The sequence below is a fragment of the Sceloporus occidentalis genome, unplaced genomic scaffold (assembly GCF_023333645.1).
Source record: "Sceloporus occidentalis isolate IW3139 unplaced genomic scaffold, rSceOcc1.0.p SCAF_3, whole genome shotgun sequence".
Taxonomy (NCBI): Eukaryota; Metazoa; Chordata; class Lepidosauria; order Squamata; family Phrynosomatidae; genus Sceloporus; species Sceloporus occidentalis.
In genome coordinates, this window is record NW_028316983.1 from 13,028,372 (window position 1) to 13,172,550 (window position 144,179).

At 40.5% G+C, this 144,179-nt stretch overlaps 4 protein-coding genes across 16 annotated transcripts; 1 reads left to right on the forward strand and 3 right to left on the reverse strand.

Moving 5' to 3' along the window:
- Positions 1–32,858: 32,858 nt before the first annotated feature.
- MTG2 (mitochondrial ribosome associated GTPase 2) lies at positions 32,859–56,085 on the reverse strand. Of its 3 annotated transcripts, none has more exons than XM_089513667.1 (7): positions 56,022–56,085; positions 47,951–48,139; positions 42,220–42,367; positions 38,645–38,760; positions 38,165–38,383; positions 37,000–37,138; positions 32,859–33,995 (listed from the first exon to the last, which is right to left on the reverse strand). In XM_089513667.1, the coding sequence occupies exons 2-7, from the start codon at positions 48,131–48,133 to the stop codon at positions 33,601–33,603; spliced, it is 1,200 nt and encodes a 399-aa protein (XP_089369793.1). In that variant the 5' UTR covers positions 48,134–48,139; positions 56,022–56,085; the 3' UTR covers positions 32,859–33,600. The 3 variants fall into 3 exon arrangements, with proteins under 3 accessions (XP_089369793.1, XP_089369792.1, XP_089369794.1); XM_089513666.1 differs by having other exon boundaries at positions 55,920–56,073; XM_089513668.1 differs by lacking the exon at positions 56,022–56,085 and adding an exon at positions 55,890–55,910.
- A 5,232-nt stretch (positions 56,086–61,317) lies between these two features.
- SS18L1 (SS18L1 subunit of BAF chromatin remodeling complex) lies at positions 61,318–102,285 on the reverse strand. Of its 3 annotated transcripts, none has more exons than XM_089513670.1 (11): positions 101,942–102,285; positions 88,188–88,264; positions 86,069–86,153; positions 84,729–84,873; positions 81,440–81,637; positions 79,771–79,935; positions 75,533–75,634; positions 74,222–74,314; positions 71,422–71,541; positions 69,916–70,043; positions 61,318–61,333 (listed from the first exon to the last, which is right to left on the reverse strand). In XM_089513670.1, exons 1-11 carry the CDS (start codon positions 102,008–102,010, stop codon positions 61,325–61,327), a joined length of 1,191 nt encoding a protein of 396 aa, XP_089369796.1. In that variant the 5' UTR covers positions 102,011–102,285; the 3' UTR covers positions 61,318–61,324. The 3 variants fall into 3 exon arrangements, with proteins under 3 accessions (XP_089369796.1, XP_089369795.1, XP_089369797.1); XM_089513669.1 differs by lacking the exon at positions 61,318–61,333 and adding an exon at positions 61,514–68,150; XM_089513671.1 differs by lacking the exons at positions 61,318–61,333; positions 75,533–75,634 and adding an exon at positions 61,514–68,150.
- Positions 102,286–102,685: 400 nt separating this feature from the next.
- Positions 102,686–114,733, forward strand: PSMA7 (proteasome 20S subunit alpha 7). The gene is made up of 7 exons (XM_089513672.1): positions 102,686–102,862; positions 108,025–108,151; positions 108,727–108,851; positions 109,458–109,580; positions 110,778–110,897; positions 111,609–111,671; positions 114,160–114,733. The coding sequence occupies exons 1-7, from the start codon at positions 102,767–102,769 to the stop codon at positions 114,253–114,255; spliced, it is 750 nt and encodes a 249-aa protein (XP_089369798.1). The 5' UTR covers positions 102,686–102,766; the 3' UTR covers positions 114,256–114,733.
- A 6,845-nt stretch (positions 114,734–121,578) lies between these two features.
- Positions 121,579–142,481, reverse strand: LSM14B (LSM family member 14B). 9 transcript variants are annotated; one of them, XM_089513679.1, is made up of 11 exons: positions 141,899–142,481; positions 133,027–133,190; positions 130,656–130,682; positions 130,064–130,199; positions 129,022–129,138; positions 126,337–126,507; positions 126,096–126,173; positions 125,343–125,420; positions 124,963–125,116; positions 123,365–123,545; positions 121,579–122,967 (listed from the first exon to the last, which is right to left on the reverse strand). In XM_089513679.1, exons 1-10 carry the CDS (start codon positions 142,017–142,019, stop codon positions 123,374–123,376), a joined length of 1,218 nt encoding a protein of 405 aa, XP_089369805.1. In that variant the 5' UTR covers positions 142,020–142,481; the 3' UTR covers positions 121,579–122,967; positions 123,365–123,373. The 9 variants fall into 9 exon arrangements, with proteins under 9 accessions (XP_089369805.1, XP_089369802.1, XP_089369801.1 ...); XM_089513676.1 differs by having other exon boundaries at positions 121,579–122,741; positions 125,259–125,420; positions 141,899–142,479; XM_089513675.1 differs by having other exon boundaries at positions 121,579–122,744; positions 125,259–125,420; positions 141,899–142,479.
- Positions 142,482–144,179: the final 1,698 nt, after the last annotated feature.

Below are 144,179 nucleotides of genomic sequence, written 5' to 3' on the forward strand. Positions count from 1 at the left end.
CACTTTGAAAAACCTCAGCACAATGTCCAAGACTCCCAGTTTGTCTACCAACTGAATACAGTACAGCAGCAATTTGAATCACATGGATCACAATTCCCAACATTCCTCTCCATTGGCAATACTAGCTAGTGCTTCTGGGACTTGTACTCCAAGAAAAACTCAACAGCTGTGTGATTCCCATCCCTGTACTACTGGCCTCATCAGTAGTAACTCATAAAAGATGGCACAGCTCCTATGGGGTATAACAACTAGGAGGAGCCAGCGAGCATTGACCACACCATTTTGTATAGGAATCAGAATTGGGAAAGGAAATTGTTTAAGACTGCAACTCCCAGAATTTAACACCCAATAGGGCCAGTAGCTCTGCTACAAATGGAAGTTGGTTACAGAGGTACAACCAGTGCTTCACTGGGGGCTGGAATTCTCTTTAAGAAACAGGTCTATCTGAGCAAACAAGTCAGTTGTTGCAAACAAATATCAGCTGGAGGTGGGGGGGGGGGGGGCTGGAACCATTAACTAGGCACCAGAAGAGGAGAGAGAGGATGCTAGGAAGACTCACAAGGGATAATGTTGGAGCCAAATTAACTCCAGGCGGTTCTTAGAGTGGTGTGACAGTCTGACCACAGTGATGAAAGAGAGCTGAAAGAACACACACAGGGTGACTGAGCTTCAAGGGCAACCATAAGCTTCAAAGCAAAGGACAGAAAAGGGTTAACTGAGGGCTCTGATCTGGACTCAAAAAGAGATGTAACAAATGGATCAGTAGCTTAGTTCAGTAATGAAAAGGAACTTCAAGCAGGATCCCTCCCATTTGACTCACATAAAGCTAGCTGGCTGAACACGACAAATGCTATACATCTAGGGCCCAGTCTGCATGGGCCAAATAAAACCTCTTCCCACTCTCCTCTCAGTGAGGAGTCTGGACCATGCACAGTGCAATCCCCCCAGTTCTAGTGCTAATAGTCCAGACAATGTCCAACCAGTTTAGCACAGACCCCAGGGTATTCCTTTTTAGAATGGATTTAAATAACTCACTCTTTGCTCTGGATCTTCCCAAAAGGCATGCCATTGTAATGCTAAGTGGCTGTTTGTATGCATGTCCTGATGTACTGCCTGGCATGGCCGCCACAACAGCAAGTTGCTCACTCTGAAGCCCAAAGGAGGCATCCAGCCATGTGATCAATGCTAGGCACCTTCCTCTGACCTCAGAGTGACTGAGGTGGTAACGCTGAGCAACATAGTCGGACACACATGCAACAAGCTACCCAGCATCACAATGGAGGAGCCCAGGTCATGGAGGAGGGGGTCCAGGCAGCTCTGGGACCAAGATAGTTCAGGCTATTCCCAGAGTATTCTGCCCCATGCAGACACCTTGTAGGAGTGTCTACAGAGAGATCTGTAGAACAAAGGAGGGGTTAATCCAGGTGACCTTATAACTTGATGGTATACTTTGGGGTGAAGACATTTGTATTGGCCCATGTTTCTTGAAAGGGCTCTGGATTCCAAGGTGCTGCCATAAGTTGTCTGGCAGGGATGGTGACTTTGGTAATCAGAAAGCCCTTTCCTATTTTTGAGAATTCCCCAAGGAAGGCAGCTCCTTTCGATTTAATTGGTAGAGGTCACATGTAGATGACCATAATAAGGAGAAAAGGAGAAGGGGGGAGGAAAGAAATGTGGCAGCACCTTTAAGACTAACTGGTTTTTTATTTTAGCATGAACTTCTGAGGATGTAAACCCACTTCTTCAGGTGCAATGCCAAGTGGTATTTGAAAATGCAAATAATCAGGATATATCCTTTCCTGCAATCAACCAGGGCTCACTCTCCATCTCATTACTTGCAGCCTTGACATATCAATATGGATATGTTGGCTAATGTGCCAGGATAATGACAGACAAAACACAAGTTTGGAAAAGTTACGTTTTCGAGCTGTAGCTCCCAGATTCTCCCCAATGGCACATCCAATTGGCATGTACCATTGGGCAGATTCTTCCCAATGGGATGCACTTTTTCTCTCTAACAAGCCTCCTTCTCACCTATTTTAGGATAAAATCCATGAGGATATCTGGTCAACATCTATCACATTCACCCCAGATGCCCAGGGCAGTTTAAACATTGGACTTGGGGTTGCAAGCATGGGCTGCATCTTGTTAGTGGCATAAACAAGTGCTGTCAACATTGTCTACGTCTCTTTTTGGCTAATGAGTCTCTGGTAAGCCTTCTCTCTTTCTGCATTGATCAAAGCCTTAACTATAGAGTTATTTTAGCCCCCATGGCTATTCTGTGCCCCATGAGAGGGGTGGAGAATCAAAGAAGCATTAGCTATGTCCCTGCAGCTAATCACAAATGACTACACTCTTCACCGACCGTTCAGTTGTGGTTGTAATAATTTTGCAGCTAGGACATAGCCAGACACTTCTTTTATTCTCCAGCCCTCTCACCAGGAACAGAATGATTGGCAGGGGATGGCAGCGACACTGCAGTAAGTCCAGGAGTAAGTGAATGGCTACATGTAATATAATTCCACATGTGGAACTGCTGTGCTGTGCTGAGCCATACAGGATTGTAGGCATGGTGCAACAACAATTTCTCGACATTTTATTTTATTATTAAACATGTTAATTAATCTTGGGCCATGAACTCAAGTAGCCCATTTACAATGAAGAAATGTGCCTAGGTATTCACCTATCATTCAGTAGTCAGATCAAAGGCTCTACTCTAGTAGGGACTAGCAATTAGGTTTAATCCGTTCTGTCCAAAGATATTATAATGTTATTTTTATTCTAAAACAATGTATGTCTCATTTTGTCCTTAAAAGCAAGATCACAGAAAAGAAAATGGTAACAGCCACAAGCCATTTCCTAATGAAGTTGAATGGACAAGGTCCATGGAGAGAGTAATAAATACAATTGTACCCACCAGAGAATAGCTGACTTTGTTTAGACCCAAATAGCATTTGGCTTTAGAACACAAGTTTGGGCTAATAATTTTGGGGTGGTGTGCCTGAATATAATATGGCAACCTGAAATGAGCCTTAAATACGATAATAGCCGTATTTGAAGGACTCTGAGGGCTTTTTGCACAGAGAATTATTAAGAGCTAAGCTTGCATTCAGAATGAGATACAGTATTAATGCCTATTTACTGAAATGCAAACAATAGCAAGAGCTGCATGCTGGATTTTCCAGGCTTTAAGTTGAAAATGAGCCCCAGGGCATTTGAGAATTAATGGTAGATTAACTAATCATCACTGTCTACTGATTCACAATTTGCATGAACTCAATTGAATGTTGAAGTTCTATCCCACTGCTCATAGATCCAGTGTTACACCACAGAGTAAATAAATGGGAGAAAAAGAGTGCCATGGAAGATTGTGCCATTTAATTTAAATCAACAATCTAGAAAAAATTATTTTGGCCTTCATTGGTTTTGTGCGGCGCTAGTGCTAGATAACACCTTATAATTAACTCAACACTTCATACTTATGCAGCATCTTCTACTGAAGGAGATCTTAGAGTATTATGCAATGTTGGCCAAAATGAATATATTTCTACCCCAGAAAGGGGATGAAAGATAACAAACAGCAAAGGAACACAGTTATAGCAATAACTCAACATCATGAAAGCCTAGGAAAAGCCAACACTGGCAGAAGACGATGCAAATTATAAATGATACCAGTTCTGTATTTTCAATGAACTAGTTAAATGAGTTCATGGCCAGTCCTAAGACTGAAGAAAAGCCACATTTGAGGACAATGCTGCCACTCAAGAAGTGCCATAAAAACAGGGAAGACAATATAGCTACATTTATACTACCAGGCCATTGTTTATGTTAGCCATGGTTTGTTTTGACCATGAACAATCCTGCCAACAACCAAAGAAACCACAGATTGTTTCCTCCATTTTGACTGTATTTCTCTCCTGCCCCTTGTTGTCAGCTCCTATAAGGCTGGGCAGTTGGAGAAACAAATTGGGAACAAACCAGGGGACTCAGAAACAACAAAAAGCCATGGATTAACACAGAAATCATAACCCAAAAACAAATGATGGCTTCCAGTTGTAGTCCATAGCTAGCTATCCCATCATGATTTGCTTGTATGTTTGTTTGTAGATTCAAATAACAGGGCAGAAATCATAACTCAAAAATAAATTATGACTTCTAATTATAGTCCATAGCTAGCTATCACATCATGATTTGCTTGTATGTTTGTTTATAGGTTCAGACAACAATCCAGAATTCAACCTGTCTTACTTTACATTAAAATCCATCCATACATACTTTGATGTGGAAGTTCCAGGTCCTATCCTCTCCATTTTCCACTGAAGTCAGGTGGCAGATGAACTGTGGACCTAGAATGCCTTTTCCAGTCATAATAAACAACACTGGGCAAGAGGAAGGGACGTAGCCGGGGGGGGTTGGGGTCCGGGGGCCCCCTTCCATTAGAAAAATGAATGGTGTGTGCTGCTGCGTCACCGCACCCAAGCCCCATTATAATGGTGGCACCTAGTCTGGACACCCCCCCTTCCTAAAATCCTAGCTACATCCCTGCAAGAGGGACTAATGATTAGTCTTAGTCTAAAACATCTTCCCATGTTCCAGCTGGAAGAAACCATCACCCCTATAATTTGCTATGATCTCACTTAATTTCACTTCCCAGCAAGTGATTTGGTGACTGTCACAGCTGTGTAGAGAACCAAAGGGAAAAAGGGGGGGAAAGAAGTATTGTTTCATTATTGAAAAAATGTATATGTCTCTCTTTAACTGTGACAGTTAACAAGGCAGTTTGCAGCAAAATTTAAAACCATCAAGCAGAAGTTAAAACCACCTACTGATGACAAAACAACAGAACAAAATTGCAATAAAATGACATGAAAATCACAGCAAAAACATTCCTTGTTGACACACTAGTAAAAGAAGGGGAACATCACAAATGCAGTGGCAAAGCAATCACAACTCATAATGAAAAGCTTTGGAGAATAATCTAGTCTTTACCCAGTACCCAAAGGAGAAAAGATTTGGTGTTTTCAGCCAAGGGTCTCTGGGAAACCCACTCCACAGTTAAAACAACTGGGAGGACCATATCTCCTCATAATCTGCCAGGCAGCAGGAGAAGGCACTCTGAAAAAGGCTCCAACCAAGAAGTCTTGTGGTATAACTTCCATAACACGTCAGCTATGCCGGTTGGAGTTTGGAAGCGCTGAAGTCCAAAAGATTTGGAAAATATAGTATTCCCTACCCTGCTTTAATAATTGCATCCTTGTTCTTAGCCCTGATTCAAATATAGATGTTTTGTGTACAGTCCCTTCTCTCATAGCCTAAGAGACAGAAGTTACCAAATTACAACATGAATAGAAATGCAGACTTCCATCCATATATGACAGTGTAACTAAGGGGTACACTGAATTATTATTACTTATATGGGTGCTTACCTTCAAATGTTTATGGCAATGCAAACATGCACCCAAATGACCATCCACTCATGCCTAGTTGTCACAGATCACTCCCATTCTAATAGTAAGTGCAAGTATGTGAGTATGCATGTTTTCTCCTGTTCTAAATCTGGGAGTCTGACTCATACACTTTGATATGAAAGATGAATATAGAGTAGAATGTATTATGGCAGGCTCCAGCATATGGAATCCTTGGATTTGTACTTTATGCTACAAATTCTACACTGTGGTTTAGAAGAGGGGTCTTGAACTCTCGTAACAGAAAATTCTAAGGCCTTCACTGCAAATCCCAGGATTGAGCCATGACAGTTAATTGGTATCTAAGTGGTGTAACTGTGCCATGTCAATACACTTTAATGGCTCTTTCATTTGTATCTAGATTTGTCTGTTCTGGTGAAGAGATGTGATCTCAGCAATACACATTTTTAAAAAGAAAAGAAAATGGTGAGGTGGTAAAACTACTGACATTTGAACATGCATTATATGGCCCACATGATACCATCACACATTCATTAAAAATGTCTCCTTTAAACACTCCAAGCTCAGTTTTAAGGAGAATCCCAAACAGGTAATCTTAACAAAATCCCATTGGTTCATGTTGTAGCTAAATCCCTTTCCATTGCTTCTCAATGAAAACAGCACACTCACATGTCTGGGTTTCCTTCCTTCTGTATGCATCACAACGTTTGCTGTTTAATCAACTGCAGACAAAAATAATTATCTGTTTGGTGATGGGGGGTTACAACGAGAGTATCATAAATTCAAGAGGATGAAGCTTCCTCCCCAAAAGACATTTGAAGCAGCACGAAAGTTAAAGCAGAATGATTAATTTATGCACTGTGAATCATTTGCTGTTCTACAAAAGTACTTCTTCAGAGTGTTCCAAACCTCAGTTAATGGAAAGACGTCTGGGATGTTTGCTTGCTGTTGGAGAACATACCCAAAGGCAATTTGTTTAAATATGCCACCTTGGTTCTACATACCATTCTAGGATCCGAAAGTAATCTCATGCATCAGAAATTGTTGCTATTTCTTATGGTAAATGCTAGAGCCCTTCAGCTACAAAGGAATGAGAACCCCTGGGTTCGCTTAATGTGTATATTTTTTTGTATATGACTTTTCAGCTGATCAGAATTTGAAGCAGTCCAGAAAATGGAATACAGTTAGCTCCCCCCATTTGTGGCATTGACTTTTGCAGATTTGATTATTCATGGATTTAATATGTTCTCTAGGAATCTCTAGGTCCTCCAGGGCAACTCTGCCAGAAGGTGGCCATAGAGTCACAATGGAGGACATAGACATTCCTAGAGAAAGCGCTTCTCTAGGCATTGGTAGGTCCTCCCACATGATTCTATAGTCAATGTCCAGTGGATGTTGACTAAAAAGTTGCACTGGAGAACCTAGAAATTCCTAGAGAGGCGTTCTCTCTGATTAAAAAAATAGTGTTTTTTATTTGTGGTGTTACCCAAATTGCTAGGTTACCAGATTGACACCCAGAAATTAATATATAATAACAGAATTTTAATAGCTCAAATTAATAGTAGCGAGAGGACTCCAGGTAACTTCAGACAGCTGGGATCTCACCTATATTTAACAGGTCCAAGAGCTAGAAATCTCAAAGTGCAAAGTACAGCTTAATTTTATTGATTAACAATAAAAAGGAAAAATCACCATTCACACAATAGCTTTTACACACACAAAATATTTGCACCCCAAAATAATGCAGAATGTGGTAAAGGCAGCTTTCCCACTTCCATGAGTGCCCTGTGTCCATACCATCAGGAAATGTGGAAGGCTCACTGTATAGCTATCCTCTGATGCTCCTATTACTCTAAGAACTGAAAATTACACATGTACTCTCAAAACCAGTCCAGTCAAATTCCCCAACATCCCTTCCCTCCAGTCTGAAGAGTGTTGCATAAAACAAGACGTTGAGAGTGAACAATAACAATGGGGTCAGGTCTATTAAGGCAAATAGGATGATGTTCTTCTCAAGTCCAGGCCACTACTGTCTAAACCAGATGAAGATGAAAGCGGCTCCAGCATCAAGGGGGGCATTCCCACTTGGCAGATAAAACGGATTATATTGGCGCGATTCTGATTCGGATTATGTTCCGAGAATAAATCAAATTTTTTCCATCGTTTTCATTACGAAAAGGGGCAAATTACCTCGATTCATTTAGACTCTGTTTTTGTTCCCATTTATTTTAAATCGCTGTATTTTAAAATGGATTAATTTGCTCCCCGTTCCCATTTGTGTCTGCAAGCTGTCAATCAAGCGCGTAGGCTTCAGACGTCACAAGTCTTGGGTTTTGTTTTTTGGGGGGGCAGCCAATGAAAATCGGCTGCATCCAAGACTCTTCTGTTGTGTCTCCCCATCTGAGGCTCTTCTGTGTCTCCCCATATTAACTGCCATAACTCAGTGCTAGGAAATCATGGGAATGGTAGTTTATTATGGCACCAGCACTCTCTGGCAGAGGAGGATAAATGTCTCACAAACACAATAGTTCCCATAATTCCTTAGTACTGAGCCAGGGCAGGTTAAGGGGTCTCAAACTGTATTATTTCTTCAGTGGGTTTAGAACTACAGATGAGTTTTTTTTCATAAATTAAAAAAGTTGTTATTTTATAATTTACTTTAGATATATATATATGTGAAAGGGATCTGGGAGTCCAAGTAGACCACAAATTGAACATGAGTCAACAGTGTGATGCGGCAGCTAACATGGCCAATGCGATTTTAGGCTGCATCAATAGAAGTATGGTGTCTAGATCAAGAGAAGTAATAGTGCCACACTATTCTGCTCTGGTTAGGCCCCACCTAGAATATTGTGTCCAGTTCTGGGCACCACAATTTAAAAAGGATGTGGAGAAACTGCAGCGTATCCAAAGGAGGGCGACCAAAATGGTGAAGGGTCTGGAAGCCATGTCCTATGAGGAACGACTTAGGGAGCTAGGGATGTTTAGCCTGGAGAAGAGAAGGTTAAGGGGTAATATGATACTTGAAGGGATGTCATATTGCGGAGGGAGCTAACTTGTTTTCTGCTGCTCCAGAGACTAGGACCCAGAACAATGGATGCAAGATACAGGAACATACCTCAACATTAGGAGAAACTTCCTGACAGTAAGGGCTGTTCGACAGTGGAACAAACTCCCTCGGAGTGTAGTGGAGTCTCCTTCCTTGGAGGTCTTTAAACAGAGTCTGGATGGCCATCTGTCGGGGATGCTTTGATTTAGATTTCCTGCATGGCAAGGGTTGGCCTGGATGGCCCTTGCGGTCTCTTCCAACTCTATGATTCTATGATTCTATGACTCCCTCCACTGAGTTAATTGATTGCAAACTACTTTTGTATTTTGAACTTAGTTTGCAGCAACTGAAGTAAGCTGAGGACAAAGGGAGAAAGTGGAAGGTGAGAGAAAGTGTAACATTTTATAAGCAGCTGAAAAAAAATGAGATAACAGAAGATAAAGAGGGAATGTCCCTGCTCAAGTGGGACAGTTGGAGGGTATAGGATTGTGAACAAAAATGAAGCAATTAGATAGCTGTGGGGAGAACAGCTGTGCTCATACATCATTCAAGGACAGCCATGGTTTGTTGTATCCCCTAGGGGAGACGTCTTTATACAAGTGGGTAAAATATACAACTGGTCAATTACACAATCATAAAGTCCCATAGGATACAATCAGCAGGGTACCTAGAAAGATAGCTGTGATCATTGCTTCCCATAATATCCAGCCCAAATCCAGCTGTGTCCTGGGGAACAGAAGCGGACATTGGCAGCTTCTTGATCAGCAGGATCCAATACTGGTCCTTATTTGACTCCAATAAATCTCACAAGATTTTGGCACCCAACAAACACAGGGAAATAAGTCTGTAAAAATATCCTTCCTCAAGCAATGTGTTGTTTTGCTTTTCATCTCATCATAAAAAGCTGATAGGAAGCTCTGTGTACTCAGTTTCTGTATGCAATCCAACCCTCCAGCTTGGATCCTGAAAAGACTGGATTCTCCACAGGCTGCTTTGGCTTTGGGCCTTCCTTTCTTTAAGCATAGCTGAAAGGAAGATTAATTAGCATAGCAGCCTGGCAATGCCAGCCATTTTATCATCCATTTTATTTTTCCTTTATGGTCTGGTGTTGGAGAAGTTATCAGCCTAAATTTGAGATGGCTTAGCGGGCTGGCAACATGCAGAGTTCAGTTAAGTGTTAAATAGGATAGAGTTGTACTGTAGTATTGCTAGGGAGAAGGAACTGGGCAAAATCAGAATTATTTCCACCTAATGTTGACTTTAGTTTCACTTCCCATGCTCCTTCCCAGTTCTGATGGGCACCAGCTGACACTTCTAACATATGAGAGATAATTCCCTGTGGTTTTCTCAGGACAGAATGGCAACTATGAATCTTCAAACCCATCAGTGTTGTTCACTGCTTAAGCATATAGAGTTTAGTCTCAGGATCAAACTAGATATGTTCACTGTAATAAAGCACAATAAGTGCAAGATACAGAGATGAAAGTACATAGCATGAATATAGACATTTCCCACACCTTAAGGACACACATCTTCTACATATGTGTGGATCATCTGTTTGACTCTTACAGGCCCACTGGATGTGTGCATTCACAACCTATGTCCAAATATAAGACAACCTATGTTCCAGAAGAAGACTAAAGATTCACCTAGTCTGTCATTCTGTTTCCAGAAGCCTCCTTTCCGCAGCTTACAAAGCAGAAATTTAGGGATAGTCAATTCTGGAGTGTCCCCAGTATCAGATAATGAGATGTGGATTGTCCCTAACAATAAGGTTACATTGAGTACTGTATTCAGGATTTCTGGTCAAGTATTAAATGTATATGTAGCCCTAGAGAGTGCTACTTGGAGCCTTTGGACAAACACCACAGCACAGAAGACACAGAGTTTGTAAACCTACAATTCTCTCATACTGTTTTGGACTACTAGAGGCCTCTCAGTGAAGTGAGAATGGCTGCATCAATCCACAACTGAGGAGGCCCTTTCCCATGACTTCACACAATGTATTGCTCTCACTGCTGAGTCCCAGAAGAAGCTTTCTTCATTAGATCACAGTCCTTGGGCAGGTATATAAGGAAAGAGATGCCCATTCAAGTATCAGGATACAACTCCCTTCATTCTTGCTACGCTATAACAACTGGACATGCTGGCTAGGGATAATGGATGTTACAACCCAAAATATTTCAAGGGTCCTATGTTGTGGAAGCTGCCATGTCTTCTTCCATCAAGAAAAACAAGAGAAAAAATGTCACCTATCCTCTGGGGTGGAGAGTGGGAATGCTATCAGGAACTGCAAACTAAACAGACTTGGTGAATGTAAATTGCTGTTTTGATCTCTATAAGATGATGAAATTTTTTGAGTGTTAAAGACAAAGAAACATATTTTTCCTTCTGAACAAAGCACAAAGCTACAGTAATTCTTTTCATATTGATTTTTTTAAGAACAGAATCCGTGACCTACTCTTTGGGATGGAAAAAAATATCAGCATAACATTAATTTTTAAGAAATAAAAGATGTAACCTGTAAAAGGTCATTTGGTTTAATAAAACGACATTTCACTGGTTCATTTTAAAATATGTGATAAATGATCAGTCTGCTCAGGCAAAGGAACACAGCAGCCAGGCTCAAGTTTCTGATTTATATTATACAGGAAACAAGAGGAAATGAATGGTCGCAAAACAGTATGATTTTATGAATAAGATAATCAAAACATGGCTATTTTGTCTGTAATATCACAGATGTCTCCTTCCCAACCACTGCTTTAGCAATTATATTATCTCATGCAAATAACCATTTCTTCTTACTTGTGCAAGATTTGTCCACATTTAGGGAAAAGATTGACTCATCTGGATTTAAACAGTAAATAGCTAACACTTCTGTCAATGGCTAATTAACCATACAAAAGAGACTGTAGGGATGGATTTGTATGTCCTTCTAAGATAAATTGACTTGGAAAGTGATAGGGGAGGTGTTTTTGTTTTAAAGATAATTAATGGTTTGCTTGAGAAGTCAAACCTGGCCATTCAGATCTTGGTTGCATCCAGATTAAATGACTATAATGGACTCTGCATGGGGCTGCCTTTGGAATCATAGAATCTTAGAGCTTGAGGGGACCTCAAGGGCCATCCAGTGCAACCCCCTGCCATGTAGGAAGACACAACTAAAGCACTCCTGAAAAATAGCCATCCCTGTTCTGTTTAAAGACCTCCAAAGATGGAGAGACCATTACCCTCCATGGCAGTCCAAACCACTGTCCTTGACATTAGAAGTTCTTTCTAATGTTTAGGTGAAATGTTTTTTTTTTCCCTTGTAATTTAAATCCATTGGCTCATGTTCTAATCTCTGGAACAGCCAGGAAAAGCTGTTGCTCCATCCTCTACATGATCTTCTTCAGATATTTAAAGATATCACCTCTCAGTCTTTTCTTCCCCATGTTAAACTTACCCAGCTTTCTCAGTGAGTCCTCATAAGATTTGGTTTCCAGACCTTTGATCATCTTGACCACTCTGGGCATGTTCCAACCTGTCAATATCCTTCTTGAAATGTGGTGTCCTAGGTTGGTTAAGAAACTACTATTGATTCAAAATAAATTTCTAGGTTGTTAACTGAAGGTCTTCAGGTTAGGTGTGTGTCTGTGTGTGGGTCTGTAATAAAGATGAAATGAATTGAACAGTTTGGAATCATAGAGTTGAAAGAGACTGCAAGGGCCGTCCAGTCCAACCCTCTGCCATGCAGGAAATCTAAATCAAACCTTCCCCAACAGATGGCCATCCAGCCTCTGTTTAAAGACCTCCAAAGAAGGAGACTCCACCATTCTTCAAGGGAGTGTGTTCCACTGTTGAACATCTCTTGGTGTCATGAAGTTCTTCCTAATGTTGAGGTGGAATCTCTTTTCCTGTAGCTTGCATCAATTGCTCTGGGTCCTAGTCTCTGGAGCAGCAGAAAACATCAGTACAGGCTGTCAGTATGTTTTAGCTCCTAGTTCCAAGCATCCTTTACAAGTCTATAAAATCTTGAGTACAAAATACCTCAAATATTTTTTCCATATATGCTTATAGCAGAGGATTGCTTGAATTCCTAGATGAATCGCAGTGGTGAGTCATATCCTTTTGAATATTGGAGATGTGTCAAGGAATGTGATGGACAGGGCCTTTTCTGCTATGGCACTGAAACAGTAATGTTGCCTTGTGTTTCCCCAAAGTCTAGCCCTCTGCACCTCTCCTCTATACTAATATCAAATCAATATCAGAAATAGATGTTTAGAGGATGTAGCCATTATTCCTAGGAATAATGACATGATAATGTATAGAGAGCTAATGCGTATACATGATGCTTTGTAATGTTGTTGATCTATATGTATTTTAATTTATTCAATAAAAATTTATTAAAAGAAAAAAAAGAGCACATAGCCATAGAATGATATAATCATAGAGTTTGAAGAGACCACTAGGGCCATCCAGTCCAACCCCCTTCAGCCATGAAGGAAATCACAATCAAACCATCCCCAACAGATGGCCATCCAGCCTCTGTTTAAAGACCTCCAAAGAAGGAGACTCCACCATTCTTCAAGGGAGTGTGTTCCACTGTTGAACATCTCTTACTGTCAAGAAGTTCCTCCAAATGTTGAGGTGGAATCTCTTTTCCTGTAGCTTGCATCCATTGTTCCCGGTCCTGTTCTCTAGAGCAGCAGAAAACAAGCTTGCTCCGTCCTTGACGTGACATCCCTTCAAATACTTAAACAGGGCTATCATATCATTCCTTAACCATTTCTTCTCCAGATTAAACATACCCAGCTCTCTAGGTTTTTCCTCATAAGGCATGGTTTCCAGACCCTTCACCATTCTGGTCACCCTGCTCTGGATATGCTCCAACTTGTCAACATCCTTTTTGAATCCAGAACGGATCCCCTGTGGATACCGAGGGCTGACATTTGCACTGATAATCCAGTCATTCTCAACTTCCTTATTCATTCTCCCCTCCTGGAAATCCTTTCATGTACCGAAGCCTGCCCTGGAATATGTTTTGTCATATAAGTATGCCTGCTGAGGCACCCCCAATTTGGTCTCGTTTGAGGTCAGGCAGGCACTCTGTATGGATTTTACCTGACTCTTCGCATAGGCTGGCCATACCACAATCCTAAGGCAGCTGCTGAGCCATTTTCCATCTCACAGTGCCTCCCCGATTGGAGCTACATGTCTGGAATGGGTGCAGTATTGACCTCTGCAAACCCCTTTAAGTCACTATCTGCTATCATCTTTATTAGTTCTTGAATGTATGTGTGAGTGGCTGTCTCATGTGAATGGTGATTTCCTTTCATTATAAATAAAATTACATTTTGTAATTTTAATGGTTGGAATTGTTTAATCCTTTTTTAAATGGGGGAATTGTATATATTGTATTTTTTAAAAGGTTGTAAGCTCCTTTGATTGTGGAAACAAAAAGCGGGATATAAATTAAAGTTTTAGTATTTTATTTACTTATTTATTGAACCTGCACTCTAGAGTCTTGTTTCTTGGAACTGTTATACACAGGCTTAATCTCTGCTTTAGTTGCCTGAGTCTTCTCAAGTACTGTCATTTGAGCTAATAAAATTCTCCTATTAGAATATTAAGTGTGCGTTCCCTCTCGGGACCTTTGCATTTCGAATAACACTTGTAATAACTATGACAGAGCCATTCCACGATTCAGGCCAGATGATTGTTTGGAATGCCCCAGGTTAACCACTAGATGTGCGTGAGGACTTTCCCTTGTCTGAAGAGGCGAGGAGAATTCTGTAAGGAAGAGCTGATATATATTTACATCTTTACACAAGGACGGAATAATAAAATAATCTTCATCTATTACATTTAGTCAAAACCCTAATTCTCATATCTGAGTGTTTCAGGCTTCTGAACACAAGAATACCTGACATGGAAATGATAAAAGTATCCCAGTGCAGAGGAGGAAACAAATGGTTGTGTGGAGGGAGGAAAGAAACTTGACCATTAGTCATGCAACTGGGTACTTTTAAGGATTTGTTGATGTTCTTTTAATAGATGTAATAGAATCCAGCAGCTTTCCCCAAAACTAGCCATGTTAAAAGAAAAAATCTCCATCTGTTTTACTCCTACTAGCAACAGAACCACTATTTTAAAACGAGCCATGATGTGAGTTCTCTGAATGGTGTGAAAATTAAACATTGCATTAAAAAGCAATGAAACAATAAATCATCAGATAAAGAAAACAGCAGGAAACCAGTAGCAGGCAACCTGATAAGTGGAAGAAGAAATTAATTAATTAGGTGTGGAGTGGGGAGGATAGTAATTAAATTTTAGATGCCCTGTTAAAGGCAGCTATTCCATGTTGTTTTGTGCCTTCAAGTCATTTCCAACTTATGATGACCCTAAAGTGACCCTATCATGAGGTTTTCTTGACAAGATTTGTTCACAGCGGGTTTACTTTTGCCTCTGAAGCTGAGAGAGTGTGACTTGCTCAAGGTCTGCTGGGGGGGGGGGGTCCGTGGCCAAGCAGGGAATCAAACTCTGGGCTCCCAGTGTCCTAGTCCAACAAACAGACTACTACACCATGATGGCTCTCTGAAATATGGTCTGTACTAACTATTCCGTATTATACATCTAATGTGAAAATGCCCATAGCTTCACATTTCTTGTAGTTGTTTTATTTATTTTTTTATTGATTACCATACTACTAATATTACAGTTTTACAATGCATGTACAAGTATTTGAATCTGTTGGAAAATACTTATCAGCAAAGCATTCTTTCTACACTCCTTTCTCCTATTTGCAATTAGAGCAAACAGAGCTTTAAACACTAAGGGTTTCTTGCATGCCTGTACCCTATACATATTGTCTCTCCAGAACTTTCCCCATTTGCTCAAAATCCAGTTGTAACTCATGGTGATCAATATGTCCAAGCATCATTCTAAGCCACCAGACCATGTGACCACAGAACTTTCCAGGTGCATCTATAGCCACAGAAATACTCATTTCTCTTTTTCTGAGTGCATCAACACTATAGATATAATGGTTTGACACCATTTTAAGTGCTGTAGCTCCATTGTATGGAATCCTGGGATTTATAGTTTTACAAAGACTCTGGCCTTCTCTGCCAAAGTGTCTTGGTGCCTCAAATAAATAAACAAATAAATAAATAAATAAATAAATAAATAAATAATCAATCCTACAAATCCCAAAATCCTGTAGGATGCAGTCATGGTAGTTAAAGTGGTCTCAAAGTGCATTATTTCTACAGTGTAGATGCACCACTACTCCAACAGTCAGACCAGTTCTGTCATCTAGTTGCATCCTCTATCATCCTTCTTCCTCTCTCAGGATGAGTGCCAGCAATTCCGAGCAACTCCTTTACTTGAAAATTCCCTCTAAGGCCTAGGCAATGTATGCACTACACACACACACACACACACACACACTTGTAATTTACATTTAAGTGTAAATAATAACAAAATTTAGTTAAGTCCCCATCCCTTCGATCAAACATTAATCAGAACAGAGACTGCAGTCAAGAAACTAGAAGAAGACTAGGATTGGGAAGGGCAGCTATAAAAGAACTAGACAAGATCAGAAAATCCAAAGACATAGCACTGAATACTAAAGTTAGGATCATCCAAACCATTGTATTCCTTATTACCATGTAGGGATATGAGAGCCAGACAGTGAAGAAAGCCGACAGAAAGAAAATCAACTCATTTGAGATGTGGTGCTGGTGAAGAGTGCTGAGGATACTGTGGACGGCCAAAAAGACAAACAAATGAGTCCCAGAACAGATCAAGCCTGAACTCTCCCTGGAGCCAGGATGACTAAATTGATGCTGTCATCATGAGAAGGCATGACTTCATTAGAAGGCAATAGAAAGAGAAGAAGACCACATACCAGAGGGCTGGACTCAGTCAGGGAGGACACAGGGCTGAGCCTGCAGGGCCTGAGGTTAAGAATCAATAGGGGTCTTGAAGATGTATCATTCACAGGTTCACCACACGTCAAGGTTGACTCAGGGGCAGTTAACAACAATTTCCATACTGCCTGTTCATCTTATTTTGCTGAAGAATGTCTCAGAGGGGCCTAAGAGATTCTGTCTTATACTTGCGAACTGAGCTGAAGGAGACTGATTCCTAATTGATCCAATCTTCATCTTTGTTAACAAAGAGGCTAACACCTCAGTTCAACAGAAACAGCTAACTTATGTATTAGAGAGGTATCTGCCTGCTACTTACAGAAATCTTCCATGAAATGTGTTTAATATATAGTGCTAGAAAATACAAGCCTAGTTGGTTTCCTTCTTGGGAATGTGCAGTGGGATCTGTTAGTGTCTGGGTGAAAATAAATGTATTTACACCTCTGTGCACTGAAAAGGAAAATGTACAGAATACCTATAAGCAAAAGCATAGAGAATTATACCAAATGCTTTTGGACCTCATAGTGTCTTGTGTATTGGAACCCAGGGATAATGTACTTACTGGGCAATTTTGTTGATTACAACCAAGGCATTTCCTCAAAACTAAAGCCAGAGGTGTGGCTGTGGAAGGGGCAAAATGAAGGTATTACCCTTTATATAAAAATGCAGTGCTTCCCATAATTTCACTCCCAGATTTCTAGCATTGCAGGAATCATGTTCTGAAGGATATGAACAAGGCATTTGTGTTGTTGTTAGCTTTTCTCAGTTAAAACAGGCAAAGCTGTCAAATTAAAATTAATATAATCCATGCTAACAAAGGACCGGTACAGACCTGCACAATGTGGTGGCATCCTGGCAGCGTGAGGGCATGGCGTACACATGACGCATGCCCCGATGCCACCACGAAGTCAGTGTTATGCCGCTTCATTGCCCACACAGGGGCAGCTCTTCAGCATTCTGGCAGCGTGGCATTTAGACACCACATATCGCAGGAGCACTGAAAAGCACTGCCGTTGTGCAAAAGCCACCCTTTTTCCAGCACAAAAGGAGCAGCATTTTGCTGCCTCTTTTTGCACCACACACACACACACACACAAAAGAGATAGTGTGGCAGAAGCATGCAGTTACTGCAGCACCCGCCTGGCTTTTTCAGGGGTGGCATCACGCCACCCTTTAGGCTGGTCTGTTTCAGCCCATAGTCACCATTTTCTTTGCTTTCCCTTTTCATCCTTTTTTACACATCTATGTTTTTTTAGCTCCCTTTGCCCCCAGGTATGGTCACATCCTCCAGACATCTCGCAGCCACCATTTACTGTAGTATCCTCCTCATCCATCTAACTTTTAGGCTGAGGACAAAGAGTTATGCCTGCAAGAACTTTGTAAGTTCTTTGGCATCATTTCCTTCTCTTCATCGTTTACATTGTTTGTTACATGTCCCTAGATTTAACTCTCAACTTATCCATGGACCATCTCAACATCCATAACTGCAATGATTTCACATCAGTATTTGATCAGAGTTTGGCCAAGTTATCTTTTTGGACTACAGCTCCCAAAATCCCATGTTGGCAGTAGGGTTCTGGGAATGTGGTTTAAAGAACTCATTTCTCCAAGCTTTCTTTTTTTTTTTTTAAATAAATTTTATTGAATTAAAAAAAAAACAATTTACATACCATACAAACCGTAAATTACACATAATACACACGTACAGTACAAATGATACAAATATTTATACATAAATCCCTAAATAACAAACAGTACACTTGTTCCTTAGACAACAATTTAAAATCAAACAACAATTAACATAAAAATTGACTTCCTAGAGTTTACCAATACACTCATTCTTATCAGTTTGCAGGTATTTAAAGATAATTTTTCTACTACTTTTTTTTTTTTTATTAATAAAGGAATTAGCTTTTGCTTTTACATCAGGTTAACATATAAATTTATACAAACTGAAACTCTGCCCTGAAACATATCTGCAGGTATATATAATATGATAATGCGATAAAAATTAAATCCCAATTATTATTTTTTAATTTTATATATATATATATATATATATATATATATGCATAACATTGTATAGTTCAATCCAAATTTCTTCCGTTTCCTTGTACAGTTGATAGATCTTCTAGTATAAAGTAAAGAAACATAGGCGGGATACAAACCGCCGCTTTGCGGCGCTTCCCCGCCGCCGCCGCTTGCTCCGCGCGGGAGCTGCAGCAGTCAAACCGCGTGGCTCCTGCGCGGAGCAAAAAAGAAGCTCCATTTCGGAGCTTCTTCTTGCGGCGCCTCTTTGACGTCGCGAGGCACCTGGCGCAGACTCGCGATGTCATAGGCGCCGCGACACATCTGGACGCTATGCGTCCAGTACGTAAAGATGGCGGCGCCCATGTAGAAGGGGCGCCGCCATCTTGTACGTATAGGATACGTACTAGGGTTAGGGGAGTGCGGAAGCACCGCCCCTTCCTAACCCTAGTACGTATCCTATACGTACTATATGGCGGTTTGTATCCTGCCAGTGAATTAATATCAAGAGCATAGATAATACCCTTTATGATGATAAATGATTGTTGAAATTCTGAATCGCATTAGTCTATGTCACATTTAATATTTTTCTTCTTTTCTAGGAACTCAAGGAAAGGATTCCAAATTTTCCTACAATTTTCCCATGAATCTCCATGCACCAAACAGGTAAGTTTATCCATTTCTATTAGGTCTAATACCTTTAATATCCACTGATTACAGTCAATTTTCTCTTGATTTTTCCAGTTTGCTGCAAAAATTAATCTAGCTGCTATTATTAAATGAAATAATAATCTCCCGTACTTTTTGTCTAAACGATCATATATTATCATACCCAAAAGGTAGATTTCTGGTTCTTGCTTAAATTTATGATCCAGTATTAGTTGAATCCATTGGTGTATCTGTTTCCAGAATTCTTTTGCATAAACACAATTCCACCAAAGATGGAACAAGGAGCCAGGCGCTTTTCTACATTTCCAACAATTTGAGTCAGCACCTTTGTATATTTTTGCCAATTTCGTAGGGGTCAGGTACCAACGAAATTGCATCTTATAGTAGTTTTCTCTTAGGGTGTAGCTAGTTGTATACTTAATTCTTGTTCTCCAGTTTTTCTCCCATTGGGCTAGAGGCAGTGTGTGTTGAAAATCCTGGGCCCATTTAGACATCGCAACTTTAATGTGTTCTTCTTCCATCTCTTGGGCCAGTAATAGTTTATAAAATTTAGCTATTTTTTTAGGTTTGTTCGACAAAAGAATGTCATCTAGTTCAGTTTTACCAATGTCCAAACCCGGATTAGTTTTATCTATACAAAATCTTTCTTTTATTTGTCTATAGGTGAACCAGCCTATGTTCAACCCTTCTTTAGTTAGTGTTTCCAGAGTTTTCAAGCTTATATTGTTTGTTGATTTATCTGTTGTCAAAAGGTGGTGGTAATTAGCCCAACCTTTTGGTATGAGATCATAATTTAAATGGAATGCTTCAATAATTGAAACCCAAAGAGGGATTTTAGGAAATAGTCTAGGTTTGAGTTTTTGCCAAGTTGTTATTAAGGCTTTTCTTATACAATGATTTTTAAAGTCCTGATTTGCTTTTAATTTCTCATAAAAAAGATAAGCGTGCCAGCCGAAGACATTGTTGTATCCTTCCAATTGTAATAGAGGCTTATTATCAAGTGTACACCAGTCCCTTAGCCATTCTAAACAGCACGCGTAGAAATAGAGTTTTAGATTGGGAATTGCCAGGCCTCCATTCTCACCGCTATACTGCATTTCTTTAAATCTAACTCTTGCCTTTTTCCCTCCCCAGATAAATTTAGATAGGTCCTTATGCCAGATTTTAAAAGGTTTTTCGTTGGTTAGAATAGGGATGTTTTGAAACAGATAAAGAATATGAGGTAGAATATTCATTTTTATTGTGGCCATTCTATTCATCCATGAGAGGCCTATTTTATCCCATTTATCCATATCTTTTTTAATGCTTTTCCAGGTACTTTCGTAATTGTTTTGGAAAAGATCTCTATTGTTAGATGTGATTACAATGCCTAGATATTTAATTTAATAATATTTCAGTCTGATTGATAGAAACATAACACTGGACTACATAACCCATTAGTTTGTTGCAGCACATCTCTTTTTACCCTCTTGTTTCTTAACTAATGTGTTTCTGTCCTCCTAAAATTGGCCTGATTTACAATGCATGCAATTTTTTCTAGTGTTGATTACTTTGTACTTAATAACTGGCAGCTGAGAATGGGAACTTATTTCAAATGCAAAATAATGAGCTTGAAGTGTACTTCCTTTGGAATTAAATTTTTGATGACCCATTTTCTCACACGAAAATCATTATTATTATTATTATTATTAAACTTTATTTCTAGAGCGCTGTAGTTATACACATGTGATGCTTCAGCCATCAAGGGATGAATGAGCAGGTGTCAAACTTCTCCTTTAAACCAGACTGGCAGCATTGGCCATGTGGTTCAAGTGACATCTCATTTAGACTGTGTGGCATTGCCTTTGAAAAGGATTCAAAGTATGAGCTGGTCCAGAATTGTGCAGCCAGACCATTAACTGGTAGTGGTTCTTTGGGGCTTGTGATTCTATTGTTAAAATCGCTTCACTGGTTATTGGTCTCTTTTCAGGTACAGTTCAAATTTCTGGCTGTGGTGACCTTGTCTATAACTTGGGACAAGGTTATTTGAAAGACTGCATTCTCTTTTACAGTCAGCCCTCCTTATTCACGGATTTTTTTATCCAAGGATTTAGGCATCCATGGCTTGAAAATACTTGAAAAATACACTAATTCCCATAGACAAACCTTGTAACAAAGGATGTAAAGGATGTAAAGGATGAAGACAAGGAAATGATGACAAAGAACTTGCAAAGTTTTGGCAGGCATAACTCTTTGACTGATTGGTTGGATGGGGAGGATGCTACAGTAGTATTTTTTGGACTGGATCAAGCCCCTTTGGGCTGGGATTGGTATGTGACTGCTGGTTTAGCATATGGGCTTGGCGATCCTGGCCCAGCATTAATGGACTGCATTGTCCAGACAGGAACAAGGGCCTTTTGACCCATGCGTACAGGCCCTCAGTTAACTCAGCTGGGGGGAAGAAGAGAGGAGGGCCAGAATGTTGTCCTTCCCTGTTGTCTCAGACAAAAGCAAACTATTTCAGCTTTTTCTAGCTTGCATTAATAACTTCTGCCATTTTAGATCACACTCTGATGTTGCTTGCCTACATGTGTCCAGTTTTCATCTGTGAAATGTTGGAGGCATGCACTTCTGATAGTGAGACAAAACTAGGATGGAAACTGTCAAGGTTTTAGACTGTACCTTTTGACTGTATCCTTAAGAAAATCTGAAACATCTTACTACCTTACTGAGAACTTGTGATTCCAACATAACTAGCCACAAATACATAGCATGCTACTAATAACTAGCCCTTTTCCTCCCTTCTTCGCATAAGATCACTGCATCCCCACTGCACAAGCTCTTTGCAATATTCATTCTTGGAGCAAAGTTTTGAAAATGTGAGCAGGCTAGGGAAAGCACACACACCTGAGAAAGATATACCAAAGAAGAGCAAAACAAACCAGGTGACTAAGATGAGAAAATACTGGTGGCTTATAGGATTAAATTTGACCAATCTCATTTCACACTGGAGAGCTGAATTTCCTAAGCAGAAAAGCAAAGGAAGGCAAAGATATGATTGATCTCAATGGCACCAGGAAGGTGACAAAAGTACTTGTGAATATTTTTGTAATGTTGTTGGAACTGAATTATACAGAAGAAACACCTCCAGAATCATTGCGTGATGGAATGCAAGAGGGAATGGGATGACATGAAACAGATGTGCTTACTAAGAGCAGCAATAGGCGTTACCAAAAGCACACGAACCATTGATGGGAGGGAGGGAATCTTTTGCTCTGGTGCAAACTATCACTGAAAAGTGTGTCAATCAAGTAGGCAAGCATCTGAGACCTGATGCTCCAACCTGCTTGTTTTTCTGATGTCCTTGTAGGCCAGTGCTCTTAGCTGGACATTTGGAGAAATGACAAGGAGCCAGGAGAAATTACAGGGTTTGCTAGGCAACCACACAGTATTTGGCAACTCTTCAGTCATCTTCTTGCAGACTGATTTTTTTAAAATCCCTATAGTAGTAAACAGTTTGGTTTGAGGAAGAAGTCTGGAGTGTGCTGCTGTTCTGACATTCACCACAATCACCTTAGCTGCTGCTTTTGCTCAGCCACACATGCCCTGGCTTTCATCTGTGAAATGTTGGAGACTATGCACTTGTGATCCCCTTCCCTATCACCATTCCCTTCTCCTTTTGTGTCATGTAATTTTAGATTATAAGCCAGAGGGCAGAGAACCATCTAATTAAAAATAATAATTGTAAGCTGCTCTGATAGCCTTTAGGGCTGAAGAACAGGGTAGAAATACCATAATGAATGAATGAATGAATGATACAATACAAGGGATCGGAATTATAAAGCCAGTATGCAGCCATGTGGGGGAGAGTGTTCTGTGCAACTTTTGGTTCATTCTGGATCTCTAGGAATCCTTTCCTACCAATCGTGACTTTTTTTAAATGGCCAAAAATGCCTTGGGGAACACAATGTTACATACTTTTTTTGTCTTTCTCCAGGGGAAAAAAACCTGTCCAAAAGGAAGTGGAACTTCACTTCCAGACTGCAGGACATGGTGGAGGCCTGGTGCATGCAGGTATCAGAGTTATACTTGCCTAGCCTGACTAAAGACAAACTATAGACACACTCAGTCTGGTCTTTGTTTGCGTGGAAGGTAGTTAGCAATTAGGTGTATCATTATAATCAGTGTAAAGTAGCTATTTATACATAGGAACATGATACTTAGTGATTGGTGGCAGTAGATTGCATTCAGTTGAAAAGATGAGCAGAAAAGCACCTTCAGTTTGAAGGAGAGAAATATTTATATAAACATCAATGCATCTTGTATATTTGCTGTCACTGTCTTTATTCAGTGGGTGCACTTTATGGGTTATTGAAAAGCCAAATAGAATGGTTATTTCCATTTTTGAATATGAGGATTTATAATCCACTAAGGATGCAGAGATTTTCTATTTTGAATTTTAAAGTTTCTTCATTATATCAACATGAGGGCAATTTGGAGGATGGCTAATACAAACTGATACTGGGATGTAACAGTGACATTTACTGCAGTAATAGTGCTATAGAGAGACCAGGGTAATAAATACCTTCAAATGTCATTTGCTTTGGCTTCTAGAATAAACAACTATTTCAAATGTCTATACTTTCATTTTTGCTCTGTTTATGGTTGCTTGCTACTAGTTCCCTATCTGCAGTCTTGATCACATCTAACCATAGGGATGGATGTCTATATAGTGGCCTCTTGGCATCCATTGCAGTTTGGTTCCAGCAGTCCCTGTAGATACCAAAATCCATGGATGCTCACGTCCCATTGATTATTGTACAATGGCTAAGTAAAATGGTATTTCTCATATAAAATGGCAAAATCAAGGTTTGCTTTTTGGAATATATATATGTTTAATGTTTTCAAACTCTGAATGGTTGACTCAGTCGATGAAGAATCCATAGATACGGAGGGCCAACTGTAGTCACTTTTCACATGATATTTTGAACGTGGCTATGGATCCTAAGTATGAAATATGTGAATCATGCATCCACTCTGAATGGCGAAACTGAGATAGCCAATTTTCTTAAGCAAAGCTAAGCAATGACCAGAAAACAACCAATCTTCTATTTCCATTTGTTTAAGAGCTAATAGAGGACAATGTTGAGATCACTGGGAAAAATCGAAACAGATTCTAATTCTAATCCCTGCTCAGCAACAAACCAGAGTGGGTCAATAGCTCTCTGCTGACTGAACCCTCCTTGCTGGGAGGTTGTGATGGGGGGATACCTATAAGCCATCCTGAGATCCATAGATATAAATCTGATAACAAATTAAGAAAGCATTTTGTCAGGAACAGGAGGACAATTTAATCATAGGATCGCTGCTTACAACTGATTCAAAACACATCTATTTCATGTTTGGGTTGATGCACATATAGTACATAGTACATTCTTTATTATGGTCAAAGACCAGCATCAAGATGCACATATAAAGTATCACATTTCTACTCAATGAGATGGAAACTGTTTTTAAAATTTAAATGAAATTTTAAAAATTAAAAAGTTGTTGAGAGGAGAGTTTCTGCTCTTTCATCCCTTCTACCCTCCTGGCAGTGTTTTGTACCTCCATGGTGGATTTCCCCTGCAGATTACTCAGTAACTCTCCACTGGCAACCACAATGAACAAATTATTTCAAAGCCCTGATTGAAGAACACCAGCTGATCAGGATAATAAAGCCCCAGCACTGTTGGTCTCTGCTCTCTCATGGACTCATCTGCTTAAAATGATACTAGAAATGGTCAAAGCGCAGCCAGCTTCAGAGCTTAATGAGAGAAACAAAGATGACTTTCTTTCTCTTTTCATTATTATTCCCAGTCCACACACACCCATTACTTTATTCAAGTCTTGCAAAATGAGATAACCAAGACATTTTTGAAATCCTTGCTATGCTGCTTAAATTATTTTTACATATCCCTGATTCATCACCAATAAATATGACATACCACTGTGCCATATATTGTAAAGATAACAAACAAAAACAGTCACTAAATGACAGCTTGAAACAATGGTCAATGAAGTAAAGGGTTCACAAAGCCTGATGACTCAGTGCTCCTGATATAACATTCTTTGTGACAATCCCCTGTAGTCTCTCTTTGGCTTTACTTCGCGAACAAAGAGTCAGGAAGGACTCATCCCGCGCTTTGTACAAGCGCGTTGGTGACTAAAAAGGCCAATACAGGACAAACAGGTCCAGTTGCAGAAAGCACAGTGGAAAGTCTCCTTGGGTGATGTTTCCGGGTTGTGGTTCTTTCTGCGTTGTCGTTTCTCTTCGAGACTCGTTCGGCGTGAGCTTTCAAAAAAGGCTGCAGCATCATGGCTCCTGATGCGAGGCCAGGGCGGACCATTGTTGGTGATCAATTTGGCTGAACCTGAGATGTTGTTTCAGGGAGTCCTTGTATCTCTTCTTTGGGGTGCCCCTCTTACGCTGATCTGTGGCGAGTTCACCGTAGAATACTATTTTTGGTAGGTGATGGTCCTTCATCCTAGAAACGTGTCCTGCCCAGCGCAGCTGCGTCCTCAATAGCATGGCCTCAATGCTGGTGATCCCTGCTTGCTCAAGGACAGCAACATTTGTCACATAGTCAGTCCAGTGTATATTTAGAATTGTGCATAAACAGCACTGATGAAAGCGTTCGAGGAGTCATAGGTGTTGGCGATAGGTGGCCCATGTTTCAGGCCCATAAAGGAGAATAGACAGTACAATGGCTCTATACACACTGATTTTTGTGCTTCGCCTCAAGTGTTTGTTACTCCAGACTCTTTTGTGAAGCCTTCCGAATGCACTATATGCCTTTGCCAGTCTGTGATCGATCTCTTTATCAATCTTGGCATCTGAGGAGATGATGCTTCCCAGGTAGGTGACCTGCTGGACGGACTTAAGCACAGATTTGCCTACATTGATCCCCTGTAGTGATCACATATCTAACTGTGGCTTGTAGTGAACTGTCTCTTGTTCCTGCAGTATTACTGCCACCATAATCACTACTGCATATACTTCCACTAAGTCTCTTAAAGCTGTTCTTTTTTAGTTTGAGAGGACTAATACTGCTATACCACTAGTTTCAGATCAAGGAACATAACTGTACTGCTTTATTCCACCTTGGTTATGTCAGATTGTCAAGGGTTAAAGTCAGCACACTGGGAAATACTTAGATGTGTGTGTGTGTGGCTGACAATGAGCATCAAGCCTGGGAAGGACAGGGCTGATCAAGCACAGCTGATGCTCATAACCTCAAGGACACTTTGGTGCTTGTGTGCACTTGTACCTGAATGATGAAACATCTGACTGGATTGCACAGGAACTCACTGAGTTTGGGAGACCAAACTCAGGGGCTTCCAGTAATTGCTTGTGGGTTGTAGTAGGAGTTTGGTATTCGTTTGTGATCTGTATTATAGCACTGTAAATAAAGCACTTTGGGAGACTTGGCTTGTCTGGTCGTTTATCAGCTGAAGCCTGGCATTGGTTGCTGTGTGTCCCCGGAGGTTCCTGCATTTCTTCAGTTCCTGGAAGACACCCAGTTGCTTTTATCTCTACTGGGAATTGGAACCACGTTTCTGAATTTGCCAGCTTACTCTGCCATACAGCCAACATTGGCTACAGGGCTCAAATGAGTTGCTGACAGGTTAGACTGCCCCTGGAATAGTCTGTCCAGTTCGCCACACCATAGGTAGCCTTTAAGAAGACAAGTTGGAACATTTTCAGAGAAGGGCTACCAAAATGTCTTGTGCTGAATAAAACTGAAGATGTTATATGGACATAATTTCACACTACTCCCCATAAATACTTACAATATGTCTTGCATCCCTATATAAGCATGTCTGATTTTAGGATCTTTGGAAGAAGGGTTTCTTTTGGTCCTACAACCATCACAGGTGGCACTTGATAAGACCCAAGAGAGTGCCTTCATGGTGGAACATCTTGTCATTGGCGGCTTGCTTGGTTACCTCCCTGTCTTTTTTCCCTAGAAGGCCTAAAAGTATATATACTTTTACTGCTCTTTGTTTTTTATTTGGGTATGCAGAAGGGATATTTAACAGGATGTGTTGGTCTTTTATCCTTATGTTGTTAACACATTTTATTTTAATTAATTTAAAATAATATTATTTAATTGTATTTTGCTTTTCAATGTAAGCTGTAAGCTGCCTTGGGTCCCCTATAAGGAAAAATATAGGATATACATGAAATAAATAAATATATAAATAAAAATTTTTCTGCCTTCTACCAGTTAAACTGGAACAGAAACCAAACAAATGGAATTATATTCAGCTAGGTTTTCCGCACGTCATATTTCATTTTAAAAATAGTGCAGCACTGATTATTAGGCAAAGAGGCTTGTTCTCATGAACAGTTTCTTTCTTTGTTTGCTGGATGTATATCCCAATTTTCTCCCCAAATGGGAAGTTAACATTCTTGCTGCAAAAGATTAACAGCTTGCTATTTGAGCTCCTCAAGAACACAGTGACTTGTTCAGCTCAAATTTGTCAATTTAGCCTCAAACATCTCCTCTTGTGACCTCTAGCTAGAGTGGTTCAGGCATGGCCATCTGACCAACAGCATCCTCAGCAATGACTAATACAAAAAATAATTTTGTTGTCCAGATATCACAATCACAGTGGTAACAAAATGGAGGATTGAAATGGCAGAATGACTTGTCCAATCTGACAGAAACACGCTGTACATTATGAAATACAAAGACTAGCAGTTGAAAGGTTCTTATTGAATGCACTAAAAACACAGATGGTTATCATTATCTGAAAGTTGAGTTACAGTGGTCAAGCATTAAGAATAGCCATCAAACTGAATATGTGTAGTGCCTGATAGATAGTTCACTTTCCTCCAAGTCATTGAAGTTAGTAGTTCACAGGGTGCATGTAAAGTCAAACAAGGGTTGTTAATAACATCACTGCAGCAACTCAATGATATGTATGCTTGATGAACTCTATTTGAAAGCAACAATTACAGAGATTAGTGTACTTACTGTCAATGATTTCCTATGAGTTGTAGAGACAGCTCTTGGCATGGTGACTTCTGAGTGTTTAAATTATTTGCTTCAATCTGTGCTTAGCTTACAGCCTAGAAAACTGGGTGTTGGTTTTTTTTTAATATCACAAAGTCCATTCTGATAAAAGCAACATTTGCTTCCTACTCAAGCTACTGTGTAGGCACTAATCTGTTTTTTGTTTGTTTGTTTCAGCTATCCAGATAACAAATTAAGATGACCTTTAAATTAAAATCACCCCATGGTGCAAAAGCATTGCATAGAACTGTTTGTGACTACACACCAAAGGAAAGCACAGCATTTATTGCTGCCTTCCTATATAGTAAATGAAGGGTAAGGTTTTGTATCAGCCAAATGTTTATAAGCATATGTTGTGGACGACAGGTTGTGGATGTGTTGCAGGATTTTTGCAAATTTGCTCAAGAACTTTGAAAAGCAACAAAAATATATGAACCCATTTAATGGTTTTTCCTTACACTCCAAGGCCTGACTACTCTTTGCCACTAAGGGGTTATCTGCACAGGTCAAACAGCCTTGTTTCCCTCCAGCTTCGGGTTGTCTAGTTTAGACAACACAGGACAGAATACCCATGGCAGAATTGGGCCCAATCCTGTCTGTGCAGACACAGATCTAGAGGATGTGATCTGACCTCAGGGTGAAGAGACTTTAGCCCAGGGTAAAATAGCCAAGGTTTTCTGCATAGTTTTTAAGAAACTCCATGGCAAAACTGGGCTGTTCAGACAGCTCCTTACCTTTCTGGCATGTCATACATCTGAGAAGCCCCCCAACCAGTTGCATGTGGGTGCAGCCAGGCACCCTGTTTGTGCATTAAGTGGGATGACTGGGGCCTTCTCAGATGGATAGTATGCCAGAAAGATAAGGAGCACTTCTGGGTCGGTGTGGGTATACGTATATGAACAGGACTAACTCACGCTATCCTGTTCCATCTGCTCAGGCCCTAATACAAATGGATCCGGGTCAGATGGGTGGAATTTGAATGGTGATTTGTATATAAATGAGCCTGTTTGGGAAAGCGCTATTGGTTCATTTGGTCCTGCTCAGACCCTCTCTCTTATTTTAGGATTCTCTTGACTAATGTCTGTGTCTCTGTGTGTGTGCCTTCAAGTCGTGTGTTGGCTTATGGCAACCCCATGAACTTCATAGGGTTTTTTTAGGCAAGGGATGCTCAGAGGTGATTTTCCCAGTTCCTTCTTCTGAAATATAGTCTACAGCACCTGGTATTTGTTGGCTGTCTCCCATCCAAGTACTACCCAGGGCTGATCCTGCTTAGCATCCAAGAACTTTTATCACACGGGAATTTTAAGCCCCCATAAAAATTGGAAAACGCCATTGGCAATACCTGTCGCACAACACCATTGCCATCTCATCGCTGCCTTGTCCTTGAAGCATTGTTAGAGTGTACCTTGGCACTGACAAGCAAAACCCAAATAAGCTCTCAATCATGCTGGTATAGTGTTAGTCCTCAGCTGAGATAAGTTACTCCTGTGGCAGTTTGTGGATTGGGCAGTCACATATTGTCAGTGTTTCCACCTCTCCCCATTCCTCGCTATTCCCGAATAGTCTGTTTTTAAAAACCTTTCATTTTTTTACAATTATTTTTAGTATATGACATTACTATAACTCTGGAATTGTTTAAAAAAATTAAAATCACGCACACAGCCACCCCCACCCCTAAAAGGCATGCTGAGTAGGGCATAAAGTAGGAAGGTGGGGTTAAGAACAAAGACAAACAGCCCAGTCATGCTACTGAAGAAAGGTCCACTGACTGTGGGCCTTTTGACATAACACTAAGGGCATCATGAATTATGAAAGTGGCAGTCTAGAGACAATTAGAGGCTCACAGTCACCCACTACTAGTATACAGGGATACTTTGGTAAATGAAGTAGATGTGTTCCTAGCATTACTTTTTAATAGAAAATTTAGTACCAGAGGCAACAAGAAGACGAATTCAACATGTACTAATCACTCATAAATCATAATTCCTACATATCACTGAATGTAAAGTAATACAGTAGTTGTGACATAAACAATGCCTCTTTTGTATATTGCTCTCATTGCAGAGATATTCAGAGAAGACTCTTTTATGTCTCCATCCTTTCAAGTATGCTAACAGGCTATAGATATGGAATAGGGAACGGCAGAGTGTGAACCCTCGTTAGATTATAATTCCTAATGTTCCTCAATACCATAGCCATGCCGGCTAGAAATGATGGGAATTTTAGGTTGGAGGAGTATACTTTGTCCCCCTAATATAGCGCCTACTTAGTTCTACAATCAGTTTCGGAAAGCCCTCCCCAGGAAAACTGCCTTGTTCTTTTTCCAAACTAGCTTTTAAATGGTAGGTGAAAGCTGAAATAAACTGAATTATCTTTGAATTGTTCTTTTTAGTCAAGGTCTTTTGTCTCTTATTCTTTGCCCTTTTAAAACACCTTTGTATGACTTTCCTTTGCATTTTATTAAATACAGCTCAGAGAGCTTTGCTATGAAATGATATATACAAACAAGTAAAACCCGGTGAATGATGAATCATTCAGCAATAAAGGGAACGCCACACAACTCCAGCATACAGTGGGATCCAGAGTTGTTTCTGTGCTACTATCTTAAGTAGCTACCTTAAGAAGCTTTCATAACATATAGTAATTCACCCTTCATTGTTTCCTCTTTTCATTTGAATCATTTTTCATGTTTCAATAAGAAAACAAAACTGATGAGTACTTAGCACTCTCTAGCAGATGAATGGATCTGTTACCTTCAAAACTTTTTCAAGGTTAATTTGATTAAAGAGCATCCTCTTGGCATTTGAAGATTATACATTTTGAAGAAACCAGTTACATGGTCAGTAGCATCTCTTGTTACGCTGTTCAGTAGCTTCTCAGACGAATACAAGGTTGAGAACAAAGAATAAGCTGGCCCATCAAAGGTATGAGGTTGAAGCAGCCTGCAAGTCACACAAACCAAAATACTCCCACCTGTTTCTAAAAAAAACAATTGTTTTCTCTTCTGGTTGTTAGCTCCACTGGGGCATTCTGCTGCTCTGTGCAGCCTTTGAAAGAATTAGCACTGTTGCCACATAAAAGGCATCTCAGCTGATTGAGTACTGATGCTGATTATAGGCCAAACAAAGTCAGCCACTTTGGACAACACGATAAGTCACAGATCCACAGGAAGCCTGGCTTATCAGTTACGAACAAAGTGCTGGTAACATACTGCCTGACTGCTCATGTTTGTAATGGAGTGGCTGAATACAGAGCTTTGTCATTTATGTCATTTGAACTGGACCAGAACATTAACATGGCTGCTGTTTAAAACAGCACATCCAGGTAAGAACTGGGTGCATGAGCACATGGCAGTTTTTGACCCTTTCCTGTGGTCCTGATGAATGTCACCCATACCCCCAAACTACTATTTGCATTGGGTTGTCCATGTGGCAACCATGGGAGATGTTATTGTCTCAAGAACACAGTGGCTACAGAATTACATCTTCCACTTACTATTACCTGGGACCATCAGGATAAAGAGTAGAACAAATAAGCCTCTCTTACAATGGCATGTTACAGACCGCCCGTTTGGGGCGGCCTGTCAGCGGCCCTTTCCCCGCTGTATCGGGGCCTCAGCTGCCACAACAGCAGCCTCCGAGGCCCCAATCCGCCACTTTCCAGGCCGCAGGGAAGCGGCAAAAGGCTGCTTCCCCGCGGCCTGGAAAGGGGTGTCCTTGGGGCTTCATGCCCCAAGGACACCCGCTCGGCCCCTTTCTCCCTTGCGTCCCTGGTGCAACCGTCTAAAGGCTGCACCAGGGACACAAACCTCAGAAGATGCTCCGTTTTGGAGCTCCTTCTCGTGCCGCGGAAAGGGTGCTCTAGGCACCCTCACGCGGCACGACGTCACGTCTGCGCCGCCTCGTTTGGAGGCGGCGCATTTGTGACGTCGTAATGGCAGCCCCCGTGTGGAATGGGTGCTGCCATTTTGTACGGACTGGGTCCGTACTAGGGTTAGGGGCATCAGGAAGTGACGCCCCTTTCTAACCGTAGTACGCCCCCAGGACGTACTTTTATGCCCGTTTGTAACAGGCCAATGGTAACTTTATCACTTCAAAGTAAAAAGGTAGAGGGGCTCGTGGTGGAGATTTTTCCATACAACTCATTATTCTGATTTGTTCTCTAAACACCTATCATTCCCTGGAGGTCTTTAAACAGAGGCTTGATGCCCATCTGTCAGGGATGCTTTGATTGAGATTTCCTGCATGGCAGGGGGTTGGACTGGATGGCCCTTGCGGTCTCTTTCAACTCTACGATTCTATATAGAAAGAGAGGGAACATACCTAGTTTAATCTGAGTTCATCTTTAGATGGCTCACCCGTTTTCTCTAGCCAGTTTTCAACATAGAAACCAGCTGGCAATGAGCCCACAGGAGAAGAGTTTAAGGGTCATGTAACCAGCCCCTGAGACAAAACAGCTGGCATTTTGCCAGTATAAAGGGGAGTTATACTATTTTTTTCTATTATGCATGGTGATGGGTTGTTGTTGTTTTTACAACAATGCTGACTACTACTAATTTTGAGAATTAACAGTAATTCATCAGTCAACCCAACTTATCATTTCTCTCCATTAAGAAACTGACGACTGGAAACAAAAGGAGAATTTTCTTGCAAAATAAAAGACGAAACGACTGAAAGGGGATACCAATGAATAATGAAATTCACATTCTTATCCCTTAATAGCTATGCAGCATTTTGCATTCTTCTAATGAGTAACCAAGGACCATGTACAAAGCAATTTGACCAAAAGGATTGAAGCTTTTTTGAAAGCTACGCTAAAACAAGCCAGCCATTATGTTTCTTCACACACCCTCCCTCCAACATATCCACCTTTTTTAAAAAAAAACATCAGAAAGAAAACCTGGAAATCTGTTCTTTTTGTGCTTCAGACTGGATTGTGGCTGTAATCCAACACTGAATTAAGCATGATTAAGTCCAGTAAATTCACTTAATTCTCTATAGCTCTGTTTCAATTAATTTATCACTTGTCTTACAGCCTCCTCTGCCACAGATGGCCATTCATTCTTGCCTACTGATAGTGGGCACGTATTCTCTATACTTTTTCAATATTAAATAATAAGTAAAAATAAAGCAAACTTCTCACATAGTTTCAAAGAAAGGTCTGGGCATATTCATAGGAATGTGTTTGTCTGTGGTATACTTGCCTGCCCTTGTCTCAGTCTTTACATTTGTGTGTATACAGTCTACAAGTATACATAACCAGAACAATTTACAAACCAAAATAATATTCTCTTATGTCCTTAAGAACCCAATTAAGGAAGGGGGAAAAGAATCACTGGTGTGTACTTCTTTAAATTCTGTGGGAAAGCATCTTTAATTTTGAATGTGTTTGGGACATATGTTTTGCAAATAACATGCATTTCCTTCTTCACCCCATTCTACCTAAATGTGGCTAAAGAAGAACTATGTTGGCAGCTACCACTTCATAGGCTTACACCTCTGTAGTTCTTCTGTCTTTACATAATTATCATACAGTTCTTTAAGATGCAACAAAAATTCCTCCAAATTTTCTCCTGTCAGAGCAGACAACGGAATGACTCTCTGTTCTACTTGCTCCTTAATGAGAGGTAAATTGCTCTTTGACTGTGGAAGATCAAACTTATTTCCAATGATGGCATGAGGTCTCTTTGACAAGCCTTCTTCATACTGTTCCAGTTCATATTTTAAGTCTTGCAGCTGAGTCCATGGCTCAGACACAGAGAGATCCAACACATATAGAAGAAACCGGCAACGTTCTATATGTCTTAGAAAGGCTAAGCCAAGCCCCCTGTTTTGATGAGCTCCTTTTATTATTCCAGGAACATCCGCAACTGCAAAAAGAAGGCAAAAACACAACACAATCAATAGTGTTCTGGTTGGTTGAGTAGTGTCAGAAAAAAGTGTCTGCTTGGTAAGAGCCAACATCTCCCTGAAGGCAGCATGCATTGAACAGACAAACAGTTTCATCACCAAGTTGTTCAAGGGCAGGAACAGCCAGTAGGCAGAAAAGGGAAGGGATGATACCTATTTTGTTCCTAAATATCATACCAGAGGCACACACAACCTTGGCTTGTAGTCAGATCTTATTTGTGTTAGTACCAAACTCTACTTAAACCTTTCCTCATGTCCTTTAGTATGTGCATAAGGTTTTGGGGATATTGCTCCTGTTGGGATACACCAAAGATAGAATACAACCCATTTCATAGAATCATAGAATTGGAAGAGACCAAAAGGGCCATCCAGTCCAACACTCTGCCATGCAGGAATATACAATCAAAGCACTCCTGACAGATAGGCCATACTGCCTCTGTTTAAAAACTTCTGAAGAAGGAATCTCCACTTCACCCTATGGAAGCATGTTCCACTGCAGAATAGCTTTTCCTGTCAGGAAATTCTTCCTAACATTTAGGTGGAACTTCTTTTCCTGTAGTTTGAAACTATTGCTCTGGAGCAGCAGAAAACAAGCTGGCTCCATCCTCAATGTGACACCCCTTCAAATATTTAAACATGGCTCTCATGTCACTCCTTAACCATCTCTTCTCCAGGCAAATCATATCCAGCTCCCTAAGCCGCTCCTCAAGGACATAATATGATATGTTATGATATAACAATAATCTACAAGCTCTCCTGACTGTTTCTTGCTCTTTTCAAACTATTTTACAAGTGCCAGAACACTGTGTCCATCCCAAGTTCTCTGGCAAATACAAAGGGCTTGATGAAGAAGCATTGTTTTCTTTGCCAAGAAGTTTGGGTAAGAAAAAATGTTGGTACTTCCATTTCCAACCTGCAGCACAAGGTAAAGCCTGTTGGAGGCTGCCAGGAGGACTTCTTGCCATGGAGTCAGGGCAAATGTTAAGGTTTAAAACATTCATTTTATCTGCAATACCATTCACTAGTTTCTATGGAAATCAAATATCCTAATTATAGCTGTTGTATCTCACGGCCTTTAATGTAAATGGATGTCACTGGATGTAGAAAACATTCTTTTCCTTGATTAGCCATATTTTTATACAGTTTGGTTGAATGGTAATTATGTTGTGCTTCCAGAATTTTATTATGTTTAATTGTGATGCTTTATTATGGGATGTTAATTGTTTTAAATTTAATAATTTACATGCCACCTTACACAGTACTGTGAGGCAAAAAGGAGACCTAAAGGTTTGTAGGAATCATAGAGTTGGAAGAGACCGCACGGGCCATCCAGTCCAAATGGAGTAATGCAATACTTATCCAATGAATTTAATTTGCATTTATTAAATATGTCACATCATTGATGCTCTAAGAATTATACAGTGGCTTAAAACACAAGAACATTGTCGCAAAACATTGAAATGTAGTACAGATTAGGGCCTAAACATGCTAATGTCACCAAATCATGTCTGACATAGTAAGCTAAGCAAGGTCAGTCCTGGTTTGTACTTGGATGGGAGACTGCCAACAAATACCAGGTGCCATAGGGTAAATATCAGAGGAAGGAACTAACAAAACCACATTTGAGTATTCCTTACCTAAGTCCCTATGAAATTCTGGTGGTCACCATATGTCAACAGGCAATTTGAAGGCACGCATGCACACAAAAATAAAAACAAAACACATACCAGTACCACAGAATAAAATAAACTACAAAGTATAGAAGCTAAAATAAGCCAACAAGAACTGAAACCTCTTCAGTAGGGTTCAAGTAACTGATCTTAAGAGATTTAAAATGTCCATGGGAATGTAGAAGTTGTTGTGGGAGAGAAAAAAACCACTGGACTTTCTCCTTCCCTCAATCATCTATTAATCAGCTGCCCTATGGAAGGGACTCTTCCATTTCTAGGATCATCTATCCTCAACTGTCCCGTGGGAAGCATTCCATAATAGAGGGAAGCTGTTGAAGATACTGCTAGGCATCTGCTCCTGTTCCAGAAGGGCTCTCTCCTCCCTTCTCTTGGTCATCTACCACAAGTGGGGGAAAAATCCTAATGACTTTTTAAAGGTTAATATTTTTCACTGTGATTTTATTAACATGTATTGATGTTACTTTTAGTTGCTCTAGAAGAATCTGTTTCCTGAAAAGCAATAAATAATTGTAATAAACACTGATAAAGCAGTAAGTGCATGGAGAGAGAAGGGCTTTGTCGTCCATCAGGAAGATGGAATCTGACAAGGTCTGAACTGCATCTTTCCAACCTGAAAGACAAGTAAAAAGGAAACAATGGTAGGGGATCTATTTTTTTTTTTTTAGGAGACAGGGACCAGAACAGTTTCTCTTCTAGCAAGAGTCACATCCCATTTCTGAACATAGCTGTCCACAGTAATTTTTAGGAGATCTGAGAGCAGCTGGATACCCTCACATTACACAATGATCAGCAAGAGCCTGTCCAAATGCCAATCCCCATGACAGCTAGGATGGGCAGCAGCTGACATGAAAATTGCTTCCCTCTCCTACCACCTTTGGTGGATAGGGTTAATACCAGGATCAGAGTTTGGAAAAGATATCTTCTGACTTCCAAGAATGCACAAGCCAATATGGATAGGCAAGAAAAGTAACTTTTCTAAACTCTGTCCAGAACAAGATGTTCCTGGTTTGTTTACAGCTAACACACATCAAAGTATTCCAAAAATGATTTATTCTATTTCTAAGCAACAGTATACTATTTTGTTATCTTTACCTTTGGTCCTGTTTATTCTAAGAATACCCAGCTATTACGGATGACAGAAGAGACTAAACACAACATTCATGATCTCTAAAAAGAGTATTCAGGCATTTTATTTTTGCTCTTTAAATATGAAATACTGTGAGGCTCAACAAAGTTTATTAAGCAGCACAAATGAAGTCTTATAAAACCTTACCTGCAACTTGCTCGTAGCCTTCATAGAAGACAATACCTACATGTGGATTTAAGGTTGTGAAGGGGTAAGGAGCCACCGCTGGTTTTGCATTGGAGATAGCTCGCAACAGTGAAGACTTCCCAGCATTAGGAAAACCCACCTGAAATGAGCAGTCCAAAATGGATTATGTAAAAAGGTAGCCATCTCTGGTAATACTGCTCAGCAGCCCCTACTAAGTCAGAATATGGGATTTAAAGAGCTAACTATGCAAGGTTTCATTCATATACAGTCAGCACTGCACATTTGCAGGAGTTGGGACGCAGAACCCTATGAAAGTAGAAAAACATAAATATCCATGGCACTCTCATTCCTAGGTGGGCAGGGAGGAAAGAAAACAGGGGCAGGTGGATAGGAAAAGAGAAGGGAATGGGAATGGGAAGGCAGCCAGGGGAAGAGACAAGGGTGCTTACACAGGCAGGTGGATGAGAAAAGAGACAGGGTTGGGTAGGCAAATGAACAGGCAGGGAAAGAGATGGGAGCGAGCTGATGGGCAGGCAGGGAAAGAGACAGGGACAAGCAGATGGTCAGGCAGGTAGAGAGAGATGGGGACAAGTGAATGGGAAGGTAGGCAGGGAGAGAGATGGGGATAAACAAGTGGGCGCATAGCGACAGGGATGGACAAGCGGACAGGTGAAGGGAAGAAACCCTCTTTCTCTCTTGTTCACTTTTGTCCTTTCTTCATCCCCCCCCCCCCCGACAAACTCACGAATAATCGAATCTGTGGATGTTAAACCTGTAATTGTGCAGAGCTGACTGCATTTAATTCTGTGTGGCAAGATGAAAGCAATATTTAGCAGATCTGTTTATTCTGCCAGTGTGATACACAGAATTAGAAAAATTATACAGCATAACACCCTGCCAATGCAAGAATCCAAGAAACTCATGCTGGAAAAAATAACCCAATCTTTCAGGCTCTTTGTATCTCATGATCATAAGTCTGCAGACTAGTCAGTTCAAGTAAGAATTACAAAACAAAGTAGAAATAAAATAATAAAGAATACAAAACTATTTAGCACAAATTATTTCATGTAAATATCATCTCTCTTCTCTCCATTTCCCAGACCCAAAATTATTGTGATTCTCCTGATATTGTTTCTCCTAAATTATCTGCTGAAAAAGTACATACCATCCCTGCATGGGCCATCGTCTTGAGCTCTAAACTGAGAACTCTTTCTTGTCCTGGTTCTCCCTGAGTAGCAGTTATTGGTGCTCGATTATCATTGGCCAGAAAGAAACGATTGCCTTTCCCACCAGCTCCACCATAGACTGCAACATATTCCTCACCATGCTGGTTGAGATCAGCCACAACTTCACTATCTTCCTTAACCATAGTACCAATGGGAACCTTAAAAACAAAGACAAATTGTAACCAAAGTAAGATCAATGTTTTGCAACATGTTCACACCTGGAAGCAAAGCAAGTTTCACTTTCTGGATGCAAACAGAGGTTTAGCAATAGTTTTTTGTGGGTTTTTCAGGCTATGTGGCCATGTTCTAGAAGAGTTTCAGCAGTTTAGCAAGTTCAACAATAGACAGGTAATTCGTACATGGAAGCATTTAAAGAGCTGAATATTAAAACAACTTAAGAACAAATGTTAGTTGCCTACCTTAATGTAAATACATTTGCCAGCAGCGCCATAGCAGTTTTTATTCCCTCCATTTTCTCCATTGAAACCTTTATACAATGGTAGAAGAGAAGCCAAGGATTTGACCTGCTGATCCACTGTAAAACATTCAATTAATATTGTTGTTGTTAATGTCATCATCATAATCACTATCATCACTGTAAACACAAAATAAATTACTCCTGGATGAGGACAGACCACAAATGTCAGAACCTGTTTTATCTATAGGTGACTGATGCTGGGACTAAGGTACCTAATGTTCCTACTTGTCTAAACAATACTGAGTTTTAAGCAGCATATTACATATAAGAAAACATACTTTAACACAATGCTCTTGAAAATTAATTTTTTGCATAATCTGAGGAATGGAAATGCAAAAATTACATTACTTTTTAAGGGAGACTTCCATCAAAGAGAGTGAATTTTATATTATCTACCCTATATACTCCTGTTTACAGTAGTTAAAGCACTATCAAAATTCATTTTAAAAAATTCCAAATACTTTGCTTTCTTCTTTTAACTGGTTTGAATCAGTATAGCTTTTTAGTGAATCTCCTGATTCCCACTTTAAGCATTCCTTTATGATCTTGTATTCTACCTGTTCTTGCTTTCTCAGCATGCAAACATAACCACATTTTCCCTTTTCCCCCTTCCAGATTACTGCATAGCAGTAATTCCTAGGATCTCACAGTAACGGAGGAAGAGCATTTATACCAGCTTTATATTTGTGTCCAGCCTGCCCCCCCAACTCTTCACATTGTCCAAATCCCTGATCAGCCATGAAAACCCATGAAGTGACCTTGGAAAAGTCAAACTCTCTCAGGCTTAGAGGAAGACAATGGCAAACCTCCTCTGATTAAATTTTGCCATGAAAAACCTATGATAGAGTTGTCATAATACATCTAGACAGAGTGAGAGCCAACTTGAAGGCACATAATAACTATACAATTACAGCCAAAAATGTTCCATGCTTAGTAAGAGCTTTAAATCCAAAACTGTATATTATTTACTTTTATAAGCAGGCTTCTCTGATTTATATAATAAAAAAGAAGTAGATCTTTGTGCTCAGTTAGTTTTCTCTTGCTTCTTAAGCCTCATGCTTCCCTGCCTGGTTTCCATCTTTGTGCTTTCCCCCCTATTATTGCTTCTTTCTGTGGGTTTCATTGCCAGCTGACAATTGGGAGATTCTGCTTGTTTTTTGAATAATTCTCAAGATTCATCCAATTCAGCTGGTTTATGACTAGTTGTTACAGCTATAATTTATAGACATTGCCCTTTTCTTCGTCCAACTGTAATTCTTCTTTACTATCTAAGATTGCATGCCCATTTGGGCAAGACCTGCTTTTCCATATATTCCACCCAGTACCTTACTTTTTTGATGCTCAAATTATTGTAATTAGCACCACTAAACTCCTTGAGACATCCTTTCACAACAAAATGTAATTGTGATTACTATGCATGAAAGAGAATAAGGAGCTCAAGAAAGTATTTTCAAACCAAATTAACATGTAACTATGATAAAAACTGCTACAGAATAACCACTAAACATTTTACAGCTTCTAATGCATTTTGAGAGAGGTCCAATCATCTGCTTTTGATGACTTCATATGCAGAAAGCAGTATTTCTCTCAGAATATTTTGTTTTCAATTGGTGTTAGAATTGTCATTTCAAAGCTGCAATTTCAGCACATTCACTAAGCAGAAAATATATAGGTGCAAATCCAACAGTGCCAGCATGTCACAACTGCTTCCCTGCTCAGCTTCAGAGGTTCCTAAAAGAGTTTCTCAAAAGTTTTTACCCTCTAGAAGTGCACAGGGTGTGTGGGGGTGTGAGGATTGCAGTGGGAAAAGACTGCCCCCACCTTTTTGATTCCATTGTTGTGTAGGTGGATGTCCAGCAATGGATGCTATCCATAAGCATTTTTGAGGTTGTTATACAGTTATTTTCTAACAATGTTACAAGAAAACTAGAAGGTGAGTTTATCAAATGGGCAGACCATTGTGCCAATGCAGGCATAGTTTGTTTAATTTCAGTATGTTGTAGGCATAAAAGGTTCACAATTCAGCAACAAGTATAGAGAAGCAATCTTATACACATTTTTGTGGAAACCTAGTATACTTAAACCTACTCCAAGTTCAGAAACTGATTGCAAATCACCTCATCAGGCCTTGCGCATGAGCAGAACTTTAAGGATGCCTTAAGTGTGCAGTATCTGTCTAATCCAGTGAAAATTTGGTGTGGTAAGGCACTTACCACTCAAATCAGTGGAATCTAAATACAGTCTGCCCTCCTTATCGGCGGACTTGCCATCCATGGATTTAACCATCCACAGATGGTAAGCCCCAGCTTTGCTTAATGGCAGCACGTGCACGTGACCATGCCAGTATGCACATGTGCACCATGCCACTATTAGCTTTAATGAGGCTTGAGGATACATGGATTTTGGTATCTGTGGGGGAGGGGGGTCCAGAACAGATCCCCTACGAATATGGAGATCCGACTGTAAATACACTCAAGATTCCAAAGCAGTTGGATCCATTACACAATTTGACTTCTTTAAACAGAATGCACTTTGAAGTAGCAAATGGGTAATTATCAAAAGACACTTCCAATAACACAACCTACAAATAAAGAAATGTGCAAACTGTGCCTTGGATTATATTCAGTGTCTAATTTGCTGTTTCTGTGACTACCAAGTATGATAAGAGCTTCCTTTTCTTTCCCAGAATTCCTTCCTCAGATACTGAAACATTATGCACTTTTTATTAAAAAGTAACTTCAGTACCGAATACCAAGAGGTACATTCTATTCTGCTCAGGGTCTTATGACACTCTCTTCAGCTAAATAATGAAGTGCATTCTGCAAGTGTAATGTAAATCGTGATAATGCTCACCTTTGCCTTCAGGAGGGAACATGTTATCCACCTCCATATATAAAAGCAAGGTCAGAGAAATGATGAGATCCTGCATTCATCATCTAGTATCTATATGCCCATAGCAAAGGCAAACAATGCAAATCAAATTGACTCAAAATGTCATTTAGGTGAATTTTTCTTCTCTACTGTGATGCTTCATAAATAAACTGCTCATACTTGCTGTTTATCTCTGAATTGGAACAGAAACAGAGTTGCTCAGAGATAAGCAGAGTTTACCAAAACATTGTTACTCACTTCCATGAATTTCACAGATGACTATATACTTCTATATACTTCTTTTCTAAATCATGTTCTCCCCCATCATTAATATTTGACTCTTAAGAAATGCTTTGCTTAGCAAATAAGTCACTGTAGGAAAACACACACAGCATAAATCATATTTCTCTGGAGGATGTAGAGAGGCAGAACATGTCTGAAAATACTTTAGCTGTAGGGAAGGATGTAGGGAAAATGTACTTTCAAGAGTCCCTTGGGCACATACATATTTAACAGTTCTGTTTCCAAAACCAGTTTGCTTTGGGAGTTTAAGAAATAATAGAGACAATTTTACTCAAACAAACAAACAAACAAAAAAACTTTTTAAAACTGCTGAAATTTGCACAAGAGATATCACCCTTTTACCTTTCAGTATAATATGTCCTCCATCTCCTCCATCTCCACCATCAGGGCCTCCATATATTTTTCTAGGCTCACTGTGAAAACAGCTAATACCATCACCTCCTTTCCCCGCTATCACACGCACCTTTCGATGATCTACAAAGTAGTGAGTCTAAAAGGGGGACAAACACTATTCAGAACACTTCCAAGAAGCAAATTGTTTTAGAAATGTTAAATTATGAACATACTATTAATCAAATCTCCATGTAAAAGACAGGCATGTTTCATGCATGGGTCTTTCTAGATATATTTTTTCTACCAGTCAAAAACACAGTCAGAGAGCGAAACAAAGGTGCACTATGGTGGTATGATCCATCCAGGGATATTTGGGGCACTTCCTTGAAATCAAGACTTCCAAAACTTTTGAAGCTATACAAAAAGCAATTTTTCCTGCCTTTTGCAGGTGGTGATGGTGGTGTTTAGGAAAATGGAGAGATATGCACTACTTTCACATCAAACTTATTTTACTGCTTTTGTAACATAAAATGCTTCATTCATAATTTAGTTTATAAAATTGTACTATTTGATACATAAATATAAAAGCAAAAATGAATACAGCTTATATCAAAGAGAGAGCTGGAAACTGCTACATTCTGTGCTGCATAAGCACACATACCTTAGTTTCTATGGTGAAATAGTGGGAAAATGAAAACTGGAACTACAAATTTTGTAGAAAACAAAATAAAATTTATTACAAATAGTCATAACCTTATGGACTGATTTGTCAATAGTTTATTATCAAAAGCAATGAAGGCTCCCACTGCAAGCTCATACAAACCTCATGCTATGTAGGTTCTGGCTGCTTAAGTAGAGATGTAAGGGCCTAGAAAAAAAACACTAGAAAAATGTTGTGGGAATTACCCTTCAAAAATTTCATTTCCGGTGAAACAATGAAAAAATTGTGAAGATCATTAAACTCCTGGTCTCTGTCTCCTTCTTTCAATATTTTTAATGGAAATTAATATGTTATTGTCCAAAACACAGTCTAGGCAACCTATCAAAGGGCTATGCAGATGATAGCAGATACCTGCAGCTAATGAGCAAACAAAGTAACCAAGCAGCTTACAGGTCAGCACTTACTTTACTTAGTAAACAAAAGCCTTAAGCCCTAAACAGAGTTCATTCACAAGCTTCAGGTCCAGCAAGAGAGTTCAGCAGTATCCAAGTCAGGTAAACAGTAACCAGATAGTCAACACAGTCCAGGCCAAACACAGAGTTCAGGAACACAACAGGGAGCCAGGCAGGTCAGATAACCTCTGACAACTCCTGATGGGTAGGGCTGGGAATTTATAGATCAGCAGCTCAAACCAGTTGCTACAGTGGGCCCTTCTTATCCGCAGGGGCTCTGTTCCGGATCCCCCTGCAGATGGCAAAAACCATGGGCCCTTAGGTCCCACAGTATTTAATGGCGGTGTGTGAGCAGCTGCTCTCTTGGGGCCGTGTGCACATGCAGTCATTGAAATCAAAGGCTTGCCTTCCGCAGATGCTCAAATCCACGGATGGCAAGCTCACGGTTGGGGACGGCACTCTGTACTTAATTAATTGCTGCTTCCTATAAATCCTCTGAGAACTCATCAAGCTCTCCCTTTGTTGTCTCCGCTCAGCGAAGGTAGGTAGGGGAAAGGGGTCTTCTATATCTGAATGGGCAGGACTCTCTACTAGAGCTGGTACTGCACTCTGGTCTGTATCTGTGGCTCTGGAACCTCCTCCTGCTCTGATTCATCAGCAGGTCCCACTAGGTTCACTACTTCAGTCTCTGAATCCATGTTCTGGAAGCTGGGCATAACAGTTATGCCTATTTGACACTAGTGAGAACTAGCAGAAACAAGAATTTACTCTGTTTATTAATGCTGATTATTGTTTTGTTTTCACAAGGGGGGGCTCTCTGCTACACCAGCTGACAAAATCAAAGAGGTTCTTTAAGAATCTTGTAGCACCATCTGTAACAATTTTTTTAAAAGTTCAGTTTATAATTATCCTCTAAATAACCTGTACATTTAATATACCAAACAGGCTAATTTTATGCCAAACTATGTTCCTAAAGTAACAAAGTGATTTTCAGTCTGTAAAGAGTGCTAATACAGTCCGGCCTCCCCATATGCGGGGATCAGTTCCGGACCTCCCCTGCATATGGGGAAAAGAGCGTATGCTCAAGCCCCACAGAAAATAATGGTGCGCGGCGCACGGGACACACAGCCCGAGGATGCATCCCATTATTTCTGCTGGGGCTTGCCTTCTGCGTAAGCTCAAAGCTGTGGAAGGCAAGCCTGCCTATAAGGAGGGCCGACTGTACCGCATTTTTCAATTTCTTTCTGAAAATTTCCATTTCCCCATCCCCACCTGAGGAAATATATATATATATATATATATATATATATATATATGGTTTCTTTCTATGATTTCAAAATTTCTGAAAATTTTACATCTCTAATCTTGAGTAAAACCTTATCATAAAAAGCACTTCACTAATCACACCAAATGAAATAGTTCATCATTCTGACTTCCACAAGGTTTCCCATTTTTTCCACTAGAAAAATTGAAAAGTTGTCCAGTGGAAAATGTATCCCCACTTCACATCTCTACTCTGTAACTTTAAAAAATTAAATGAGTAATCAACCCTTAAAGAAAAATATATATTTAATATTCTGTCTATCATTCATGAAAAGACCAACCCTACTAGCAATCTCACCAGCCAGCAATTACAAAGAAAGTTTATATTTAGTTTTTGATTTCACTTTCAGCCTTTCTGCCTGCTTTCATATAACTAAATAAATGTTATGTTCTCTAAATTTTTTAAAGATCAGCATCTTGAAATCAATAGAAAATACTGTGTAGAACTCCAGAATGTTTTTAAAGCTCAAGTAACTGGATAGGTTTGTCTGATAAGCTGATCTCTTAAGACAAACACTGCTGAGAAAGGTCCATGTTTTGGACACTGAAAGTTACAGACTTAGTACATGAACAAAATGCAAATGGCCAGCTGTGTGCTCAACTGTGACACTGTTTAATAAATGTTTTTCAAAAATTTACACAGCAGCACCAAGTGGTTAAATCTGCAAACTGCTGCTCTAAATTACTTTTAAAAGAACTCAGAGGCCTGTTACAGACTGCCAAAATAAAGCTGCTTCGGGTCTCTTTGGAGGTATGCTGTTTAAATGATGCATGCATCTGAAGAATCCAGAAGCTGCACCAAAGCTGCACTCCAGTGTTTAGGAATGGAGTGTGGCTTTGGCGCGACCTCTGGACTCTTAGGACCCATGCATCATTTAAATAGCATACCTCCAAAGAGACCCGAAGCAGCTTTATTTTGGCAGTCTGTAACAGGCCATAAATTGCTTGCCTTTCTTGAATTGTGAATTCTTGCCAAAATGTTTTATAAAGCCATCAACTAGAACTCTTTGGAACATAGCCAAATCAGTTCAATAAAAGATGCCTTTTTCTGCCACAGACGAGACGAACATATCTTCCACTATCAGGTGACTTCACTTCACAGCAAGTATCAACATGTGGTCTGCTGTTCTAAATCAATGAGCACTTTTCAGGATGTAAGCCAATCATTACTAGAAAGCTACAGCTCTGAGGCTTGGCTGAATCAAATTGTAGCCAGGGTTTCAGACTTATTCACTATCATACAACTTAAAAAGTATCCTAGAATGCCTGGACTTTCAACACAATCAGGCACTGAAAACCTACATTATTATTTTTGCCATATGATGCAGAAGCACACACTAAAACAAGGTTGGACAGAATGAGTCCCATGGGCCCAAAACAGACAGGCAAAAAGCAGTGGCTTTAGGCTGCATTGTGGGCATGGCGTTTATACAGCACACACTCCAACTGTGGCTGGAAGCTGCATGGAGAGCATGCCAACCCAGAAGAGCTGGCACAAAAAGGAGTGGCAAAAAGCCACTCCTGTTGGGTTCAAGACTGCGGTGGTGGCCCACTTCGGAAGCAGGCCTGAGTGGTTGCCACAGTCTCAGCATGATTGGGGTGAGAGCAGCCTCTGGCTGCTCCTTTTGCCCCATCTGCATAACCCCATAGAGACCATTAGGCCCCTGCACCTCACTTTTGTGGGTCCTGAAGTAACATCACTTCCAGTCACGATTTTGAGAAAGACTAGAATGAAAACAGAGAAATTTGGGAGCACTATTGGAAGGATGCAGCCTACAGGGAGAGCTGGAGGCTGGGCAACCAGTGAAGTGGCCCACCCTCCACTAAAGCTTACTACATAATATTGTTTAATTTATGGACTCACAGTACAGAACGAACAGAAGAAATGTAAAACTTCAAGTCATTTCTGACTTATGGAAACCCTAAGGCAAATCTGTCATAGGGTTTTCTTGCCAAAAGTTGTTCAGAGGAGGTCTGCATTTGTCTTCATCTGAGTCTGTGAGAGTGTGACATGACCAAGGTGGCTAAGCAGGGATTCAGACCCTGGTCTCCAGAGTCACAGTCCAACACTCAAACCACAACACCATGCTAGCTCTCATAAAACACTGCAATTAGCTATAGATCTGTGGTCTACCATATTCACTAATATTTATCTAACTGCAAAAAACAGTGCAGTTAGGTAAATATTAGTGAATATGAACACAGCACAAAATTGGGGGCTTCAACCAAGAGATTCAAATTCCTGCTCAGCCATTAGCCAATTCATCATATCTAGGCCAGCTATTATCTCCCAGCCTAAACTCTTTATTAGATAATTGTAGGGGTGAAAATTTGGGGTGGAGGAAAACTGTATACTACTCTTAGTTCTTAAGAGGGAATGTGAGATATATATTCAGTATATCAATAAAGATAATGTACATCTCAATCGAAACATGTTTAAGAGAAGTCCCACTGAAATTCAGTGTGTTTCACCAAGTCTGCTAGAATTCTTCCTAGTATGTGTTTTGTTCTATAAGATTTTATTTTGATACTTCTGCTATGTGCAGGTTATTAGTTTGAACAGGCCTGCAGCTTTGGTCAATTTGTGTACAAAATTGGTTACACAGCCATATAACCAGGAAATCTGCATGTCTCAGCCAAGGATTTTCTCTGCCCTGTCCCGGATTCATCCCTTTTCACTTGCTGCCCCTCACTCCTGGAACCTCCTTCCCCCAAGAACACAGGCCATCACTTCTTTAACTAGTTTCAAAACTGAGTTGAAGACCATCCTGTTCAGAAAAGCGTTCCCAGGCACTGCGTGACTATTATTTGCTATGACGTTTTTAATTTGTTGCATGTTTTATTGAACTCTTTCCTGTATTGTTATATATTATTTATATGTATTATGCTACTATTTCTTAGATTGTATGCCATGGGCAGGTTTACTTGTATCTATTTTATTGTTTGTATATTCAGCGCTGTGCAAATCTACAGCACTATATAAATAAAGCATAATAATAACCTGCACATAGCAGAAGTATCAAAATAAAATCTTACAGAACAAAACACACACTAGGAAGAATTCACTTAGTCAGTATTTATGCCTTGGATGCCTGCAAGCATCACATCAACAGGTAAAGGGGAAAAATGACAGATGCATTACCTAATTCTTAATCATAAATTTTAATTCATTATTTTGGTGTTACAGGAAAATGAAAGCAGGGGAGTTCTAGAGGTATTTGGGGAAGGAGAAAAGGGTTCTTTCAGCAGCGCACGCTTCACATAATATTTGCAATATTAATCTGATCATTTGTTTAGACTTTACCAGTTTCTTTTCTGAAATGTTTCTTTTATGTCCCAGTCTCCGAGACTTCGAACATTTTGAGCAGGTTGTGCTAAGATTCCTGTGCCAGCTTTTAACCTGCTGTGAAAATAGGGAACATTGTATATGTGAATTTGCCAAAATCCACTGGCTTTCCAACCAAGCTCTGACAGTTATTTGCAGCATCTCTGCCTGGAAAAGGAAGAAAAAAGTAATGAAGAAAGTAAGGTAACGAAGACATATCAAAGAGATGTGCTGTTAAGAACATGAAAAATAAGGTTATAATAAAATTGAACACAGATTCCTTTGTGAAAAGACCAATCATGCACAGCTGCTTCCATTTCTGATTTGCAGTGGTTGCAAAAGGACTAGAAAATCAAGTACACTTAACTTTGATGAATTGCTGCCCTCATGAGATCATTCTCACAAATGCTTTTGTTATTCCAGAACACTCCAAATCAGGCCTGCTATTCTATGCACACAATAAAGATATGTCTCCCATCCAAATGTTAATAATCCTTGTCATCCCACACAGAAAACATGTGCAGGATCAAATTGTCATGTTGAGAATGTCAGTTTAGCACAGTTAGACTTCAGTAAGTTGCAAAACAACTGCTTAGTTGCTTCATCTTCTGTAATATATATCATCTCTAGAATATATATCTCTAGAATACACACTCCCTCGGAGGGAGGTGGAGTCTCCTTCCTTGGAGGTCTTCAAACAGAGGCTGGAAGGTCATCTGTCGGGTGTGCTTTGATTGAAATTTCCTGCATGGCAGGGGGATGGACTGGATGACCCTTGAGGTCTCTTCCAACTCTATGATTCTACGAGACAGACTAGCAACATTCTGTACCTTCCAACAGGACCAAGAAACCACTATGGGGTGATCATGAAGGATCAAACCCAATTCATAATTTTGCAGACTTGGAGGGAAAGGCAAGTTTATCTACCTGTTAACTGACAGGGGCTGAGTGTACGCCTCCATGCTCTTCCATGCATGTGAATAAATTCTCCATGGACCAAACCACTGCATTCAGAGGCACTGTTATGGTGAGGGCAAAACAAGTTATCTAACACTCTCAGGGGCAAGACTAGGATGCTAGCCTGGGACACTGTGTTACAATGTCCAGAGTGCATAAAAGACCATAATGGCTTTCCTTCAAATTGAGATTTCAAGCAGAAACATAGTTCACAGACCACTTTTCTACACACTTCATACCATTCCATTCCAGATCTTATCTAGCTCACCATTCACTTTGCATGTGATGTAAAATTAACATTTAGAAGTACTATAAATCATAGAATCATAGAGTTGGAAGAGACCAGAAGGGCCATCCAGTCCAACCCCCTGCCATGCAGGAAATCCAAATCAAAGCATCCCCGACAGATGGCCATCCAGCCTCCGTTTGAAGACCTCCAAGGAGGGAGACTCCACTACACTCCGAGGAAGTGTGTTCCACTGTCGAACAGCCCTTACTGTCAGGAAGTTCTTCCTAATGTTGAGCTGGAATCTCTTTTCCTGCAGCTTGCATCCATTGCTCCAGGTCCTAGTCTCTGGAATAGTAGAAAACAAGCTTGCTCCCTCCTCAAAATGGCATCCCTTCAAATATTTAAACAGAGCTGTCATATCACCTCTTAACCTTCCTTTCTCCAGGCTAAACATCCCCAGCTCCCTCAGTCGTTCCTCATAGGGCAAGGTTTCCAGACCCTTCACCATTTTAGTCACCTTCCTTTGGACACGCTCCAGTTTCTCAATGTCCTTTTTGAATTGTGGCGCCCAGAACTGGACACAATATTCCAGGGGCCTGACCAGAGCAGAATATAGTGGCACTATGACTTCCCTTGATCTAGACACTATACTTCTGTTGACTCATGTTCAACTTGTGGTCTACTTGGACTCCTAGATCCCTTTCACATGTTGTCTCCTTAAGCCAGGTGTTCCCCATCCTATATCTGTGCATTTCATTTTTTCGCCCTAAGTGCAATACCTTACATTTCTCCCTGTTGAAGTTCATTTTGTTAGCTGTGGCCCAGCTTTCTAGTCTATTCAGGTCATTTTGAATTTTGATCCTGTCCTCTGGAGTATTAGCTATTCCTCCTAATTTGGTGTCATCTGCAAATTTGATAAGTATTCCCCCATTTTTTCCCTCCAGTCATTGATAAAGATGTTGAATAGTACTGGGCCCAGGACAGAGCCCTGTGGGACCCCACTGGTCACTTCTCTCCAGGATGAAAAGGTGCCATTGTTGAGCACCCTTTGGGTTTGGCCGGTCAACCAGTTACAAATCCACGTAACAGTTGCCTTGTCTAGCCCACATTTTACAAGTTTGTTTGCAAGAATGTCATGTGGAACCCTTTCAAAGGCCTTACTGAAATCAAGATATATTATATCCACAGCATTCCCTTCATCTACCAAGCTAGTAATTTTATCAAAGAAAGAGATCAGATTAGCAGATATTAATTCATCAGATAGCAGACTTGGCAAAATCTAAACTAATAATAAATCTAGCTATGTGAATTGTTTTAACACATCTCTCATCAACAAATGATCCTATCCATCCTGCTTGTTCCAACTGTACATCCTATGCAAAAGCCATTTCCACACGTTAATCTGTTTTGATACGTGATCAATTTCTTCCTGGACTCCAGAATAAAAGCTTTCTATTTCTTCTTCTGCCTCTGTAGTTGAAGGAAAAACTTGGATTATGGTTGTTTTGATGGGTATCCTCTGAAGTCTTATTGAAATTATTCAGTCAGACTTTGCATTATATCATATGACTGCTTTTGCTACATCTTTTTTCATTATTTACCCCACCGCATTTCTTATCATATTTTTACTTCCTATGCAATTGGGTACACTTAACATGTCCCTCAAAATGGAATGTTTGAAATAAGTTCTATTAAGTGTTTATTGAGTACTAGACTGAACTGAATATGTACATGATAAAAATATGTACATGATAGAAAGGGCTTCCTCTTTTTCACCTCCGTCCTTTAATCTCTGTCCAGCATTCAGCTGTTCGCATTATCACATCCGCCCACTGCTCTGACCATATCTCTCCTGTGTTGGCATCCCTTCACTGGCTCCCCCTCCCTTTCCGTATTCAGTACAAGCTCCTGCTGTCGACGTTTAAAGCCCTCCATGGGCTGGCCCCTCCTTACTTATCAGACCTTCTTTCTCCTCACCTTCCCACCAGGGCCCTCCGTTCTGGTAGTCAAGGTCTGCTGTCCCAGCCCAGGATTTCCTCTGCCCCATCTCGAATTCGCTCCTTTTCACTTGCTGCGCCTCACTCCTGGAACCTTCTTCCCCCACAAGCAAGAGCCATCACTTCTTTAACCAGCTTCAAAACGGAGTTGGAAACCATCCTGTTCAGAGAAGCCTTCCCAGGCATTGCATAATTGTCGCTTACTATTTGATGTTCTTTTGGTGCCTGTTTATCGAACCATTTCCTGTATTGCTATGTACTGTATAGGCATTATCCTACTTGAGAGTATGTATTTTCCCTGGAAAATGATTAACCATCCATTATGAAGCCAAGCCCTCCCTCCAGTCCATCTGCCTTGGTCCAGGCCTCGGAGGTAGACAGGAACTGCTGGACCTCTTACCCTTGCCCTCCACCACTCCCTTCTCCTTCTGTGTCATGTCTTTTTAGATTGTAAGCCCGAGGGCAGGGAACCGTCTAATTAAAAAGATTGTTTGTACAGCGCTGTGTAAATCTACAGCGCTTCATAAATAAAGGTTAATAATAATAATAATGATGATAAAAGATCTATGATATAAGATTTATACAGTGTACATTCCCAATGATTTTAAAGTTTTTCTCTCTCACATAATATTCCTACCTTTTTCGCAAACCCATTTTAGGGGATATATAAAATTGTGTAAGTGTACCCAAGTGTGTAAGTGTACTCCAAAACACAGGAAATGAAAATCTATTAAGAAATGGGTTGGGGTAAATACTGAGGAGAGATATCGTAAAAGCAGTCAAATGATATAATGCAGAGTCTGACTGAATAACATCAATATTTGTATTTGTAATTTATTTATTTGTATCTCACCTTTATCTGTAAGGGACTCAAAGCAGTTTACAATATAAATTAAAACATTATTATTATTATTATTAGTTTCCTACTTTTTCTCCAAAATTGGGACTCAAAGACCCTTACAATTTAAAAGCACAGTACAGTTAAAAACTTACAAAAGTGACAATTAAAAATAGACTATTTAATCTAATATCATTAAAACAACACATAACCATACAGCCAGACTGTATACTGCAGCAAAAGCACCTTTCTCTCTGCTTTGTTATTTTGTCCATTCATCTCAGGGATCAGTTCCTCCATGGACCTTAGGGCTGCCTAGCTTGTACCTCAAAGGGTCTCCCATCCAGGCAATGACCAAATGCCACAGAGCAAGGCTGCTGCCACCCTACAGAATTAATGCAGTTTGACACCACTTTAACTGCCATGGCTCCATCCTATGGAGTCCTGGGATTTGTAATTTATTTATTTGTTTCATTTTTATGCTGACTTTCTCCCAAAAAGAGACCCAAGGTGGCTCACAAGATAAAACACCAGAGGTTTCTCTGTTGGGAATGATTGAGAAAGAAACAGGAAAGAGGCGCAGTAAATTGTGTTTTTTTTTATATGCTAACTTGTGCAAGGATAATATACACACAGAAGTGGAAGAGAAAGGAAACACCAACAATAGCACAATGGTTGATTAAATTATATGAAATGGCAGAGCTAGACAAAATGACATGTAGGATGAAAGGCAAAACAGGAATATGTACAAAAGGTATGGCAAGTGTTCTATAACTATTTGGAAAAAATGCTGGAAAGATACTATTATACTATTTATACTAAAGATACTATTAAGAATACTGTATTTTCTGGCATATAAGACTACTTTTTAACTCAGGAAAATCTTCTCAAAAGTCGGGGGTCATCTTATACGCCGGGTGTCATATTATAGGGCAGATGCTGAAATTTCCGAGCTGGACTGGAGAATCTGCGGTCACCGCATATGGTGGGGGGAGCTCAAAAACGGCCGCGGCCGCACCCCCACCGTATGCGAGGATCTTATGAAAGCAGCTACCGCTTTGATAGTCTTGGAGACAGGGAGCACTGGGCAGGCAGGGAGAGCTGACTAATCCAAGCAGGCTTTGTATACAACAAGGTTTCCTGCTAAGTGCATGTCATAAGCATTTGAATTTAAATTACCATATTGAAATCAAATCTGATGGGTTTTTTAACATTTTTATTTAATGTGCGTTGGAAGAGGGGTAGTCTTATATGGTGAGTATATCCCAAACTCTATATTTTAACTGGAAAAGTTGGGGTTCGTCTTATACGCCCAGTAGTCTTATACGCCAAAAAATACGGTACACTCAAGAAATAAGTTTATTTCCATATCAGACTTGGAAAAATTATTTACATTAAATTATACTGTAAATTCATTAAGGAAAATAAGATACTCAGGGGCTGTACAGACCGGCCATTAAGGCACGCCCTGACTCCATCCCCAGGTTGGCATGACACACAGCGGGCAGTGTCATGGCGGGCAGCGTCACAGTGCTCCTCTGGCACTGCATCTAGATGACGTAGCACCAAAGGAGTGCCAAAAAGCCCCGGCACTGGTGGCTATGGTGCCCTTTCTGTGGCGCAGAATGGAGCTGCTTTTTGTGGCTCCTTTTTATGCCATGGAAAGGCAAGATCAGGGCTGCACCATGTAGTTGCCGCGGCCCCAATCTGGCATGAAAAGGGGTGGCTGGAGGCCGCCCCTTAGTGGTGGTTTGTACAGCTCCTACGTTTACTTAACAAAAGATACATAGGATGTATAGCATATAAAGTTTATTGGAAATCTGTATATCAAAAATACAGTTTGGGTAGAGTTATACAATTCTATTAAATATAAGATAGAACATTGATCTTAGTTACCGAAAGACTTGGGTGGAGGGAAGTAAATGTTTGTGTGATACAGTGTGCCCTTGGCTAATGCGGGGGATACGTTCCGCCCCCCCCCCCCCCCCGTGTAAGCCAAATATTGTATATGCTCGAGCCTCATTCAAGTGAATGGGGCGCCTGCATGCGGCAGCGCAGCAGCGTACACGCACCATGGCCGTGTGTTCCATTCATTCGAATGGGACGCACCGCCCCTTCTGCCCTGCGCGGCTCTATGCAGCTTTGTGCGTAAGCTCAAAGCTGCGTATAACACGGGCGAACTGTATATGTACACTCATCCCTCCATTTTTGTGGCTCTGATATTTGAGGATTTAATTATTGACAGATTTGATTAATGTGTTCTCTTTAGGAATATCTAGGTCCTACAGTGCAACTCTGTGGTCAACCTTAACCAAGAGCCCAAACTGACAGGCCAAATAAAGCTGCTTCGGGTCACTTTGGAGGTATGTTCTTTAAATGACACACATATCTGAAGAGGCCAGAAGCTATGCCAAAGCTATGCTCCAGTGGTTAGGACTGGAGCGTGGCTTTGGCGTGGCTTCCAGCCTCTTAGGATGTATGCAGCATTTAAACAGCATACCTCCAAAGTGACCTGAAGCAGCTTTATTTTGGCCTGTGTGTTTGGGCCCTAAAAGGACCTAGAGATTCCTAGAGAGGTGTCCTCTCAGGTAAAAATGTGGTGTTTTTATTATTTGTGGTTTTTCCATGTTCACGGGGGTCTTGTGCCCCTAACCCTAAGGAATATGGAGGAACAAGTGTATTTTATAACATATAGGATGAATGAGATGTCAGCTTTTGTATTTTTGTATTTCAGTTAATACATGTTTGTTTGTTTGCTTTTCTGATTGGATGATGAGACTGATAAAAATGTATGTGAAATACAAGATAAAACACCTTAGAAACCCATTCAAAATAACACAGTTAAAACAGTATAAAACTAAGATTAAAAACTTACAAAGGTTAAATCACCCACTCTTATACGGCTGCCCCATATAAAAGCCAACCTGCCACAGTTTTAAAAAGCCTGCCAAACAGTTCGCCGCACGACAAATCTCAGGTTTCCACAGAGAATGGAGCCATTTCCCATAGAAACAGAGCCCTGCCCTAAATTCCCTCTCTTCAAATTGCCTTTTTAAAAACTATTTTAAATTTTTATTAGATAACTATTTTTCCTTTGATAGGAGGGAGGGGGGATTATTATTATTTAATTATTTGGGGGGTAGATTTGCCTTTACTATGTATTTAATTGTATTATTTGTCTTCCTGTAACCTGCCTCAATCCATAGGAAATGGTGAGATATAATTTATTATTATTTATTAATATTACTTACTTATTATTAATTAATACTAATATTTGTTTATTTATTAATAATATTTCCCGCCACCATTCCCTTCTCCTTTTGTGTCGTGTCTTTTTAGATTGTAATCCTGAGGGCAGGGAACCGTCTAATTAATAATAACAATAACAACAATAATAATTGTAAGCCGCTCTGAGAGCCTTTAGGGCTGAAGGGCGGGGTATAAATACCGTAAATAAAATAAATTAATAAATTATTATTATGTCAGTTTGAGCGATGTCAAAGTGCATGAACTCTGCAATGCAGATGCAACCATAATATGGTTAATAGCTGGCCCCTTCCTCGCTTTCTGTACCAAACTTAGACCCCCCTTTTCTTCCACTTTGCCCTCAGTTCATCCCTTCTCCTCTCTTCTATTATCTCTTTAATTCGTCCTCCGATTAAAGCCTGTTATAATATGTTATATTTTTAATGGTAAACCATTATTATTATTATTATTATTATTAGGGAGCCAGCCTGGCTTAGAGCCTTGAGCGTTGGACCAGGGGCTCTGGAGACCTGGGTTCGAGTCATGGCTCATCCATGAAAACCCACTGGGTGACCTTGGGAGAGTCACACTCTCTCAGCCTCAGGGGAAGGCAATGGTAAACAAAAAAGACCAACCACCCTCTGAACAAACCTTGTCAAGGAAACCTCATTATAAGCCCACCTTAGAGTCGGAAATGACTTGAAGGGACACAATAACAAGGACAAGAAACCCGAAGATCTTCTTAAAGCGGCGCATGAAACGTGGAATCGAAAGAAATCTCACCCATCCCGCCTTTCATCCCACGGCGGCCATTTTGTGACAGACCGTTGCCCGTTCGAGGGCTGCGGCTTCAGCCGCGCTGACGTCACAGCCGCGCGACTCAGGAGAGGGGAGGGGGGAAAAGAGCGGCGAAAGGCGCAGGTAGAAAGGGCCGCCTGACGTCACTGCATCCCATGTCCCCGCCTCGCGCTGAGCTTCAGTGCGCAGGCGCAGCTCAGAAAATCCGTTAACAGATAGAACAGCTGGTGCCGAATGGCTGCGGTTGGATGCGGCTGTCCAGTCGCGCATGCGCACTATTGGTTTCATGGCATTGGAAAGGGACACAGCAGCTGAGGGGACGTACTGTATCTACACTAGAAATAATGCAGTTTGACACCACTTTTTGATTGCTGTAGCTCCACTCTGTGGAGCCCTAGGCTTCTCCCAGGATTCTCTAGGATGCTGCCATGGCAGTTAAAGTGGTGTCAAACTGGATTATTTCTACAGTGTAGATGCACCTTTAATGGGAGAAGCAGGGCTTTTGGGGGGGATTGTTTGCACACATGTATTAATAAATAAATTTCGAGCTTGACAGAGATACTAAAACTCACAATTCGGTGTCATTTCGAGCAATAAACATTTCTCTATGCCTGGATTCCTTATTGTCTTGATACTGTTTTGGAACGCCAATAAGAAAGAGAAAGTCACTGTTGGCAGGGCCTGCTATTCTGAAGGGCATCAAATGGCTGGATAATAAAGCTACACCAATCAGAAATTCATCAGGATCTGCAAAAAGAAATTAGCCAGCAGGCAAATAATTTGTCTGAAGCAACACCATTGTAATGGTGAGCTGACAGAAAGTACAATAAAGCAGATCTATCAGCAGGAAACAAGGAGGAGGCTATAAGCATTAGATCTACCTTTTTATTACTACGTTTATTATTATGTTTGGAGAGAAAACAACAATCCAAAACAGAAACAAAAGCCTGCCTATGGCGCGCAATCTAAAACCACAAACAAGATTATAAAATTAATAAAATAATTAAATAATAATAATTTTTAATTAAAAATTAATTCCAGTGATCTGTATCAAATGCCCCTGAAAAAGACCTTTTCTTGTACAGGTTAAAACACGTCGGGCTTTTTAAAGAGCTCCCATAAAAGAGCTGAAAACCCGTATTACCTCACAGAGCTCTTGCAATACAGTATTTTGTGTTATTTAGAGCTGAGAAACCACCTCACGCATCTATGAAGGTCCCAATACATTCTGCCCCACGCACACAACTGCAAAAACAAACACCATAGAATTAATAATCTGAGGCTTTGTGTGACTATATGTTGCTGTGTGCCTTCAAATCGTTTCTGACTTATGGCGACCCTGAGGCAAACCTATCATGAGGTTTTCTTAGCGAGTTTTTTCGGAAGGGGTTTGCCATTGCCATCCTCTGAGGCTGAGAGAGTGTGACTTGCCCAAAGTCACCCAGTGGGTTTCATGGCTGAGCTGGGATCCGAACCTTGATCTCCAGAGTCACAATCTACAGCGCCATATAAATAAAGAATAATAATAATAATAATAATAATAATAATAATAATAATCCAACATGCGCATTCAGTTAAATACTGAATTTACTGATATCACCTTTTGTAATGATATATACCTACAGTATAAGACTGATCAATTTTTCCTTCCAATATTTTGCTACTGGAAACTAGTCATTTTCAACTATTTAAAAGAGATTTGTTATCAGATTAGTCAGTTTGTCTAGCCCCAGCATGTCAATACGCTTAACCAGCCATTCATCTATTGCCGCTGCTTCTTTATCTTTCCATTCCTTAGCAAAATACTTATCTATTTTCAGATTCATTTTGAAGCACTGGTGTTGAGATTGTAAACCTAACAGATTATCTACAGCAGTGGTACTCAAAACCTTTTATCATTGGGACCTCCCCCCCCTTTACATCTACATACAGATGTTGTGCCCCCCTTTCACTTGACATAGTATAGGAATAAAAATATTTTGTTTAGTGTGCATATTTTCATTTGCATATTCATATTTGAACATTGTTAAAAGGAAATAGCATAGTTAAAATTACAAGTTTTATTTAAGTAAATTCAATATTTAACTCTAATGCATGTGTAGGTTTTGCACATTGAAAAGTTTGGGAAGAGGAGGAGGAGGAGAGATCAGAGCCTTCAAGTCTTGGGCAACTCTCAGCCCTGGAGATTCATTCGAAAACCAGGGATCTACAGGATTGCCAAAACCGAACATTGGCTAGGCTGATCCTGTTCTGATTTATGATTATTAAAGAACAGATTAACAAGCATTAATCATAACGCCTTTGTAATGGCGGTTCTGAGTCTGCAGACCACTTTTATAACCATCTCTTGAAATGGCTGCTATGTACTTATTGTTGTCCTGCAGGACTTCGTTGCCTTGTCTTTATGCAGACCTGTAAATGCTGTTTTAAAAGATTTCTGCTGGTTCTCTTCTCCGGTTTGCCTTTAATTACTATTTTTTATTCATACTTTAGATTCAAAAAAATTACTAAGAGGCCAAAAAGACATTGATTAAATAAACAAATATTTGATTTCCCCCAAGGGAACAGGTTAGCAATAAGTCATCTGAAACCATGAGAGATCCTTAACATTCTGGGTATATCTGATTCTTATCGTTCTTGGTCATATCTTGTGGCGGTGTTGCTGGTGAAATAAAGAATCTCATCACAGAATCGGAGGTGGATACCATCCCCAAGCAGGTAACTGCCCAGCCTCTTTATGAAAACATCCAGAGAAGGCAACCCACCATCTCTCTAAATAATTGGTTTCATTGTTGAACCATTCTTACCATCAAAGAGTTACTTCTGATGCTCAAATCAAAATCAATCCTGTAATTTAAAACTATTAAACCTGGTTCTCCCCTTTGGTGCAGGAGAGAATATACTTACACCTTCCTCACTGTGATAGCCCTTGATGTATTGTTAGGATCGCAGTCCAGGCATGATATTGCCATGCCTAACTGCTGTGCTTGAGCATATGTATGTTAATACGCGATGACAAGTTATGTTATCCTATTGGTGTTGCTGAGTAAAGACTGTGTATCAGTTGCGCCAGGGATAATGAGCAGATATGTAGGGAGAAAGTATGAGCTGTAAATTAGCAAGGTCATTACTTGGGGAAATTGTAGCTTGGCATGGGAGAAATGGAGGAAGAGAAAGACCTGGGAAGACAGTGTGTTTTGAGTTGCTGACAAATGGGATGAAGGCTTTTGTAACAGGCGAACTGTTTGAACTTTTAAGCATACAGTAGAGTCTCGATTATCCAACCTTCCAGATTATCCAACGTCGCTGCTCAGTGATTTCTTTACATTTTCAGAGGACTGAACTGTTTATACAGTACATATTGTACATCACAATGTTGATCAATGATTTCTTTACATTTTTAGAGGACTGTTTATACATTACAATGTTATTCCTATAACGTTACTGCAACTTTACTTTTACTGTTACTGCAATAAAACTTCAATACGTTTGCAATTCATAGTGATTTCAAGGTTTTTTTTGGACCCTCCAGATTATCCAACATTTTCGGCTATCCAACTATCAGCCCGCCCGTTTATGTCGGATAATCGAGACTCTACTGTACTATGTAACTCAAAGAATTTTTCAGTCCTGGCATCAACTGTGTTCTGTGATCTGTTCTGCTTACTGAATAAAGGTTTTCTGAATTTACTGAAGGCTTGTGTTCTTGTATTGCAGTTAGCCTGTACATTACAGGTATTTAAAGAGTGCAACCATGTCGTCTCTCAGTTTTCTCTTCATCAAGATGAACATGGACAGCTCCTTAAAGCTTCCATGTTTTGTTCTTCATACCTTGTATCATTCTTTTTGCCTTTCTGAGAACCTGCTCCATCTTCTCTGTATCTGTCAGAATCTGGCATATTCTGTCATAAGGTGGCGGCGGCTGTAATATATAGCATGCTTAAGGTTTTAGAAATAAAGTTATATTAATGTTACAATATATTGATATGTAGAGAGATTTTGTAGCATCTTTGAACTGAAAGCAGTTGGCAGCATGAGCTTTTGTAGACTTACATCTACTTCCTCAGATGCATTTGATGGACTCTCCACCAAATGCATCTGAGGAAATAGGCTTAAGTCTACGAAAGCTCATACCACCCATTTCTTTTTGTTAGTCTCAAAGGTGCTACAAAATCTCTCTACATACTGATTCTACAGACTAACATGGCTATATTTTTAATAATATATTGGGATATGGTGAGAGTGATGGGAGGTATAATATTAGTAGAAATAATTGGTGGCACCTCAAAAAGATGCTTGTGGCCTTGCACAGGAAAGTGCAGATGTCTGGAAGATTAATTTTCTCAGAACCTGCTGCTGGGAAATGTAAAGCAGAGATATGAATGGACTGATACTGGGGGCTGGGCGAATGAGGCTGGCATGGGAAAGAGCACTGATATGTTTTAATAAGTAAACAAATTAAGATGAAGTTTGCAAATGTTTGGGGTGGAATACTGTTAATGTTAGAATCATCGAGTTGGAAGAGGCCTCAAGGGCCATCCAGTCCAACCCCCTGCCATGCAGGAATCTAAATCAAAGCATCCTCAACAGATGGCCATCCAGCCTCTGTTTAAAGACTTCTAAGGAAGGAGACTCCACTACACTCTGAGGGAGTGTGTTCCACTGTCGAACAGCCCTTACTGTGAGGAAGTTCTTCCTAATGTTGAGGTGGAATCTCTTTTCCTGCAGCTTGCATCCATTGCTCCGGGTCCTAGTCTCTGGAGCAGCAGAAAACAAGTTAGCTCCCTCCTCAAAATGACATCCCTCCGAGTATTTAAACAGGGCTATCGTATCACCTCTTAACCTTCTCTTCTCCAGGCTAAACATTCCCAGCTCCCTGAGTCGTCCCTGATAGGGCATGGTTTCCAGACCTTGACCATTTTAGTTGCCCTACTTGTTATGACAATGTTGGTGGATGATGGCACTTCTGCCTGCAGAAGTCTTCCTGCTAACACCTATGTGTTTTCTGAAATAAAGTTTTACTGTTTGCAATACAGAAGACATGTTTACTGAATTCTGAGGAGCAAAGTCAGTTCTTGACAACAGCATTCTTAAAATGGGGTACCTAGAACTGAACACAGTATTCCCGATGAGGCCTTACCAGTGCAGAATGTAGTGGAACTATTACTTTATCTTGACTATCAAGTAAGATTTGACATTTTGAAAACTGAGATGAGCATCTTTTTCATGCAGTTATCTTTACTTGAAATATTTCAGATTATAAATGGAGTGTGACTGATGTATCATTTTCACTGAACCTGCAATTTAAAAAAACAGACAGACTTCAAACATGATTACACCATTGCTTTTAAAAGTCTTTCCATCATACGAAAAAGTACCATTACTTGGCTTCACAATCAATTCATTTTAACCTAAAACATCTTTAAACATTCTGTATTACAAAACAGAAAATATGATACAGGTAATGAAAAAAGTCAAAATGCTGGCATCACCTTTTTTTTGTTTCCACATCAATACATAAATATGGACAACACATTAAATATTTATTATTAACAGTTAGAAATATTAACACTAAAAATCATGTATAAATTAGGAAATAATGTACAAACTATTTCCAAAGCGCTCTTTCAAATACAGTATATATATATACAACATTCAAGAAATTCTTAATGTAAGACATTTCCAGCTGATGTGATGTTATTGTTAAAATGCTTGTGGTCTTTCAAAAATGATTTTGAACAATGCTAAGAACCACAGGAGAAGCAAATGTCAAAGCTGGTAAGGAGCAATGCAGCATGCATTTTTTTTTCTCACTCTCTGTAAATGCACTGGTGTGACCCGCTCCCACATATCACCACAATGCCAAGCCCTGGCATATGGGGTAGGAAGACTGATCGTACAGCGCAGCTGCCGCACGACCTAGAAACTGCATTCACTGTTGGCCAGGGAATAGGGCATGAGGGATTTCGGGATTCCTGCCACAGGCCTTTGCAACTGTTCCCACTAGACACAGCTACTGATGTCTTTGTGGCACATACGTTAGGTGGTCTCCTTCTGCAGGTATGACAGAAAGATCCAGGGATACACACCCACAGTGTCACATGGCACAGCAGAGTTGGCGATAGGGCCCAAGTTAACAAACTGAGGGTTTTAGAAAAAGGAAGACAAAAATGAAGACTAAGAAAAAATATTCAACATGACGAACAGCTATATAATGTAAATGTTCTTTTGCAGCTCTGTTGCTTTTCCCTTCTATGAACTGCATGCATCTGTGGTGCTGAATATATTGGAAGGCTTGAAATTGCTGCCTTTCACATTTATTATTATTAAATAGTTTGACTTTTTCTCAGTTTTTGTGACCTACTAGAATTTATTCTAAGAATAGCGGGACAAGGAATCCTAAATAAAAGTTTTCATGGAAACACAGCTTGTATGGCACTTTACACTTGTACACACGGTCAGTGTCATCTCTATTCTCATCTGGAGATGGGTTTTTATCATTGGATTATTTCCCTGAACATCTAACATTTAAAATTTTAGATTCACTGCTGGCTTCTTTTTCCTGGTGGCCTATTGTTTTTAGAAGGTGTTAGATTCTTGAGAATCTGAAGTTTGAAAAATCATATCTTGAAAATATTCCTTAAGGATACAGTAAACTATGTCATTCCACTTACAGGTGTGTATGCAAAAACATGTTTTTGCATGGCGTCTGGTATAAAAGGGGTAAAAAAGCTTTCGGTACCAGAGGCAAATGTGTACCTTTGGCCATAGCATCATACAGATAGGCAGAGCACATACTGGACAACATTCACATTCATCTTAATTTTAAAAATCCCCCAATTGCTCAAATAACTCGCCCCACTACCACTTTTTGGTCCAATAATTTTTAATGACAGACAAGCTGTCTTGCCAAACTTTATAAGTGCATACGATAAAATAAATACTTGAAATAAAATGACAATTGCTCAATGGATTTGTTTTTCTTTCAAAAGCTGACCCAAGCTTACTTTCAGAGCTGAGCTGTGTCCACAGCCAGATTTAGTGAAGAAAGGGGTTGCCTTTTGGACTCAGAGGAAAAAAAGTTGGGATCAGGAAGCATAAAGTGAAGCTGCCCCCGAGCTATCAAAATTCTTTAAGGACAAGGTTACATGTACGGACTAATCACAGGATTTAAAAAACATGTCACCCCAAATGCACATTTATCATAAAGTGAATTTAGCCAAAACAGAAGTCAACTCAACACAGGTTACATACAATATATAGTGTGATTTATAAACGGAAAGTTCAGTTATGTGAAGACTGTAAACTCAGAACCCCTGCAAATGAGAAAAACAAATGTCTTTGAAACTTCAAGGTTTTGTTCCTTTACAAATTGATTTTAGTTTGGAGATCTATATGACATTTTCTTCATCTCAAAGTATTTCCTGGGAACTCGCAGGATTATCAAGGACTTTTCATTCTCATTTTCCATATCAGTTTAAATTAACCCAGTATTTTCTGAAATGAAATGCATCTCTACTTACTGTGTGTTTGTATTATCCCAGAACTAGCCAAGATGGCCACCAAGACTAAAGATGGCTAGTTAAAATTGCCATCACCAAGCTACTGTTTCTAGGGGCCTATATACAACAGACAAAAGGCCTATGTTCCCCCAGCCTTGCATCACTTGTACCGACAAATGGATTGATTAAATAAATAAATAAATAAATAAATAAATAAATAAATATGATTCAGGCCAGTAGTCCAAGACCAGGATCAGCCAGTCTGGAGACCGAACTGGTAGACTCCCAACCAATTCAATGAATTAGCTAGGCACCCCATTTCTGTCCTTATGGGCCATGATGGGTCCCTCAGAGAAGATGCAACAGCAGCAGAAGGTAAGGGGTGCACAGCCACAGTGACTCCATGGTGTGGTGGGTGCGTAAACACCTGTCCTTCGCCTCGCCAGCCCAGAGACTAACCCGGGTCAGAACCAGGGACAAGATACCACAGGCTTAGCCTGTGGTATCTTGCCCATCTGCTCAGGTCCACGGACACATATTCACCAAAACAAAATGATCCTAATGTTTTACTTAGCATAATATTGTTAAAGCATTTTAGAACTCTGACTGTAACCTCAATGATAATACAAGAAAGGGCAGTGGAAATCAGTGGAAATCAATTTCTGAAATGTTGCATGAGCCTAGATGTGACACATGAGCAGGGAAGCACACAGGGAGGGGGGAGTGAGGGAAACTAGAGATACTTCAAGAATGTATTTTGATATAAACCTGGGAATATATAGGTAAAACATTGTTTTGATATGTAGGTATATAACAAGGAACTGGAAATTCTCTATACTTCCAGAGACTTTTCCCCTTCTGAATGAGCCCGTCATCAGGAATAGAATAATAACACTGTGGCAAAACTAATTCACAAACATCTTCACATTCCACACCAGCTTGTTTTCACCAACAGTTTAAAAAAATAAATCAATCAAAATACATCCTCATCATGTAAAAACAACATTCATCCAATCACTTCATTTATATCCTGCCTTTCCCCTCCAAGACTGACAACTATCATCCCAGAGGGTTAAAAATGGTCCATGGGCAAGACCAATGTTATCTGGAAAGATTTTTTGCACTACATTAATTATAACTACATTTGGCTTTTCCAGCATTGTGAAGCAACTGCTTTGATGAGGGGATTGAGAGAGAATTCTTTCTTGCTGTATGAAATGAAGGATTGACTCTGTCTGTTTGTAGTTTGTAACCAGTTTCTATCCTATCATGGATGAATGTTGTATGCAACATCTGTTGAGTAGGCTTCTATTTGTGCTATATCCATTTTACCATAAATGTGCATTTGGTGTTACATGAATTTCAGCTCCTGTGATGATTCCATAAGCAACATGAGTAACCTGCTCCAGAGATTATAGTAGGTGATCAGTGGTAGGTGAGACTGAATAAAAGACAAGGGATCTCCTAGAGCTGGTTTGCATTAACAGAGCAGCGGATCCTCTTCTTTAACCAGATATTGGTTCAGACACTGCTAGTTCTGTTGTAGCTATGTAGGCTTTGCTGATCCCCATTCCTCCTCTACTCCTGTATATAGCTCAAATCCTTGTGAAGCCACATGCCATATACTCATTCGCTCATCCCTTCTCTATGAAGGAGGTCAAGCTTCCCAAACAATTCTATGCCATTAAATGCTACCTAGTGAACTAGGGCAACTATGCCTTTAAAATACCACTATGTCTGCATTTCCTTATCCTTCCTCACACTCTGGATTTCTTTGGGAGGGTTCCACTCTACTAAATATAAAAGAAACAGTCCACAGTTAGATCTGACTGTCTGGTGTACAGAAAAACACCGAAAAGGGTTTCTGAATTAATGTTAACAGTACTATAGCAACAACATCAAGGAAGAACTACAGGAGCAGAAGTGTGCAACTTTTGTTTATGGCTACCCCTTTTGCTGGGAAATCTGAAGCAACTAACTAAGCAACTAACCAGCAATTTGGAAAACTTGAACAATTGTTTTGTAGCAAAGTGGATCATGATTCAAGCTTCCCATTGGCTTGAGCTGGCTATGAAGTTATATTGACTATGGGAAGACTGAATCTTACTGTTTCATTTATCCACAGTGAGTGTAAACTAGATGAAAAGGCCCAGCGATAGTTTTTTGTTTCTGTGGACACAGAATACAGATAAGCACTTTTTAGTCCCACTGATTTCAAATATACTCTTCCAATGTATTCAATAGTAGCATAAAGAGCTTCATTGTGGCTGGATTCCTTCATATGACAACTTAAATTAGATCCTCTCTTCTTGTTGTTATACTACCAGCCATCATAGTTTAGCTGTGTTTACAATGGAAGAGACCAAGTCTTTAAGACTGCAGTCCTAAACACATTCACCTGACAACTTATGCCCTACGGAATTGTTTGAGAACATTAGGCTAAAATTCAATATTTCATTTTAGGCTAAAACATAATAGGTTTTTTTTTTCCAGCTGCAAAAGTCCTTGTGGTTGTGAGTCATTCAGGCATGCTCTATTCTGTAATACATTGGTTATGTGTGGAGAGGGGAGGAGGAGGCATGGAATTCAGTGGATTTGCATACTTGCCACCCCTGAAGGAAGAAAATTTCCTGGGAGACACTGCTGCGTTAAAAAAAAATCCCAAATCCCTTTGCAAAATTGGGCAGTCTGTAGAGATGGAAGCATAACAGTTCACCTGTCCATCACTCCAACAGGTTGTCATGATGTTGCCTTCCTGATAAGGACATACTTTTCCAACATTGTGAAGAAGGACTTTGTACTATTAGCACTTTACACAACTTAGTAGAAAAACTAGGGCCTGAAACAGACATGCCAAATAGAGCATCTTCAGCTGCTTCGGAGGTATGGCGTTTAGATGATGCACATCCTCAAAGCAGTTGGAAGCCGCTCCGAGGCTGCTGACGGCAAAAGGAGCAGATTTAATCTGCTCCTGCTGGCGGCCCATTTGAGACCACAGTGATGGCCCAATCCAGGAGCAGGCTGTCTGGTCACCACAATCCCAGAGCGATTGCAGCCAGAGATCGTTCCTTCCGAGCCGTCTGCTTCTGCCCTAAGATCCACAGAATCCAACACAGTATTAGCAGGGCCTGTTAAATAGCATCAAAGAGCTATCCTCAAATGTGCTCTTTTTATGCTGTGAATCACATGGCTGGGTGTGTGTGTGTGCAAGATGAGGGCATTGTCCTCCCCTTAAGAATTCTGCCCCCCTCCTCTATGAGTCTTCTTCATTCCCCACTTTTCTAGCATTGTTGTGAGTGAAACCCTGAAAATTGTGTACCTTGGACTCTTCTGTTTGTTGTGTTTGCATTCTGTTGGGAACTTTGCATGCATCTTTTCTCTGGATGCCTTAACTATATTTCTAAGCACATAACTCAAGTTGTAAATTATTTTCTCTGTATTTCTGAGTGCACAACTTAAGTTGTAACTGGCTGCAATGCTGTAAATGTAGGGACTGAAGGAAAAATTCATTGGGAGAGGATTATTATTTTTAAGGGGCCGGTAATGCCATTGTATTGCTACCACCCTGTAGCTCCTGTAGCTACACTCCTGGCTGAAACTGATACCAATTTCTGTAGTAACATAAGTTTGCATATAAAATATGGATTACAAGGAAAGGAGATTTTACAACCGCAGCAAATGCTCCCAAGGACATTATATAAACCAAAAGGAATCAATATTTCCCCTTACCAACTTCAAGACTCCTTTTCCATAACCAAATTAAATCCACAATGACATTTCCAGGCTCACTAACATGGAATGTGCCACAATTCAATGCTTCTTTGGTATTGACCTATTATGGGACACATAGATATATGGGCATGACAAGGTCAGTTCCCATGTTAATTCAGGAATTAACTTGCAACAGTAAATAACCAGAGGAAAGGTGGGCAGTTTAGATAAGTCCTAACCACTGCTGTATAAAGTTACTGCTGCACATGAAAGGGATTTGACAAATCAAATTTCCATCCATACATTTGTGCAATTTGGAACAGAAATCAGTTACGTGTAAACAACCAACCAACAAAAGAAGAACCTTTCCTAATCTGCTCCAGTTCAGATTTATGGATTTCTGAGGGCAGTACATACAAAATAAATAATGCATCTGGGCTGGTATTTCACATTAGAAACCAACGTTACATACCTACATGACTAGAGAATGGAGACGAACTCAGTTACATGTCTGATGTGTTTCCAAATTTTGCAGGGACAGGGTTGGGTACATACAAGTCCAATCATCCGTTGACCTCTAAAACTAGTTTAAAACATCAAAAGGGGTTGTGGGGCTAAGGAAGAAGAACCTCTGCATTGTATCAACATACAATACTATACACACCACCAAAATATACCAAACCATTAAAGCATTGCCTTGTTACCAGTAATGCACTGCTTCATATCCAGCATGAAATGAATACTATTTCATATACAGATGCTCCTTTTGTGCTAACGGGGTAACATATTACAGTTAATCAAAAACTGCCCGTACATCCAGGTTCAAAAAACGGACATAAATATTGAAACAAATTTGACACAGGTGCTTGTCCTATTATTGCTGATAGTTTCCATACTGGCCCTGTTAAATGATAACAAACATTGAGAGAGAGAGAGAGAGAGAGAGAGAATATAAATACAGTCCTTTCTGCGAGCTAAATGTAATCACTAGCCCCAATTAAAATGGATCCAATGAACCAACTGCTGAATGCATAAGGTGACACCTGTGTAAATCCCACTGAGTTAATGAGTTTACCCTAGTCAGGACTAGCAATTGTTCTAAGCCCCAGAGTATTAATGCTATAAAAACATTAATTTTACATACAAGTTTCACAATGCTGTTTCACCAAGGACACCAGGAAGAAGTAAAATTAAGATTCTAAAGTTGCAATCCATGCATTTTTACACTGGAGAAAGAGGATCTAATTTCCAGATAGGTAAAATAGGATTGAAACGTAAGTGTGATGGAAGTGGTAAGAGCCCATGGTCCTCTGCTTTGAAAACTAATATGCTGAATGGCAGCAAAATGTGTACAGTGCACTCTCCACATTTGCTGGGGTTAGGGGCACAAGGCCGCCATGAAAGTGGAAAAACTGCAATTTAAAAAGCACTATTTTTTAACCTGACAGAACATCAGTGGGCAGCAATTTGCCTATCCTGCTCTACTGGATTCACTTGTACTTAACTCTATACTATCTGTATCTGAATTTACCCCTGCCTGGATATCTACTCCCTGCTGTGAGTCTGACAGCCTAGATCCTTAGACTAAAGAGATCAACAACTGCCCACACTGAATTACAGCCCTTTTCAAACTCCAACTGAAGAGGGGAGAACAACAGGCCATCCCAGGAAAGAGACGTGTACTACCTCCTGCTGCTGTGTGGACTTGCTGCTTGCTATATCTGCATGCTTCATCTCACCTGGTGGACTGCTGGCCTCAGGCTGCTTCCTACCAGGACCAGGCCCCAGGTACCCAGTCAGGAACACCTGTTCCCCTTGGGAAGGGGATAAAGGCTGGGTGCCTGCTGTGGCAGGGGGGCGTCACCCCTTTGGTGGGAGCAAAGGCAAGAGCTAGTCCATTTGGCTGGTAGGGGAGGGTATATTTTTATATATTTGAATGCATTTAATTGAACTGTATTTTGATTAATTTAACTGTATTTAGTTAAGGTAAGGAGATGAATTTATAGTTGTTTATGCATTATGTAATTGTTCATGTAACTGTTTATGCATTTTTGTAAATTGCTTTGATCTGTTGGAAAGGTGGTATACAAATAAAATTTATTATTATTATTATCTTACAAAAGCAGAAATCCCAGGATTCCACAGGATGGAGCCATGAGAGTTAAGAGGGCATCACAATACTGTAACTGTGTAGTATAGATACACTCTTACAGTAAACCATGACTCCTGCCTTGCCTTTTTCTGTTTTCTAAGGCTGTCTATCCTATCAATGCACAATCATAAACTGCTCTGTGAAAGCCCCCCATCCCAAGTATTATATATTTCAAAGGCAGGGCAAAAGTGTAAGGCCAAGTCTCTCAACCTCTCTCCCTGTCGGCAGTATCCACCCATCTGTGCACCAAGATGCCTGTTTTGCTGGCTGCATATTGACCAAAATGGGAATTCCAAGTGTTGTGCCCTCACTTCTGGTTGGTGTTTTGGCCAGGATTTTCAGGAGGTTTCTGGGGGCATTTGGGGTGGTTCTTTGTGTTTTGCAATATTTAGATTGGTCTTTGGATGTGGAAGTTCTGGGGATCAAGTGGTTTAAGGAGTTGCACAAGTGGGCTCTGGGGTCACTTGCTGCCTACAGGTTGCACTCCCCTCCCTTGGACTTCTCCCCACCTTACCTGCTCATAGCCATAAGGCCTCTGTTGCTGTGCTGATGGTCCTGTCTGAGAAGCTCTGTAACTTCCATACTGTTGCCCCTGGCCCTGTTGATAACTAGAATACTGTGATGAAGCTCCTTGGGCAGGACCTGTAAAAATAACATTTTGACAGATGTATGAGAGGTGGAGATCATATATCCTGATGAGAAACTTCCTTTAATCTCTATGAAATAGGTGATTTGATGCTCCTTGATAGTGAAGAATCTCCCCAAATTTTGAAAGTTTACAGTTTACAGACATCTGAATTTAGTGGAGGGAGAAAGGGTTAAACTACAGACTATGTTAAATACAACATAGGGTATTTTATTAAGCTTTCAAGTAAGTGGATGTGACCCCATTCTGGATCAGGACCACAGTGCATGACTGTGGGAGGTTTAAACTGCCCCTGCAGTTGGCTTTATTTCAAAATTTCCTCTACTATTGGATTTTCTCCATTTTTAACTAACCTCTCGTGTGAGGGGGGGATTTTGAAATAAAAATTTGCTTTTTCCTGTCTGGGACATGAAGGTTTAAAAAAGAAAGGGACTTTACAACTGCATGCTATGAATTTTATAGTGGCATGTTGTTTAGCAAGCCAGTGTGGTACAGTGGGTTGAACATTAGAATAGGAGATGATGGTTCAAAATCCCTGCTCAGCCAAAGAAACCCACTGTGTGACCTTGAGCAAGCCATAATCTTTTGGCCAGAGAAAGACAATAGCAAAATACTTCTGAATAATTTTTTGGCAAGAAAACCAAGGATAAGATCACTGTAAGTTGGAGTTGACATGAAGGGACACAGCAACATAGAATACTACTACTAATAATAATAATTGCTATCTCGCATTTCCCCCCGATTGGGATTCAAAGAGGCTTATAATGATGAAAAAACATGGCTAAATAATCACAAAATACAAACGTTTTTTAAAAATTAAACAATCAGAAAAAATTAAATCCATGTTAAACATATATTAAAACACACACACATCCTAGGACAGCAATTACCAATATCCAGCACATGCTGTTTAGCCAAAAGACAAAGAAGAAGAAAAATTGTATTGGAAAAGAGACAGGGTAAGAGACAGGCAAAAAAAAGTGATAAGAGCTACAGAGAACAAAACATCTAAGGAGAGGTTGAAGGGGTTGGGCATGTTTAGCCTGGTGAAGAGAAGACTGAAGGGTGAAATGACTGAATTCTTTGTATATTTAAACAGCTGTCATAGTAAGGAGGGTGCAGGTTTGCTTCAGTCTCAGAGGGTAGGTTCAGGTCTAATTGTTTTAAGTTACAGGGGAATAAATGTTGATGGAACATTAGAAAACATTTCCTTGACGATAAAAGTGATATGATGACAATAAAAGTGATATGTGAAGAAGGAATTCGAATAGATGTTGTCCAAGTTATTTTTTATCCCAACTTTTCTCCAAAAAGAAAGACAGGACCAACACAGATGAGCAGTATAGCAAAACATGACAGTTTAGATTTTCTCACCATATCCTTGTTGTTGTCCTGGGTAACTCTGTTGGTTTGGGTATTGCTGCTGTGAATACGTCTGCTGTTGCGCAGCTCCCTGTTGGTATCCTGCCTGCTGCTGGCTATACTGGGAATTCCCTAAAGATAGAAAATCAGTAGATGTGATTCTGATGCTAATCAAAATGCTATCACATGATATCACATACTATATCTCCATGTTCTGGTAACCACTTGTTTTGATTCCCCTCGTGTGCTGTGGGAAAGCCAGTGTGGTGTAGTTGTTTGAGCAATGTAATTCTAGAGGCCAGGGTTCCATTCACCACTTAGCCGTGGAAACACTCTCAGCCCCAGAAAAACGTGTTATAGCCTTAAGGTCACCGTAAGTCAGAAAAAACTTAAAGGCACACAGCAACAACAACAACAAAATGTGTTGTTGTATTAAGGCCTCCTTCCATATTTACCTACATGGACTGTAGCATCATATTCTGAGGTCATGTTAAGGCAGCCCCTTGAAGTGAGGTTTGGCAAGTAGCTACTGTAGTAAGAGCCTTTTCAGTGGTGACACCCTGGCGTTGTTTAAAACAATGTAAACAACAGGATTTCAAAAAGAAGAAAAACATTTAATTAACCAGTTAAAAGAAGACAGATTAAAATTGCCAAAATACTTTAAAACAATTCAAAACCATCCACATGTGTAACTCTGTATAAAACCAGTTGGGACACAAAGAGTCTTGTAAAACAATGTGTTTCCACTTGTCAGAATAACAGCAGTTTAGCTGCTAATCAGGCATCTAAAAGAAAGGGTATTCCATATATTTCTGTGTATCATTGTGAAAGCTGTAAAATGAAGAAAATTCACACAATTGAAATGTGCTGCTGGACAAGAGTTCTATGGTCACCATGGGCTGCTAAAAGACAAATGAATGGTCTTAGAGGAAATCAAGTTTGAATTCTCACAAGAAGTGAAGATGACTAAACTGAAGCTGTTGTACTTTGGACATATCATGAGATACAGTGACACATTGGAAAAGACAACAATGATTGGCAAAGTGAAAGGCAATAGGAAAAGACAGAGACTGTATTACAGATGAATTGATTCAGTCAAGGAAGCCATGGCCCTAACTTTGCATGATCTAAGCAGGGCAGTTACTGATCAAGGATCTTGGAAGTCTCACATTTATAGGGTTAACATGCATTGAAGTCAACTTGATGGCAAATAAGAGCAACAACGAGAGCCAGTGTGGTGTAGTGGTTTAAGAGTTAGACTTCAACTCTGGAGACCAGGGTTTGATTCCATATTTGGTCCTTGGAAACTCACTGGGTGATGTTGAGTGAGTTACACACTCTCAGCCACAGAAAACCCCATGATAGGGTCGCTATAATTTGAAAAGACTTGAGGGCAAACAACAACAAACAACAAATTCCACAACTGTGATGCTACAGCAGAGAAGCCCCCACCCCTATAACTGGGGTGCCACAACAGAGAAGGCACATAAAATCTATTTGATGTTAAGTTTTATTATTTTAAGTTACTATTAGTATTTATGATTCAGCGTGGTGTAGTAGTTTGAGTGCTGGACTAGGATGCTGGTGATCAGAGTTCAAATCCTGGCTTGGCCATTTAAACTCATTGGAGCAGATTAGCAGAAACTTTATGTGGTACGTATATTGTTTACTGAGCTGCACCACTTCAAACTATCGATAGGAGGGAGAGGATCTTTGATAATCTCCACCCCCTGATTACCATGGCCCAATCTTTTTCCCCTGACATGCTAGACTTCCCCTTGGCTCATACTTTTACCTAGTATCTGGATAGTGACTTCCCTAGAGAAAAAATGGAGTGAGGGGAGACATATCTGTGCTGCAGGGACATAGCCAAGGGGGGGGGGGTCTTGGGGTCCGGACCCCCCCTTCCATTAGAAAAATGAATGGTGTGTGCTGCTGCACCGCCACACTCAAGCCCCATTATAATGGTGGCACTTAGTCTGGACCTCCCCCCCCCTTCCTAAAATCCTAGCTACGTCCCTATGTGCTGTAAGGCAAGATCAAAACAGAATACAGTGGGCCTTCCACATTTGATGGGGCTAGAGGTGCAAGACCTCCATAAAAGTGGGAAACCCACAAATAAAAAAAATCCTGTTTGTTTGGGTTTTTTTTTACCAGAGGGAACACATCTCTAGGAATCTCTAGCTCCTCCAGTACAAGTCTGTGTTCAACATCTGTCAAAAGATTACCATAGAATTGTGCTGGAGGACCTACATATGGTGAGAGAAGTGTTCTGTCTTGGAAACTCTAGATCCTCTAGTGTGACTTCTTGTGGACAATGATCATAGAGTTGTGCTGGAAGGCCTAGAGTTTCCTAAAGAGAGCATATTAATCAGATCTGTGAAAGTCAAAGTCACAAATGTGGAAAGATGACTGTACATGTGTGTGCCATGTGCATGGCCCAAGCGTCATGTGCTCTGTAAGCAGGGTTGTAGCTACTTAGGAGAAAATGAGGGTACTGTATTGCAAATAAGAATTCTGCCCTCCACAGTTAAATTTTCCTTCAGTCCCCAAATTTCTAGCACTGAAATAACTTAAAATACCCAAGTTGAGCACAGGCACCCAAAGAAAAGGTACCAAAGACATGCAAATAGAGCAAACATTAGAATCCTAATTGTAAACCATTTTCAATGTCTTGGTCTTTGCAATGCTAGAGATTTGGGGACTTAAATTCAGAGAAGAGGACAGAATTTTTATTTGGGAAGTAAATATCCTCATTATGTCCCCCACCTCCATCCTGTTTAAGAAACCCTTCCACCATGGATCTCCTTACCGCCTTCATAGTAGTGCTGTGTGGACTCCTCAAATGATCTGTCATAGCTTTGTTCAGAATAAGATGACTGCTGATACGCATAGTCACTATGACCTAAACTCAGGTAGAAAAAACAGGAAAGAAAGGAACATGAGAAATGGAGATTAAGAAGGAAAGCTACATATGCATTTGAAAACATATGGAGATTACCCTGAAACCAAAAGGGAATGTATTAACTACAAATATATCTGTAAAACTCTTATGGCTTCTCTTTTCAAATTCTAGAAATTAATGTTATGTGCTGAATAGCTGAGAAATGTTAGAGCTGCTCAGTTCCACCTTATGGAAGTGTACCTCTTCTTAGAAGGAGAGGGGGAAATATTAAATTTGGTTTAGATCTTTAGTATGAAAAATGACCAAACTGTAACTTGCATCTAGATTAAATGGACAGATGGATAAAAAGAGAGAAGCATGTAATCTTAAAATTAGAAGTACCTGAGTTCAGATGTTATTTTTTTGAATTGTAAAGTTGTAAAGGTTCTGCCCTATGAAAAACAGTTTATCTTGAAACACTTGATGGATAATGGATGTTTCTTTACACCAATCATCTCTGTTTTCTTGGATATTTTTATAGCTGTTTAACCACCTTTGTTGCCTTGCCTGACTCCACCTTCCCCACCAGCAAAACTACTGATTTTATTTTGTTTTATATTCCACCCTTCCTCATAAGAGCTCAAGGTAGCTATGTACCAAATACCATAAGAACTGCTAGATACACTGTTGGGAGGATCTGCTATGTTGGCAAAATATCTAACATTATAATATTGTTGGTGTTAGTATAATGGGTTTTAAAAGAAACACACAGGTTTATGCCATATTGTTGTTGGCATGACTCCCTGAAAAGGTTTTCCCCAGTCCCAATCTGCCATACCTGCTATTTACATTTTTTAATTTAAAAAAAATATTTAACACAAATGCTAATTTAATGAAAGTGGTCACATGAATGCTAACACTTGTTTACATACTCCTTCCTGGATATTTATTGCTCCTTCTTGGCTTCACCTCTTCTGTTCCTCATCTTGTAAAAATTGTTATTTCACCCTGATTAATCTACTGTGACCCATGCTACCTGATCCCCTAACTGCTGTGATATTGACTTTCTAGCCTGTTGGAAAATAACCTCCATTATCATCAATGGTTGCAACGTTCAAGAAAAGACCTTAAGAGTGTATGTGTGTGCACTGGCTTTCACTTTCTAATTCCAACTTGGGTAAAGTTTCTTGCAGTTCAGTGGCATTTGGAAACATATTACACAACGCTCAGCAAAATTACCGTCAGGATAATATTGCTGGTTCATGGGCTCTGATGAACCTTGTCCGTGACTGTACTGCTCACTGTAGTATTCCTCCTGGCCCATGTACTGCTGAGAGGAACCTACAAACCAGAGTGAAAGGATCTCAGTCAGTCTGCAGTGATGCCAAAAAGAAACAAAAAAATACCTCTTCAAAGCAAGTTATGTGTATCTTCCCTACGTCTTGGCTTGCCTCATACTTGATAGGTCTGGTGCAGCAGAATGGACAAGAATAAAGAGCCCTGCTTTAAGTCTTGTCTCTGTTCTGAACTTCCAACCCAAAAGCCAGTATAATGGAGGACAGCTATGTGTTCCTAAGAGATTAACTGAGCATCATGAAAAAGAATTGTTTTACCCACAAATTTCCTTTAAGTGGCATGAGGGCATTTCTTACACGTTTACCCCTCCTCCCAGGACATTTTTCGCCAAGAACAAGACTTTTCCTGAAACAGGATGTGGACAAAGGGAGCTCCAAAAACAAGGCTAAATGTCTTCCATGTTCCCAGAGGGCATTTGGGGGCTAACACTGACTTTTTATGTGGGGAGGTTGCAGTGGGAGGATGCAGCCCTCCATTGTTTCTGGGTGGGGACAATGTAGCTCCCTAGCATCCCACAGTTGTCCACTCCTGCTGTAGGGACTGGAGTATTGGCAAAAGAATGGGGAGGCCCAGTTTCAAATTCTGCCTGCACAATGAATCTCACTGAATGACACTGACTCACCATTGGCGTGTGCTGGTCTTTGCTTGCTCAAGTGTATTATTATTATTATTATTATTATTACTACTACTATTACCATCACCACCACCACGCTGCCTTTCCCTGCAAGCTGGGACTCAAGATGGGTTGAGTGCACTCGTAAGCGCTCAGTGCCGCTCATTCCAGGGTAGCATTTCATTGCAGGCAAATATCATATAGCGCTCTGTAATTGCATGCAATGAATGGCAATTAGCTTTATCCTGCCACATAATGTATGGTATTAAAAGGGCAGAGATTACATATCTACCCATGTCCCCATACATAGTTCTTCCCCACAAGAAAATCAGACAAAAGATTGCATAGGGCTTATCGCAGGGTTGTTAGGATAAAATACATGAGAGCCACCTTGAGCATTCTGTAGGAAGGGCAGGATAAAAATTCACTATGAAGCAAAATCACTAGGCAAGCACATTTGGTCTCAGTCCCATTCCACAAGTTGGGGATAATAATGCTGACCAATTTCAATAGGATTATGGTAACAACTGTAGCAGGCGATTACAATATATGTCAAGAGCTCTGAAAATACTAAAAGTGCTGTATAAACAGCAAGTTTTTTATGATTAGTTACAGCTGTATCTACTCCACTCTTCTGAAGAGTTTAGAGTACATTCAGCTGTATCTATTTTATCCTCAAAAGAATCCAAAACAGGATAGGTTGAGAAAGGTCACCCACTGAGTTATATGCCTTATGTCCTGTCTGTGGGTATTTACTTTTAATTTATTCATTTGCATGCCATGTTTCTCCTCAATTGGGACCCAAAGCAGCTTGCAAAGAGTCTGCTAATACTTAACAACAAAATATTTAACCCATTAAAAATCATCACATGAAAGCAATAGGTTAAAAACAGTATTAAATCACTGTAAAAACATACAAAAGTTACAAATAAAGCATACCCTGCTCCTACAAGAAGGCTCCTTGCAAGCAATTATATGTTAAAAGCTTGCTGGAAGAAAAAGGTCTTTGCATGCCAGCAAAAGGATAGTAAAGAAGGGACCAGCCTAGCCTCCCATGGAAGAAAATTCCAGAAGGTGGAAGCAACTACCAAGAAGGCTCTCTCTCTCTTGTGAGCCTTTGATGCTGGTGGGACTGAGAAAAAGCCCTCCTCTATGAAACTTAAGACTCCAGTAGGTTTGGATAGGGAGATAACAGTTTTTCAGATAGTCTTGGATCCCTAAGACTCCTGTCTGACCATTTTGGGAACAGAATGCTGGAAGAGCCAGGACTAAGAGCCACGTGTGCCATAGGTTCGCCATCACTGTACTATGGCTATGTGTTTCTAAGAGCTTAACTGAACATCATGAAATAAACAGAAATGCCACTTGTGTCTGTTTGGGGAACTGCTTATAGCTGGAGTAAAAAGTTCTAGCTTTATTACTGACTCAAATGAGGCACCTCCAAGTTGCAATGGGCTCCCACAATTTCCTTGGTAGTGCTAAATTCTGGGACCAGTGGCATGCCGCTCTGGATTTTTTTTTTAAGTGTGTTGTGTTTATTAGAAAAATTAAGATAAAGTATGGCTATATGTATGATATACAGTGGGCCGTCTCCTCATACCAAGGATCTCTATCTGCGTATGCTTGCACCCCCTTTCTACAAGGCAAGCCTCAGCCTGGTTGACTACACAATTCTATAGTGTGTAGTTTTGTTTTTTTTAAAGGACAGTCAAAATAAAAGACATCCTGGGCTGACAATCATGAAGTAGCTATTGACAAGTTTGTGTTCTTTTTAAATACCCTGTGAAAGTATTGATTTCAGTTACCCCAGCCCATGTATTTCTCTGTAAAATTAAACTACTGGCGTCAGTGATAAATTACATAATGCACGCACTTCTGTCTATACGAAGGGCTCACATCCAAAAATACAGGATTTTTTGACAGGTCATTCAGTCTATAAAAAGGAAAAAACATTCCAGCCCTCAAATAGTGGACACTCTTTATAATAAGGGACACCTGGCAATCCTACAGTAACATGGCTCTTTCTTCTAAACCAACTGCTGCAAGAATCAACTTTTCTCTCTCTTGCTGATTATATCCCAAATGCAGACCTCTTTCTCTTTTCTAGGATGCACATAAAGAGCATGGTTTCAGACCCGTTCATCACCTTCCTTTCCAAAAGGGAATTTTGCTAGCCATTGTGCACTGCTTCAGGTTGGGACAATTTAGCAGCCAAGTAGCACCCAGGACAACTCTGTCCTTTGGAATCAGGAGCAAAGAAAATCAGGATTGCACCTGCTGTGGCAGGAAATGAGGAGAAACAGAAAGAAGTATGCCAAAGCTTATAAATGTCTGGTTGTGTATGAAGTTCAATTGAATTCTGCTACCCAGGATGATTACAAAACTGTTACAGATTGGTAATAATAGCAGAAGTATTGAAACATACCTATTAAGGCTACAGTTTTGTACTCAGGAGAATGTGTGTATAAGGATACAATCCTATTTGCTGTTTTGTGGGTGTAAGCCCTGAGTCTGCAAGACCTGAGCAGGGCTGTTGAGGATGGGGTAACTTGGAGGTCTATCATCTGTCTGGTCATCACAAGTCGAAGTCGACTTGAAGGCAGCTAACAACAACAAAGATTGTATGGTTTACTTCCAAGTAGACATGTTTAGGCTTATGCTGCAGCTTTTTCTGTCTTATGTGGCTGGTTCACCTTAACTAGATCAGAAATGTCTGAGCATGTACAGAGGAGAACAACAACATTGGGAAGGATCTGGAAACTATGCCCTATGAAGCTGGGGTTTGTCTAGCCTGGAGAAGAGAAGGTTAAGAGGCGATATGATAGCCCTGTTTAAATATTTGAAGAGAAGTCATATTGAGGATGGAGCAAGTTTATTTTCTGCAACTCCAGAGATTAGGACATAGAGCAATGGATTCAAACAACAGGAAAAGAGATTCCATCTCAACATTAGGAAGAACTTCTTGACAATAAGAGCTGTTTGACGTTGGAAAATGCTGCTTTGGAGTGTGGTGGAGTCTCCTTCTTTTGGAGGTTTTTAAACAGAGGCTTGATGGCCATCTGTTGGGGTGCTCTGATTGTGAGTTCCTGCATGGCAGGGGGTTGAACCTGGTGGCCCCTGAGGTCTCTTTCAATTCTAGGATTCTATGACTAGACATATAATCTCTCAAATTTTGGTAGAAGATACTGTGGGGAAGGGAAGCCAATATGGATCAGGACCAAAATGTTCAAAGAGGGCTACTTTAATCCATTCCTCCTATGCTGTTTTCTTTATCATTTGGCCCACCTGCCCCTCCTCTAGAACTATTATTTGGCCCAGAAGTAGGAAATAGGTATGAAAAGAAAATTTTAATCACTTCTTCCCAGTGTCATGTTATTGATCACAGCCACTTTTTCCATGGGAAAAGCCACACAGACAGCATCTGATGGTAAAATCCCTGTCTCATAGCTGCAGTCGTAAGACATATGCAATACTGCTGAGACAGTTCACTGTTTTTAAGATATATTACCTTGCTGAGAAGGTCGATAGGGACCCATCGGCCGTTGTCCCATCATGCTGTTGCCTTGGTTACTCTGACTCATCATGGCAATGGAAGACTGCCCTTGGTAATGCTGAGTCCCTGCTTGCGCAGAATTGTAATGTGACGTTGCTGCTTGCTGGTGCATCATGGACACTGTAACACATACAAACATATATGGTGATTCTCAGAATCTATATATCTATATCAGTGGTGGGTAAAGAGAGGCTCACAGGCTGCATGCAGCCTCCAGGGCCATTTTTACGACCCCCCAAGGCTCAAAAAAAGTGTGCAATTTTAGGGTCAACAATAACAAAAACAACATTTATTTTTACCCCACCCCTCTGCACAATGCAACCAGGGCGGCTTACAACAGTGGACAAAACTGGTCTTCAGATCATGCTCCTCTCAGTCTTACAGCCACTAATCTTAAATACACGATGAAAAATATCCCATATGTTTACTTTTAGTTCCATTTCCTTCACTTTTTTCTCTCTGTCTTTGTACACTGTAAGGCTTTTAGTAATGAGAGCTCATTTGAAAAGAGAGATGGCTACTTGTGCTCAACAAATGATTTGTCAAGGCAAAAACCAGGCAAGCTTCAGAGTTACACAAGAACTCTTCAGCAGCTCAATTCTGAACATGATTCTATGGGCCCTTCCACACTACACAACTGTAGCATTGTGATTACACTTGAACTGCCAAAGTTCTATCCGATGGAATCCTGGAAATGACTATTTATTGAGAATTTCCAGCCAGAGAACTCTAGTGCCTTGCCATACTATAAACTCCAAAATTCCACAGGATACAGCCATGATGGTTGAAATAGAATTGTAGTGCTATACTTGTGTAGTATGAAAGGGCCTCCTTCCACCGTCTACCTCCCCAGCCTTCATCCCGTAACAAGTGCTCTCAGTCCAACAAGCCTTTGACACTTGATACAAATGGCATATTTTGTCAGGGATGATGGGAGTTGTAGCTCTTCACCTCTGGCTCGAACTCACCACCTTGTTACGCACCGGCGCTGACCAGTTTTGGCCAGTGGTTAAAGCTTTGCTCTAAAGCAGCAGAGTTACAGAGAATAGGCTGAAGACCCTGACAAACTCTCCAAGCCTTCTCACTCTTCTTCCACAGAAGTCTTCACACTTCTTCAGGATCCAGCTGGCTCTTGTATCTTTACCCAAGACACCAGACAACTCAGTAGTCTTATATAAAAGATCTACTTTATTCTACTATATACAGCTCCAAAACTATCCAACAAAACTCCAATACTTCTCACTACTACCCACAAAATACATTGGGATTCATAGCCATTATTATAGCCCTTGGAAAACACCACCCACTCTTGTCAGTTTCCACCCAGTGGGCGTGTACAACCATTTTCATTGGTTCTCTTGGTTCATCCCACAATTAATGATTTCATCATCTCACCTTGTCCACTTAACAATTCTCAGGTGTGTTCAATTATCCACTTTGTATTTCTGTCCTTGGCATTTAGGACTTGTTAATTACATTACCTTTTACACCTGTGTGGCTTCTAATTGCTTCTGCTGAGTCATCCTGACTCTCACATACATGTTTTATTTCTTACACTGTATATCCCATGTTGCATTTTCCTTAACATATTTTCCCAAGAACAACAAAACCTAGCCAAGCTTACCTGGGTTAGATTGCATGTTGATATTTGTTCGTGAGACGTAGTTGCCTATCGACCCCTGGCCTTGCATTGGTACATTCTGAGACGCAGGCACTGTATGGCTATATCCGGGCCCAGTTCCGTGGCTACTGACAGTCATGCTCAGGGAAGTTGTGGGCATGGTGTTCTGGCCTGACTGTTGCATAGACACATGATTGGGACCTGAACAGAAATGAGAGAGGGAAGCAATGAGAACAAATGATGCTACTGAAGGCTATTCAGATTTTACCTCCTGTCAGTCTTGAGCAGGGAAAGGTTGTAAGCTGACCCGACCAGGAAATACAGCTATGGAGAGGGGAAGGAGGATATTACCATCCCCAGTAAAAATTGTGCTCCAAATGAGAAATTTTCTTTTAATCCTCTCCAATTTCTAGCATAGCAGAGACACTAAAAATAGTTCACACTTCAAACTCTTATATTTCTACAAGCAGCAATACCCTTTAGTGGGCCAAGTTCAAAGCATAATAATAATAATAATAATAATAATAATAATAATAATAAATTTATTTATTTATTTATTTGTACCCCGCCTCTCTCATTTGAGGATCGAGGCAGGTAACAGCAAGGAAAATTTCAAATACAAAGTCAAAGAAAAAATAAGGAAACAGTCCCCCCAAACCCCCACCCTTCTACCCTCCCCCCATCAATAAAAAATAATAACAATAAAAACATTTAACTGGAACAACATCAGTTCAAACAGCTCGGTGAGAAGTGACAGCAATATGACAATAATGGGCAATAACGAAGGGGAGGCTGATTAACATGGGCGGTTGATTCTGTTTTAGGAGAGGTTAGTCTGGAAAAGCCAGCCGGAAGAGGGTCGTTTTTATCACCTTTTTAAAAGTGTCAAGAGATGTGATCTGACGAACCTCCTCTGGCAGGTCGTTCCAGATTTTTGGAGCAGCGGCTGAAAAGGCCCTCAGGGAAGTCACCACCAGCCTAGTTTTTCCTGAGGACCTGAGTGTGTGGGAAGGATTATATGGGAGGAGGGGATCCATAAAATACATTATGTGAGCTTTTGAAGCTTTGCTGGCTTTTTCATCAAGCAAAGATGTTAAAAATCATACAATAAAGGTACTGCTGCATGTGGATTTTGGATTTTGTTGTGTTTTGCTGAACAGCCAAAATGGCTATCCCGAATATATATTTCCTCCCCTAGATTTCAATCTATGAAATTTAGCTGCAACAGGGGAATCCTAAACAAGAAGGAACAAAAACACTGGGACTCTTTGAGGTTTTCTACCTCCAACAAAGGTAAAACTCTTTTACTGGTCTACAGTTTGGCATGTTTTTGCCTATATATAGCACCTAAAAACATCTTAACCCCCTCCCTTACATGTGCTGTGACTGCATTTTCGCAGGAACCTCTGTCCCTTTTCTTTGGATGCCTACACTGTATTTCTGAATGTTCTCCTAAAGTTTTAAGTTATTGCAATGTTAGAAAGAGAGAGAAGGAAAATTTCATGAGGAAGATTCTTATAGAGGACAACAGGGTTGCCAGAGTTAATACTGGAGAACGTTTAACGTTTGCATAGAAGAGGTATTTTCAGCAGGTGTAGCTTGTTACCCATTTCTGTGTTGCATGTTACCTGGTTGTGTGACCAGCAACACCTGCTGAAATTCTCTCTTCTAAACAACTACTAAAGTATTCATCTTCATTTTTCACTCTGGAAACCCTAAAAGACAATGATTTTATTTTTGTGTGCTCACACACTGGATAGCCATAACCATCCACTTGTAAATCTCTGGGTGATAAACAGTAGCTCTCCAAGGATTTCTAACTCCCAATTATTTAACAAAAGGCACAACAAAATGACCCCAACCCAAACACTGTAGTGCTGTACTGAAAAATTACAGAGCTAGTGTGGTGTACTCATTTGAGAATTAGACTATAAATCTGGAGATTAGGGTTTGAAGCCCTGCTTAGGCACGGAAACCCACTGGGTAACTCGGGGCAAGTCACACTCTCTCAGCCTCAGAAACAGGCAAAAGCAAACCCACCCTGAACAAACCCTGTCATGAAAACCCCAAGACAGGACAACTATAAATCAGAATTGATTTGAAGCTTGACAGCAACAAATGAAGAACACTTAAGGTAACCAGTAGTATTTTTTAAATTAAAAAATGGTTGTATGAAAAGACTGCAGTCCTTCCTCAAGGGTATTCTGTGGTCTTCAAAATACTTAAAATTATGTGTGGCATAGCAAGGACTTTGATGCTGGCACACATTGTTGTGGGATGTAGCTATGGGGATGAAAAAAGGCTTTGCCCCCATAGGAATTCCACCCCCTCAAAAAAATGTCCTTCTGTTCTCAAATTTCTAGCATTACAACAATTGAAAATTTCAGATTCACTATTCAAAGACATTCAGGAGAGAAGCTAGTGAGGGAATGTGAATGCAGGAAACACAAACATTCTAGGTGTAGTGATTTTCAAGGCCTCACACTTTGCAATGCTAGCAATTTGGGAATGAAAGAAAATTTCATGTGGCAGGCAGAATTACAATGGGCCTTTGGTATCCACTGGGGTTTGGTTCCAGGATCCCTGTGGGTATGAAAATCCATGGAGCTCGTCACATTAAATTCAATGGCATAGTAAAATGGTGTCCCTTATATAAAATGAAAAAAATCAAGGTTTTATTTTTGAATATTTTCAAGCTGTGGATACTTGAATCTCTGGATAAAGAATCTGTGGATATGAAGGGCTAATTCTATCAATGGGGAGGGGGTCCCAGCTTCTGCCAACCTAGCAGTTCAAAAGCATGCAAATGTAAGTAGATAAATAGGTACCACTTCGGTGGGAAATGTAACAGCGTTCAGTGCAGTCACGCTGGCCACATGACCAACAGAGTAGTCCTTGGACAACGCTGGCTCTTTGGCTTAGTACCGGAGATGAGCAATGGTTATGACTAGACACCCATGTCAAGGGACTACCTTTACCTTTTAATGTTCATTCCCCCCTCCCCTTACTACACCCCTGGCTTTTATGCAATGTACAACACAAGCCACTAAAGTCAATGTCTTACAGGCTCAATGATTTCAAAATCAATGGCCTTGGCTTTCAGCTATTGATTGAATGGGATGCTCACTGTTGCAACAACCTGTACAAACTGCAGAGCTGGTTTGTGTACATGTAAGCATCCACAGAGGTTCCCCGTGTGCCCAGGAGGCTAGTTAAACAGCCATAAAAGGCCACTTTTAAGGCAAGCCTGGGCCGTCGTGATGGAGTTGCCAGGCAACTACAGAAAGCTCACCGTTGCTAATCTGACTCTGCATGAGGGAGGAAGGTGGAAGGCCCGTCCCGATTGCATCACTGAGGTTGCTCTGTGGATGAAGAGACTGGTTGGATGTGCTCTGATTCATTCCTCCTGGGCCCAGAGACATGTTTTGCGTTGGTGGCTGTGGATGGCAACAAGGAGAAGAAAGATATTCAGCAAGAAGGATTTCTTAGGAGGGTCTGCTGCTATTGTTTTGGGGGTTTTGATGTTTGATCCAGCAGATGTCCTACCAATATGATGATTTATTGTTAGCCATGATGAATAATGAAACACATCATGAAAAAGGATTTTCAAGCACGAGCAAATCAACAGCCATAGTAATAGTACGCATCATCCCCTTCTTTTATCTAAGCTGCCCAAGAAGAATCCAAGCATATATTTTGGAGGTTAAAACAGATAAAACGTATTTTTTGGATTAAACACACACATACATTTACAGAAGATTAACATGAAGTTAGGAGGTTAACTGATGGGAGCGGGAGAAACACTAAAATGTGTTGGGTAATGGCAGCTCTGTATATTTTATAATCCATTTTAATTAGCAGCCAGTTAATTAGAAAACACACACACACACACACAGGCTGAGCCTATCCTTATTAGTCACAGATGGGAGTGCTCCCAGAACAAGCACTGTATCCAAAGGTTTTAAGTATCTAGAAATATCCCAGTTTTCACTGCACAAAAAGGAAAGGAAATATTAAATGAAGGTTTGCATTTGGGTTTTATGATGCTTTCTTTGAAGTAAAAAAGAGAATTTGCCATGTATTACCAGATGAGTAGGACCAACAATTTCACACAATCAAATTCAACATTGGCCAGCCCCAATTTCATAATAATAATATCCAGAGCCTGAGAATGTTAGGAATTCTGAACACTGACAATCGCAAAATAATTTTCCCAAGCTCTGGGCATCTCCCAAAAGCACATGACATGTTGGGAAGAGGGCAGTAATGTTTATTCTGGAAATGCAGAGAAGATACATTATTATTGCTTTTCACATACAGAAAATGTACTGCTGCATTACCTAATTTTATAAGGTAGTCCACCAGGTATACATTAAAGAATGTTAGGAAATGGCAGCTTCAGAAACAGGCAGGCCAGTGATAAGGAAAATACTTTGTATGCCTCCCATATTGACTCTAAAATATGTGTTGGAGAAAATCATCCCTAGGCCTTGTGACACTAACAGATCTCAACATTATTTGTTATCCTGTAGAAAATATCTATCAAAATGTATTGCTCAAAGAAATGGACACCTTCAAATCTCTCCAGCCAGCAACCAACAAACTAGACTCACCGTGAGTGCAAGTACTTACAGCAGGAAGCAGTGACTGCATATTCTGGTTTGAGTCTGCTATTGTCGCCAAGTAAACCAGATTTCTGTGCAAGATTTGTTGATATCTACAGGCAAAGGAAAAATAATTTATACCTGATGCACATCAACCATATCAGAAAGTTTTCTTCTTTTAAAAGTGTAACTTCACCTTTTCCCTCTTTGTCTAGGTGCATGCATCTAATCAAACTCACCTTATTTATGAACCTGGCAAGATAATGAGCCAAATTTACTCTGTGTGAGTGCGAACAGCTCTTATGTGAGCAGGTACATGAGCAACAGTTACTCTCTGCACCTGCAAGTTCACTACTCTACTCTCAGTATTTCACAGATAGAATTACAGGTCCAAAACACACTGCAGAAATATGATTTCAGATAAAGAGAACCTCTAAATCATACCATTTTTGAGAAAAATAGATCGGGAAACTGAACTGATATCTGATGATATGATTAAATGGCATCCGATTGTGGTAATTTGATTGATACGGATAGTTGGAAATTAGCAAGAGAAAAGATGAAGAAATTTATGAAATCTCAAAATTTGCAAGAAAATTACTGGAAGATGGAGCATAGATGGCACTTAACCTCAAAGAAAATTGCTAAAATCTATAAAACAGGCTCAGACCGTTGCTGGAAATGTGAAGTGGCAACTGGATCTTGGTTCCACATATGGTGGAGATGTCCAAAACTGAAAATGTATTGAAAACAGATATATACTGAAATTACACAAATGTTGAAGATAAAATATGAGATGAAACTGGAGATATACCTACTTAACAGGTTGAATAAAATACCATTCCAGATACAGAGGAAATAGAATCATAGATAAAATAGTATTTTTATATCTGATAACAGCGGCAAGAATAGTGGTGGGACAAGTATGAAAAAGTCAAGAAACCCCAAAATTAGAAGAGTGGAGGCTAAAGTTAATTGAGATGATGGAAATGGACAAGCTAACTAGCTGTATAAATCATAAAGATGCAGACTTAACAGAAGAAGAGTAGTCCCCGACTACCAAAATCCAACAAACAAACAAACAAAAACAAAAAGCTAAAACAAAACAGAATCGCATACCCTCCCACCCTAAGGCCTGTCATCAGCAACAGAACAATACACATGCAAACCACTCCTGCCTTCCCAGGTTCACACACACACACACAAAACTCCTTTCCAGGCAAGCATTCTCTGAAGATGCCAGCCACAGATGCTGGCGAAATGTCAGGAAGAAACTCTTCTAGAACATGGCCACACAGTCCGAAAACCCCCCAAAAAACTAGGAATCTCAAATACTTCTGGCTGTCGCTTATGGAGGTTGGGAGTCCAGTGACAAAGGTGGAGCACATTTTTTTTCCATCTAGAAAATGTCCCAGCTTCACTCTTTAGTATGTATTTTGGATACAGCAGACTCAACCTGTATTTATACCTGATTGCCATGGCTCCATCTTTTGGACTCACAGTTTCGTAACATAGCCATCATTCTTTGCTAAGGAGCTCTAGGGAAAGGCACTAAAGCAATCCTTCTCAGCCTGTCTGATGTAGTGGACCAGCAATTATTTTTGTCCAGTGTGCCAGGGATTGGCACTATATTTGTGTCCATTGGTTACAGTTGTTTCTGGAAACTTGCCAGGGACCAGCAGCTCAGAGAGCAGCACTGGTCCAGGGACCACTATTTTGAATAGCACTGCACTAGAGCTCTCTGGCAGAGAACTGTTAACCAAACTACAAAACCCAAGATTCTGTTCAATGATGCCATGGCTGTTGAACTGCTATAACAGCAAGTCAAAATGTTTGCTCACAAGCTCAATGCCATGCCATGGCTCTTGTTCCTCTGAAGATTTGTGCTATGTCACACCACTTGAAATGACCAATCTACCATCTAAGAAAAAAATTACAACTTTATCCCTCAGGATAATTATCCTGGAGTTAAACCTCTCAATTGCAAGAGGTCTATTTTAAATTCAGCAGTCAGGGAAGAATGGCTTTGAAAGCCTCACAGATATTCTCAGCTTTGCAGCAATGAAAGAGTTCCTTTCATCTGCTGACAATCGGCAAAGAGACAAGTGACCCAATATAGCTCAACACAAATAAAAGATGATACTCACTGAGTACATTCTGCTGTTTTTCCTTTGCTCTGATAGTCCATTATGCACTGTATTAGATGATGATTTTCATCCAGCATCTGGGTTAAAAGGGAAAAGCACATCAAGGTATTACTGACCCTATAGTAACTTGGGATGGTGCTTTGGTCAACACGAGCCCTTGTTTCTTGCATGATCTTTATATAATCTTTATATTTTTGCTACTATATAAATACCTTGATGTTATGGAAGTAAACACTGAAGTTGTCTTCAACTGAGTCAGATCATTGGCTGCTTTGACTAGAAACAGCTCTGGGTCTCCATAGCTCCTGTTCTCCATTATCATTTTTAGCTGGAAATGTCAGAAATTGAACTTAGGCCCTTCTGCATGCAAAGCACGCACAGGTTTCTAAGCATGGGAAAGCATGTGTTAAAGAAAAGCCTTACACATACTGTATATACTCATGTATAAGTCTAGAAATTTTAGTCAAATAATTGACCCCAAAAAAACCTGGGTCGACTTATCTACAGTCAATCTAAGTACTGTACTTTAACTCTTGTTTTAAAAAGGGCAGTGTAAACTGTCCTGTAAGCACTGACCCCACTCTGCCCTCTCATCCATCCAGCCTTTAGTGCGAGCACAAACACTGATGCCTGCTGGAATTTTGTAAATTTTGTAAATTCTTTAGCATTGTTTTCTTTTCCTTCATCCTGTACATACTTTGTTAATTGCCGCTACGTTTTGCCCTCGGCTTATTCACAGGTCATATCAAAATCCATAATTCTGGCCTCCAAGCCTGCCCTTGACTTATCTATGAGGTTGACTTATAGTTGAATATATAAGGTATGCAGAGATCCTAGGGGAAATTTGCATGCCCCCTGTACCTTCCAAACAGCCCTTGTCACTGGAGCACCTAATATCATAAAGACATGAATGGGAGACAAATATGACCACTCTAATGTCATTGCTAGGTCCAGCACTCCCTTAGCAATCAATGAAGTCATTTGCTGACATGAGAGAAGGGAAGAGGACTGTTCCAAGAAGACAGAGCCATAATGCTCTGACAGAGGAACATGCCTCATGCAAAGAACGTCAACCTCCAGTTAAAATCAGGATGTGCATCCTCTAACAGTTTGTGACCAAATCTAGGTTTCAAAGCTCCATACATGCCACACAGGCCTGAAAATGCAAAATTAAAACGTAGAATCATAGAGCTGGAAGAGATCTCGAGGGTTAGCAAGTCCAAACAGTTAAAAGACAGAAACCAGAAATGGCCAGGGCTGTACTATGCTTCTGTGTGGGTTGCCCCCGCCCCACTCTGGAGTTTGGGGAGCTTTGCGCCCCAAACAGCTATTCCCAGAAAGTTCTGGGAGCTCAAAATTACCCTTCCCCTATTTTGGGGGCTGACGTATCACAGGGACTCATGGACTGCAACATCAGCCATGTGTGTCCACCCGAACTTAAAGGGATCAGGCAGCAATTGAGGGCAATGATCTCTGCTAGACCCTAGTACTTTGTACCAGATAGCACTGAATTAGATGGGCAAATAGTCTGATTTTCTTTGAGTCAGTTTAATATAACGCTGATAAACCTGCCTCCTTTCCCAGTACTTGAAATGACTGTTAAATTTTGCCCCCTTCAAGATTACAATCCATTCACTTTGCCCAAAGAATATATCTGGAGCACTTGAGAACCAGAGTTTGGAAAAGTTACATTCTTTGGTTTTCATGCTGACTGAGGGATTGCAGGTATCAATGTGCAAATAAAATATCTTCACTATGCTGTGCAGAGAACTGTCTGTCTCATTCCCATTGATTTTCTCAGTTTTCCACTGACATTTGCATTTTACATGCTTTTGTTTTCAGTTGTGAGAGTTTTTTGAATTCCCACATGCAAATTCATACATATTTCAGCATACATTTTTAAAAGCTGTATCAATTTTTTTCAAACATGCGCATGTTTGCCAACTAAAGCATGTTTATGTGCATTTTTCAAATGTATACCTTTTTGATTTTCCACATTTCTAAAATGTATGTATGGTTTTGTGCACATTATTTTTCCTCCAGAACACACTGTAAATCTTACAAATGTGCAGATTCCCAATGCAAGACTGGCAATCTTGGAAGGTGAAAAATGAATATTTTAATATAGAAACATGAATCCAACAAATTTGTTTTTCAGCACTATCTCTCCATTCAGGAGCATCATCCTGGCACTGAAACATGGTGAGATTTTATAGTTAAAAAGAGATTGTTTTTATTAAATTATTGTCACTCCATTAACAACACAGATTAACAGAAGACAACATGCATAAATGCAGTTCTAACAAGACCATATGGTTAATACAATCACATAAAAACAACAACAAAACCCTATGTAGTATGAAAATCTGTCTATGGGATCATCCGCACTGGGCAAATAAAGTGGTTTCTAACTGCTTTGAAGCCTGGCTATTTTGACAACAAATGAGGCACAACTGGGTGGAAATCAACATAAATCTGTGATCCAGGGCTGGAGCAAAAAGAAGACTCAAGGCAGAAAATGTGCATTATCGCACCAGCGTGTAAACAGCACAGTGTCAGTGCGGGACTGTGGAGAAGCAAAAATGCAAAAGTATGTCAAACAAGGCAGGTCCCCAATAATGCAATGGATATAATTACAAAATACACAAACCAGACAGCCCGATGAGGGACATGGAGTGAAGAGGGAATGTATTGGGGGCCTCCATCATTGTGCTTTGCTAATGTATCATTGAGCACACCGATGCACCGTACAAGCGGTGCATCACATATGTGACTGTGTGGCTGATCATATGGGTGGGCATCCAATGAAATGGCAGCTGGACAGGAAGGAGGAGGGAACTGGAGGTCACAGGTGGTGTGTTTGTGCAACAGTGTGCATGTGTGGAGGTGGGGGGGGGGGGAAACCATGCAGCCTAACTTGACGCCATGTGGTGCAGACAGCCCATGGATGTTTGGCCAATCTTGGGGAGTGGGCTGTGTGGACAAACTCCTTAAGCTGCACAGAAAAAAGTCTTTCCTGTTTTTATAGGGGTATCCGCTGAAACCTGCAAAAATAGGCATTGTATCACACATATTGCCTGTCATCTGCTTCACATGCATTGGATGGCTGTGCATTTTTGGCACCGGGGGGCAGGGGGTGGGATAGATGCAATTGCAAAGGAAACAGATGCCCAGGAAAGTGAAGAGAATTAACCATCAATGTGAATGTGTGAAAATGAACACAAATTCACATAGTAGTTACGTGCAGACTAGCCCTAAGTTATGACTAAAGCAATGAATGTTTCCAAATTGTGAAGTAAGTTTAGCTTTGATATATTGCATATAATCCTGTTTTCCATAACTTTCTCCAATGGATTCCAAATTTTCAGTAATATTTACATCTGAGACAAACACATGTATGAATACTTTACCAGAAGAACTAAAAGAGTGGATAAGTTACTTTTTTAGATTGCCATAATCCCTTCAAAGTCTTTTTAAAGTTTAATAATAATAATAATAATAATAATTTTCATGCTCTATTCCCTGCACACAGAAAACCGATGTGTTCACATTAACAGTCTACAATTCTTTACCTAGCATCTAGCTTTCTGTGTGGAAGGATTCGTTTGAATGGGGATGGGGAAGGCCAGTGTTCAAAGATGCTCACCCTGAAGTTCAAAGTTATATTTTTGAGACCTGTGTTCACCACATCACTGTGATAACTAGGGCAGAGAGAATGTTTGGAATTGGCTATTTATACACCGAGCAATGCACAAAATTGCACATGCAGAAAAATAATCAGAGTGCCAGCACATTAGGGTTTTGCAATTATCAACTCTTTTAACTCCGGAGAGGAGGTGTTGTCAATAACATTAGAACCATTCCACAGTATGCAAGCAGGGATAGAGGCCTCAGGAGCAGAATGAGAAAAGCAGCTTGAAATCTGCTTCACAGACTAGACTGAATCAGCAATCAAAAAGAGAATTACATCCCCAATGCAATCTTCCTCCTCAGGGACATTTCTCTTTGGAGAGAGGAAAGATTTTGTGTAGGCACGCACCAGTGAAATGGCGCTTAGGAGCAAATCAAAAGCGATGATTGACTGATCTATGCCTTAAGCCAAATTCTAGAATGAGAGTCTCTGCTCCCAGGGAGCACGGCCGGGTGAAAAATATAAGAGAAACCAAAGGAAATGGAGCAAGAATACTTCTTTATTTAATTCATGTGAAAGCATGTAGAAGCCTTGAAATAAATTCTTGCTGTGTCTGCCTATGTTAAAATGTAAAGGATGACACAATTTCAGACTGTGACGTCCTTCTCAGGTTTAATAGGATGTTTTACATTTGTATATTAATAATCATCACAAAGAATTATGAAGTAATTACTCAGTGGAAAGGACATCACATTTATTTGGTATGTTCTTTCAGTTCAAGTCCTGTCTCTGAGTAAGGCTCAGGCTATTCAACAACAACAGCTTATTCATTAGATTTATATTCGTTTTTCCAAAAAATGGAATTCATGGTAGTGCAAAAATACCCCTAGACACATGCATTCACATGCACAAAATAAAGTTTCAAGGCAACATGAGCTTTCGTAGGCTAAAAGTCTACTTCCTTACATGCTTTTAGCATCTGAGGAAGCAGACTGAAGTCTACGAAAGCTCATGCTGCCAACTTCTTTCTTTCAGTTAGTCTCAAAGGTGCTGCAACATCTCTCTACATACTGAGTCTAGAGACTAACGCGGCTATATCTCTGAATTCTATTCACAAACTCAGGTCATTGGATCATGAAGCAGGATTGTTTTGATGGCTCCCATGTCCAAGACACCTGTTTCAATTTAGCTCATGTAAGCTGTTCGTTCCTATGGATAAGTGTAAAGTGTTTTCCAATAGAGAACTGTAATTGAGGATGCAGGGATGAGCAAATCCTGCTTGTCTATTCCAGGTTTTTGTGTTGTTGGGAATGTGCCAGCTTTAGGATTTGGGCAAAATTGGGCTCACTTCATCCTTAGAAGTGTTAAGCCTGCCAAATCATTTGACCTCTCTGTTTGGGCACTACCTTGAGGACCAGCATAAGCTGCCTCCACATTGTAGAAATAATCCAGTTTGGCACCACTTTAACCACCTTGGCTCAATGCTATGGAATTACGGGAACTGTAGTTTGTTGTGGCACCAGAGCTCTGCAAAAAACTGCAGTTCCCAAAATTCTCTAGTGTTGAGCTATGGCAGTTAAAGGGGTGTCAAACCGGATCATTTCTGCAATGCAGAGGCAGGCATCGTGGCTTGAATGTTGGACTAGAACTCTGAGAAGTCCCTGCTCAGCCATGGAATCAACCCACAGGTGACCTTGTTCAAGGCCATTATCATTATCATTATGCTTTTTATTTAAAAGCACAGTTTTAAAGCACAGTACAATTTAAAAGCACAATACGATTTGCAGTGATTTTAATTTAACAGCACAGTACAATTAAAAACATACAAAATTGACCATTAAAATAGAATTACTGTATATACTGGACTATAATTTGACCTCATGTATAAGTTGAGGGCAGGTTTTGGGGGCAAAATTATGGATTTTGATATGGCCTTGGATAAGTCAAGAGTAAAATTTAGGGGCATGCAACAAAAGTTCCAAATAATGAAGCAAAGGAAAACAATACCAAAGAACCTAAACAATTATGGCAGTCATAACTGTTTTGGGTCACACTAAAGGCTGCAAGGAAGAGAGAGTAGAGGGAGGTAAGTACTTCCAGGACAGATTGTACTCTTGCATTTTACCAGGGGAAAGTTTCCTTTTCAATAAAAGTTAAAGTACAGCATTTACATTCACTCGTGGATAAGTCGATCTAGGTTTTTGGGGTCAATTTTTTACTAAAATTTCTAGACTTATACATGAGTATATGCAGTAAACCATTACAACATTAAAACAGATCACTTGTTGTTGTTGTTTTAAAAAATAGAATACAGTTTAAAAAGAAAGAAGTCTACCAGGCCATAAGTCTGTCAACCTAGGATGAAGAAGATGGCAAACTTCCTCTGAATATCATAGGTCTACCTTATGGACACCAAGGGTCAGAAACAACTTGAAGGCACAAATCAACAACAAATGAGTGCCCTGGGAGGAGAGGATGAGATGAGATGAAGCTGCAGCTCTTCCCAGTATTCACATGCTTAAAGAGCCCAGGTGGGAAGGCAGCACTGGCAGGGACAAAGAGCAAGCTCTGGATGTTGGCAGTGGCATTCGTGCTCAGGTGTCATCCTTGGCAGGTACCCAACAAGGGCAACCATTTTCACCAGCGCTGTGTCTCCAGCACAGGGAAACCACAGAGATAAACGACACCACCACCCCACATGTAAAGTCTCTGGAACATACAAGCCTCCTAAAGGATGAAACTTTGTTCAACATTTAATTTTTATCGAATAACTACAGTAGCCAAGTACAATCTACAGAACAGGAAAGGATGCAAGAAAGCACTGGAAATAATTCAGAAAATCAACTGGTAGGTTGCACAAAATGCGACACTGACTGGACTAATGAAAGGCTCCAGGCACAGTTCCATGGGCATAATTTGGAGAAAGAATAGAGACAGAAATATGGACACTGTAATGCCATGGCTATCTTGCACTGCAGTCTGAGGCAATTCTAAATTTGTTTCATGGAACGTGAGTTCTGTTCGAGTTTGTGGGTTTTATTTTTTAGTAGACATATAAGGTCTTATCTTGGAAGCTAAGCAGGAACAGCCCTGAACTTGGATGGGAAACCACCAGGTACAGTAGGCTATATAGTAAAGGAAGGAACTAGAAAGACTATTTCACAGTATTCCTTGCCTAAGACAACCTTATGAAATTCATCGAGTCACCAAAGGCACATACGCACACAGACATATACAGGTATACTTTACTGGCCTGGACTGTACGAAGAAGGAGGAAAATGAGGAGCTATTAAAGGGAGAAAATAGGGTATAATTAAAAAAATTAAAAATGGATGCCAAATGACAGGAGAATGAGGGACAATCATATTTCTAGAAATGCTGAAGATTTTATTACTTGAAATAGCAGAGAATACACACATACACATCCAGTCTTCATTGATGAACTGCTCTTAATAGTGCATTTTCAGGGTCGGTTGGAGGGGGGGGCACCCAAACAAAATTCTTTAAAAGGCAGCATCACATTTTTTTTTTGGTGGCAGTTTTTCAATGGAACACTTGAGATCCCAAAAATCTTCTTACTGCTTGAAGTCAAATTACTCCCCTGTAATTCAAATAAACTGCCTCTAGCCCTATCCTCAGTGAAGCCAGTGAACAATTTTTCTTTCCAATCATTAAAAAAAACCCAAACCCCAAGACATCCTCCCACTCATCTTTTCTCAGACTTGGCTAAAAGAACAACATTTGTTTGGACCTAATTTTAAGTGGTATTACAGTTGGGAGATTCTGGCAATTGTAGTCCAAAAAGTAATGCTTCCAAGCTCTGGTTGAGATCTTTGACAAGAGAGAGCTATCTTTCTCCAGCAAGGAGGGACAGAAATGGGGGACGAAAAAAGGAAGGTGTCAGGCAAAAAGGCAGTAAAAATGAGATGTCAGAAAAAGAAAAAAGAGGGCAGACAGAGAAACAGGCTAGCCTTGTTCACCTTTCCTTCAGTTCCATCAATAGTTTCTCCCTCCTCCTCGCTCACTACTGGAATCCCCCTTAAAAATATTTAACCTCCGTGCCAAGTTAAGTTATTGGTGATAATATCTTACAGATAGAGAATCACAGATCCAAAACACATGGCAGAAATAATCCAGTTTGAAACTGCTTTAGCTGCCCTGGTTCATTGCTAGGGAATCCTGGCAGTTGTACTTTATTGTGGCACCAGCACTCTCTGACAAAGAAGGCTAAATGTCTCACAAAACTAGTTCTCAGAATTCCCTAGCATTGAGCCAGGGCAGTTAAAGCAGTTTCAAACTGGATTATTTCTGCAGTGTGTTTTGGACCATAGAGTTGGAAAGGGCCTCATGGACCATGAAGTCCAACCTCTTTGCTCAGTGCAGGATCTCCAGCTAAAGCATCCCCAGCAGGTAGCTGTCCAGCCTCTTTTCAAAGACACCCAGAGGAGGAGACCTCACCACCCCTTTAGAGAATTGTGTATCCATGGATTATTTATCCATAGATTCAGCCATCCATGGCTTCTAAAGTATTAAATCAATCAATCCCAAAGTACCAAAAGACCTTCAGTATAGCTTTGACTATATCTCTCACAATGCCTAAATGTTCATATTGTCAAGAAATTTCTCCTAATGTTTAATCAAAATCTACTCTCTTGTAACTTAGTGACATTAGACCTTACTCTTTGGACCAACAGAGAAGAAACCTGCACCCTCCTCTCTGTGACAGCCCTTTAGATATTGAAAGAGCATGATCATGTCACCACCTCAGTTTTCTTTTCACCAGGCTAAACATGCCCAACTCCTTCAACTTTTCCTTATTATGTTCTGTTCTCCATGCTTCATATCCTCATTGCTCCAATCTGTCTGTTATCTTTCTTTAAACAAAACAAAATACGTTTTACACTTTACAGGGGAGAAAGCAATAACTCACCAGCAGAACATTTCCTTTGCCCAAAGCATGTCCTTAGAGGGAGCGAAAGGACAGGCCCAATGCCATCAGGCCCGGCCTCGATTAAGAAAAAGAGCCCTCCCTCCAGTCCATCTGCCTTGGTCCAGGCCTCAGAGGGAGAGAAGAACGCTGGATCTGAACCCCCCCCCCCACCAGTCCCTTCTCCTTTTGTGTCGTGTCTTTTTAGATTGTAAGCCTGAGGGCAGGGAACCATCTATTATCCCCTCTGTTGTAAGCTGCCCGGATTCCCAGTGATTGGGCGGCATATAAGCAAATCTTATTATTATTATTATTATTATTATTATGTCCTTGGTCCAATCCTGTAGTACTTTGGCTACTACAGGGGAGTACCTTGGGAGGTGTGCAAAATGATGGCCCTCAAAAATGATTCTGACTCTCCAATGATCCTGGCCTCCCCAAAATGACTGTGCTCCCCCTTCAGTCCCCAAATTTCCAGCACTGCAGTAACATCAGACTTCATTTCAGCATTTAGAAAGGCAGAATTTTTATTTGGAGGAGCAATGTCCTCATTTGTACACATACACCAGTTATTCCCTTGAGCTAGGAAAGATATCTGCCTGAAACCCCAGAGAGCCACTGCCAGTCAGTGTCAACAATAGTGGACTAGATGAACCAAACATCTGACTCTAGGAAAATATGTTCTGATGGTTCTCAAGTGCTATTACTGATGTTAAGTATGCCTATAACAGCCCTTGAGCCACTCAAAACATTTCACAAATAAAGCAGAGACTGAAGAGTGAGCTCAATTTCTAGTTATTTTTGCAACTAGCCAAAACAGCCCAGTGCCTCTTGAAAGAATATATCCAAAAGGGGAACAAGGAGATGAAGGCACAGAAGAGAGAGAGAGATAGCACTTTTCATGAATTTCCCATTGTCCATTGGTAAGTGGCCATAGCTGCGAGCTAGCCATTTATTTCTATCTGAAGGATTGTCACCTTGTTCTCTTCTGATTCATACAGTTCCAAAAAGAATCACAGTAACATGTGAATGGTCCTCAATAATCAGCAAGGGTGAAACTCTGGAATCATATGGGACAGAGAAGCCTCAGGTAACACAGGGACATAAAACCCTGCTTTATCTATAACTGTCTTGTTGGCAACAGCTAGCTCCCCAGGAATGCAAGAATACGCCTAAAGCCAACATAAAGCTAGTAAAGTAAAAATCTGCAAGTTGAAGAAGCAGTTGTGCAACTGGGTCTCTAAACCTCTTGAGGAATTTAAAAAAAAATACTGGATCTCCCTTGTGTCAACTTTGAAAATGTGCAGTTTGCTAGCAGAACACATTGTGTGCCTCCACAATGACTTTACTGGATGCAGCTTCACACTCCTTTCATCTAGTAAAAAGAAGACACAAAGTATGTGCTCTGAGCTACAATCTCTCCCCAAGCTAAGGTAACAACTGCTCCTTGTGCAAACAAGGTCATGTCATTCATATTTGTTGCAGACCAAATTAGTTTTCAAGGATGCAGTGGGACTCAGGAAAGAAGATAACGTTAGGATCCAAACAAGAGTTTAATGAGCCAAATTACAAAGAACTATCAATAAGACTGAAATATAGTTGATCTGCTATATCCATGGATTTAACCATCCAAGGCTTGAAAATATTCACACACAAAATCCAAAAAGCAAGCCTTGAGTTTGCCATTTTATATAAGGGACACCATTTTTCTATGCCACTGTATTTAATGAGACTTGAGCATCCACGGATTTTGGTATTCACAGGAGGTCCTGGAACCAAAGCCCAGCAGATACCAAGGGAACACTGTTCCAGTAAACCCTCTTCTTTGAATACCCCTCTCATACTGTTTGGATTTAATTTCACAATAATTCGGGGAATTTGAAATTAAAAATAAAACATCAGCAATTCTGTTCAACTTTGGTCTTGAATTTGTATTACGTAGAGCGATACTGTGGTCCACCAAATGATGAGGAACTTCTACTCTCATCACTCCTCACCAGTAGCCAGAGGGTAGCCAGAGGGCAAGGGCTAATGGGAGATGCAGCCCAACAACATCTAGAAGGTTATGACTTAATTTACAGTATTGTAAATTCCCTAAAGGCACCAGACCCTGTCTGATCTTAGAAGCTAAGCAGGGTTAGCCCTGGTTAGCATTTTGATAGGAGACCACCAACCAATACCAAGTGTTGTAGGCTATATTTCAGAGGAAGGAACTGGCATAACCACCAATGAGTATTCATTGCCTGTGAAGCCCCTGTGACATTAATGGAGTCGCCTTAAATTGAGAGACAACTTTAAGGTATGTACACACATCATTATGAATCCAAATTACCAAAGAGATAGGCTTTGATAAAAGGGTTGTAAAAGAGTCTGAAGGATAACTCCTTCAGGTTCGTTTTCCTATAAGGCATGTTTTCCCCATATCCTGTACACTTGTTTCACCTCTCATTAAATGTACTAGCACACTTTTAGAGCTGGAACTTTCCATAAGGTTTATCTGAGGTGTGAGATCTACTTCCCAGTATTGTGCCAAGCTTACTAAGTAGCTTTGGGAGCTAAACTCCACCATAATCCAGTACCAACGAGCAACCTGGAAGAAAAGGTAACCTAGGACAAAGTACAGCTGAGCATCAAGCATGTTAAAGTACCACCAGTTTCCGTGGAAGAAGTGCTCAGGTCCCTTTTTAGATTAACCTCCCTTGAGCAAGATTATCTCCTTGTACTATGAAAGGACATCACACATGTTGTTGGTGTGACATGAATAATAATCTCTGCTGCAGAAGTCAAAATGACTTGCCCAAGGATTACTCAGAAGCAACTCCTTTTACTTGCAACAGGACTTAGCTGTGCACGGAGCTGCCATAAGTCAGCAAGAGACTTATCACCATAGTGCCCTTTAATGGGCTTGTAGTTATTGTTGTTGTGCACCTTCAAGTCATTTTCGACTTACAGTAACTTGAGTTTTCTTTGCAAGATTTGTTCAGGGGAGGTTTGCCAATTCCTTCCCCTGAGGCTGAGACTATGTGACTTGGTGGGTTTCATCCAATAGTGGGCACTGACTGAACTGCAATTTTTAACTGTCTCCTAATTTTGGGGACTTGAAGGCACACACACACACAGAATTTTGGCTAGCGTTGGACTAGGACCCCAGGAGGCCTGTGTTCAAATCCCTGTTTGGTCATGGATCCCCACTGGGTGACCTTGGGCAAGCCACACTCTCTCAGCCTCAGAGGAAGGCAATGGCAAACCCTTGTGCTGGTCAATGACCAAAATAAAGATGAACTGAACTGAACAGCAAACCCACTCTGAAAAAATCATGCCAAGAAAACCCCATGATAGGTTTTCCTTTAGGGTTGCCATACGTCAGAAACAACCTGAAGGCACACAACAACAAAAATGTGGCTGGTTTCTTCTCTTGTGTAGCCTAGGAAGCAAGCATTCCTAATTTGTACCTAATGCAGGCATCTGACTAAAATCTCCAATAGTTTTTTTCTTCGTCTTCTCTTGTTTGGTTTGTAACATCTTGCCTGAAGAAGCCCATGGAGTTTCAAAAGCTTGCAACAAGTATATTGTGCATTTCAGTTGGTCAATAAAGGTATCACCAATAGGTTTCTGTTTGCATTTGTTAAATGGTCAACACAGCTACCTCCTGGATGTTTTCTGTATCTAATGCTGGCACTCTCAGATCTAAGCAGGCTGGATTTTTTATTATTCTAAATCCAGAGGTTCTCCTTCTTTACTTGCCTTTTGCAAAGCAGGAGGAAAAGTGCTGAGGAAAAGGAAGAGCTGGGAGCAAGGGCTGGGGAAAGGAGGCAAAAGGAGCTCAGGTATTGTTGAAGCCTTAACGATCAATTACTCATCAGTGACATCTCCACACCTCTCCCATTATTTGCTGATGGGGGGAAAGGGAAAGCAGGGGGAGAATCTGGATGGTGCATTCCCTTGCTTTCTCCTCTCTGGCTTCTCCTCTTGAGAATGCAAAGCCTTGCAAACTTGCAAGCAAAGGTGAACACCTGCTTTGCTTTCCTTGGGAAGGTGAGGACAGGTTTACAAAGGGCTCCTCTTTTCTCTCTCTTTTTTTAAATGCCCAGCCCTCCCCTTCAACCAGGCATTTCAAATGATATTTTCCCTCTGAATCTGCAGTTTGATAATAACATAATAATAGTAGTAATACCCATCTTTGCAAAATATGATCCCATAGCAAGACACTCCACATCCTCAAAAAGCCTCTGCTTTCTTAAACACAACACAAAACAGCAGCCTTCCCCTCTTTGCAGAAAAGAATACAAATATGTTGATGATGATGATGCGCAGCAATTGGAAGAGAGAGAGAGAGAGAGGTTTGCACTTCTGGGACCAAACAGTTTATAATAATAATAATAATAATAATAATAATAATAAATTTATTTATAGCCCGCCGCTCCCAAGAGGATCTAGCCGGATTACAACCATTAAAAAAAGCATCGACAACATATATCATACATATGTATCATTAAAAATTACACAACCCCCTTTACCCTCTATTATAAAACTAAACATTGTTGTTGTTAAAAATGCAACCTTTTGCTTTCAGGGTCGGCTGGCTCCTGCAATGCCCCCAAGAGTGGCAAGTATTTGCAAAGAGGGAAAGAATAATAATAAAAACAATTACAATTATAAAAGACCCCAAAGCCAGCATGGACCGTTTTGCCTCCTCTCTCTCCCTCTTCCATGATCTGAACACCTTGGCTTTGTTCCTCCTCCTCCTCCTCCTCTTTTTCTCCACCTCTCCATCCATCCTTCCTTCCCTCCAATCTACCCTTTGCAATGCTGATAATAAAATATCTTGGCAACCATTTATTATATGTGTGTGTGTGTGTGTGTGTGTGTGTGTATATATATATATATATATATAAAAAATCTTGCAACCTCCTGCCAGCCAAAAGGGAGACTTCTCTTCACTTCAGATCATGCAAAACATGCTCCAACCCATATTGTTGTTGTTGTTATTGTACCTATCCCTTGCAACATCAACAACAACAACAATAATAATAATAAATCTTGGCAAGGATTTATTTTTAATTTTATTTTTCTTGCAACCACCTGCCAGCCCAAAAGGGAGACTTGTCCTCTCCACCTCAGCCATGCAAGACATGCTCCATCCCCTATCATTATTATTATTATTATTATTCATTAATTTCCCTTCCCCTTTCTTACCTTCTGGATAGTTTGCTGGGTGACCTCTCCTTTGCCTCTTGGGCGAGCAGAAGCAAAGGCAACCGACATGCTGCCTTTATATATGAATATGATTATATATATTAAAAATAAGAGTTGTCAATAATAGTAGGAGCAGTAATAGTAATAGCAATAATAATAATATTGTGATGCTCCAGGTGCTGCTGCTGCTGCTGCTGCTGCTATTGCTGCGCGAAAAAGGCACAGCCTTCGCCGCAGTGCATGGCGAGGGGAGTCCGCGCAGATGGTACGTTCCATGCTGTGGAAAAGACCGGGCCCATGATGGCTAAATGCCCCGAGAGGCCCCTTCAACTGTACGGTTCGACTCCTCGGGTCGGGAAGCGAAGCAGCGCCGGGGCTGGGCCTGGGAAGGCGGAGGCCCAGAGACCTGCTTTGCCCGGCTCCCCCCCTTCCTCCGCCTCCTTGGGCGAGTCCATCCCGCGCGCCTCCCCTTCGCACATGGTGCGTCCCGGCTGCCGGGCTTCCTCCTCCTCCAATAGGAGCGCCAAGTGCGTAAGGGGGGGGAAATGGACGACGCTACGTCACTCAACGCCTCGACCGGTGACGTCATCTACGCTATTGGCGTAGGGGCGGGGCTCTCTCCCTCACACACACTTTCACTCTCTCTCTCTCGCTACGTCCCCGGCGTAAACGTCTGCGTCTCCAGCGCAGCGCTCTCTCCCGACACCGGCTGGTTGTGCGTAAAACGGTTTCGTGAATAAGGCGGTTTGGCGCCTGCGCGTGGAAGCAGGGTGACGGTGCTGTTTTTTGAGGGGCGCTTCTCCTCAGTCTGAAACCGCCGCCGCCATGAGCTACGACCGCGCCATCACCGTCTTCTCCCCGGACGGACACCTCTTCCAAGTGGAGTACGCCCAGGAGGCCGTGAAGAAAGGCTCCACCGCGGTAAAGGCCGGGAAAAGAAGGGAGGGAAGGAAGACAGGGAACGGAGGAGCGCTTTCGCTGTCTTCTTCATTAGGATTGTTATTGCTGTTGCTAAACGGCTCCCCCTCCTGTCCTCCAAAGCGTCCTCCTCGCGATAACTTTGTAGTTTGGGGCCTTTTCAATTTCAATTAGCGTCTCTGTAATTATTATTATTATTAGTAGTATAATCAATAATTATTATAAAAGCCTTGTTTTCCATACTCCAAACATCTCGAAGTGGACCTCGATTATCATTATCATTATCAGACTTTATGAATAACGTTTAATAACAATATTGTCACCCAGCGGGTCTCCACTACGGCTTATTTGGAGTGTTAAGAATAACCTCAAATAATAATAATAATAATAAGGTCACTCGATTGGTTTCCGCTGCAGGATCTTTGGAGTGTCAAAAGCGAAGTGTGTTTGGGGCTGAGAGAGTGTGACCTTGTGCAAATCACCCACTCAGCCCCCCAACGCACACTGCAGAGATTAAAAAGGGCCATTGGATTTCCTGAGGCTGAGAGAGTGTGACTCTCCTAAGGCCGCCCAGTGGGTTTCCACCGCTAGACACTTGAAGCGTTAAAAGCAAAACGTTTGGAAACTTGGGGAGTGGGAGAACTATTTACTTTGATCTTAGGCTCCCCCCCCCCCTTTTTTCTTCTTCTTCATTGATTGTAGTGCACCATTGTGTATTATTATTATTATTGTTGCTGTTGCCCTCAGGTCACTTTCTGACTTTACAGCGACCCTTCAGGTGAACCTAGGAGCCATTGCCTTGGCTCTGTGAAGGAAGGGCCATGGACCGGAAGACAGAAGGCGCAGGATAGAGCCTGGTCTCCTGAGCCCGCGTGGCGTAGGGTTTGAGCATTGGACTGTGACACTGGAGAACAGGGTTTGGATCCCCACTTGGCCATGGAAATCAGTGACTTTGGGCAGGTCACATTCTCTCAGCCTCAGAGGATGACACTGGCAAATCTCCTCTGGACAAATCTGCCAAGAAATACCCACTGTAGTTTTGCCTGAAGAAATGACTTGAAAGCAGACAACAACAGTAACAACTTCCTCATCGGAGGAAGTAGACTGAAGTCTGCGAAAGCTCAGGCTGCCAGTTTCTTTCTTTTGGTCAGTCTCAAAGGTGCTACAAGATCTCTCTGCGCATTGATTCTGGAGACTAGCACGGCTTTATCTTTGAGTAGAACAACAAAGGCGAACCTAACTTGGGGTTTTCTGGGGCTGAGAGAGTGGGATTTGCTCAAGGTTACTCAGTGGGTTTCCTTGGCCTAGTGGGAAGCTAAGCCTGGTCTCCAGAGTCATAGTACAACACTCAGAGCACTATACCATGCTGGCTTCCTTATACGTTATAAGTTCGTGCAAAGAAAGGGATAGGCATCACTGTTTGTTCCCCTATTTTCCAAATTGAAAACATATTATTATACGTCATTATTATTATCTTACTATTATATATTTTTTATTATTGGAGAGGCAGAGTGGAGTAGTGGTTTGAGTATTGGACTGTGACTCTGGAGGCCAGGATTCAAATCCCTGCTCAACCATAGAAACCCACTGAGTGTCCTTTGGCAAGTCACACTCTCTCAGCCTCAAGTGAACAAATCCTGCCAAGTATACGCTGGGATAGGTTTGCCTTGGGGTCCCCATAAGTCAGAAAGGCACACAGCAACAATAGCAAAAACATATGCTTAGTGTTTTGAATCGCAAACGGGAACAATTGTTGTTCTATCCTGCTTTCCTCCCACTTTGGGACTCAAAACAGCTTCCAACATTTTTTAAAAAAAACACATAATTCAAAGTACACAAACAAAAAAGAGATTAAACAATCAAAAAATTAAAATCAGATTAAAGCATACGCTATTAAACACACACTCCTACACCAACACAACCATTAGGAAAACCCAGAACATGGTTTAGGTGGAATGGGCCTATATACAATGTCATCAAATTCCTGTCAGACAGAAAGTAGGGAGGATGCCAGTCTGATTTCTCTGGGAAGGGAATTCCTGAGGCTGGGTCAGCCATTGAGAAGGCAGAGGCTCCCGAGTCCCACAAGATGTACCTGGGAAGGTGATGAGACAGAAGGGCCTCCCCCAAAGCATAGATTCATATGTCAGGAGTGCTTTGATTCTGTCTTCCTGACTGTCTGCATGGCGTTGGACTGGATAGCCCTTGTGGTCCCTTCCAGCTATCAGTCTGTAAGGGAGAATAAGGCCCTTCCAATAAACTGGATCTGAACTGTAGAAGGCTTTATAGGTGAAAACTAACAATTGTGGCTTGAAATGGATCAGCAGCCTGTGGAGCTATTGCAACAAGGGAGTATATAATACAGAATAATTGTTTTTTCCAGCTACATACGCAGTCTAATAACATCCCCTGCCACAGGTGCTTAGGTTAAATTGTTCAACTAATTAAAGGAGTGTTGAGAATTTCAGGGTATACTTGGCATCTGATGAGTGCAGTGAACAGTTTAGTCTTCAAAGTCAACCAAATTAAGAGATTAGGATCTGTGTTTTTCTCCCTACCTCTTCTTCTGCTTGCAGGGTATCACAGGCAGAAAGCATACCCAGCTGAAAGGTTGGCCTAGATTTCTTGACCATATCAATCAGCCTAATCTATATATGCAGTGGAATGAGGTAGAAAATGCTGGATTGGTAGTGTGAACTGGTACAGTTCAAGTTATAGGTTGGTGTTGCTTTTTACAAATGCTCTTCTGAGAAAATGCCCAGCAAATTGGAGGTATAATGGTTGGTAAGAATAAGTTGTAGTTTGCCATCAAGTCAGCTTTGAGTTAAAGCAATCTTGTGAATTAGGGTTAACCTTTCTCCCTAGTATGCTGACTTGGTCAAAGAAGCATTCAAAGCTCGAATCACCCTCTTGCTTCTAGTCCGAAGCTGTGCAGTCACTTGCAGTAGGCCAGAACTTCGTCTGGGTGTGTTGTCCTCTTTCCCCTATGTAGGAGCCTTCAGATATCCACTACTACACCTCAGATTGCAACATACAAATGAGAGTCTTGCAATGTCAAATAGTACAGTCTAAGAGAATTTTAATTACCTGTCTGCGGATTATGTAAGGTATTCTTGGGTGTGGGATATTTAATATACATGTAATAGCAGAGGTTGGGGGAAAATTGGAGTTGTGAATTACCTGAAAGTGGGGTTATGAAATGGAAGCTTTCTGGTATCTGGAACATGAAGATCACTAGACTGTCACAGTAAAGAATAGTATTACCATGTGAAAGCCTCTTTGGGAAAGAAATGCTACATGTTGTGGTCTTATAACTCTACCTAGATTTGGCGAAAGGAGCTGCAGAAAGGGGGGAAATGTTGATGGGATTAGGGAAAGTGAAGCTTTAGATTGGGTTAGGGAATATGGAGCTCTCCAGATGGTGGACAACAACTCACATGGTTCCTCATCATTATCTGCAGTGGCTATTTGGAGTTACAGACCCACAAGTATGAAAATCCATGCATTCCCCACTCCTGTAGTGGATGATGGCTGAAAGACTTTAGGGGGTTAAGTTGCTTACTTGGGAGAGAGTGTGAACATTAATGAGCAGAATAAAAATGTTGCTGAGGGAAAGGTAGTAAGTGTTTCTATGCCAGGAACAGATTTATGATCAGGGGGAAAGGGAACTGTGGCCATCTGGACTAGAGAACCTCAGTGCACAGAACGGTGCAGACATTGTCTTGATGAGAAGCCTTAGACATGTAGCACTTCGTTTGGGGGAAAAAGGTTTCAGTGCTAGGATGAGAAAAGAGATGGTGAAGCACTCTCTTCCCAATTGCTATGGAAAACAGTAGGGTGGAATTGAGTTTGGATGAAGAAAATTGGGATCACAAGGTTAACTCGGAAGAGGAAAGTGAAGGAAATGGTGGTTGTGCACGACTATGATGCTTCTTGAATAGTTGCTTTCCTTACCTGTAGAACATCCTGAGCGCAACAGCTTGTAGGACTCAAGTTCTTCATGTTGCCTTCACCTATATTGGGCTACAGTTTCATAGCTGAGTTTTATATATATTGATAAATTTTTGTGAATTTTATCCTAATTAGGCAGTGCTGTACTATTTTAGGTATGAGCTTGTTTAAATACTGTATATATGACTAAAATGACATGAAAGTTACTGTGGCATTTTTCATAAAGACAGTGGAGAGAAGTTGTCAAGCAGAATCTTGAAAATTTTAGCCAAATATATTTAGCAAATGTGTTTTTAAGGAGTCTGTCAGGATGTGGACCAAGTATAATGCTATATGTAGATTATTCAAAGACACATGGAACTTTTCTGTTAGATCCAGTAGTGTTACCTTATCACAATACATGTATATAGTTTGTACCTGACACCAAACTCGCTAGATAAGTATACTAGCCAAGGTCAGTATTGATATTATACTGCACCAGGCCTAATTTTATACAGGTGTTTGTTTTTACAATTGTGTAGTTTAATTTTAGACATTTTATAGAAAAGTAGGATATATATCTTGATCATAAATATTGATATATAGTAAAAATGTAACCACTGAAGAACATCAGATCTCAGTCTTCAACTTGCCCACATAGTAATTAGTAGAAATTAAAACACAAGAATAGTTAGGAAGCATCTGTGGTGTTTTAAAAAGACAATTAATAGGTAGCTTTTCCGCCCTACATATTTCTATAGAGCTTTGAAGAGTGTGATTTGTAGCTTATTAACAATTATAAGAATCAATACAACCATAATGTAAACAGATGCAGATGTTCTTCTTTAATGTTTCATGTGATTATTTCCAGCTGTAGACAATATGACTTCTGTAAAACAAAATTTTACCAGGAAAACTGAAAAAGAAAATCATCAGAACATGATAGCCTCTTTTAACTTGAAACTTTTGTTTAATATTATACATGATAGTACACTGTATGCAAGCTGCAGAAGTACATTAATACAGAACGTATTGTAGCTTTCACTGTCCAGATTCTATGGCATTTAGTGCAAGCAGAGAATCAAATATCCTGTCAGTGAAAAGTTATCTTTTCACAATAAATTTGGGCTATACCAATTTTTTTGTTCTTGATGCTCTTAATTATATTAAATGTATGAGGGCAGCAGAGTATTACGTGGATCTAAAAATTATCCTTTATTTGTGTGATATCAAAGGTTGGAGTACGTGGAAAAGATATTGTGGTCCTTGGGGTGGAGAAGAAATCTGTGGCAAAACTTCAGGATGAAAGAACTGTCCGAAAGATCTGCGCCCTTGATGACAATGTCTGCATGGCTTTTGCAGGTACTGGTATAATCGATTCCATTAATCAATTATTAATTGCAGCTGCCATTGGGATAAAATTGTACTATTTGAGCACTGCTACAGCTCAGAAGATTATGCAGTGACAATTTTTGGCTTCTCATCCCATAATTAAAATCTTTATTCAGTTCTGCACTTATCTTAATTGCAAAGAAGAATAGATTTGGTACTTTGGTACTTAGAAAAATCTATACCACACAAAAGTCAAGCAAGCTAATTCTTCTGGTTAGTTTATGAAATTAAAATCTTAGCAGAGAATACATATGTTAACTCATTTCTATACAGAGATGGAAATGGTAGGGTGAAATTGAAACTGAGCTCCTTTTTTTGTTTATTTTTTAATTATTCTAGGTAACAAAAATTTAAGAGTTTTCCCAGTCTGCAGCTTGCTTCCTTACAGTTTGAGCAAGTTAAACCTTGCAATATAACTTTCAGAATATTTTTTTTTTGTGACTTGTCAATAACTAGGAGGATAATTGACATATTCTGGTCCAGCTGCAAAGAGCCATGCCCAGTTTGTTAAATAACATATTTTTGTTTGTTTTAAATATTTCCAGGGCTCACAGCAGATGCCAGGATAGTTATAAATAGAGCACGGGTGGAATGTCAAAGCCATAGACTTACAGTGGAGGACCCTGTCACTGTGGAGTATATTACACGCTACATTGCTAGCCTGAAACAGGTATGTATAAATAAAAATAGGATGGTTTCTTGTTAAAATGTAGTTAATAAAGGCTTGACTTAGGGCATGCTGTTCTTGTTCCATTGGTGAATTCCAGGGACAGAATGTAAGGGAGCTGCTTTTTTTAATTACTAAAATGATCAAGTTGTAGTGTGTATGATATCTATCTGGTTTCGTTCAAAAATAGATAAAAGTAATATGAAGTAATATTTGCCTGGTGTTAATACTTAGAAATATCTTTGTGGTTTCTGCAGTTTAATATATTTCTTCGGAGTTTTCCATATGACTTTGTCTAAGGTCCAAAACACACTGCAGAAATAATCCAGTTTGAGACCACTTTAACTGCCCTTGCTTAATGCTAGGAAATTCTGGGAACTGTAGTTTTGTGAAACATTTAGCCTTCTCTGCCAGAGTTCTGGTGCTACAGTAAACTACAATTCCCAGGATTTCCTAGCACTGAACTAAGATAGTTAAAGTGGTTTCAAACTGCAGTGTGTTTTGGACCTAGGTTTGTCCGCATTATCTGTTTTACTGTTATTTCAGGAGTCATTTCTCTGTGTCTCCATGTATATATTTCTACTAATGTAAAACTTTACTGCTTCTCAGCGGTACACCCAGAGTAATGGACGCAGACCTTTTGGTATTTCTGCCCTAATTGTGGGATTTGACTTTGATGGAACTCCAAGACTGTATCAGACTGACCCTTCTGGCACATACCATGCCTGGAAGGTAAGTTGACCTTGATTATTTTGCTGGGCTGAAAGGGATACAAGCATTCTCTTTACGTAGCTAGATCCTGGCGACATTTTAATTTCCTTATAACAAACAAAACAAACAAGCTTCATTTATATACTGCTTCATACTGCCTAAGCAGCCTCTAAGTGGTTTACAACTGTAAGCTAATTTGCCCCCAACAATCTGGGTACTCATTTTAGCGACTTCAGAAGGATGCAAGCCTGAGTCAAGCTTGAGCCCATTTGCTGGTCTTGAACTCGCAACCTTGTGGGTTTGAGTGAGTGGCTGAAGTACAGGCATTTAACCACTGCGCCACCAGGGCTCTTTATAACCTATCATTATCATCTTCCTGCTTTCCTATTGCCTTCTACCTTTCCAAGCGTTATTGTCTTTTTCTAGGGAGTCATTTCTTCTTATAATATGTCCAGAGTATGACAGTCTCAGTTTAGTCATCTTGACTTCTACCCATATTGACTTACTTCTTCATCTCCCCATTGTTCCTTGCTTCCCATTCTGTCTTATATATAATTCTTCAGAGGAAAATAGTGTTCCCCAAGTGCTTTTAAAAAGTACCGTATATACTAGTCTATAAGTCTAAAAATGTATGCCCAAAAATTGACCCCAAAATCCCAGGTCGACTTATTTACAGGTCACTATGGAAATGTGATAGCAGCTCTTTCAGATTTCCCCATGCAGTGGGGAGAGGAGTTTAGCAAGAAAGAGCCAAACAGAAAGAGTCCTGAGTGATTGTCTGGCTGAAAGGAGTTGAAAAGATGAAGAAAAGCCTCATTGAGAGTTGCTCTTGTCATATGCACATACACACACACACATACACTGAAGGAGCCTCCAAGTTTTACCTTCAACCTATCCACAGGTCATGGCAAAATCCATAATTTTGGCCCTAAAACCTGACCTGGACTTATACATGAGGTTGACTTATAGTTGAATATATGTGGTAAGCATTCTACTGCTAATCATTCATCTGCTTTTGCCCATATGAATATATTGAGAAACATAATTTTTGATCTTACATGGGAGCTATTCCAGTTTTAAATTTTATTAATTTTATTATCTCTCTTTTAAAGACAGTGTAGACAGAAAATTTAGCTACATGAAGAAAAAAAATGTTGTCATGCTTAAATTTTATGTTAGCTTGCAAACATTTCTAAATGAACAACTTTTTATTCCCAGGCTAATGCAATTGGCAGGGGAGCAAAATCAGTGCGTGAATTTTTGGAAAAAAACTACACTGATGAAGCCATTGAAACAGATGATTTGACAATTAAGCTTGTTATCAAAGCACTTCTTGAAGTAAGTGAATGCTTTTAATTCTTACTGTTTTATTTTTAAAATTGACTTTTCTGTCGGTTAACCAGCTGGGTTGCTGTTGGTGGATTAAAATACATATTTATTGTAAGGTGAGAACTCTGGTATTATTTGATGACATTAAGAAGTAAAATACCTTTATTTAGTTGTTTATTGGTTCTGAAATGCACTTTGGCATCTGTACAGTAAACCTGCAATTCTTTGGTTCCTGAAAAGTTATCCATTTTGTAAAATGTCCTCTCCAAGAGCAGGAAGAGGTCTGCCCCCTGAATGGAGATCCAATTGTAGAGTCCCATCCCCTTGGAAGCCTTTGCAATCATTGTCTTTCTGGCGTTTGTGCTCAGAGGCAAAAATTGAATGGAATAAGGAGTATTCCATGACAGAAAGTGAATGCTCAGAATCCATTGCCCTCAATACACAGCCAGTGTAATTCATTTTTCTTCAATGGAAAGTAGTGGGAGGAGAAAAGGTAACACTGGTTTTGGATTCTTCAAAGGTTTCCATATTGGAGAAATCTATCCCAACTAGCAGGATTGCATTACAAACTTACTAGGTTGAAAATACCTCATGCACGCAGCAGTGGAATGCTGAACATCTGAGATATCAACTTCTCTTATGAGCTAATGCCCCCCTTACAACAATAGCCATTTTTAAAAGCCTTTTCCTAACACTTTTTCTTAATTTCCAACATTTAAGGTTGTACAGTCTGGTGGCAAAAATATTGAGCTGGCTGTTATGAGAAGAAACCAGCCTCTCAAGGTAATACATTTTCATTAATGCTGCATCTTTTTAAAACTGATTTTTCCTGCTTTGGGGGTCTGTTTTCATTATGTGAAGTGGAATTCTGCTTTCAAAATCTAGTGGCTTCCAGATCTCCCAAGTAGGGCAGACATTCAGCAGGCAGATCTGACCCTCTTAAAAGGAAATGAACAGACCAAGTGAAGGAGGAGCTGATTTCACACCAGTTTCCTACACTCATATCACCATTTCAGCCCTTTCCATAACAGTATTTCTTGATTTCTTTTCTTAAATCAGCCAGGGTAATGTCATTAATATATGATTTCCATAAAGGAAACCTTGATTTATGTAAGGGACACCCCTTTACTATGACATTGAACTTAATGAGATTTGAGCAACTATGGAGTCCTGGAATCAAACCTTAGCTGATACCAGGGGCCCACTGTATTTGTGTACAGCTTTCATACTTTTTCAATGTTACTTAAATTAGCAGTGTACAATAAACCGGTTAACATGAACGGTCAAACAAAATAATTAGAAGAATACACAGTATTGTTTTTAATGCTATCTTAAGGTGGGAGGGAGATAGGGAATTGGATTTTATATGTTTTGCTATGTTTTCACTTGTGGTTTGTTGTGTTCAATTTTTATTGTTGTCATGTTTGTTGTTATCTGCCTCGATCCAATACAGAGAGAGGCGGGATACAAATAATAATAATAATAATAATAATAATAATAATAATTAGAACCAGAAGGGGAAAAAAACAGAAAAATAAATGCTCTTACTTTATGTTTTAATATACACAATCCTCCCAGTACTGTTTTAAAATATGAACAGTTAAAACTGAGGTAATAAAAATATCTTAACATGATAATTAAAAATAAAGTAGGTCTCATGTGGATATACTTGGGAAGAAAGTACCCACAGCTGGGAGCCCAGAGATGAATTCTTTGTAGTTAGTTTCTTGATCTGTGATGGTTGTTGTTGGTTGTCTGAGACCTCAGTCAGCAGTCTTAGCACTCATTTTCATTGTTATTGTATAAAGTTGTCCTTAAGGTACTTAGGTTCCAAGCAGTGAGAGTTTTAGTCAGCACCCTGAATTGGACTTGCTTGGAAGTGAATCAGTAACTATATAGCTCTCAGAATGGGTGATATATAATTAAGTAACCCTTAAATAGGCATGAGGCTAATAGCACCTTCCAATTTTTTAAAAGTGCACATTATAGTAATCTAGTGTACAACATCCAATTAATGGGAATAACCCACCCAGAGTAGAGTGCCTTTTCATATCAGAATTAAGTTCTGAGTGGGACGTAGCCATTGTTAACAGGTGGCTGTAAAGTTTTGAATGACTTGTAACAGGGCAGCCTTGGTTAGATGTCAAAGAACATGGGGTGTTCAACCAGATCTGAGGCCATCTTTAGCACACAGCTCAGACATGTATTATCCGTAGTCTTTTGCTGAAATCCAGAGCTAAAATCACAGAAAATTTCACTCAACATGCAACACTTAAGTTCTTAGGGACTACAGTGAATCTTCAGTCTTTGTTGGTGCTTTACTGGCAGCCTAGGCTGATAGATCAAGCGCAGCTCTCACAGTTCACATCTCTATAATACAGGCCAGGTTGGCCCTTTCCTGCAGATTTTGGCGGGTTACAGACCGCCCATTTGGGGCGGGCTGTACCCGCCCCTTTCCCCGGTGTATTGGGGCCTCAGTGGCCAGAACGGCAGCCGCTGAGGCCCCAATCCGCTGCTTTTCAGGCTGCGGGGAAGCGGCAAAACGCCGCTTCCCCGCAGCCTGAAAAGGGGTGTCCCTGGGGCTTCAAGCCCCAAAGACACCCTGCAGCGGTGGGGAGGAGGAGAAAGGGGCCACTTGGCCTCTTTCTCCTTTGGTCCGCTGGGCGCAGCCGTGTGAAGGCTGCGCCCAGCGGACCAAACCAGGAAGGAGCTCCGAAATGGAGCTCCTTCCTGCTCCGTGCTAAGAGCGCACTAGACGCCCTGGTGCGGAGCGAGGACATCACTTCCGCGCCGCCCCGTATAGAGGCGGCGCGGCCGTGACGTCCTCATGGCGGCGGACGTGTGGAACGGCCGCCGCCATTTTGTGCACGCTCCGCGCATCCTAGGGTTGGGGGTGTCCAGAAAGGACGCCCCTTTTTAACCCTAGCACGCGCAGAGCACGTACTAAAGTGCCCGACAGTAATTAAAAAGTGATTTATAGCAAAGCGCCTTGATATTTAGCAGAAGTGTCTATGGCTTGAAGGCAGGTTGGCAGGAAAGCTGAGGTTAGAAAGGGACTAGAAAGGAGGCAGCATGTCAGAAGACCACCTCTCTTTTTCTATAGATGTCCCTGCCTGTTGCCACTGGAATAAAGCACTCCCCCACCCAATCTTTCTGTGTAGTTTTTAGGACTGTGAGGGTAAGCTATGGGAAGAGGGCCCTAGAAAAAGACATGTCTTCACCAGACCCTCAGAAGACCAGCCTCTACTGAAAATTTGCATTTATGTTTCAGATCTTGAGCCCTGATGAAATTGAAAAGTATGTTGCTGAAATTGAAAAGGAGAAGGAAGAAAATGAGAAGAAGAAACAGAAGAAAACAACAACATGATTGAAATTGTCTAGTTTGGATTTTTAAATCTATCGTGAGATCTGTATAGACATATAGGCATTCCATTTTCATGTGCTGTGCCCCTTTTTAAGAGGCCTATAATAAACCACCTGTTTTTTAAGCTCGTTACTGTAAGACTCTGTTCTTCAATGTATACTGCCACATAGTCATAATATTGAATTTTTTCTATAATAGATGGAAACATGTTTTCATAACTTCCGATAACAGCCCGAAGTTTGACATGGAAAATGCCTTTTATTACTCAACCATACGTGATCATTGTTAATGGCTATTGTTATTGTGTACTGATTTTGCAGCTCATCTTTTCCATAATTAGCTACATCAGAGCTCTATATTTGCCGAATAACTGTCCACAAATTTTGAACTACATTTATGTGTGTGAACTGGCTTTATAACTGCATGGCAGTAAGTTTTTTCTAGTTTCAAAAAATAAAAAAGCAACTATTGGAAGTCTCAACACCCAGGTTTAAGTTGTGCCTTTTCCTAGCACTACAGTTTAAAATTGGAAATGTGAAAACATAAATATGTCCCTGAATCTTGTGTCATTGAAAAATCTTTTTGTAACATACTGTTCCCCACCATATCAAGTAAGATCAACAGCCCTCCCTCCAGCCCATCTGCCATGGCCCCAGAGGTTGCAGTGTCATGTTTTTCTCCTCCTTGGTCATTTCCACTCTTGGAGAACTTTCTTTAAAACAGGAAGGCAGTTGGTAGTCAATTTCTGGTTCACTTTTTAAAGGCCTATCCTAGATCTAAAACTATTTGTGTGTGGACGGGGTAAAATGACACCCATAAAGCCATTCTGCCTTCCCCCTGATTTTTGAAAACCAATTTTACAAATAGGAGGGGGGTATTGCAGCTCTCTGAGGTCCCATGCATCCCTTCAACCTCTGGAAGCAGCCCACACCTGTAGTAGAAATAAGTAATTATTCATTAGTCTTATTGTAACTGAATACAATAACTCTTAAGTTTATGCTCAGTTAAAAGCAGGCATCATGTAAAGCTTTGCTGAAGGGGAATAACTGTCATTACCATCCACTGAACTTAGAATTAACTACTCACTTGCTAAATTATCAATTTGTTTGTTTTCTTGTGGTTCCACCTTGCTTTCTAGATTCCCTAATAAATGCTGAGTTTTATAATATGCTTTAGTCTGCTAGGTTTCTAGAATGGCTCCTCCCCTCTGTCATAAGCAGAAGAACAGGTTGCTTACCTGTAACAGTATTTCTTCGAGTGGTCATCTGCGAATACATACAAATCCATTTGTATGATTCGCAGAGACCACGAAGAAGAAGGACAGGTTGCTTACCTGTAACAGTATTTCTTCGAGTGGTCATCTGCGAATACATACAAATCCATTTGTATGATTCGCAGAGACCACGAAGAAGAAGGACAGGTTGCTTACCTGTAACAGTATTTCTTCAAGTGGTCATCTGCGAATACATACAAATGGATTTGTATGTATTCGCAGAGACCACGAAGAAGAAGAGGAATTACTGCAGTGGCAGGAAAGGTGTTGTTGAGCTGACTGATGGAGTTGATGGAGAAGACCTCAAGGAGGAAGAGTGATTCTGGAGCCCAGGTCAGATAGTTGGGATTATTGTGCAGAAGCTTCAGTTTGGGGAAAAGAATAGAAAGGAATGGGGGCGGTTATTTGTTTGCTTTAGCCAGAAACCAAGACAAAAGCCATATTTCAGAATGCTCTCAAATTTATGGACTGCTCATCTGTGCCATCCAGAGAATGGGCTCCTATGGAGTCTTTCTGTAGTGTAGAAATACACTGTGACCTTATTCACAGTAGCCATTCTATTGATGATGTTCCACACAGGTTTCTGTTGCATATTGTGGTATGATATGCAATCAAGTCATAATTTTGGCTCTTAGAACTTTTAGGCCAGAAATTAAGTGTTTCCTGCCAGGCCTGAATGAAAGGGCCACACTTCAAGTGGGGAGGCAGAAAGGATATGTTACTGAGAAAAATGTCTGAATATGCTCAGATTAAGAACGCTCCACTCTTAATTCACTGACTTATTTTCATAGCTCTCCACTTATTCTTACACATTTTGTGAATTACCCTCTAGCTGAAATAAATCACCATTTATCAAGCAGTGCATTTAAAAAGTGAAGTGTATGTTAGTGAGGGTGGCAAACTAAACTAAATGAACAAGAGGTATAAGATGAAATCCTATGCCTTGGGACCACCTTCCCCAACCTGCCAGTTCTTAAATATACTGGACTCCCTCCATTCCCAGGCAACATCCTGTCATGGACTTTGTTGGCCTCATGGAAGGAAAAGTTTGGAGGAAGGAAATGGAGACCTGAAAGAGCAAGTAATAAATGATGCTCACCTAAATTCAGTAGTGACAATTTCCATGCCATTTCTTATAAATCACCAATCCAAGTTGTTCAAATAATATTTATGCTAGTGAATTAATTTGCCAATTTCTCATGTTTAAAATTATCAGCATGCCAAACTGATAAAGGAATATAGCCATATACATTTGACTAAGCAGTTAGTACTATGTGTGTTCTTCCACCTTACTACAATCCAGGTGGCATGCTCGAGAGTCAGTGTATTGTGGTTTGTGCATTGGGCTAAATTCCAGAGGGTTTGATCAAGTCTTATCTAGACTATTGTCCAGTTCTGGGCATCACAATTCAAGAAGGATGTTGACAAATTGGAGCTTGTCCAGAGGCGGCAACCAAAATGGTGAAAGGTCTAGAAACCATGCAATATGAGGAGAGACTTAGGGAGCTGGGTATGTTTAGCCTGGAGAAGGTTAAGAGGTGATATGATAGCCCTGTTTAAATATTTGAAGGGGTGTCATACTGAGAATGGAGCAAACTTGTTTTCTGGACAAGAAAAGAGGACCTGGAGCAATGGATTCAAGCTACAGGAAAAGGGGGTTCCATATCAACATTAGGGAGAATTTGACAGCAAGAGCTGTTCGACAAATATGCTGCCTTGGAGAGTGGTGACATTTCCTTCTTCAAAGGTTTTTAAACAGGCTGACCATTCTGAGCTTTCCATAGAATTGACTGGGACTTCATCCTTCCTATTTTAGGTTGGTGGTGGGGAGAACTAAAAGGACCAAGACCAAATTGTAAAGTTTTTCTGCAATATAAAGCTCAGACACCCTGTAGTGCGTATAAGGCTAGGGAAAACTGTGTGTGATTCTATGCCCAATGCTGAACGGCTTTAAATAATAGTTTCTGTAGGTGTTCTGGCAACAGATTTCACAAACTTAGTATGTGACCTATATAAGAAACCCACTCTGTTTTCACATTTACATTTATTTATTTAGTTGCTTCCAGTTCTTGCTGTGGAGGGAAACCTTGTGCATTAGATCCAGATTAAGGCTCTCTGAAGTAGATCTATCTGCTCTTTCCTTCTCGTGGCAGCAACTTTCGTATCTCACATGAATTTACTATACAGAGACTTGCAGCATCCAGCCATATGATAGACACTCCCATGTCTGCACGGCTGCGAAAGTAATGTCTATCAGCATGTACGGAAGAATTCTCCTACAGGCTGCAGCACAAAAATCAGGCCATTTTATTGCACCTTTGAGTCTACAGAAGGAAGATCCTGAATGCAGTACCATATTTTATAAGACCTCCAATGAAGCAGGTGGAACAGGTTGGCACGTCAAACTTTCCTTCCTAATTCCTGCTAGCTGCTGATTCAGAAGCAAATTCCCAATTTCCAAGGCATACCATTTAGAAGACATTCTAGAACAGGGTAGCATTAAAAACGAGAATAAGTGGGAAAATACTATGGGTGGTAAATTCCTTCCATCCTTTCATGTTCTGTCCTTAAGAGCCTGAAGAGGCAGTGCCTGAAAAGGTAGTACGTACATGAAGTGCCAGCCAGGCAAACCCTGAAACTAATGCCAAGAGCCAAGTATCATGTGTGATGAAATATTTCTGAAGAGGAATAAAGGCAATTCTATCTGATGAGTATGTTCTTTGGGGGGGGGGGGAATGAATTTCTGAACACTGAAAGGAATCCAACTTTTGATAGTGAAGATGTTTAGTGTAAAATAAAATTGTTCTTTTTGTTTCAATGGTAAACTCAAAATGGAATGTTAAATTGCTGGTATAAACTAAGCATTAAATGTACAAAAGAATCTAACAATTGAGCTTTATAGCTTTAGTTTTCAACTATACTGACAGCCAGTATAGTGTAGTGGTTTGAGTGTTGGCCTACTTTGGAGATCAGGGTTTGATTTCCTGCTCTGTCATGTAAACCCACTGGGTGACCTTAGGCACATCACACTTTCTCAAACTCAGACAATGGCAATGGCAAACTCCTCTGGAAAAACTTTCCAAGAAAACCCTGTGATAGGTTTGCAACTTGAAGGCACACAACAGCAAAGCTAGTCATATTTTGGCCAGAATATTTTGGTGCAGTATGCTGGTCCTTTTTACACAGTTGCCTGAAGTGGAATCCATTACCCCCTTGTGGAAACAGTTCCCCATTCAGCAAAACCACACTGGACCTTAAAGGCCAGTCTTGTCATGGATAATGTTTCACTTCCCACCAGACTGTGGCAGCCATGGCTGCATCTTGAAGGGAGAGAGAGGGGCAGGCGAGGTCCACCTGCCTTGCCTGGAAGAAGACAAGCCCTCCCTTCAGCCACCATCTCGAAGGGAGAGAGAGGGGCAGGCGAGGTCCACCTGCCTTGCCTGGAAGAAGACAAGCCCTCCCTTCAGCCACCATCTCGAAGGGAGAGAGAGGGGCAGGCGAGGTCCACCTGCCTTGCCTGGAAGAAGACAAGCCCTCCCTTCAGCCACCATCTCGAAGGGAGAGAGAGGGGCAGGCGAGGTCCACCTGCCTTGCCTGGAAGAAGACAAGCCCTCCCTTCAGCCACCATCTCGAAGGGAGAGAGAGGGGCAGGCGAGGTCCACCTGCCTTGCCTGGAAGAAGACAAGCCCTCCCTTCAGCCACCATCTCGAAGGGAGAGAGAGGGGCAGGCGAGGTCCACCTGCCTTGCCTGGAAGAAGACAAGCCCTCCCTTCAGCCACCATCTCGAAGGGAGAGAGAGGGGCAGGCGAGGTCCACCTGCCTTGCCTGGAAGAAGACAAGCCCTCCCTTCAGCCACCATCTTGAAGGGGAGAGAGGCAGGCTAGCTCCACCAGTCCTGCCTGGAAGAAGCAGAGCCCTCCCTCCGGTCCATCTGCCTTGGTCCAGGCCTCAGAGGGAGAGAAGAATGCTGGACCTGATCCCCTCCCCCCTCACCATTCCCTTCTCCTTTTGTGTCGTGTCTTTTAGATTGTAAGCCTGCGGGCAGGGAACTGTCTGGTTAAAAAATAATAATAAATGTAAGCCGCCCTGAGAGCCATTAGGGCTGAAGGACGGGATATAAATACCTAAATAAATTAAAAAAAAATAAAATAAATAAATACTGTGTAAGTACACTGGTAGAGGATCATACATGGCCAGCACAGAACAAGATGTCAGCTCAAATCTTCAATACCAATTCATCACTGATTGACTCAAGTATGAGCTTTCAATGTGTCATATGAACATCTCACGGTTTTTCTCAAAGTTTTTTTGTTCTTCTAGCCACAGGCTTTGGTTGAACATCATTAACACTTGTTTAGTAAAGCCTTTGCTTTCCCATGCAAAAGAAACTTGCAACCTTTGTTGCCCATGTATCTTTGTCAACAGTTTCTACTTTCTATGGTAAAAATTCTGGAAAGCATGAATTCTTGAACTGTGCAAACTAGTCAAACTTTCTTACTTTCTTCATTTGACATAATTTATTCAAATTATCTTCATAATAGTGAAAGACCAAGAGCTATGTTGTCAGCCTGAAATCTGACCATTAGAAATCTTCAAGTATTAGCCATTATCCACACTCAAGAATAACACTTGGAATCTTAAAATGGGTTAAGAACCAAGCAGCCATCAATTTGGACTACAAATTGTAGCATTCCTCCCATTGAGCATTCTAGCTAGGGCTGCTGGAACATGTAACTTAATAACATCAGGAGAACATCACAATCCCTACCCCTGTCTAAAGAGGCAGAAACTCAAAGGTCAGATTCTTAAGTACTATCCCTCACAATCAATCTGTATACTTGAGGATAATACTGGTAGAGACATCTATGGGAGTCAGTTCCATACAATCACTGTAAGCTCATGCTCTAGCAAAAAAAGATAGTGGCCCAGGTTTGCACTGTAGCTATTCTCACAGATACAAAGGAGTCCTATAGAACACATGAGATCAATTTACTCCCACAACATCAATACAGAAGCTAGCCTAAATACCATAAAGACACAAGATCCCATTGATTTTGGAAGCTAAGTAGCTGGTCTATGACCATAATAAAGATGAATCTGAAAGCTACGTAGTCAGCTTTGACTGGATGGGAGACTGCCAACCAATACCAGGTGCTGTAGGATGTATTTCAGAGGAAGGAACTGGCACCTCTGAGTATTCATTGCCTAAGAAACTCCTATGAAATTTTAGGGGTCGCCATGAATCAACAGGCAACTTGGAAGGCACATACACACTCAGCAGAGGAAGGAGGTATGTTTTATTAACATGCGCAGAATTTAAAAACAGAGTGACTTACACAGAATTTATCTACACTGGATTTTAAAATAGCTTACCATCGTAGATTTTCTCTGAATCCTAGGTTATTACCAGATTCCTTTCACCACTCTGCTTAAGCCCTACATAGTACTGTCAGATTACATGTCTATATTTCATAGCAGTACTGCCCTTCTCATTTATATATGCATAATGTCACCCACTAACAGCAGATAGTATACTTCACCAGATGTAGCATGTAAGTTATTGTCATACCCTTTAATTCAAGAATGTAATATGTATGGAGAATGAGCTAGAGCCACATCTAGACCACTGTATTCTTACATGCTAAAAGGAACCAGGATGGAAAAGATACTACTGAATTGTTTTGATTGTTCTACCTTTTGCTGGCATGAAGCACAGAAATCAACTCTCACCCAGGATTAGTTAAGTTTTTCTAATACTGTCAATCACTTTGGTAATAGTGGGCCCTCTCCTTATGTGGGGGATCCGTTCTGGACCCTCCGCCTAAGGGAAAATCCGCATATGCTCACGCCCCATAGGAAACAATTGGGCATGTACATGCAGTGGCGGTGCGGCACGTGTGCCATTGTTTATATTGCTGCACAGCTGCCGCATAAGCAGGAAGCCGTGTATAGTGCGCCCATGTATGGTGCGGGTGCACTGTACTTCTATTCATTTTGGTCTCCAAGGCTTACAGGGAAACTGCTAGGCGACAGAAAAAAAATGAGAAGAGGTAAACATTTTATATATTTATTTATAGTTACAATTTACATGACTCCATAAAGCAGCCTCACCACAATGCGTACTTCATGATGAAGGCCTACAAAACTAAAGCCTTTTACAGCAACTTAAATCAATGCCATGACCTAGGGGAGGAACTGAAAATACAAGCCATGAAGGGAGTGGGGGGAGAAATGGCACCCACTAGAGGCCTTTCAACAAAACAGTCCTGTAGCTACAAAAGAGACACATGCCTATTACTAAAGGCTTAACACACTTTCATGCATAAGTTTGTAATCCCCACACACCCACCTTTCAAGCCCTGCCCCCAGCCATTTTAAAAACAGAAAAAAATGACCTGAACTATTTATAGAGCTTGGGGAGGGGGGATTAGAAGGAACTGAACATGCTGGCTCCCCAAGTTTCATTTAGCCCCCCATTCCTCATTCTGAGGATTAAATATCCTATTCAGGTTCCAAGCACAAAAAGCACGTACTGCTCTTTTCCCCAAGGGGACTTGAAACCAGAAACCTAGATTTTCCCCATTTAATGAGAGAGAGAGAGAGAGAGAGAGAGAGAGAAGGGTGAGAGGGAGGGAGGGAAGGAGGAACAGAATGGAGGAAGGATCTCAGTCTCTTATGGGTTTCTGAAAGAACATCACACAACCTTAAGCCTTCTCCAGACACAGAACACGCCACTGAAGTACTAGAAAATGGAAGCTTATCACTGAGACTAGAGAATGGCACTTATTACTGTCCAGGTCAGATCCTTCATATTTGTTTTGGAGGGGTGACCAGCACTCCAAGCGAGTTTGTTGTAAAGTTCCCTAGAGAAGCTGAACATCTGAAGTAGGGAACCCAGAATTACAAACACATGATCAGCAACAATCCCCAATGCCACATAATACACAACTTTTTGCACTAGAACTTGTTTCTGTACATCAAAATAATCTGCTTGAACCAAGGGGTGAGTGTGAAAAGGTAAGAGAGGAAGGCTGAATAACAGGAGACCCGCAGAATCTTGGCTCCTCAAATTAAGAAAAGTTGCTGGTTTCAAACGACTTTGGTTCATTTTTTATTCATTTCAAATTGCGTTGTCCTCTTCAGGGAAAAGAACAAGTGTTCTAGGTATTCAGCTATCGCAGCCTCTGGAATCTAAAAGCAGCACAAATTCTTCGCACTACTTTAAAAAAAGAAAGAAAAAGCTCCTTGAAGAGGTGGTTTCTGAACACACTCCTTTTCAAGTTATTTCTGTGTCCCATTCCTGCTTTGACACACAAGCAGCAGTGCTGGGAGTTTAAGCCTGTGAACATAATGCTCCATTCACCCATGTTTTTAAGTGCAGCAGTTCTGATTGTTCCCTCCTTCCTATATACATGTCTTTGCAGCAAGATATGCTTGAGAACCTTAAGAGAAAGAAAAATGAACACATTTTACAGTTGTAGAACAATTAATCTGACTGGTTACTCAAGTGAGTCATTGCTGAAAAGTGCAAAAAAGAGAAAGAACATTCACTATCAAATGCTACCTAGTACTCCTTAGCACGATATACAAATATGCTTGGGGAGACATTCTAATGTTCCCTTCACATTCTTAACTAGCTCACCATCAAATGATGAGCCAGCAGAAATCATGAGTTCACATTGGGAGACCTATCTGCAATAGACTTGACTAGTTTTGCTTGCTACAAGAGCCTAATTAGATGGTTTCTGGGATTAAGCCCGTTTTACAAGGACAATTTAGTTTTCTTGTGCAGCTCCTTAAATATTTCCAACCTTGAAGTATGTTAATGTTATAGCTTGCCTGCAAACTTCACACTCTTCCAGTGCCCACTCTGGGAGGAGCCTGACTTCGCCGCACAGCTCCAGAGCCCCTTGCACCACGAAATCCACCACGAAAACTGCGACCACGAAGAAACCGTCCTGACACACCAAAGGTCTCTGTGTTCAGCTTCCGTTCTTCAGCCCACGTTGTACGCCTTGAACTAAGGAACATGTTATCATTTTCCCCCATTACAATAAGTTCTTCACTTCAAGTTCATGCTATTAATCCTTGCTTCAGAGAGAAGAGCAAGACAAATTACTATCCCCGAACAATACAACCAAATGCTTCCACATGAACTCTTAAGCTTTTGTATTAATATAAGAGACTTGCTATATAGAGAAACAGCAAAGGTGGATGGGCAGCATATGACTCCCTGCCTGTTTTGGGGGACCCAAGCCCTGCTTCACCAAAATTGCAGAGCTTCAATTAAAGAACTGTAGTCCCTGGAAGCTTCCAGAAGCAGTGATTCTACTCTAAAGCTAAATCCTATTTTTGCAGATGATGTCTTTCCTTTCTTTTAGTCAAAATTCAGAAGTGATTTTCATGCATGTGCAAGATTTCTGGATAAGGCACATTTTTCACTTTTGAGGGTCCCACACCACAATTGCCTATCCGCTCTTTAAGCCACAAAAATTGCAGACACCCTAACTTTAGGATGAGACCCATCTCCTAGACAACCTGAAATACTATGTATATTGCAAAAGCTTCCAGGAACCTGAAAAGGTAATTTAAATCATCCAGTTATCTCTCAGCTCAAGCAGAGGAGGAAGGAAACCTATGTTGCAGCAATATTTAGGCAACATTACCCCGGAACTAAAATACATTTGGAAGACTAATGTCAACCAGAAAAAGGAAGGGAAAAAAAGATTTAGGACCCATTGTAAGATAAACTATAACTCCGTGAAGTCAGGTCAGTATTATTCTCAACTAGAACTGGCATGCTTAAAGCCACCTTGTTCACAAGAAGACTGAGATAGAGACTTTTGGACTTATATTCAGAAAAACGCACAAACCATAAACACATTCAAGACTGCTAACTTTGAAGTTTTGTCTGAGCCACACTAACTTTTAATTTGCAGTAGCATGAAGCATATGGTCCATCTATTTTCATATTGAGATATAACCTCTATTGACATGATTAAACTGTTCATATTTACCAACTATGTATTTATAAAATGTACAAAATACATTTATACAAAATAATGTATAAATGATATACAGATGCATTTTTAAATAAAGAATTGTAACCCTTCATTTTCATAATCTGCATGGGTAAATCCATGCAATTTATATGCAAACTGGAAGGCAAACCTGTTCACAAAAAGGACCAATTCAATTATTAAGCAGTTTCATTTAAACTATGCAAAAGGATCAGGACCAAATATGTTTAAGGACAGATAAGTTTACATTTTCTGTCAAAAAGTTAACATCTGTTCCGTATTAGAATTCACAATATACATAAAAGTAGCTTTACGTTTATGTTTTAAGACTAATGTATCTGGGGGAATTCAGTAACTATTCTCTGAAAGTGAACAATACTAAGGAGAGCAAAGGCCAAAATTCCAAATGTCAGGTACCTGGATTTGAGTTCTGAGGAGATGTTGTCAAAAAAGGACTTTGTTTTGTCATAGTAACAGTTGGGTCCTAAGAGATCTTCATCTGCAGTACCATCACAATTCTCAGCAGTCACTGCAGGCTCCCCCTTTTCTTCACCCATCTCAACTTTATCATCTGAACAAGAAAAATCTTGTCTTTAAAACTGCACCAACAAGACATCATCATCATCATCATCATCATCATCATCATCATTGCAGAAGGGGCCTTGGCAACCAGCTGTCTCTCACACATGAAACTCTGTAGCAACACTACAAACCTTTGAAGTTCAGTTTCTTCTTGAATTCTTTATCCAACTCCTCTCGGTTAAATTGTGCATTTGCACTTTCAAAATCAAAGTCACCTTCAAACTTTATTGTATTCTCTTTTACAGTAGCTGGTCGATTTTGCCCTCTAGAACGATTCCTAGTTCTCCTATTTCCTGCAGAGAAAAAGAGTGGAATCATCAAACTTGAGTTCATCTGACACTGGACAAGTCAAGACAGAATTCACAAGTTCCTCGCTTATGGCAAGATATAAATGCTATGCACTTTGACATAAAAAATTCTCTTGCAGAGATAATTTTAGCAAGCTTGCTGCCTCAGTATGCCTTGAAACATCAACACCTCTAACAGTATTGTTCCCCACATGTGCAGTCATACAGTCAGGCTAGGATTCACAGTCAAGGCTTCCTCAAATAATCCCCTCCTCATAGCTAAATCATACCCCCATATGCCTTTCACACAGATTTACCATGACTTTGGCTATTCTATTCAATTAAGTGCCCATTCTCTTAAAATCCAGTGAAAGCAGCAGCAATCTCAGACATACTGATTTAATTCTAACTCAAGTTGTTTTTACTTCAATTATGATTTTTCTTATGGGTCAGCACAGCAACTTGTTTTAATTATTTAAAACCCTTTAGTGTGCCAACTATGGGGCCTTACCCATGGATATGCTTTCACCATAATCCACAGTCAGATATCATTTTGCTTTAATCCTCTAGGAACAGTAATTCATTAAACCATGGTCTTTGGCCCAATTTTACAATCTTACACTACAGAGGTAATGCACAGGAAGGTACTTCAGTGTGGAGAATTTCAGTCAGGTAACATACCTGATCTCCTCCTTTGGGGCCTTCTATTCTCATCATTCACCTGCCCTTGTGTTTGTACAGGTGTTGGCTCAACTGTATCTAAGGCAAAATAGGAAAGTCTGTTCACTCAATATAATCAACATGCTGAAAGGTAACAGCAGATATTAGCTCAAGCCAATTTCAGAACTGGAATTATTATTATTATTGTTATTATTATTATTACTATTGTAAGAGTGTTGGAATATTTCTGAAGGGTCAATACCACTTGTCTTGTTACTCTGTTGAATCTGACGTGTGTTGCGCTGGATCACTGGAGTGGCTTTGGCTGGAGGAATCTTTTTGGGATTCAGGTTGCTGTCAATAGGACCTGTCTGGACAGCCTGCTCCACCATAGGACTTTTGCGCACTGAATGGACTGATGAAAAAGCAGCACCTGAGAAAAAACCAATAAAACATCAATAACCACTCTGTTAGTTCTGGATCCTAAGAAAGATTTGAGTTTGCATACCTCTGTTTTCCCCATACTGACAGTGTGTGTGGAAAATAAAGCCCTCAAAGGAAGTTTTATCTGCATATCAAGTTCTCTGCATTTGAGACAACTTTTCAAGACAAAAAAGCACAAATCTGTTTACTATAGTTCTGAGAATAAAGTTTGCAGACTTTCGACCTTTTCAAGATAGTCTTAGTTTACAATGGCGACATTAAGAAACCCTCAAATGTAACAAACTGACACACAATTCTGGGCAAAACTTAGCTGAAGTACAACACTGCAAAGCATTAGCATGGATTACCACCATATACATCTCCATGATTATTTGGGCTTCACTCACTCCGCTCCATCCTCCCCATCTCTTTGGAACTATAATTCTGTGAAGTAACTAAGTACCCTCTTGATTCCCACTTGGATTATGTGGGGCAAACAATGGGTGTCAAATTAAATTTAGATAGATATGTCTCACTGCAGATGCTAGTCTTCCACATGTCCACATCTGTCAAGCTTAGAGATCAAGATTTGGATCCTTGACTCCATCATAGCATGTGGCTCCAGAAAGGCAGCTGGTACTGTCTGTCTGTACAAGAACCCACGTTAAGTCAGTACACCTGTTCTCAGAGCTGCCCAGTAGTGTCTGTTTATTTATATGCCTCTGGTTATCCGCCTGTCTTGTGCCTCAACAATGGTTTGACAAGCTGCTGGGATCAATCAGGTTTCTTTTCAACAAAAGCAAGAAACAGCAATCCCACAATTTCCACTGTTAACAGAATTTCATCATGGCAATGGAGACAAACATCAGCTTGTGTGTGTGTGTGTGTGTATCAATTTTTCAGTATCTCACCATGGGATATGGTTTAAAATACATCTAATACATGCAAATGTGAAATCTTTGTGGTGAATAGCAGAAGGAAACTCAGCAGGACTTCCACTAGCATGCAAAGGTTCACCATATATTCTCTGTCACTCAACAGGTCCTAACCTTCTGCACACATTATTTCCTCTATCCATCTCTAACTCTGACTAGCAGAGAAAAATCATATAAAGAAACTGAAATTACCAAAGTTCTTCTTTGGTAGAAAAGTTCTTCTTGGCACTGTAGCCAACAAATAGAGTTCATATTCACACCATTGTATTGCAACAGTACTGTGCAGCTGGCTCACAAAGTAAGCAGCTGCATATGGTAGGTCAAATCTGCCTGATTCAAACAATATACAAACCCAAAACTTTCTTATGAAGTTCATTCTGTCTCACTATGTCAATTGTACCATTATTGAGAGTGTAGATTTGAACAACTCTTGATCAAATACAGATACACTTTGGGCCTGGACACATTATCTTTGCAAATCACATAATGAGTAAGATGTACTGTATTTTAAATAAAGGTCTCTAACCCCCTAGCTGAAACAATGCTAGAGGAAAAAACATTTGTCAGGCTAATTTACTGCAACTTACCTCTTGTATGTGGCAATATATTACAGCCCTCTTCCCCAGAATACACACTGAAAGGTGTTCAGAAGCCATCTAGTATTAGTCTCAAGGCACCCATAAAGCTTCCCCAGATTTTTCTATTTATGAAAGTGATTTGGTTAGGCCGGCAGCCTTGAAAAGAAACTTTTCGTTGTATGTCTGCTCCAAAAAACAAGCTATTCAAGCGGTCATGCGAAGAAGTGCAAACTGTCTAGCAACAGCATTCTCAAGCTGAACAGTGACAATGCGCAACTGAATCCAGATAAGCATAGGAAAAACAGTATAGTAGCCAGAAAAAGCACAGCATGCATCACAGCATTCAGAAGCAAACACAAGCAAACACAAGTCTATGTCATGTGTGAAGCAATTTCTACACAAAGAAGTAGGCACTTTAATCTGCTACTCTTGCCTCACATGTTTGCAACAAAATACAGACCAGGTTAACAGTGCAGAAGCAACATGCTCATCAACTAGAGTTTTGACTGAATGCACATAGGATGCACTGATCTAGAACCTGCATTTTGGGAGGTCACAAAATTAGTCTGGTTCTATTCCAAGACCAGTCAGCCCTATTAATTGTCAGTATTCTAGCTTTACATGATTTGAACTTCAATTTGCATTCCAAAAGTTGTGCAGCTAGTCTTTTTGAAACTGTCACCTAGACAAAAGATCATACAATCTGCCCATTATCCATGCCTTCCAGTTCCAAACTGTATTTGCATTTGTCCTATACTATAGCTTCCTTCTCTCTAATTATAGTTTTGCCTCCATGCTTTAAATCACTGCGCAGAATTCCTGGCCATCCACCAATCCAATACCTGGAGCAGAAGAAATGCACCAAGGTTTTCAGAAACAGACTACTGCAGTAATCCTTGCAGATGTTACTCTGTTCAGGAGCAAGAAGGGGGGAGGGATTAAAAGACAAAATCGTTTTTGCAAACAGCATGCAGTTCTTCCAAATAACTGGAATCCTCAAGCTGCTGTTACCCTTAGAAGACAGCAGGTGTGGCTCTGATGACAAGTCAGGCTCTGAAACTGGCTGAGGAGATGAAGAAGTGCTAGGACTGGAAGCAGCTGCTGATGTTGGAGGGCTTACCAGTTTCTCTAGAAAGACAGGAAGGAAGAAGACAAAGCAAAGTGGGATACCAATGAGACACAAGGCAGTGGAGACTTCCAGACATGTTGGGAAGACAGGTGGCTCAATGTTTTACAGCTTTGAGACGAGGAAGAATTAGACCAGGAACAAGCTATATTTTGGTCAAGTCATTCAGTTACAGAATATTAGGAATTAGAATTTTATACCAATACATTTTAAAAGGTATACATTTTAAGATGCCAATAAAAATTTAGATACAAGCACAAAATTTTTGAACACACTGTGTAGCCTGCCCACTTCTTCCCCATTACCAGATTAAGTGATTTCATCCAAATGCAGAAAAAATGATCCCTCAACAGTCTAAATAAACTACTGTTTTTCTACCATAATCTAACCACACCACTACCCTCATTTTACAACTGAGGAACTGAGGCCAAAAGAAATAGCAATGGCAATGAGTTTATACATTTGCTGGGATTAGCATCAAGGTTTCATCTTTGATCCAAGCACTTTTCTTTGCACTGCACATTGAGTAGCCTGCATAAAAGTGGAATACTTGTACAAGTTTTACATTCACTTTATGAAGTGAATTTTGTTTACGCAATGGGTGCTATATGTTCATATCTTTAACAACTGAGCAATGATGAAAATTCTGTGTATCTCAAAGCTATTTCTCTTGTAGAAAATGTAGCTTGTAAATCTATGCCTAGACTGTCCACGTCAGACTACAAATGAAGGTTCATATGACAAAATACTCCCCTAAAGGAACAAATCCCAAATGAAACCACAGCTTTATAGGGAGAAAACAAGACCTCTCCTCCGCCGTATTACACATTTTCTCGACACAGACAATTGAACAGCTTTCCTTGGAATCCCCACCTGCTATTTGAACAGGTTTACCACTACAGTGAGAACTAGATCTTTTTCACTCACCTAAACCAAGAGAGGCTGCATACTGCTGGCCAATTAAAGAACTGGCAGCAAGCTGGCTGTAGGGCGGCATGCCTCTGAAGGGACTGTAAGGCACATGTGACTGAAAGGAGGATGCTGAGGCAGAGCTCAGGGAAGACTGCAAAAGGAAAGTGTTATATGGTTATATTTTTAAAAGTGAAAAAAAAAATCAATTAAAGGGGTAAAAGCATGGTCAACACAATCATAGCTATTTCACCAAAACACAGGATATCACTAAACATCAGACTTTAAATCAGAAACTAACTCTTGAGTTGAAAAAAATAGTTATCTGACTACCAATTTTATTTTTCAGCAAGAGAATATAGAAAACAGCCTAATTATCAACACAGTGGTTATTATGATGTTCAAACCAGTCTTTTCTCTATGTATTTAAAGCCAATTGGTGGATATCTAGCCTTAGGTTTGTGATGGCAGCATGATGAAAAGCTATGAAGGACAGCTGCGCAACAGATGAGGATTTTTAAAATATTCTTTATTAAATATATACATATATAAAAACAACAATTAAAATAACATACAAAATATATACCTACATAACATCACTAGAATAGACATTGTTTTCCTTTCTTTTCAGCTTCTTCTGAAATATATATTTATATAAGTCTATCTTCAGTAAAGATTAGATGATTTTACAACATAATTTTTAAATCAAAAAGAAAACTAAAAAAAAATACTTAATTTGGTGTTTTACTCCCTTCTCCTTTAATATTTCCCTTTCTTCTATTTCATTCCAAACCTATAAACCGGTTTTGTCCCCATTCATTTTTTAGGTATATAATCAGGAGATTCCAATCTCTCTTGAAATTTCCAAGTGGTCTTTTTTGAATTATCTGTGTTAATTTATCAGTTTTCATTAAATCATATAATTTAGTCATCTAAATTTGGTGATAATTTTCTTTCCAATTTGATGCATAAATCAATCTACTGGCTGTCATCATACAGAATATTAATCTACCATATTTATTCTCCAAATCTTCCTCTTGAGTCGTGCTTAATAAGTACCTTTTGGATCTTTAACCATCTTGATCCTTAATATATTTTCCATTGTGTTGCAAATTTCATTCCAGTATAATTTCGCATGTTTACAATTCCACCATACATGGTAAAATGTACCTGTTTCTTTTTCACATTTCCAGCATGTTTTGCTCATGTTTTTATTAATCTTAGCCAATTTATATGGTGTAAGATGCCAACGATATTACATTTTATAAAAATTTTCTTTCAAATTATAATTTAAGGTATATTTTATTTTTTTTACCATGTTTTTTCTCCATTTGTCTAGGTTTATGCAACAACTAGTATCTTGGGCCCACTTTATCATATGGGATTATTATTATTATTATTAAGCTTTATTTATAAAGCGCTGTAAATTTACACAGTGCTGTACATTAGTTTGTCCTCCATCTCTAATTTCAGCAACATTTTGTAAAACTTACTGATCCAATGGTTATTTTCTGAATTTACAATTTTTTCCAATTCTGAATCTGCATCTCCAATATTGTTTGCTCTTATATCTAAAATAAATCTTTCTCTGAGTTCTCAGCATGTAAACCAGGTACATTTGTACCCTTCTGTCATCAACTGTGTTTTCAATGTCATATCTTTTTTATCTCTATCCAACAAATCTTCATATGTAATCCATTTATTTGCATCTAATTGTACTCTATTAAATAGTGCTTCATTGGGAGAGGCCCATTTTGGAATGTATTTGCAGCATGTAGGCTTTATTTTTGTCCTAACTCTTAAAAGGGAGTGCCGAAATACAATGATTATTGAAGTCTCTATTCACTTTTACTTTGTCATAAAATAGATATCTGTGCCACCCATATTTGGACCCTCTAATTGTAACATGTTTTATTGGTTTTTCCTCAGCGTCCGCTCCCAGGGCACACTGCACAGCGCTCCTCTGGCGCTGTGTCTGTACAATGCAGTGCTGAAGGAGCACTGTAAAGCTGCACTGCTGTAACTACTGCCCCCTTTCCAGGTGGAAAAAGGAGCTTTTGCGCCCTAGAAAGACCTGATTGGGGCTGCGAATCTTTGTGCTCGGTGTGTGAGACAATGATATTTATTAGAGCTAAGAAGCTTGTTACTGTCAACTACATTAACCAAGTCTCAATTCTAACCACAGATACAGTTGGCCCTCCTTATCCACCGATTTTTTATCTGCCAATTCAAGCATCCACAGCTTGGAAAGATAATAATAATAAATAATAAAAGTTTTATTTTTATACCACCCTTCTTACAATCAGGGTGGTGTACAGCATAATAAACAGATACACAAAATACAATAAAATACATTAAAATCTACAATTAAAATACATTCTGGCCAGCTTGCCACTGCTGTCAGAGGGGGGGAGACTAACTAGGACTTATATCGGGGAATGCTGACTTGAACAGGAAGGTTTTTAGTTCCTTCCTGAACTGGGCCAGGGAGGTGGCCAAGCGGAGCTCTATGGGCAGCGTGTTCCAGAGGGTCGGGGCCGCGATGGTAAACGTCCTCTTCGATGTAGAGGACAGTCTTGCCCCAGGGACCCTCAGTAGCTGCTGCCCAGATACACAAAAGGTATAAATTCCAAATAGCAAACCTTGATTTTCCATTTTATACAAGGGGCACCATTTTGCTATGCCATTGTATTTAATATGACTTGAGCATCCACAGATTGTGGTATCCACGGGGAACCAAACCCCAGCGGATAACAAGGACCTACTGTATAATAAATCAACTCCTGCTTATTACTTGGTCATTTGAGAATGACAGCCATTTTTGTTCTTACTGGGTGAGAACAGATCAGCTACACTTACGTGGAATTACCACCCAAATAACCATCATTTTCATTTTTCTAGCCATCCCCAAAGAAATATGGTGATCCAAGCTTACTTTGGTAGGTGGAACCACTACTAACATTTCAGACAGAAGCACTCACTTGGACAATAGCAGGATCCTGTGGCAGATTATGTTGCGCTTTTGGAGGCTCACATACAGTGATATCTTTGATGTCACTCCCTCGGAAAATGATATACTCATAAACTTCTTCTCTCGGGGGTGCCGGACGGTCTGTAGGACGATCTTCCGTTCCAAAGGAGCGCACTTTTAGCATTAAAGAAAAGCAAAGTGTTACATGGTTTGAGCACAATATGCTATTTACTGCTTTTACACAAGTGGCTTCCAGACACCTTCTAGGACCATTTCAACTACAACTTCAGTTCTAAAATTGGAAATTAGCTTTTTGAAAGAGAGGTTAGAACTTCTGTTGACCTTGCCTGCTGCATTCTGATCAGAACAATGAAGCCAGCTGTTTTATACAGTACTTGCGAACCCATGTTAGAGTCTGTCTCCTGCCCCCTTACCCTGCATTATTCAGCACTCTTGCTGCAGGAATGGAGACAAGATACTCTAGGGAAGCATCTATCATCTAGCACCTTAACCAGTTTTTGTTTTAAAAAAGAAAATAACAATGAAACTGTGTGACTGGGATACACTCAAATTGTTTCTCTCTCAAGTAAACAACTCCTAGACATTTGAAATCAGACAGTTGGTGGTTTGGCCAAGACGATTTTTAATTTATTTTATTTCAAAGAGGCATCCTGTTTAAGCAACTCTCCTTCCAAGAGCTAGCACCTGTGCTATTCTTTTTTGGCATCAAACAATGAGCTTTTTAATTGTATTTTTTAATTAAAGTCTCAAAAATCTTTAATATAGAGAATAAAGTTGATTCTTACACATACTTTGTATTTATTCTTGCTTTTTCTCCTTTTTTCTAGGTCTTTATTGGAAGTAATTATCTTTTAAAGAGCTTGGTGAAATACACACAACACCTGATCTCTTCAGAGTGGAGCCTTTTTAAAAGATTAAATGTTACATAATTGAAATTAATAACAGAAATAGAGAGTGAAGCCAACAAAAAGGGTCAATTCATGGTTAAGTCTCATTACTGACTGAAGACAATGCATTTTAAATGTTTTCCTTTATTTTGCAGGTAAAAGTGTAACTGGAATGTACTGAATACTCTTATTTTCCAAAGCCCCTTGATGAAATTTTAATGCTTTTTTAAAAAAAATCTGCTCTATTCATAGTTTCATTATATATTCAGTATGAACTGACTGGACATATAAAAATGGGACTGAAATCCATTCAACACATTTTCAAGAATATCATGCCAAAGCATGAGGTCAACAACATTATCAAAGCACTATACACGTTGTAGAGGTCAATTAAGGTCATCAATCCCAATTTTTGTCTTTACTTCTCAAATAAGCAGCATCTTTACTGTTTAGTATGATTACAGACTTTGTCCCACCTCCTTCAACGTAACTTCTTTTGCAGGACTCACTGACCTTCTGACTGAGATCAAAACAAACCAGGTCAGACCATTTGCACATACATTTACAGCAGGGGATGGCAATCTCTTGCCAATGGGCCTAATATGGTTTTCAGAGTTTCCCTGTCTGGACTACAGGATTCTGTGACAGGCTGTAATCCTAAAAGGGTTAAGGGAACCCTACTATCTCCTTTAGCAGATCTAAGACAGCAGAAATTCTTTTTTACTTTATCCCTCCCTTCTCTTCATTGCATGGGGAGTAACAGCAAAGCCAGCCAAGCACAGCTGACTAGCTTTGCTACATCTCTGTGAAGACAGAGAGAAGAGTGAAGTTAGGTCCCTGGCGGAGGCACCATTTGGAAAAGCTCTACTTTCCACTTTATCCAGGGACCTGATGACATTGGGGAATGGCAAATCCCCTGATATCTCCTATTCTGTGAGTGGGGAAAGCCTGGCCCTAACGTATCTTGGGTCTGGCAGCAGCTTGCTAAGACACAGATATTTTCCCTATCATCTTTACCTCCTCCTTTAATTGGCAGTACCAGGTTATACATACTGAACTATCTGCACAAAAAGCAAGTGTTTACCACTACCACTGGGCGATGGTCCATTCCCCAACAACTTGTTTCTGACTTGCATGGAGCACTACACAGTAAGGATAGGCAATCAAAGACCCAGGAAGGGGAAGCCTAGAACTAGTCTGCTCTTCCTCAGATAAGCACTTCATGCTCTTTTTCCGGTTACTAACAGACAAATGTCCTTTGCCATGGTCCTCAACAGAGTTCTTGCTTTAATCACCTCAGTTGCTGTTTCTTATCTGCTTTGGTTATTAGTAGTGAGTGAAGAGCAAAGCTTCTGTGTCTGAAGGAAAACAACTCAAGAGCCCTTTGCCCATCTCTGTGCTCCATTCAAACATGTCACCTGTAAGAAATGAGCTGCTACCCTCACCCACAGAAACCAATTTTGTCACAAGGCTTCTCTGTAACAAGATACTTGTGCAACTCTTCAGGTGCAACTCTCAGCATTCCTCACCATTGGCTATATTTATCAAAGATGCTACAAATTACAATTCTGGAGGCTGCATAATCTGTCCCAACTTTACATTTTTATTTGAGGGAAAGCTGAGAGGTTCATTTTCTGAACTCAAAATCAGGCATATGACTTGTTACTCTTGTGGAAATGCATACTGGCTGCACCAGAAGCATGGGTATATTGAAATCTAGATTTGAGAGACGGAGGCCTCACCAGACCTAGCTATTTATTCAACAAAACAAACATAAGGGTGCCTATATTATTAGGAAACTAGGGGCAGAGATGGTTGGTTCCAAGTTATAAACAAAAGACAACAGTTTGTATTTCAAAACATATAAAATTTAAAAGGAAAGCCAAAAACCATCTCCACTTGTACTTTATGAAACAACCCTGCCAAGAATCATAGAATTGGAAGAGACCACAAGGGCCATCCAGTCCAACCCCTGCCATGCAGGAACTCTCAATCAAAGCATATCTGACAGATGGCCACACAACCTCTGTTTAAAGACCTCCAAGGAAGGTGACTCTACTACACAAGGAGGGAGGGCATTCCACTGTCGAACAGCCCTTACTGTCATGAAGGTCCCAGAAATGTTGAGGTGGAATCTCTATTCCTGGAGCTTGCATCCATTGTTCCGGGTCCTATTCTCTGGAGCAGCAGAAAACAAGCTTGCTCCATCCTCAATATGAAATCCCTTCAAATATTTACACAGGGCTATCATATCTCCTCTTAACCTTCTCTTCTCCAGGTTAAACGTCCCCAGCTCCCTAAGTCGTTCCTCATAGGGCATGATTTCAAGACTCTTCACCATTTTAGTCGCCCTTCTTTGTACACACTCCAGTTTCTCAACATCCTTTTTAAATTGTGGTGCCCAGAACTGGACACAGTATGCAAGATAATAGGACAAAGGGTTTATCCAGAAGGTAAGGAGGCCAGAAAAGATACAAAATCATGCAAAGGAACAACTGATAAATTGCTGCTGTCACCCTCGTCTCTCTGAATCAAGCAGAATGGGATTAGACACCAGACATGCAGCATGAAAAGGTTTATTTCCCTCTTTACACAGTCCTGCTGCTCAGCTTTACAATTGTTTTAAAGGAAGCTCAGGGGTTTTAAACACTTCCTTAACTCTGTACAGAAACCATAAGACTTTACATCTGGTCTACCATCTTTTTTTAATTAAGAGGCCACATTACTCCAAGATGTTGGTGGAAAAAACTAACTTGAACAGAGACTGCCTGCAGTTCAACACACGTAACACTGTACTGCCAAGTAACCAGCTTGAACATCGTCAATATGCTAGTGCTTCCCAATCAGGTTTTGCCAAGCTAGGAACAGTCTCCTTTAGCTGCCACCAGGTTGCCATATATAAGGAGCTGACTCATGGAAAAGGTAAGCCACAGCTGAACACAAGCCCAATGGGTCTATTTGGCTTCATTCTTTTCCCCAATCCAAAGACCTGAGTACTTTATTAGTAACATCACATTTATATTTTTATACAGAATACTACTTTTGCTTGTACACAGAATATCACTATTATGGGATACATGGACAGACCAGTAATGCTCCCATAAATACCATAAATAAAATAAATAATAAATAACAATTCCAAGGCAAAAGTGGATGAAGGAAACTGACAAGTCCATGTCTTTTACAGAAACTGGAGATGAAGTGAAGAAGCACTGTGGATGAAGTCTCCACATAAAACATAAATAGCAGGCAACCAGTTTAGCTTTAAACTTCTAAGAACACAGACCCCAACTTTCAGGACCAATCTACAACAGCAAAATACAAGTACTTTGTCTGTCCTTGCCTCTAAAAAACAAATCTAAACTTGAAACAAGAAAGTGTGGTGCTGGGACAACCCTGAGGCAGGACACACAACTCAACACCACTGTGTATGGAAGAATGCCAGCAAACACTTGTATGGCATAGTCTACGCTTACAGCCTCCAAAACCTAGGAGTTAAGTTTTTATGAGAGTCCCTGGAGTCACATCACTTGCAAGAATCTAGGTCATTTCACAATTATCAAAGCCAAGGCCCTAGAGAAGTTTGAGCCTTCTACTTCCATGCCATTACCCTGCAAATTAGGGCAATTCAAGAATATTACTCCTCCTCATTACACAGGGAGACAAAGAAGGAAACAGTCTCCTAATTCTCAAAATGATGAGGTGAAAATAAGAAGGAACCATACCCACCACTTCCTAATTGTGAGAGAAGCATATACTTCCTTCCCCAGTAAAGCAGGCAGTTGCCAAAGGGTTTTTCTTACACTATTATTCCTAGCACTTCTTTGTTTTTAGCCACCTTACAAACAACTTTGACTCATGAGACTTCCAAATTACCGGCTTAGGTCCTGCAGACTCATGCACATGTCTTCCTTGACTAAGTCTACCCATCTAGAGCATGATCTTCCTTTCTTCTTATTGCCCTCCAATTTTAATAGGATCAGGTTTATGTGCAAGATTGCTGGAGTTTTCCCACTCACACAAACCCTTGAGATTAAAAACTCACAGTACAACCACAAAAAGCCAAAGGATCTCTTTGCAGTGGGGAAAGAAGTGGAGTGAAGGAGATAATCATGCAGAATGGAGAAGCATCTCAGTCAGGCCTATAAGGGGATAGAGTGGTGGATTGTAGCTTCTCTATTCTGCATGACTTTCTCCTTCACTCCACCTCTTTCCCCACTTCGTTAATTCACAAGGGCGCCTTTGAGACGAGGAGAAGGGAACAGCTAGGTAGCCTGGAGATCTTATATCTGGAAATTTTAAAAAGCTAATTCTCTTATCACCAAGTATGCAAAAAATCCCCTTTCCTAGATACAGATCTGGCAAAGGTTTGTGAAAGGGGTGTATACACCCCCCCTCTGCATTTAAAAGCCATCATTTACAACATCTGAATAATTTGCTGAGCTCTCCAGCAGAAGGGAGAAAGTGCAAGTGTACATGTTCTCTTCCTTTAGTACCAATGAGTCTATTAAAAGGGGCAGTACTAAAATAAATTGCCAGGCAGCCTCCTATATAGTGTCTCTCCATGAAAGGATGGGCCAAGGGGAGGGCAGGCAAAGAGAAAGTAGTTTAACCTTTTAGTCTCACCTCACCCCATGGCGTCCTGTTTACCATCAGCATCCGCACTGCAGAAATAATCCATTTTGGCACTGCTTTAACTGCCATGGCTCCATGCTTTGGAATTTGGGGAACTGTAGTTTTGTGAGACATTTAGCCTTCTTTGTCAGAGTTCTGGTGCCACTTGTTAGCTGCTCTCAATTCGACCCCGACTTATGACAATTCTGTGGATGAGGCATCTCCAAGACCCCCTATCCTCCACTGCTCTGATTAGCTCCCACAGATTCAGGCCCATGTCTTTCATGATTGAGTCTATCTATCTGGTGTGTGGTCTTCCTCTCTTTCTACTACCCTCTACCTTTCCTAGCATTATTGTTTTTTCTAGTGATCCCATTATGTGATCAAATTATGACAGCCTCAGTTTTGTCATCTTGGCTTGTAGAGATTTCTGGACTGATCTGTTCAAAGACCCATTTGTTTGTCTTTTTGACTGTCCACAGTATTCTCAAGCATTCTTCTCCAGCACCTCATCTCAAATGAGTATTTTCTTTCTGTCTGCTTTTTTTACTATCCAGCTCTCACATCTGTACAGGGTAATGGAGAATACAACGGCTGCCACTTCAAACTGGTTCCACATCCAAGTACAATTCCCAGGATTTCATAGCATTAAGTGCTGGTCATTAAATTGGTTTCAAAATGGATTATTTTTTCAGCACAGGTCTCTTGACTTCCTTTCCTTTTCTGAAAGAGAAGCAGCCAGTTCCATCTACATAAAAACCCAGCCTAAATCCCAACTGTTTTAACTGCTGACCTCTCAAATTCATTTAACAAGACACTGAGACAAGACATCTTCTCTAGTTGAGACTAACAGCCCTGGCAAGACATAAATCCCATAGATAAATAAATAAAATTTCATCTATAAAAAACCCTGGCCTAAATCCCAAATGTTAGGTGTCTACCCATCAAAAACATTTAACAAGACCCTCACTGAGACAAGGAGTCTTCTCTAGTTGGGACTGAGCCGTGACATGCATGTGTTTGTGTGTGTGTGTGGGGGGGGATATATCAGAGCAAAACAAATAGGGCCACTAAGTGAAACACCACTCTTTAAAGGCCATTTTGGGAGAAAGGCAGAATATCAATCCCATAAATAAAGAAATAAATAAAATTCCATCTGCAGAAAATCCTGGCCCAAGTACCAACTGTTGGGTGTCCACCTCTCAAAAACATTTAACAAGACGGCACTTTTTCTAGTTCGGACTAAGAGCCATGGTCTCTCTGTATGAGTGAGAGGGATTCTGAAGCCAAACGAATAGGGTCACTGAGTGAAACACCCTCCCCTTTACAACCCATTCTGGGAGACAGGCGGGATATAAATCCCATAAACAAATAAATAACATTCAATCTGCAAAATAACTGGGGTCTAAATCCCAACTGTTTTAAGTGCTCACCTCTCAAAAGCATTTAACAACACACACACAGCCCTTCTCTAGTTGGGATTAATTGTGTGTGAGAGAGAGAGAGGGGGGCTGTTAAAGCCCATTTTGGGAGAGATAATAATAATAATTTTAATTTATAAAAATAATAATAACAACAATAATTTTAATTTATATCCTGCCTCTCCGAAAGGATCAAGGCAGGTTGCAACAAGAGAAGCACCAACAAAATACATAAATACATACATAAATCAAGTACATAAATCCCCGTACCTCCCATCCTTAAACTAAATCCCACAAATAAAATCCCAACTGTTAGGTGTCAACTGCTTCAAGAAATGTAACAAGGCAACCCCCCCCCCAAAAAAAAACCCAAGGTGTCTTCTCTAGTTGTGACCAACAACTGTGGCGTGTGTGGAGGGAGGCTTTTAAAGCCCATTTTGGGAGAGAGGTGGGTTTCCATCTAGAGAAAATCCTGGTCTAAATCCCCAACTGTTAGGCATCAACCTCTCAAAGACATTTAACAAGACACACACACACACCAGGTGATACAAGGCCTGTTCTCTAGTTGGGACTAACAGCCGTGAGATATACACAGAGAGAGAGAGAGAGAGAGAGAGAGAGAGAGGGTGGGGGACACCTGGCTGAATGAAAGTACATGTGAAAGGGATCTAGGAGTCCAAGTAGACCACAAGTTGAACATGAGTGAACAGTGTGATGCAGCAGCTAAAAAGGCCAATGCTATTTTAGGCTGCATCAATAGAAGTATAGCGTCTACATCAAGAGAAGTAATAGTGCAACTGTATTCTGCTTTGGTCAGGCCCCACCTAGAATATTGTGTCCAGTTCTGGGCGCCACAATTCAGAAAGGACATTGAGAAACTGGAGCGTGTCCAAAGGAGGGCGACAAAAATGGTGAAGGGTCTGGAAACCATGCCCTATGAGGAACGACTTAGGGAGCTGGGGATGTTTAGCCTGGAGAAAAGAAGGTTAAGAGGTGATATGATAGCCCTGTTTAAATATTTGAAAGGATGTCATATTGAGGAGGGAGCAAGCTTGTTTTCTGCTGCTCCAGAGAACAGGACCCGGAACAATGGATGCAAGTTACAGGAAAAGAGATTCCACCTCAACATTAGGAGGAACTTCCTGACAGAAAGGGCTGGAACAGACTCCTTCCTCAGAGATTTTGGTGGAGTCCCCTCTTTGGAGGCCTTTAAGCAGAGGCTGGATGGCCATCGGTCGAGGATGCTTAGACTGAGAGTTCCTGCATGGCAGAAGGAGGTTGGGCTGGATGGCCTTGTAGTCTCTTCCGATTCTATGATGCTAAGAGAGGTAAGAGATGTGTGTGAGAGAGAGAGAAGATCCGCACTGGAGGAATAACCCAGTCTGGCGCCGCTTTAAGGGCCGTGGCTGAATGCTCTGGAGCTCTGGGGACGGAAGTGTCTGTGGCCCCAGAGCGAAGCGGGATTCCTGCTCCGGTGCGGATGCAGCCAGAGAGATTGGGCCCATTGAGGGAAACACGCCCCTTTAAAGCCCAGCGACGGCCTCTCCTCCTCCCAGCCCGCCTTCCCCGGGGCAGCAGGGGAGGAAAGAAAGGGCCCAGGGAGGGAGGGAAGGAGGGAGGGAGGCTGCTGCTTCTCCCCGCGCCAGCCTGGCGAACACAACAGGAGCCTCTCTCTTTCTCCTGCTCCTCCTCGGCCGAGGTTTGGGGGCCGTAATAAGACCCTCCCCATCTCCGTCTCCATCTCTCCCTTCCGCCTCCCTCTCGGCTGAGCTTTTAGGCCTCATTAAGGGCCTGCCCGCCCTGCCTTCCTCCAGCCTCCAGCCGCCGCCTCCTCTCCTCTTTCGGCCGTGTTCCTTGTTTGTCATCCAGAGCCTTTCCACGCAGCCGCCCTCTGCCCGCCTCTGCCTCCCTCCCTCCGCCGCCGCCGCCGCCGCCATACCTTTGGCGAGGGCGACGGTGGAGTTGTCGGTGTCGATGGTGTAGAGGATGCCCTCGTAGCGGATCTGCGCCTTGGAGATGAGGCTGATTTTGCTCCCGATGTACGGAGTGCCCGAACTCATGGCGCCGTCGGATCGGGCGAGGAGGAGGAGGAGGAGAGGGCCCTCGGGGAGTCTAGGCGGCGGCGGCGGCGGGTCCGAGGCCCCGTGAAAGGGGCGGCGCCGTCGTCGTCGACGCCTGCGGCGGGGAGCGATCCGGACAAGGCCCAGAGACCAGGACTGAAGTAGCCGTTGACGACGTCGTCGTCGTTGTTCTCAACCGCCAACAACAACCTGCAGGCGTCCGTCTCTACCGCAGACTGAGGGAGGAAAACGCGCCGGACGCTCCTTTTATAGTGCGGCGAAGGCGGCGACGGCGAGCGGGGAAGGAAAAAAAGGGAGCAGGAAAGTGAGAACGCGCCACAGAGAAAGGAAAGAGGAGGAGTTGGGGAGGGGGAAAACACAGGGAGCGAACGGGCGGGGCCGCGCATGCGCCCTGGGCTCGCTCTCTGCGCTAGGCTGGCGGTTTGAAGGAGGTCAGGTTGAGGGAAGTTGGAAACAGAGCGCGATGGTGGGCGTCACGTGACCCTTTGCTGGTCCAGCGTCGCCTGCTGCCACTCGCCCAAAACTCACACAGATAATACATAGATAGCAGAGTCATCATCATCATCATCATCATCCCTCCCTTTGATTAAAGCAAATCGACTTCAGCGGCTTTGAGCTTTAAAGTCGTTGCGTATTGGTTCCTTTTTTTGTTTTGTTAAAACGTTTTAAATAAAGGCATCCAAAAGTCTTTTCAGTCTTATTCATTTCATTTTTAGGCCGCCTTTCTTCCCCCACAAAAAGGACACGAGGCGACTTACAAAATTAAGAAAAAATTAAAATAATTTACAGTAATTAAAAAAACACACAGTTAAAATCAATAATTAAAACAATGTAAAATTAACATTAAAAGCATACAAAAGACCTATAACACACCTCATATCTAAATAAAGTCATGGTCAGGTTAGAGGATTTAATCCTTTAAAATTGTTTAATTGCTTGTTAAATTTTATATTTATGTATTTTCATATTATTATTATTATTATTATTATTATTATTATTATTATTATTATTTGTATCCTGCTCTTTTCCCAGAACTGGGACTCAGGGCAGCTTTACAACAGTAAAAAATAGTACTATACAATTAAAAATGCATTAAAAGCAGTTAAATTATTACAATATTAAACCAGTTATTAAAAGAATGCAACACATTTTAAAAAGATAAAACTACTGTATCAATTTTTTAAAAACATTACAACATCTCAGTCCATCCTTATAGCAATTCCTTAAAAGCCTGTGTGAACTTGTATTGTTTCATACTTGTTTGCCGCCTTGAGTCCCCGTACATTGGGAGAAAGGAGGGATATAACAAAATAATAATAATAATAATAATAATAATAATAATGGAAACCAACTGGGTGACCAACCTGGGCAAGTCACACTTTCTCAGCCTCAGATTACAGCAATGGAAAACCCCTTCTGTAGAAACCTACCAAGAAAACTCCATGATAGCGTTGCCTTTGGGTTGCCTTAAATTGGGAACAACTTGAAGGCACACAACAACAACTATGAAATAACACTTTGTTTTATGTCACCATGGAGGACAAAGAAAAAGTTCCAACACTTATTATTATCATCATCATCATTTTCTTATATCCTGCCTTTCTCCCAATATAGTGACTCAAGCCGGCGAAGAACAAGTATAAAATAATACAATTTAAAAGCAGTACAACAACATTAAAATATATAAATATAAAATTTAACAAACCAATTAAACAGTCTTAAGAGTTAAAACAGTTGCAAATTAAAATATAACATGTTAAAAGTACAAACCGTTACCATTTACATAGCTCTCCATCAAACGCTCATGGAACTCACTAAATTTTATTTTTTATATATAGGTTCCTTACCAGCTGAATATACTTTTAAAACATTAGATTAAAGACTGCCATCTTTCTGAAGCACGAAGTTACAGTTACAGACTATATCAATAATGTTTAATCGTTTTATCCTTTGTACTTCTGTCTTTTTAAATCCCATTGTGTGGGAGAAAGGCGGGAAATAAATCTTTGAAATAAATGAAATAAATAATTGTGGTTGCAGAATTTAAAAGGTTTAGTTCTTGGCAAGTTCCTTCAGAGTAGGTTTGCTGTGTTGCCATCCTCTGAGGCTGAGAGAGTGTGACTTGCCTAAGGTCGCTCA

What these genes read in the sequence shown, in the direction of transcription:
- SS18L1 (XM_089513669.1), bottom strand. Translation starts at nt 102,010, where the DNA reads ATGTCGGTTGCCTTTGCTTCTGCTCGCCCAAGAGGCAAAGGAGAGGTC. An exon ending in ACAGCACTACTATGAAGGCG is followed by an intron (nt 71,542 to 74,221) that starts GTAAGGAGATCC and finishes TTCTATCTTTAG; the next exon opens with GGAATTCCCAGTATAGCCAG. An exon ending in GGCCTTATGGCTATGAGCAG is followed by an intron (nt 68,151 to 69,915) that starts GTAAGGTGGGGA and finishes ATCATTTAACAG; the next exon opens with GGCCAGTATGGAAACTATCA.
- MTG2 (XM_089513666.1), bottom strand. Translation starts at nt 55,994, where the DNA reads ATGCGCCGCTTTAAGAAGATCTTCGGGTTTCTTGTCCTTGTTATTGTG. An exon ending in AAGTCATTTCCGACTCTAAG is followed by an intron (nt 48,140 to 55,919) that starts GTGGGCTTATAA and finishes TTCCTTTTCCAG; the next exon opens with GCAGAGATGCTGCAAATAAC. An exon ending in CGATGGCCCATGCAGGGATG is followed by an intron (nt 37,139 to 38,164) that starts GTATGTACTTTT and finishes TGCTCATTTCAG; the next exon opens with GTGGGTTTTCCTAATGCTGG.
- PSMA7 (XM_089513672.1), top strand. Translation starts at nt 102,767, where the DNA reads ATGAGCTACGACCGCGCCATCACCGTCTTCTCCCCGGACGGACACCTC. An exon ending in ACATTGCTAGCCTGAAACAG is followed by an intron (nt 108,852 to 109,457) that starts GTATGTATAAAT and finishes ACTGCTTCTCAG; the next exon opens with CGGTACACCCAGAGTAATGG. An exon ending in TTATCAAAGCACTTCTTGAA is followed by an intron (nt 110,898 to 111,608) that starts GTAAGTGAATGC and finishes CCAACATTTAAG; the next exon opens with GTTGTACAGTCTGGTGGCAA.
- LSM14B (XM_089513676.1), bottom strand. Translation starts at nt 142,019, where the DNA reads ATGAGTTCGGGCACTCCGTACATCGGGAGCAAAATCAGCCTCATCTCC. An exon ending in AGGATCCTGCTATTGTCCAA is followed by an intron (nt 130,683 to 133,026) that starts GTGAGTGCTTCT and finishes TATATATTTCAG; the next exon opens with AAGAAGCTGAAAAGAAAGGA. An exon ending in ACAGAGTAACAAGACAAGTG is followed by an intron (nt 126,174 to 126,336) that starts GTATTGACCCTT and finishes ATTTTGCCTTAG; the next exon opens with ATACAGTTGAGCCAACACCT.